A 144,179-nucleotide genomic window follows, 5' to 3' on the forward strand; every position below is an offset into this window, starting at 1 on the left:
AAATCACAACATCTCCATAATATGATATGATGGCAAGTTACAAACTCATGTACAGACAGCTTTGTGAACGGTAGAACTGGATCCTACAGATGTCGTCTCAACTTTCATTTTGCTACTGTATTTGCATGTGTTTCCAATGTTGGAGAAGGCCGTCGGATCAACATCTCCTCTGTGTTAAAATTAATGCTAGGATCAGTGACAGCACAAGGAAACATCAGTCAGCATAAGGGAATTAACTCAAACATAACAACAACTTGATATTTATATCAAAAGCATCCTGAGAGCTCCTGGCTTAGCCGGTGTAATCAGGTTAGCGAAACGTCTCCTGTGGGGAAGTAATCTACTTTGATGCTCTGTCTGCTACCAAAACATTGTATCTGTGTCAGGCAACGCAGGCTGAGCAGCTACCACTAGTCCAGCCCAGTTTGTAATTAAATTACATTAGTTGACTCATGTCCTACTTAACATCCAGGCAGCCAACGGCCTGATTACGGAAGCCACAAATTGTCAAATACCAAACCTGAATTAACATTTATGTCTTTCAAAACCAGGAGGGTTGTAATTATCCTCTGTAATGTTATTTCACAGGACAGATGAGGTGCAGTGCAGGAGTTCAGTAACAGGCTTCACTTCCCTGATCATCTACACAGAAATTTAAACAGTCCTTCTTACTGCAGTTAAGAGTTTTAATGAACTCATTTGACCTGGACCCAACCTCATCTCAGAGCCTATAGACATTTATAAGTGTGCTTCTGGAAATTATCCATCCCTTCCCTTCTGTTCTTTGTTAACATGTCTTTTCCCACAGTGCAATCAATAAAGTTAATACTATTTCTCCTATTACTTCATTCATACAGGCACTTAATTTGTTTTGAGTTGTTTGTGAGAAAGTAATTAAAGTATTTGTTTTACTTGTTACACTGATCATGTTGGATTAACTATGATCTTAAAACTAGTGCGATAATTTGCTTTATTAAAAGTGAAACTACAATGTCAATCCTGCAGTAGAAGACAAAGACTGACTAAGAATTTAAAAAAATCACATTATTTGCTATGGCTTTTTTATGCCAATAAAAATAAGAATACATCACTCCGAAAATGTTATGTTCATCCAGCAGAAATAAAAATTATGTATTTTTTTTATTACTTACTTCACTAAATACAATATAAAATAATAATAATAATAAAATACTACGTGAGTTGACTAACATTAAAGGATAGGTTCACAAAGTCTGCCATTAATCAACAATCGTTAGGTGCCCATTTGAACAATGAAAGAGGTTTTGCTTGCTGTAATCATTCCTCCCGTTTATACCGACCATTAGAAGCCTTTCCTAATGTGCTTTGAATGTAAGTGATGGGGGACAAAATCCACAGTCAACTGACAGTTTGGCCACCAAAATTAGTCAGATCAAGTGGGTATCTTCCAAGTTTAAGTCCTTTTAGTTCAAAATTCCCTCTCTGTGTTGGCCTAGACAGTTTCCCTCTTAAGCTGCAGTGGAAGAACAGGAACAAAAAGAGAGAAATTTGTACTAAAAACACATTAACTTTGAAATATATTGACTTGATTTGACTCGTTTGGATGGCTGAAGCCTCATGTTAGCCTCAGATAAACTTTAGAACACATTTTTGCACATAATGAGGTCCATAGATTTTATTCCCCAGCACATATATTTAAAATGCAACAGGAAGGGATCTTTTAATGGTCCGTATGAACAGGAGGAATGATTAGAGTGGGCAAAACATCTTATAGGCACCAGACTATTAAAACAGAAAGCAGAAAAGCCCATTTAGTTAGCTCAAAAATGGCAAAAAAACCCCCCAAAAAACAAAAACTAAATGTGTCTCTACACCAACAGCAGCAAGCTGTTTCCAGTTATACTTTTGTTAGTAATTACTAGTTTTAAAGTTATAGTTCATAAATATAAAAATCACAGTTCTCTGGACTGTGTATAATTTACTTTTTCATGACCCTTCATTTATCTAAATACTATATTATTTTGTATTTATATCATCCCAGCACTGAATGTATTTTCTGTGTAAAGCCTAATTGTGTTATGTATTTAAATTTAATTTAACCTGGTGCCAATGAAGTTGGGAGAATTGGCTTTAATATTCTTGGGTTTTTAGAACACTTAATCACCGGTCTTTACAGAAAGTACATTTCACTACTTAAAACTAAAAACAGCTGTCATTTCATGTTAATCTGCAAAGTTTAATAAGTTTAGGATATGATGTATCTGCAGAGAAAACAATTATTCTCCTGAACATAAAGGAGGAGATCGTTTGTGCAGAGTTAAATGCTATGTTGTGCATACCAGATGCAGTTGTAGTTAAGCATCTGTACAAACAGCATCTATCATATGTTGATGCTTTTTTCTTTTCTTACAAAATTATACTCAGACAGATTTGTATTATGGATGAATTTATCTTTTTTGTATGAGTAGAGTTTAAAATAAAAAAACGTACCAGAAAAAAAGATACTCTCACTTCAGTACATGGATTCCATGCTTTTCTGATAATTGTGTGCTTTCATTCTTTTACATGTTTATATGTCATACATACGTTATGCATATAAACATGAGAAAAACATCAGATTTTACAAAGCTATTATATTTTAGTGAATTTAGTGCTTTCTGGTGAGGTTAAATGTTTTAAAGTCTGCCTCCTACTCTGCAGAAAACTTTGGTGAAATGTGTTTTGGTGGAACGATACCACCATTCGGCCACTAGATGGCGCTACTTACCCACATATATGAAGCTTCCTCAACCTCCATTATGTTCATCCATGTCACTTACTGTAATGAATTTTGGAAATGATACAAACATGGAGCTTTATTAGACAACTTATAATTGTGAAACATTCATTTTTACAGCATTTGGTATAAAAGTGAGTAGAACACATGACAAAAAAAAGAAAATAGGCCTGAATTTGGAGGAAATTGAAGCAATTGACTGACTCATCTGCTTTGGGAAGTAACTAATTGATTGTTAAGATTAATTTCTCGTAAAATATTTTCTTTCTTTTCTACTACAGTACATGTGCATTCAATTATCCAACAACAAAATGACCATTATATTTAATTATACGGTTGTTTCAACAGCAACTTGTAGCATTGATTATAAGTTATATCTATATGATAATAGGTTATATCTAAGTTACATCCATAAAAATAGTATCTAGACTTTATCAAGACAATATTTTTAATATATTTTAAATATCTTATGGTGTCACTATAATACTGTAAAACCTTCCCAATAGGACTTTGTAGTACCCAAATGTGATTTTAAAGTGACTTATTTACATTTTGTGTTTAATTTTATCTCCTGTTGTCCCAAGTAGCCTATTTGTAAAATATTGCTGTAATATTCCGTTTTTATGAACATATTCTCTTATTTTCTGAAGTATTTCCATCAAAGGATCTGTATTTTTCTTTTTGTCTTGGGTGTCTCAGTGATTTTCGGATCCTGAGTTCATTAAGACAGTTTTAACACACATTAATGTGTTATTGAAATAATTAGGAGCGCTCGGGGCATCATTACCTGTCTTATTTGATTGACATCCTCCTCTACAAGGAGACTGCGGGCTGCGCTGCACAATGGAAGGGGGGGGGGGGAGGCGATGGGAGGGCGGGCAGGAGCACCGCTATCCAATGGGATTAGTGATGGGAGGGAGTTTGCCGAACTCCAGCTTTGTCCTAACTTACTGGGACTCCTGAGCACAATATGACTGAAGCTCCTGCACCGTTATTCCACGGGACGGTGCGTATGTTCTGCCGCCTGCACACACACTACACTGTTCACTTGCGCCCTAACTTTGGATAAACTTTTTACGCATCTCCAAGGAGCCGGGAACTTTTCTTTTGTTTTCTGTTTTTGAAGGGATTGTGAGATTCCGTCCTGAAAATGCTTTTTGAGGAGTTGAAATGAAACTTCCCTGATCTGCAGGAATCATTCTCTCCATTCAGAGGATTTCGTTGCATTGAAACGCAGCGCTGCGCAGGATAAAATACTTCTGGAGTACTTTTGGACACCGAACAAGTGTGGAGAGAGCCGTTGCTGGGTTTCCCATTGAGTTTTCTCTGCACATTTTGCTGGAATACAATGCTTTAGTGACACGTCCAACTTCAGTAAAGTTGATGCATCATAGGCATGGACTCTGTCTGAGAAAGGTGGACTGGCTATCTGACCATGGCGCTCACAGGTAGGGGCTTAGGCCGGTTTCATTTGGTTTTACTGATGTTATGGACTCTGTCGCAATACTCAGCATCAAGCCAAGTCCGTCAAGAGTTTCAGATCCTGGAGGAGCAGCCCATCGGTACCTACGTGGGCACAATAGAGACCAAGCCCAGCTTCACGTACCGCTTCAGCGAGAACCACAAACTTTTTGCAATTAACGGCACCACGGGAGTCATTTACACCTCATCGGTGATTGACAGAGAGGTTTTGCAAAGTGATGTCATCAACGTCGTGGTGCTGTCCAGCCAGCCCACCTACCCCACTGAGGTCAGGATAGTAGTTTTGGATATTAATGATAATTCCCCGGTGTTTCCAGACGCGTCAATTGTCGTGTCTTTTAAGGAGGACGCCAGCAGTGGCAGGCAAGTGATCCTGGACACTGCTACAGATTCAGACATAGGAAGTAACGGAGTTGATCACACCACGTACAGAATAGTGAAAGGCAACGAGCAGAGGAAATTCCGCTTGGATATTACAGTCAATCCTAGTGGAGAGGGGGCATTCTTGCACCTTGTTTCAACCGGAGGCTTGGACAGGGAAGTTACTCCCTTCTACCAGCTCCTGATAGAAGTGGAGGACAAAGGAGACCCGAAAAAGTTTGGCTACCTGCAAGTAAACGTCACTATTCAAGACATAAATGACAACCCCCCTATTTTTGACCAAGACCAATATCAAACCAGTGTTTTTGAGGATGCAGCAGTAGGTTCTAGTATTATGCAGATTACAGCATCAGATCATGATGAGGGAGCCAATGCTGAAATCAGGTACTATTTAGATGAAGGAACACCTTTTCAAATTGATCCGAAAGCAGGTACTATTATTATAAAAGAGGGTTTGGATTATGAAAGTAAGAAAGAGTACTCACTGACAATTCATGCTGTGGACAATGGGGTGCCCTCACTATCAGGCAGAACAGAAGCCACTATCAAACTTTTAGATGTGAATGATAATGATCCGGTAGTAAAGTTTAGGTATTTTCCAACCACCTCTAAATTTGCCTCTGTGGATGAAAATGCACAAATTGGCACAGTTGTGGCTTTGCTCACTGTTTCAGATTCAGACTCCCCTACAGCTAATGGTAACATATCTGTTTCAATCTTAGGAGGCAACGAGCAGAGACACTTTGAAGTGCACACATCTCCTGTGCCCAATTTAAGTCTGATCAAAGTGGCCAGCGTGTTAGACAGGGAGAGAATTTCCTCATACAACCTGACTGTGTCTGTGTCAGACAATGGCAAGCCTATGGCCCGATCCTCATTTGCCAGTCTGGTTATTTTTGTGAATGATATCAATGATCACCCACCCATATTCCAGGAAACACTGTACAGAGTAGATATCAGTGAAGACATACCAAAAGGCAGCTACATTAAAGGGGTTTCTGCAACAGATGGTGACTCTGGGCAGAATGCCAACCTGCGCTACTCTCTGGTGTCTGGAAACGCTTTGGGCTGGTTCTCCATCAGTGAAAACAGTGGTCTGGTTACCAGCGCCGCTTTGCTGGATAGGGAAATAGCATCTGAAATTGTGCTCAACATTAGTGCCAAAGACCAGGGGCTACAGCCCAAGATTTCTTACACAAAACTGATAGTCAACATCACTGATGTGAATGACCAAGTGCCCACATTTACACAGAGCACATATCATGTTTCCCTGGTGGAGCACGCTCCTGCCGGCACTGAGCTGGTGGTGCTGTCTGCCTCAGATGACGACCTCGGGGCCAATGGAACTATCCGGTTCTCATTTGATGCAGAGACTCCAGCCAGCGTCCAGAAGCTGTTTCGCCTGGATGCCGTGTCAGGGCGATTAAGCACAGCCGTGGAGCTAGACAGGGAGGATCAGGCCTCCTACTTACTCCACATCCAGGCAGCAGACGCAGGCAGCCCCCCTTTGCACTCCGTTGGAAAAGTCAACATCACTCTGAGGGATATCAATGACAATAGGCCAGTTTTCTACCCTGTGCAGTATTTTGCCAATGTGAAAGAGAATGAGCCCTCAGGCTCTTATGTAACCACCGTTTCAGCCACAGACCCCGATTTGGGTAGAAATGGCACAGTCAAATATATGATTACAGCTGGAGAGTCACCCAAATTCCGCATCAATAGTAACACAGGAAAAATTACCACGCTTGTGCCCCTGGATAGAGAGGAGAAGACTGCTTACCAGCTGCAGGTGACAGCAGCAGATGGTAGCGGCCTGCGCTCACACACCCAGGCTATTGTGACTGTAACTGTCATAGACACACAGGATAACCCACCAGTCTTCAGTCAGAAAGTGTACAGCTTTGTCATGTTTGAAAATGTGGGCATCGGGACAGTTATAGGGACCGTGTCAGCCACAACCGTAGATTTGAACACAAATATTTCATATCTAATCACCTCGGGGGACCAGAGGGGGCTTTTTGCTGTAAACAGCGCAGGTCAGATCACAGCAACGAGCCAGATTGACAGAGAGGAGCTGGGATTTTATCAGCTGAAAGTTGTAGCCAGAGCTGGCGAGATCACAGGAGAGGCCTTTGTTAACATCACAGTGAAGGACTTAAATGATAATGCTCCTCATTTTATTCACGCTGTGGAGCATGTGAGCGCAGTAGAAAACTGGAGCACAGGTCATGTCATATTCCAGGCCAGAGCTTCAGATCCTGATGAAGGGACAAATGGCGTAGTGGTCTACAGCCTCAAACAAAACCCCAAAGGTCTGTTTCATATTCATGAGAAGCATGGCCTCATCACGCTGACCGGACCCCTGGAGGTCACCACCAGTTCTTACGAGGTCGAGGTCATAGCATCAGACATGGGGGTCCCCCAGCACACCTCCAGCCTCATCCTCATTGTCAGCGTTTATGACGTGAATGACAACTCACCCGTGTTTGATCAGCTCTCATACGAGGTCATCATCTTAGAGTCTGAGCCTGTCAACAGCCGATTTTTCAAAGTGGAGGCCACCGACAAAGACTCTGGTCTCAATGGGGAGATTATGTATGACATCGCTGGTGGCAACACAGGTGATGTCTTTGGCATTTTTCCAGACGGGCAGTTGTACATCAAAGCAGAGCTGGACCGAGAGATCCAGGACAGATATAACTTAGTGGTTGTAGCCACAGACAGGGCAGTGGAACCGCTAAGTGCCACTGTCAATGTCAGTGTGATTCTAGATGACGTAAACGATAACCGTCCACTCTTTAACAGCACCAATTATGTGTTTCGTTTTGAGGAAGAGCAGAAGAGGGGGTCGCTGGTTGGGCGGGTTTTTGCTGAGGATAAGGACTTTGGCCCAAACAGTGAGGTCAGATATACATTTGAGACACCGCAGCCCAACTTTGAGCTGAACGCCATCACAGGGGAGTTGACAAGCACGCTGCAGTTGGACCGCGAGTCACTCATGAGACAAAGAGGCGCCGCCGTGTTCAGCTTCACGGTTGTCTCGTCAGACCAGGGTCTCCCCAAGCCCCTCAGAGACCAGGCCAAAGTGCAAGTTTACATTCAAGACATCAACGACAACTCGCCTAAATTCACCAAAGACATTTACCAGGCCTCTATCTCAGAGTCAGCTCCAAACATGACACAACTGCTGCGGGTCTCTGCCTCCGATGTGGATGAGAACAAAAATGGACTAGTTCATTATCACATCGCTGAGGGTAATGAGGAGAGACAGTTCACAATTGATAGCAGCTCTGGACAGGTTACTTTATTTGGAAAGTTGGACTATGAATCTACATCCTCCTACTCTCTCAAAATCATAGCTGTTGATGCTGGAGCTGTTTCCTCGTCCTCCTCATGTATGCTTAGCATTAGCGTTCTGGATGAGAATGACAACTCCCCCTCCTTCCCTAAATCTTCACTGTCTGTGGACGTCCTTGAGAACATGAGGATTGGGGAGCTGGTGGCCTCTGTGACCGCCACTGATTCAGATTCGGGTCAGAATGCAGACATAACTTACAGCATAACAGCCACAAACAACCACGGCACTTTTAGCATTAGCCCCAACACTGGCAGCATCTTTTTGGTTAAAAAGTTGGACTTTGAAACTCAGTCATTTTACAAACTCAACATCACTGCAAAAGACAATGGCAGACCACCCCGCTCTTCATCCATTCCTGTGGTTATTCATGTAAGAGATTTTAATGATAACCCTCCGATATTTACCCCTGGTGACATATTTAAATCCATCCCTGAAAATCTTCCCATCTCGGCCTCAGTCATGGTGATTACAGCTCATGACACAGACGCAGACATAAATGGGCAGCTGGAGTACTCCATTGTTCAGCAGATCCCCAGAGGAAGCCACTTCAGCATTAACCCAAGCACTGGGCTCATATATACCAACAAGGAAATTGACAGGGAGTTTTCCAACATGTTTGAGCTGACAATCAAAGCCACCGACCAGGCAGTCCCAGTTGAATTCCGCCGTTTTGCTCTAAAAAATGTCACAATATGGGTCACAGATCTGAATGATAATGTTCCTACTTTTATATCCCAGAATGCCCTTGTGGCTGAGCCAAACATAGTTATCGGCTCCATCCTGACAACAGTGGTGGCTTTTGACCCTGACGAGGGGGAAAATGGGGAAGTGGAGTATGAGCTTGTGGAAGGGGACTCAGACACTTTCATCATGGACAGGTATAGCGGGGATATTCGTCTGGCCTCCCAGCTGGTACCGGCTCGACTTATGTACACTCTTGCAGTGTCAGCCACCGACCATGGCAGCAACAGGAAGACCTCCAGAACTGAGCTGACCATAATCCTCCAAGGACTCGATGGTCCTGTTTTCACCCAGCCCAAATACATCACCATCCTGAAAGAGGGCCAGCCGCCAGGCACCAACGTCATCTCCCTGGATGCCTCGAGCCCGCGGGGCTCTGCGACCAAAGTGGAGTATTTCATCGTAGCGGTGCGCAGCGGTGGGAAAGCCGTCGGACGCCTTTTCACCATCGGCCGCCACACTGGAGTGATACAGACGGCTGCAGAGTTGGACAGAGAGAAAGGCTCCGACCTCTACCTGGTGGATGTGTACGCCATCGAGACAGACGCCAGTCAGCCCAGAACACAGCATGCTGAGGTTAGTACACTGCTGACTTTTCTATTCTCTACAGGTACTGGAAAGCCACCTTATATTTTGCTATATTGGTCTATTTGATCTGTTTGGCAGGCAGAGGGCATGAACTCACACGCTGGCATTTGTTAGAGACATTTGGATGGAATAAGTGTAATGAGATCAAGGTTTGAACTGGAAAAAATGGGGAGTGAGACAGTCCAAGTCACACATAAAACAGAGCCACCTATTGCATTTGTCTGCTCATTAATTAAATTCCTTTTTTACGCATGGCTCTATATTAAATCATAATTTTCTTGGACATGAGTAAGAAGGCCTTGTTCTTTGGCATGATAACTTTATTGTTCTCGTTTCCAAAAACATACTAACCAGAACAATTCATCTTGAATGTTCCTTCTCTAATATTTGAGCAGTCTGGGAAAGGGAAATAAGTGTTGCAGGTCTTCTGCACAAGCTCTTCTCCTCCTTTTCTGATGCACTGAAATATTCTTATCAGTGGATATGAGCTGTACAAATCAAAAAAGGGCCACTTTTAATTTCCCCGCTGTAGACATAAATCATTCCAGGCTGCTGTTTCAGGTTCAAGGCCCACAATGGTTTCCTCAGTGTCTCAAGTAGAAATGAAAAATAGAGTAATTCATAAGGTCTTCCAGTGCAGGTATGCGTCATCAGTGCCAGTATTACTTTGAGCCTTTGAGCCTGAGGCTATTTTGGCACTGGGGTGGTCCTGGGGTACCTTTATACCACCAGCAACTGCTCCACAGGCAATAAGTGACCATTAAAATTGGGTGACCTCTTAAGACTCTTGTGAAAAGATGCTGAGGGCAGAGGGAGTGAAACTTAAGCTGTCCATTGAGTTTGCAATATGTGATGTACCTTTTTCAGGCTTTTTCAGGGAGTTAAATTCTCTGAAGTGTAATGCAGGAACCCTAAACCCAGTTTTGGGTAGCTAAGGCCTAGCCACTAGTCAAATGAAAAACAAATGTGATTCTATATATGTTTTGAAAATTCGAACCAGGAGTTGAAATGCCATGTTATTACAGGCTTGATGACACACATACTGCATAAAAATTAGACTTTTCAGAGCAAAAACAAAAAAAAGGTGTGAGTACTCTCCTTCAAAGAAATGTGTTTTGTGTTACTGCGTTTCAAAAACAGCTCATGTGAAATGATTTAAGTTTAAGATTAGAAGGATGCCTTTGACAGTTGTTATTGATGCCTTTTCAACCACTGCAGATATTGAAAGTGTAATCCAATACAGCAATCAGTTATTTGGAGACAAACTCACATATTATTGAAATCAAGGATTACTTGGCAAAATCGTGTTAGCTAAGTTAACTTAAAGGTTTGCTGCGGCCAAATGGGAATATCAAATGTTCTGTCACTTTGCCTGAAGCGAAGATGGCAATCAGCTTTCCTGCAGACTCTACTGTCGGACTAATGAGAGAATATAGTGCTTCAGCGCTCCGTTCCCAAACCTTAAACTCTAGATTGGTTTCATGCTAAGCTTGAACTTTCTCACCCCACGGAGAGATGACTTTACCATACCACCTGGCTGAGTAGTCAATCTCTCCTCTTTGAGAAGCGTGAGATCTAATAACTTGCAGGAATTCAAATGACCTTCCACATTTAGAAATATAGCATAGATTTTGTGCTGCAAAGCAAAGGGCACTCGACTTTATGGCTTTCATTTTCATAGCAAAAATGCATACATTTTGTGTCTCTACTCTGTCAATGTGACCTCAAAGCACAGTGTGGTACAGTAGTGTAAACCTTCAGACTTAGACTAATGTTTTTTCAGTGCAGTGTTTATACACCAGATACCCGGTAGCAACTAGGGGATTATTTCCATCCCTGGGGTTGTGACCCTTTCACATTCTCCATTTCCCATTCTCCCCATTGATTGGATACATGAGGGAAAGCTGGCATTTTTTTCATCTGCTATGCACCATGTGTGATGTTTTGGAAACACTCAAACAAAGAGAATTTGGCTGGACATGCTTTATCGACAATCGTTATCTTAAACAACTCACGGCCCTGCTGGGCCTGCTGTGGAAAGAGTGGAGAGAGGGGATTCTGGGATTTTTCCTGACCTTCTTGGCATCTTAGAAAGTGTCATTGTTAGTGATTGTTGTTTAGATCTGTCATTGCAGGACTATATGGGCCCTTTGTCTCAGATCTGGGCCATGTATGTGTGCAATGGGCTTTTCATACAGAGAGTTAGACAATAATATTTGGTTGTTCTACTTCAGCAGCTTCTGAGTGGCAGTTTTGGAATGTTGGGAAAATGACTTCATTACCCAGAAATCTTTGTGTTTCTTCCTCTTCGTGGCTGTTAGGGACAAAGATGCAGAAAAAAAAATCTTGGTAGCAGATTCATCCATTGTTGGAGTATCCGAATTCCATTCATAGTTTTATGGAGGATGTTTTTTTTACTTCACTCCAAGTTTTGAATCATCACATCCTGTGATGTCCTTGTTTAGAGGTGGAGAGAAGGTCATCCCCCCACCCATCATACTGAGACAATCCACACTGGTTTGTATATGGCAGATGTCTCTCTATGGGCTGAAACATTCAAGTGTTGGTTCCACTTTTCACAAACTAATCAGTGATGTGACAGCACGTGTTTCCTATCAGCTTGGGAAGACAAAACACCTGCACTGACTGGAGTGTGATCAAAAGTGTGCTTGAAAGCTTTAACTGTTAGAGAGAAGATGAAGGTTTCTGCTGGGATTTACCCTTGAATTCATTTTTTCTAATCTTAAAGGAGGTTTTACATGCTTAACAATCATGCAGTGATATTGCAGATCATACAGTTTTGACACTTTAGGGTTCATATGTTGGCTTCAAACAGCAGAATGACCTTTAATCACCTTTAATTAACCAGATAAACAAGAGAACAAATGCAAAGGTCAAAATCAGCAGCAGGGCTGAAACTATTAATTTCATTATCAGTTAGTCTGTTGATTAGTTTTCCAATTAATTGATTAGCCATTTAGTCTATAAAGTATCAGAAACATGTCCAACACAAGTCTTCAGATAGCTTTATTTGTCCAACCAACAATGCAAAACCCCAAAATACACAGTAAAATGATAAAAGACAGAGAAAGCAGCAAATACTCACCTTGGAGAAGCTGTAATTAGCAAATGTTGAATAATTGACGAATCATTTCAGCTCAAATCAGAAGGCATATCAAATATTCTTGCTCCAGAGACATCCTGTGTGATAGGAAGGTCGGAAAGGAATTCTCCACCACAGAAATCCATAATTTGAGAATAAAACACTCTGACACAATCATTACTGGCAGTCCTGAAAGGTGACCTTGGAAAAGACTGTAGCTCGTCAACTTGGAATGACAACCGTAACAATGAAATTAAATTTGAAGTCCATCAAAATGTCATTTTTAAGTTCTGAAGCTACTTATGCAGCACATTTCCCATCTCCCCTGTCAGTCAGTATGCTCAGCATGTTTTCAACACTGATACACAACCTCATTTGTAAGTTACTTTGGACAAAAGCATCTGCCAAATGAATAAATGTAAAATATGTGGCTGACTGTACTGATGCTGTACTAGTTTTTATTTTAATGTGACTTTCATTATACCTGCGTGGTTGTGATCTATAGCTCTTCCTAGAGGGTCATGAATGAATAGCAGCACAGTTATGTTACACAGCTTTATTTGTGGCTAGTGTTTGTCTACCAACATAAGAAAATGTTGCTGCAAACTTTTCAGAGCCACCTCTCTGAAAATAAACTCGTAAAATAATAAAGAAATCACAGAGAACAAGTAGAAAAGATTTTTTTTCTCCCTGTCATTCCCACCTCGACTCTCTCTGTTTCTTATCTTCCACACTCTTACCCTCCATCTGCCTCCTCCTCACGTTCAAACCCTCCAACCCCTATAGACTGGACTGCTACACTTGTTTTCTTAAACTCACTGTGAATCAAAATGAAGTGCTGTTTTTTTGGAGAGGCCCTCAAGTGCCACATCAGTCCTTGCCCCCTCCTCTTAAAGTCATTGTTCCCCCCTTGAAAGTAAACACAGTCGGAGTGTTCAACAGGCCTTCCTTTGTTTTGCCTTTGCAGATAAAGTGCTGCACTGCCCCGGCCGCGATTCGGGAGGCTTTTGTTATTTTTTTGTCTGTGCCAGCGTCTTGCCTTGGCAGATTTAGGAGTGTGTATGGATGCCCCTGTCAGCCAGCCTTCCTCCCCTTTCCTCACCAGTGAGGGACATACAGTAGAGCTGACGGGGAGTTGTGAGATTGAAGAAAGAAAGAAAAGAGTGTTTTGGGAGGGTGCTGGACTTGTCAGACTGTGTTATTGGGAGTTGTGGGAATGAATGAAAAAGGGGGGGGGGCGGGGGGGAGATGGAAACATTTTTAGGAGGGTTCTCAAAGTACCAGACACAGGCAGTGTTGCAAGGTATTATGGGAAGGAAGAGGCAATGGCAGGGCTCTGGATCATGTCCTGAGCAGGTGGGAGCAAGAGCGCTCATTCTGCCAGCCCACAGTCAGATGACTGAGGCAGATACAGAAATTAGTGTTGATTTCTGTTTAGAGCTGCGTTATATTCATCTTCCTCTTCGTTAAACTGTCCTTGCATCTCTTTCTGTGTCTGTCAGCCGGTTTTCTGTCTTTGGGAAGGCTGTTTGTTTGTGTCTGTCTCTGTGTTGTGGATCAGTCTGATTCATAAATCTCGTTAGCAACAAACTTCAAAGTCGGGCTTTCTCTTTCATTACCTCTTTGCTTTCCCCGTGTTTTGGTGACGCTGAACCTCCTCCAACATGAACTCTGAGGGAAATGTGATTAAGGCATCAGAGGCGGTGTTGAGGTTGGCTTGTGTGGAAAAGATAGAGCCTCACTGAAATATAAAACCTGTAAAGCCAGTCGGGTCAACGAGGCAGAGAGGAGAAGGTCGTGTACCGCTGGACAATATGATCCGGATGCTGGTTTCTGTGTTTTTGTGTCCGTGTATGAGTATTAATAAAAACTGAAATATCGATGACCGCAGATTCCAGAGAAAGGTCGAACAGTGTTACAGATACCCCCTTCAGCGATGCATTTAGCGCTCTTTGTCCAATCGAAGTGGACAGAAAAAAGGATTTGATTACATTTGAATTATACACAAGCTTAGTATTATAATTTTATATTCCTCGGAAGGGATATTTTACAAGAACTGGACGAGGAATGATGCAGAACAAACTGCATCCTTGTGTATTGTAATTCATGGTTTAATTGCGATATTTTGAGTGTGTCTGTTCATGTGCACATGTGCTTGAGAAAGGCACAGGGTGGTATCAGTCCTCTCCTGCCATAACCTCGGTTGTAATTCATGCAGTAATCTGGCCGGACACGGGTTTTTGATATGGTCATCCAGGAAGGTGACGCATCTGCTTTCCTGGTAGGTGGTCGCTCCGGGTGAACCTGTGGGTGAACCAGTGCTGAGGAGTGCTGGTAGTCTCAGAGCGCTGCCTGTCCGTTTTTATGAGACAATCACCATAAAGCTTGGATAAACATTCGCTCATGCATAGATGTGTGCAAGCAAACGCTGCCAGAAACACACACACACACACACACACGCGCACACATGCACACACACTGACCACAAGTAAGGTTCAAACTTACACAAACTCAAGAGCAGGGAAACTTTTAATGGTAGCCACAGTCAAAATAATTCAGTTTCACTTAGATTATTATGATTATGTTACTGTCAAATAAGATCATCTGGATACTTTGTGATTCACATTCTGCTGAATGAAAGTGAGTCTTATGATGATATCTTAAAACTAGGTTACTCATGCAGTAGAAATGTGCAATTATTTTTTAAATTTGTGCCCTGTGACGAGAGATAACTGAGAAAAAGGCTGTAGATTCTATATAACACTCTTAAGGGGGAATCCTACAACAACCAGAATGCATTGCATGTGTCTCGTCCAATCAGACTGACTGACTCTACTGACAGTGTGTTCACAGCCAGTCTAGCACCTAAGACAAAGCTAGCAGAGACAAAGGAGCATTACTTTACTGAGGCTTATTTTCATTTACAAAATGTTTTTCCTTATCAAATATGGATATATTGTACCGGTGTGCAAGGATTATAAAACAAACGGTGCACTAGAATCAGTTATGTTATGTGGATCAACGAGTGCTGCACGGTGCTGCTGAATGCAGGCACAAGTTACAGATAACACAGTAGCTGTTTGCTGTTGTTCTGTATTCAGAGTTTGCAAAGTCTGATATTATATTCTGTCAGAAAACAAAGTCAGGTTTACCAAAGCATTGCAAAGTTTGTTGCAGCACAGTCTCTGTCTGTCTCCTGTCGATGCTGCAAAGCTTCTCTGACTGCGGTGCCTCTCTTTGGGCTGCCGCTGTACCGTACCTCTGGTTGTGGCTTCCTGGTGGTAGATGGAGTGTTTTGGGAGACTCACATTTTATTGTCCTTGAAGGCACCACTACAGAAAATGCAGAAACATAGTTTGTAGTCTAATGCAGATCTCCAAAGTCCACCAGGTGATGAGTTTTGCATCACCTGGCAAACTTTGCCGGCAAATGAGTGGGTGCAGGCAACATGGAGGGAAGTTAAACATTGTTCATTTGTATTGTAATGATACAAATCGTCAAAGTTTCCCTTTAACAGAGCCAACAGTTTATGTCGTCTTTTTATTACATGAGACTGTTTGTTAGTGTTTGTCTTTTTCCTTTCATTTTGTGGTAACCTGTTTGGAAGAGTGTTAAACTGCTTTCCACCTCGTTTGACGAGTTCAAAGTAATATTAAAGTTACTGTGTTTTTCTACAGAGTTCTTATTCACCAGGAGAGATTTAAGTCTCCAAGGTTTTAAGTGTACTTTGTACAACAAGCTGTCTCACATTTCACCGTATTTGACTTTTTTCTCATCAGGAAGCAGCGACTGGCACAGCTCATTATACACATTTGTCAAACTCGGACCTGAAAGGTCAGAAGTGGGGTCATATTCTTCTGCTGTGAGCCAAGCCTCAAGTTAGTCATGAAAGAGAAAAACTAAATTTTTTTTTGGCCACAGGCCACAAAGGCTGTTAGATCCTACAATTCAGTCAGTTTCAGTGTATCACCAACCAATCAAATTTTTGGAAGAGATTCAGATCTTTAGACATGCTTGGTTATCTGTTTGAATAGACAAATTCAAGAGCTGTGGCATAATTTTCCAGCAATATGAGGTTATATGATAGTGTTGTCTGATTGTTTCTCATGTTTGGCATTTGTTTGAACCTGTTTAAAATCCAAATTTTTCAGGTTTAAGGTTCAGGTTTACTTGTAGCTAATTTGAAAGTTGGCTTTCAAAACAGCATACAACAGAGTTAAACATCACAAATAATAATGGATAATATGCAGAAACATACATGGTGCCTTTAAAAACAACAGTGGAGAGAGGGCTTGTGACCTGTTAGAATGAAGCATGTCTGGACTCTTCGTCACAGCTCGCATTTCTTTAACATCTGTGACCATTTCAACCAAAGAATTACGATTTTACTGTTTTATTTGAAAACATTTTAAAAAACAAAGATTAAACATCATTTGCAGGTGCAGCAGAAATGTTTTTTCAACTCTCATATTCTGTTAACCATCTTGTGACCCCTCAGATTTGTATTGCGACCCCTTGTGGGGATCCTGATCCCCAGATTGGGAAACCACTGCTTTAGTTTGAGAAATACTTGTGTAGACATGTTTTTCTACAAACATTCATTTAAAGAAAAGGTGAAAAGTCTCACGTTAAATATTGTCTGAACATAAGCAGATTACTTTTTCAAAATAAAATAACCTGAAACTGGCCAAATTTTGATTTAAATTAGAAACTATTAAAGAATTAGTAAAGTAGATTAGGAATCTGACTAGACATCCAAACCCAGCTTTTGGTATTTGGCAGTTTTCAACACATGTTGGTCCATACCCAAACAGTACTGAGGTTTGATACCCAGCCCTAGAGCTGTTTGAGGTTTCAGGAAACTCTAGATATTGTTGTGAGATCTAGTAAAAGTGTACAAAAGTGGAAATACACAAAATCACCTTGAGATTTCAATGGCATTGTTTTGACTTTGTAGCACTCATTGTATTGTCTTTTGTGGCAAACTGAATTGTCATGGTGTGGTGACTCCTCCCTGCTGCTACTCTAAACAGGTTAAAACAAAAAAATTATTTAAACACTCTATTTTAAACTTGGTTTGCCGCTAAATTCTGTTTATAAAGGGTATATACATGTATATTAAAAGAAAACTCTTTCAGCGCTGCGGTTGACCGTCCGCTGCCTTTTTTTTTTTTTTTTTTTTTTTCTTCTCATTTTTTTCCTCTTTTCTGCCTCATGCAAAGTCAACGCTGAACCTTCGGTTAGAATAATAAATGAATGCGGCCAGAACTGTGCATGCTCCGTGGAGTTTTGCATCATCGGGTTTATTTTCACATCAGAGATACATTTCTCCTGTTCTGTGACTTTGATTGTCATGCCTCATTTGGGAGGGGTCATTGCTCTGTCTTAAGCACACATGCTCTGACCAAATGTGCGACTGAAATAGTATTAATCGCCGCCGGGAATGCCTTTCTCCTTTGGTCTGCAGAATCAGGCGTGATCAAAAGGGAGCCGTTTACCGTTTTTGTAGTGGGGAGGGTGGAGGGAGGGGGGGAGGGGGGGGGGGAGGGAGGGGGATTTATTCAAGTGCAATCAGAAAGGTCCATCAGAAGCTGTGATCTAAAGTTTCCAAGCTCTCTAGTCACTCAGCCGCAGCAAGGTTGATTGGGAGTAGCTGAAGTGGGAATGATCAGGTATAGCTATGATTCGGTGTCGTGCATTTTCCCTGAACAAGTGCTACAAAAGGGAAATAAATCTTTCCTGGAGTATGACTACATCTCAGAGATTTCTTCATCACTTTTCTCTGCATTGCGCTGACTGTGAAGGGACCATAAAATATGCCCAAGTCTGTCCAGCTTTGAAAAAAAAAAAAAAAAATGTTCCACTACTTTCACTTGTAAAACGAAGGGGGTTAGAGAGAGAAAGAGGGAGAGCGGAGGGTTGATTTTGGCACATATTCTCCGCGGTAATAATGGATCCCAGCTACAGAATGATTTGTTCTTACACGTGACTTACTGAGCGCTCTAGCATCAACAAACACTCGAACACATCCACATGCAGAAGTACACACTGCAAATTTCCATTGTTTTCAGAGCTCAGACTTCACCGTGGTGCCTCATTGCCCTGTCTCTCTGCTTTTTGTCTCAAAAAAAAAAAAAAGAAAGAAGAAAGAGTTTTGCTCCTGCTCTTTTGCACATCTCACTTCCCCTTGGCCGTCCATCAACGGCACCTCCAAAGTGACATTTAGTGCAGTCGCCTCCTTTACGGATTCTCCCACCTCCAGGGACATCAAACGAGAAGGAGAGAGAGTGGGGTTGTGTGTTTCTGCATCGTATGCAGTGTTTTCACATGCACACACACACACACACACCTCATCTCCCTCAGCTTGTGGTAAGACGAGCGACCCCAGGCAGGAAGGGGTATCTCTCACAGCCGGACAGATAATTTAGGAGCTAGATGGGAGATGGAGGGAAGGAGAGAGGGAGGAAAGGAGGGGGGGGGGGGGGAGAGCACTAAGGTTTGAGCTGGGAGGGAAGGCTGGAGTAGGGCTTTAGTGTCAGAGGCAGGAGACAAGCAAAGATAGACTGGCACCAGAGAGCGAGAGCCCATGTTATTGTTATCTCCCCTCTTATTTTATGAGTTTTCCATCAGGAGATCCACTGTAGCTCCTGCTCTGCGTGCAGCAGACACTCGAGCTTTATTCAGAGGTTAACCATATTGTGATTAAGCATTTGTACAAAACTTAGTTTTTATGTTTTCTAGATGTGTTGTTGTGATTATACTTCTTTTCAAGCTTGCAAAATCCTGTGCTTTTCCTCGCTCTCTGTGCTGCGCAGGTCTTAACTCAAAAAATAAGCCAAGCCACAGTCGATTTGCAGCTGTTTTCAATTTCGGAATTGAAATATTTCAGCTTTCAAAATGTCCCTGCATGACTTTTCCAGCACTTAATTTCTGTGCAAGTTACTAGATTTTTGAAATCATGCAAGAGGGTGTTATGCCTACCATACACTAAAAATACTTTGAAAAGACTTTTAAAGACTGACACCCTATCACATATAAAGACAAGGTGTCATAATTTTTCAAAGACCGGGGATCTTACAGGATCACTATTGGCAAGACTACAACTAGATTCCTTTTGAGATTATTTCCTATCCTGCTCCTGGTGGAAATTTACAAGAAGAACAACTGTCGAACAATGGAGCAGAAACAGAAGCAGCTTTTTGGCCACAGCTGCCCATATGTGTGCAGTGGTTTGTTCTGAAAAAAACAGCCAAAAAAGAAAAAGAGAAGACACCGCAGAATGTGGACACAACCCTGGTTGAGAGAATGTGGGACAGCGAGGATGCTCCTCCCTGGAGTCCCCGCCATGTTTACTATCTACTTAGTTTGGTTGTTGACAATGTTCACGTCATTGAACTTCAGTATTTGCAGGAGCTAAGACCAAAAACTTCTGATAATATGAAATATCAGAACGTCAAGATGTGAAAAAGACTGACTTGAGACAGCTCGGACTGAGTTTTATAACCACATTACACCAAGCGATTGAGATGATGGGAACCCGCCACAACTCTAGCAAAACCCTCATGATTTTATTCCGACATCGTAATTTTGTCTGTGACAGTGAAAGCTTGAAAAGTCGTTTGGTGTAAGGCCGGCATAAATCGTAATTCTCTTCATGCGATTCATTTGACAGCTTGTTGGCCTCGTCTCGGACCTCAAACATCCATTGACCTATCTTATATGAGCTAATGGGTTTTTGCTGTCATTATAGGTTTTTTTAATGCTTTGTCATTACAAACTGGCGCTCCGCAGCCAAGCATTGTTCAAACCCGTAAAGTGGAGCTTCATTTCTTACATTTCAGTTCCGATTCCAAAGATACTAAATATGTCAGGCTGGGGAAAAGTGTATAAAATGATGCACTTATCATCGAGTATATACAGTAAGTCAGACTGTCATAATATCATACTGACAGACAATATGAAATAAGATGGGGGTTTCTTTTACAACTTAAAAGTCACTTAAGGGGAAATAAACATTTTCTCACTTACCTTGTGGCATCTATCCATGCAGAGAATTTGAGTTTTATTTACCCAGATTTTGATATATCCAATCCCATTTCAAATGAGGAAGATATCTCAAAAACTAGCCAAATGATACCGAATCTGCGTGAGTACTCGTAGAGGAAAAGGAAAATGAAAATATGCTTTGTTCTCTTTTTCACCCTTAAAGTTTTTATTGAACTTACAGGTGCTTCTTATCACTGTGCAGCACAGTTGAAGCAGCTTACAAACCTCCAGAACACACAAGCTTCCTTATTTGTAACATCGCTCATACGCATCATCCTCCCGTGTGTTGTTTTTTCAGAAAGACTGTGGTTGTTTGAGCACATAGCTGGGTGGAATGTCTCGGGAAAATAGCTTGTGGTCACCGAGACAATAACTGCTGAGCGTGAGCCTCACTTTGGAGGATTATTATCTCATTCAAGGAGATTCTTGGATCAGTCGGCTTGATGTTGGCACGGCTACTCTGTATTTCCAAAGCAATAATCCTAGAGCATCTTTTTCACTGAAATATCATAGAGTACGCTGGATGCAAGGTTTTTTTTGCCTTCATACGGTTCTATCTTGCACGGTATACGGCTCAGCATGGCAGCTACCAAAGGCTGGCCCTCCATAGCAAACAAAAACACTGTGTTTACACAAATCTCGAACAACTGATCTCCTGTCAGAAACTGAGAGCAGAAAGAGCTCCTGGCTTGAAATAGCTAGCCATTTTGGTGAATGTGGCCTTCCTCTCCCCTCTCCAGTTGGGCCTGTTTAATTGAAAACAGCTGGCGAGGGTTCTGGGAAGCGATGTGGAGCGTCTAGTCAACGTGACTCAGGCTCTCGCTCGCGTTTGGGGTACCTGAGCTGCCCTCCCTGGCTCTGTTGTAAGACAAAAGTCATGTTTTTATTAAAGTTGGTGATATCTCAAGCTGGAGAGGAAAGTCTGACTGTTTTGAGCTCTGAAAGAGGCGAAAGAGAAAGCTGTGGCTCTGGTTTTGATTACATTCGTTGACAATGTGCTATTTTTGCTCTTTTTATTTCTTCTTCTTTTTTTTTTTTTTTTGCCCACTCTGTGATTTTCCTATGCAAATGGAGTGAAGTGGCCTAATTTCACCAGGCTCCATTGTGCGAGGATGTCGAGGTGTAATTTAACAAAGTGCTGTTCTCAAAGTCGACTTTATGGTCTTTCCTTTCAAACACTGGCATATTTAGACTTTGTTTGTAAGTGTGGATGGCTGTGTGTGTGTGTGTACATGTGTGCCTGCTCGTTCATGTACATGTCTTCAGCCTTAAACAGTACAGTTCTCACATACTTTTTTTGCACACAAATCTAACAAATCTTGGCATCCTCTTCTCATCTTTCTGAGGTTATCCCTCTTGGCGTCTCTGGCACCGACACGTAGCTCACCGAGATGAAAAAAAAAAAAGAATTAAATAAATAAATAAGACAAAAAAAAAAAAAAAAAACAGCCAACTGAAAAATGAATCATCCAAAACTTTGTCTAAACTTGGCTGGCCCGCTGTTGACGGACAGAACGTAATGAAGACTCCCTCCTAGGACATTGTGTTCTTATGGTATTACATGGAGGGTGATCAGATATTACATTATGTCTCTATCTCCTCCAGGGGGCTTCTGTTAGTGGGGCTTCACTTACATCGAGGTCTGCAGACTGCATGCAGAAGCCTGTGGATATATGAGAGAGAGAGAGAGATGGAGAGGAGGGCTGTACAACAACAACAACAGCACAATACACGAAACCTTCGCTTAGCTCCCTCAAAATCTGCCTCCTTATATGCTTTTCACACTGCGAAATCTTCCATCTTGTAAAGTCCTCTCTCGACTTGAGTCACAATTTCAGTCCCAAATCCCTTTTATTTTCTTCAAACAAGTGAAGAAAATCTGCCAGCGCAGTAAGAACATTTCAAGTTATTTTCAATAGAAAATTAACTTAATTCAAATGTTTTCTAGCAATTATTGTCAGCGATTTAAAAAAAGAATGAATCAGGCAGGTTGCTGGACGACAATCAAGAAAAATGAAACATGAATACTTTAAACAACTTGATTTTTATTGTAAGCAGGTTTAAATATCCTCACCGCAAGGGCAGATATTTTCCCTTGTTTTACAAAAATAAGTTTTTAAAGGGAAAACACACTGAGATCACTTTACTCATCACGGGGAGTACTACTCTAACTTCTCTGTGAAAAGTTACTTTTAATGTCGTATCTCTCCTCTTGTTCTGGTCAAGTCAGAAAGATCAACCCTCGTGATGTCATTGACATTGTTATCTGAGACTCGCATTTTCATTTTCATTTTCATTGGAGAGTCGTAAATTTACCAGACAGGGATGATCCAATCAAAGATGACAATGAGTTGCATAACGGGAGGTTTGGGATCAGTTTCCTGGAGTTTGACCAATACTAGGGAGTAAAAGTCAGGATATCTCTGTCTCTACTACTGTAATTTGGACAATTCTTTTATAATCTGTGCCAGCTTCATGGACGTGCTGGAGAAGGACTCAATTACAGGAAAAGATGTTTTTTAAACAATTTTTTTTGCAGTGCAGCATTACTGTAGATCTTCATATCTTATCACATAGCTTTTCATTTTAATCTATTTTGTTTTTGTTATGTCTGAATTGTTACGTTTATACATCGTAGACTTTAAACAACTGTGTTGCCAATACCGTACTAAATTACCAGTCAAACCTAAAGTGAATCTGAGTTTGAGTGAGAGAGGCAGTAGGACAAGAGACAGACCTTACATGTGCATGAGGAAGAAAGCTGGCGTGTGTTTGTGTACGCTGCGTGTGACTTTGTGTGTGTGTGTGTGTGTGTGTGTTTGCATCTTTCCCTAAAACCGCTGGAGTCTTGAGGCACGCCAGCTGCCTCGGTGCTAATCCCTCCTCTTGCAGATTTACACACGATCCTGCAGAGGTTTCATGCCATCTGATGCAGTTATTTGATAATGAGCGAGTTATCCAATGGAAAGCAACGCTCTCATTCTCACTTCCCCAATGAATCGTGTGACCTTTGACCTGAGTTGGCAGACCTTGAGCGGAAGCTTTGCCTCTTGTCTTGGCTGTTAAACAACTAGCTATGTGTGTCTCTTAAGTGTGTGTGTGTGTGTGTGTGTTATGTGATTGTGTTTCATCAGGCCGATAAATGTTTGTCTGTGTGTGAGCGTGTGCGTGTGTGTGACAGAGTCCCACAGCGCGGTAGACTGGCAGCCCGGGCGTGAACTCGGCATGCTTCCTTTATTCCTCTGACGTCTGACAAGGCTGAGGCACTGTTGGTAATGATGTGGTTATTACTTCCCATCATGCCTCGCTACAGGCCGAGCCTTAAAATAGTGCAGTATATCCTCTCTGTCCCTCATCGGCTGCCTATGGAAGCCAGCACTTTGCTGCTCCTTTATGAAGTGTTTTCACTCCACCGAGACACTCACTGACACACTCATGGAGCCTCGTTCACAAAACTGCTCTCCGGCCTCATATTTGGTTTCATCATATTTAATCATATTTTAATTTCCCTTTGGGGTTAGTGAAGTAAATATCAATCTATACTGTCAAAAATGAAAATATTATCATGTCTGCTTCTTTTTTTTTAACATTTGATATATCTTGGATACTTTTGAAATACTTACAGATATAAGGTGTCTTTTCTGTTTTTCCCAATAGCAAAAATAAGATTTAAATAAAGTGTACTGAGTGAAGTAAAATGTATCTCTTTAAACAATGAGTATATTCTGGAGACAAACAAACAAACTAAAGAGCCTTTTAGTTTCCTTCAGCTCATTGTTTTGGCTTTATGGCCCACAACTTTACTGTTTTTGTTCAATCTCATGACCTCATTTCTTGTTGCAGCAGGCGGCTGTTTTCAGAAATAAAAAAAACCTCTGATAAAGCCACTGCATGTAACCTGCCCAGCACCAAGCGGCAGACTTACAAAGTTAGCGACTAGCCGGGTAACATCGTGGAGCATTTAGCCAGATATAGTATTTACCACAGGAGCTGCTAATGACCTCAACGGAACTACTAAAAGGAGAGTTAATGTCGGACTTAAATTCATCCGGTGGCCAGAAACTTTATAAGGTGATAATATGTCAGTGTTGTGTTTACAGCTTGTTCAGGTGCAACCAAGAGGCCAAAACAACCCCTGATGAATGCTGTTTTAAATACATGTCTATACATGAATGCAGAAATGTTGATCTTTTTAAAGCTAACTGCTAGGAGATCAGTTAGTAATACTTCCAAAAAGTTGTAGTTTTTCATGAAGTTAAGACAAAAAAATCTTTAATTTTTTTTGCAGTAAGAGGTTTGTCTTTTTGAATTCCCACATGGAAATCAAAAATCATAAGAATTTATGAGACACTGCTGCTGCCATGAATGCCCCGGTCCCTGGCTTCCTCTCCAGGTGGACGTGTGGCTCTTTTCTCTCCGGCGCTGCCGACGAGGTATGAAGGCGTGCGGAGGACAGAACGAAACCGCATCACAGCCGGAATGAGACGCCGCCGTGCCCGGTGGAATCAAAGACGTAATAGGGCACGGGCGTCCGATTTCAAATCGTCTTTGAAACTCAAGATTTATTCTCAAGCTTTTATATGCGACCCCGGCTGTCGGGTTTGCATGAGACCTCTTACTCTGGCTGTGAGGAAATCGTGGTTGCCCGAGGCCTGCAGTAATGCCAGCTGTGGTCATATGGAACCAGTTTGATCCCCTGACTGTCAAATGCCCCGTCTGCCCCCGGTTTACACTTCCATATGGAGGCTGCGTGGACATGGTGCTTTTTGGTATTAACACAACAACGAATCCAGTCTTTGACAAGAGCTGGGATTGTATGTCGACTTCCTCTCTCTCCCACATGAGGGTTTGATGATTAAGAGGGCGAGTGTTGAAATATAAAGTGGATTTGACACCGATTCTGAGGAAATATTTTAGGTTTTTTTCTGTCTTTCTTGAATTCTTGGTACATATCTGTTGTTATCATAGCATAATCCACAGAATTTACATGCAGATAAGTGTATATTTCACTATTAGTCAGTTTACATTTGTTGCTTTTTGTGTGCAAGGAGTCCTTGAGAAAAATTATCTGGCGCACAGGGAGGGAATGTGTTTTGTTGTCAACAGCAAGTGGTTTGGTAGCTGATAGCCACCGTATACAAGCAGATAGAGAACAATGTGCCACCTACTGAGAAGTAAAATTTAAAGAATCACAGCACAGCCCACACTGTTTGATTAACAAGTAATTTCTGGGAAATTCAATACAGAAACACACCTCACCTCATCCTTCAATATCACAATACTGTCATGAATTGTGACCCTAATAATGAGTATTTACATTTAAAGGACCATGCCATTAGTTTTCATGTTTCAGCCCATTTATTACAAATCACTCGTGTGTTTTAGAAATGTGAATGTAGTTTGTCTAGCAGTCCAGACAGCCATTTGTTTTTATTACTTTCCCAATTGATATAAAATAAGTATTATCTTAAGTATTATGAAACTTGCTGGATTTGTGTAATCCATCACAGTGAGCACCGAGTCTGGACAAGGTTTTGCCAAAGCTGTATTATTGTTGTGTGGAAATTCAGTGCAAACACGAGCAAAAATTAATGCAAATGTGGCGTTCACTAATGGAAAGATTCAAGAATCATACAGAAATCGATGGAAACCAGATAGCCGCCTGGAACAGTCAAAAACATACACCCAAAAATCAACAACCGTACAGCTACATTTGAAAATATTAGTTTGATCTGTTTCAAAAAAATGATGAAACTTGCAAACGTACAGCGTGTCACGATCTGGAGTGCGTTATTATGGGATTATGCTAAGAAGACGAAATGAGGATCAACATCCTTTCCACACCATTTGAAAACCTCTCATCTTCAAAAAAAAAGTGTTTTTGTTTCCCTCATTAATCATGCTCGTCTCACGAAATCAGATTCATATCAGTACGACACAAATTAGCCCCTGCAATCATTACCCCATTGTTGGTGTTGTTTACATTGTTGTTTTTCCGCTGCTCTGCATATATGAGTTCCTTCTCGCTTTAATTCATTCTTGCGCCGAAATTAACTTGGGAGAAATCCCAGGATGATTCATTTAGGGTGTATATGATTAGGACCAGCCTGGAAGATCAGAGGCTCTTTTTATTCTGTAGCACCGATGTTAATTCATCTAACAACCCCCACCCCAACACCCCAACTCCCCTCCTTCTCTCAATCCCTTCCTGTCTTGTTGAGGTTTTATTCTTTCCGATTATAAGACCCCCGACGCCCTTGCACGGTTTGTGTTGGATGGAAATGAGGTCTACCCATTTCTTTAGGGATGGGATGGATAGATCAGTGGATGGATGGACTGAGGGGATAGAGACCCCAGTGTGGAGGCTCTCTCTCCAGGTCTCCATTGAGCGGAGATTACATCGCCGGTTGGTGGCTGTAAAATGCAGCGCTCTGCTGGCAGACACCAAACAGGACTCACAGGAGTCTTTTCAAACCTCGCCATTGTTAGCAAGGGATTATTCTTCGGGTTGTTATCCCATTACGCTGTAATGGTAGCAATTTTCTGCTTAGGAATTTGGCTTTTTCTTGAGGGAAATGCATGCCAGAATGTTTTTGAATCAACCATTTATCATCGGCAATTTGTAAAAATTGTAAATTACATTCCCATGGCTGGTGACTTTTTAGATGACTCCCTCAATTGTCTCCTGGATCCGAAGTGAAAAATATTTGTTTTCATTGAGATGCTGATTCCCTGTATTTACATGTAAAAACATATCATGCTCTTTTGTGTGGAGCAAAAAACTTTAATCACTGTAAAACTGCTTAGAAAATGAGACGAGAGGCAGGTATTAATGGATTCTTATTATAACTCTGCAGAATTCCCCCAACACAATGCTTAAAGTGAAATTCTTGGAATATTTTGGGCATTAATTTTTTCCCGACGTGAACAACGGTCCTTTCTTTATTATGGAGCGGGACATCAACAAGGCTTTTCAAAGTAATGCTCTTAACAGGTCATTAAGCTTTTTTTTTTTTTTTTTTTTAGTTTTTCTGTAAGTTTGCCCAAACACTAAAACCTTGTGTCTTTCACGTCTGATTAGTGACACTTTAATAAAGTCGTTTAAAGTTCAGCGGACTGAATTTTCCACCTTTTCTAGTGTTTCTATGGTCACAGGGAAACGACCCGCATTCAGGCCTGTACGCAATCTTTTAAATGCAAATCCTTTAAAAGTAACTGTGTAATTCTGTCTATGGGGACTCTCCCGACTTGGCTGCGAGAGAAAGTGTTTTTTTATATAAGGCAACCACGGCTGTTTTTCTTTCTGTCTTCTTGATCTGACAGCAATTGACTAAGCCAGTCCTTAAGGCGTGACAAAAGCTTGGCAAAATCTTTACATTTCTTTTCCTCCTTTCTCCCCCTCCCTTCTCTAACTTTTCTTGGATGGGCCAAGGTGGACAAAGCCTGTCTTCTCTTCCACTTGATTGGGTCAGAAGGCTGAAGTTAAATGTTTGGTTCAAAATTGTCTTAGCATTCCCAGCATCATGTTTTTCCTTTCTTTTTTTTTTTTTTTTTTTTATGGCGTTCAGGGAAGCTCGGAAAACTATGTCGAATTGGCCACAATCAAATCATTTACGGTGAGCTCACAGCGAAGGAATTAATGCATTTTATATGAGGATGCCGAGTTTGAGGCAAAGTCCTCTCAGCAACATGTGAGAAAACTCCCTCTCTCCCCATTACTCTCTCCTCTTGCTCTCTCTCTCTTTCTCCCTCTGTTTTACTTATTGAAATTATAGCTGTCACCCACTTCACAAGGAGGAGAGCCAGGGGAAGCAGGTCATTGACTTGATTTTCATGGGAAGGCTGATTCGGCCATTCAGGGTCTGATAGGTCCAGTATTGACAGCCCTTTGCGCGAGGGGAGGGGAGCATGCCGCCTTCATTGTACCCACGGTTTGCTGAGGAAAAACAAGAGAGCGCCTGGGAGACAAAGACCTCAATGGGAACAGTAGCCCCTGTGTCCCCTTGCCTCTGACTGCTGCTGCTGGGAGGCTTGTGTCTTCCATTCTGGCCTCAAGTGCTACTCCCACCCTCTCTCAAACACCCCACCACCCCCGTCTCCCGCTCTTTTTTCATTCTGTCAAGTGGCTGCAGAGGTGTTGCCGTTTCATTCTCTGACCCCTGACACCCTCCCTCTGAGTCCCATCGCCTCTGAGTGCAGAGGTTGTTTGTCATCTTCATTTGTAGAAGAGGCTCTTCACTTGTATCCATCGTGGACCATACAGGGGGCCTCGCTGGTGTTCTCACTGGCTGATATCGGCCTTTTACTGTAATGTCACTTGTCTTGTCAGTATCAGTGATTATGTTCGTTTTTATCTTCCAGTACTGATTCTGATACCTAAAGTCAGGGTGTAATATTGAATACAGATCAACAGTAGTTAAAAGGATGTGTTAAATTCAAGTAATTGGGGGTAATTATAGCCTACATCACTTGAGTATCTCCATTTTATACTACCTTATGCTTTTATGCTTCTTTATACTTCTGCTTCACTACTTTTCACTCAACTCTACGTTTATCTTACAGCTGTAGTCACTACAGATTACAAAATATTTGATGATTAAAGTAATCAAAAGTCATCAATATTTGCTGGTGATGATGGAGGTGAGGATACAACAGCTTCATGAGTATCTGTCTCCAAAACCTTCTATAAAGCCTGACATGTTTTGCTTTAAGTAAATGCAAACCAACCTTTTATTAGCCTAATCATATTATATGATTATCTATATTATACTGAAATTGGATGCATGTAAATAAGTATTTTAAAGGCTCCACTGAACCTTTGAAAGAGCATTTAGATCATCTTAAGAAAAAGATGAAGAAAAACCCTTTGACAATATAAATATCTGTAATTTCCATTTTAAATACTGGCTGAATATAATATCAACTACATTCTAAATAATGGATCCAGTATGACACCATAGCTGCAGCTGTGTTCAAAAACATTTGAATAAAACACTGGTGTAAGGGTCACTAGTGAAGTCCCTCTCTCAAGCACTTGCACTTGTTTTTACAAGTTCATGTTAGCCAAAGAGCCCTGGCCACTCATCAGAGATGTAGTACACTAGTCTAGGTTTAAGGTTATCGGGTCGCTCTTATCGAGGCCTCTCTTTGAAGTAAGCCCTGGCTCTGTTTCCCTCCTGATAAATACTGTATGTGGGCTTAGTCTGGGCAGACGTCCAGGATGTGTGAAGGATGGAATAATTTCTGGTGGTGCGTGTTTCAATGTGTTCCAAAACAGCAAATAATATATTGCCAAGGATTGCCAAAAATAATTTCAAATCTGATTTGATGTTGAAGAATGCGGTGCTACATTGCTGGGTGCAAACTCAGTACAGTTATCGACCTCAGAGCGCCATCGTCTCGCTGTTTCTACCCGCGTATTGAGAACTCGAGGTTAAATTGAGATAGTAAAAATGACACAAACAGACATTTGTCATCAACCTGGCATAATCCTGAGGTCTGAGATTGCAAGTCGGGCATATTTATGTCATACCCTTTCACAGCCTAATCTGTAATCTTGCACATGGATTAAAAGAACACACCAAACAGAAAGAATTATATGATTAGAGAAGATGATTTGAGACAAAAAGCGACCCCGCTTGTCTTTGCAGTTAGTGTTTATTACAGAAAAGGGGGGTTGACCCCGTAGGTTTTACGAGCAGGAAAAAGAAATACAACTACGGAGGCTGAACTTTAACCCTCCTGACTTTGCATCCAACCTTTCAGAGCACTTTTTGACCTCTAACCTTTGGGCTCTTTGGCTAACCCAGGAAATTGCCCGGCCCCTTGACATCCAGTCAACACAGCCTTCAGTACCATCCTTTCCGACATTCAGTGAAAGAGCCGTAATGAGAACACAATGGAGAGTCTAACGCTCTGAAATCATGCAGTGTTGACAGTGGGAGATCACAGTCCATGATTTTTTTTTTTTTTCGAGACATCAAAATGATGATAAGCCAACTGGTAACCATTAGGCTATTTGAAACTCAGGCCTGTATCCTTCAAAGAATTTTGAGAACACACACATTAACATCTTGGTTCCCTTCAGATTTTTCCCTCTTTCTTTCTTTTCTCTTGGTGACCACAGTGGATTGGCATGGCAGACTTTGTAGAGGGACTCTATCCTCCACACACCCCCCATCCCACATCCCACACACCCTCCTCCCCCTCTTCCACCCCCCCCTCAGTCTAATACTAGCTTCTTTTGAAGTGTGGATTTTCTGGAGAAGTGCTTCGCAGCCCCTCCCCACCTCCCCACACCCAAATCTGTCTATTGATGTATCAGGGCCCCAGCTTTCATATGGGGATATGGTCCCTCGATTTTGGGTCGTGAGCTCTTTATCGTAATTTACTGTATCAGGGAGTGCTTCTCTCCTGGTATGTGGGGATTGAAAGGAATGGTCATGTGCTGAACTGATTAAGAAGTTGGTGGTGACCCAAGGTTAAACCCTTGGGGAGGAGGAGGAGGAGGGGGGGGGGTAAAAATACAAAAGCAGCCGGAGCAAGCATAGTGGACGGATAGAGGTGGTAAAATGGGTCACATGAAAGGTGGAAAAAATATCTTGTCCCACTTGAGAAGAAGTGAAACGTCCCAGAAACTGAGGTCAAGGATTCATGTCACGCACCATTGCCTCCACCATTAAAGAAGTTGAGATAACACCATTAAAACTGCCCTTCTTTCAGTTGTCATCCTGACTTGTTTTGGTAAAGACACTTTTTTCCTTATCATATTCCATTAATCGGCGATTACCTCACTCTTGTCTCTCCCCTCTCTGTACCTTCGCTAATTCTCATGATTCAAGGCACCACCAGACTGTTTTTGTAGCTGGCTTGTCTCATTGGAGGACTTGGAGTAAACTGAATGGTGACAGCTCTGCCTGCCAGGCGAGTTGTGTGGTGCAGTGTCTGTACTGAGTCTAGGCCTGAGTTTTTTTCCCCCCTCAGTCTTTCCCCCCTCGGTGTTTGATGAGAATCAGACAGATTTAGCCGAAGTTTGAGCAAGCACAGAGGCCGGCTCTCTGCACACTGCTGCTGCCGCCATGCTAATAGTGGCACAGCCTGGGACCACTGAGATTACGTGTTACCAGGCCGAGATGTCACAGGCCCAGGGGGCTTTTGTGGCCTTCAAAGGGACGCTTGGTCAGTCGTTTCCACCATTAGTTAACACGCTGACTCAAATGAAACAATACAGGGTAGAAATGAGGGAAAGGAGTCATGAACTGCGACACATCACCTCAGCCAAAAATTTTCTTCTTTCTTTTTCCATTTCATTTTACAGCCTATTGACAGGACTGTCCTAGAAACTCTTATTGCAGGATTTCCGCTTTCCCTTTGACAATTAATTGAGGGCTGCTGTCCTTCCTGGCAACGAAGTTTCATTAAAAAGCACTGACCCGTTTTGATGGTTAACTTAACCCAGCTGAGCAAAGCTTGCTCCAGCAATCAGATGTAACGGCATATTGTGTTTAATTTGGAAAAAGTGTGTTAAGGACTCGTTTCTTTGAGCTTAAGTTGTCGTAAGGGGAGGCGGATCGGAAACTTTCTCCCTGCCAAAATGGTGGTCAAAGTCGCCGTTTCTCTGCTTCAACAGCGTGACAGTAGCCTTATCAAACTTTTAATGATTTTCGCCACAGAAGTGAAGATGTCTCAATGCTGTCTTTGTAGGAAACTCTGTCAGTCAGTGCTCGGTGAAAACCATGAAAAATTGAGCTAAGTGGAATTAATGAGCGAATGTTACCCTCGAGGCCCGAGCCGCCTCTGTCTTTGTTTGTTAAAGGGAGTGTTTTCACTGCGGCCCTTTTGCCCTGGCATGGGGCTTGCCAAGATCTCTTGGGTCCAACAGGTAATTCCCAGGCATTTCCCCTTGTTTGGCTAAGGGAAAAAAGTAGCGTCTACCCATTCTACCCATCCGTGTATGTTAAAGTCATCAGCCGGTTGAAAAAAAAAAAAAAAACAGAAGAAATTGAGGTCGCTGTGTGCAAGCTCATTACTTCATTCAGAAAAGATGTGTCCCATCCTGGGAAATGTTTTAAAACTCAGACATGAAGCAAAAGGGATAGAAGAGGCCTGTCGTCTAAATGGTACATTCTTTTTTTTTTTTTTTACATCTGTCACGATACATTTAGCGTCTCGTAATGGGAATAAAGTTTACTCAAGGAGGAGACGTGTATGTATTAATTGTCTGTCTTTCCGTTCAGTTCTGTGTACATCTGAAGAATAAACAGCACTTTTGATTCTGCTCTGATCTATTTCAGCTAAAAGATGACCTCTCTTACATAAAATTGCGCCATTAATTTTAGCTGTCTTCTCCAAAGACGTATCAGAGTTCTGTTTGTCTGAAGCTTTGATGGTTTGGCCTGTTAGAAAGTTCTGGATGTCTGTGGTAATTATGTTCATAGCTAAACATCCCTATCCTTTTGCAGATTCCCCCGTCTTTCACGGGGAGAAAAGACAGACTCTGTGTCTTAATTATAGTACATAATAGTATACAGATTGTACTATATACTCATTTTCACAGTATACAAGCAATCAATGTACTTTTCTGTTCTACTTTTACTAACAGTTAGTGACACAATTATGACTTTCAAACAGAAGCGAAGAGAAACAACATGGTTTTCTTAAGATTTAATGTTTCTACTTTGTTTTTCTGAGATCTTACAACGATACACACTTAGTTTTAACTTTTTTGATGTGACCAGCTTCATTTCTATTTTGAATTGCATTGTGGGACAATAATGCCCATCAATAGCACACTAAAAAATCAAGCAGATTTAGTCTGTATACTGACATCTTTGTCACTTTTCCAGTGTGAATACACTCAGGGCTATGACTAACAGTTATTTTCATTATAGATTACTCTGACAATTATGATCTTGGTAAATAATGATCAATTAATTACTGGATCAAATAAATTTAAGAAAATAATAAATAAAAGAAAAGCAGCAAATCCTTATAATTTAGAATCAGTAACCAGAAAATGTTTGTTTTTCTGCTTGAAAAAACTACTTCAGCATTTCATTATCAAAATAGTTTCCAATTATTTTTCTGTCAATAGAATCGTCCCTCGACAGCTATAGCTGATCACCACAGGTACTGTACGTGGATTCTTATAATTGTGTGTGCGGTGTATGTGTGAGCAAAGTCTGTGTGTGTGTGTGTGTGTGTGTATGTGCACGAGGTCGGGGTGATGCTTTGTGGGTCTTAGTGGGGATCCTCCTGGGCCCCAGTGGGAAAACGATAAAAGCCTTGTGTGACACTGAATCACTGGCCTTTAGAGGATTTCCACGGCCCTGAAAGGCAACTGTGATAATTCAGGGACAATCCTACTCCGGTGGTCTCCCCATTGGCGTCCCTTAATAACTATATTAGCAATTAAGAGACGAGGCTAAGCCACAATCGGAGCCTGCAGCCGCCCTCGCAAATTGTCCCTCCTTCCTTAATATCCGCCAATATAACGACTGCGGCCGGGTTTAATGGGCTGTGAGAAGACATCATCCATGTACTCTTTAACCCTAGTTCATTATGGTCTCACCATAATAGATAACAGACTCGAGATAATGTCACTTGCCGATATAACGCCATGCGCTGTGTTTATTTTCAGTCGCCGTCCCTCGACAGTTGCGCAAGATAATAAATGAGCAGATTATGGAACAGCTGAGGGCAACTGAAATTTAGAGGTTGAGGTTACAGATATGGGAATTTACCCCTGATTTCAACACCTTTAAGCTTGGTGAGTGATGTGAGGCCCAGGCAGGATCTCATGAGGGATTCTGGGAAACATTCTTTCAGACAAGCCTTAATGCAATTTAATTTTGTCAATTTACCAAGAGGATAACCCAGCTTTCATTCCATAATCACAGTAAACCTCACATGTGCAGGTTTCTTCAGGCTAAATTACAAGCCTCCCCTCACGGCCACGATGATCTGTCAGCGTCCATACAAGGCTCCCCTGGGGGTTCTTAGCATGTTTGCACAAAGCTGTTTTTGGATGAAATCCACATATGTACAGTATATGACTAGGCACTATAATTGAACAGTGTATTTTCAGTACATATTTAGAGTTAGAGCAATGGTTCCCATCCTTTTGTGGCTTGTGTCCCCTTAAAATTAAGCAGTGTTTACTTGCAATTACTCCTCAAATATCTAGCAGTTGTGAGCATTTTCACTAAAGATGATTTTCCTTCATAACCCTTTTACATAGTTTCTTTTGAATTATTTTTAAAAGAGCTTAGATGTAGACATAAACTGACATAAGGTTAATCAATTTCATGAGAAAAAAAAAGCTACTATTATGTTTTTTCCCTTTTTTATTCATATGCTGTTAATCATTTTGTGATCCCTCCAATTTATTGTGTGAGTCCTTGAAGGGTCCGGACCCTGAGGCTGAGTATTGTCCTAGTTTTAATTTAGTCTTTGTTTTTATATTTTATTCAAGTATCTATCTATCTATCTATCTATCTATCTATCTATCTATCTATCTATTCATCTATCCATCTATCCATCCATCATGAACATATCAACAACCTAAGACTTTAAGAAAACAGTTCAGTAGTTAATATTGCTAAGCAGATGAATATGTGAGACATAATCACTTCTATCTGTGAAGATTCGTCTAAATGAGCTACTGCTGCCGTTGCACACACCTCTGGTTGTTTCACAGTGTCTGGAAGAGAAAACACCCTGTGAATCATGTACCCACAAAAACATAGCAAAATCCACCACAAAACTTTGGATGATTCGGGCTGCAGGCGCATTGCTATTTTTTCTTTCTTCTTTTTTGGCACTTGCCACCTCGACTCTCCTCCTCCCCTCCCAGCGTCTCTCACAAACCCTGTGGTCAGCGAACGTTAAGAAGTTATGGATGAGCATACTGATTCCTCTGATGAGCAACCCCCCCCCCCCCACCCCCCCCCCCCCCACCCCTCCTTACTCTATTCTGTCCTAATAGGAAACAGGGGAGATTCATCCTCCAATCCGCCGTCCACCCCCGGAGGCCCATGATTGGGGATGTGTATGGTGGGGAGAAACCAGGGATGACAAATAAAGGCTGAACTCTTGAATGGCAAGGTTCTGCTTCCCGTGGCTCTGTTTGCAGCGTGGACCCCGGAGGCCATAGCCCCTCCGCCCGGGGGGTTGTCAGTTACTGATGGCACTGTTGTTGGTTCCAGTGTGAAGGGGGCCGAAGAAGCCCCACCACAATCCTGCTTGTTAAATAGCATGAATTAATGAAGTGGCGGAGCTGGGAACTTCCTACCCCTGAGCGACTTGGGGGGAAAAAAAAGAGGGCCACTTCCTTAGCATTTCTATGGGCCCCCAACTTCTTTTCATCCTGTCGGCTTTTTCCCCCCAAAACCCCCAATTTTCCCCCCAACCCTCCTACACCCTCAAAAACTTCTTTTTTTTTTTAAGTCCTTTAATCCTCGGGATTTATGCTCGGGTTGGGAACAGCAACTGATAAGCGGCCTCAATAAGCAAAAATTAAGATGGCTTTTGCAGAGTCGTATATGTAAATGCAAATGTGAACAGTGGTCATGGCTAACGGCATGGAAAGTTAAGATGAAAGAAAGTTGCAGATGCGAATGTTTGTGTTTCTGCTTTTTTTTTTTTTTTTTTTTTTTTTTTTTGCTCCCTCACTGAAACACATCCTGCAAACTTTGTTCTAGTCGCTCATTTTACATCCCATTTGTCTAAAACTTTGTCTCTTTTCAAAGCAACGGCTAGATAAAGTTCTGTGCCTCTGAATTTAAGTGAAATCTTAAAATAACCTTCTGTTAGACTCTACAAGGAGTAAAAAAATTGCCTCAGCAGCAGGACAGCATTCCCATGGTGCAGCAGTCTCCATTTTTATTGCCATTCTACCTTCTTAATATATGTTATTTATGAAAGTCTTTCAGATTTCGTTGCTGGTTTATTAGTCTAATGTTACTTATGATGTCAGTCTTCTACACACCTGATTTACAGATAGGCAAAGACACAGTAACACTTTTATAGAACTGTAAACTGCTCTGGTGATGCTGATGGATGGCAGCAGCAGTACAGTACCTCTAGTGTTGCACATGACCACAGGAGGGGTCGATTTAAAATTCCCTTCAATACCAAACCAAGGACGATGTTTATCAACCCTTAAGTGAAATAACCCAAAGACAAATGCCACCTGTGGGAAAATCCTTCTTTTTAGGATTTTTCTCTTGCTGTTTCATGAGAATGCTGCACTCTTAATGGTCCATGAGACTAATACTTGTTGATTTAATGCACCCTTAAAACCCAAAGTTCACACATAGCAAGTGTAGGATTGCTTTGAGAGAAGATACACATGGATCCAAACACGCTAACACCCCTTGTTCTTTCATTCTGGGCGAACAAGTCAATTTTATGGAGACAGATTGGCCTTGAGACTACGGCTCTACCTAGACCTGGCTCATCTCAAAGTCCTCTGCAGAGGTCCCTGCAGTGAATCACTTGGACTCAGACCGAGGCTGCTTTGCAGATAACACAGATCCCTTTGAGGTAAAGGCTGGTTGGCCGCCAGTTCCCTAATGGGAGCGTGTTTATACTTTGGGTTTTATCTGCTGTGAAGGGCCCTCCACCATACAAAGGCTGGAATTCCACTCGTAAAAGCTTGATACTGCAGCACAAAATCACGTAAATAAATAAATGAAAGGAATAATCGGTCAAGGTGGGTGGAAAGGCAGCAGTACGCCCGTCGCATGCAACAAAAAGCGTATCGATAGTATCTCCTTTCTGGACCAGACATACATGCAGGGTCCACTTTTCCATGGAGGAGGAGTGTAAACACGACCTCAGAGCCTCGGCTCGCTTGCTCATTTTAGGGGCAAAACACTTTAAAAACTCTGATCCCGAGCTTTGATAGGGAGGTTTCCATAATGCCTTTCTTCCAAGAGAGCAGCATTTGCGTGGCGACTCCTGCGGGCAGAATAACTGATGTAGACGCTTCAATGTCTGGCTGCACCAATTTTGAAGGCGGCCATGTAATACAGTTATTATTGAGTGATTATAGTTGGCTGTTTTGGTAATGCACAATTATGGTTCATTCATTGAATGTTATTTCAAGTGTATCAAATCTATTTTCAGCCTCATATAGAAGAAACAACTTCCCTGGTCGGTTGGCAAATAAACATTAACACTTTTGTGCACAAAGCCAAATGACTCTCTTGCATGAAAATAATGCACTTAGACCAAATTAGAATGTGAGTCATTTAAGTTACCAAGTGAAATAGACGGGATAATAATTTCTTGTGGTGGCACTCCTGCAGGAACAAGAATACCCTGGATTGGGCTGCACCAGCTATTTGTAAAATCATTACTACTGTAGCATTACATCTGTGTGGAAAGTCCTAGTGCGTAAACTAGTAGCTGGTTTCAAGTGATCTATATTATATCAGATTGCATCAATAAAACTGGAGAAATAACTTAACCGGGAAATACTTAGATAATGAAAGTTATGTGCAGCGCCAGTCAAACAGAAAATCACTTTAGCAGCACAAGTTGTAGTTGTAACTTCCAAAAGTAGCTTTAGGGGACCTTGTTTAAACTGCTAGTCCTTTGTAAATGTGATGTAATTGTGCAACCTGTTTTTTACTCAGTTATATGTGAATATCTGCTCATTAAATACTGTTTTAAGTAGGCTAAGTTTGAACTTTCAAAGAGCTAATGCAACTAACTCTTTGAACTTTAGGGTGATGAGACAGTGAGTGTGTATGCATGCAAAAGAAATACTTACATAACTGATAAATAATATCAGATATAATCCTAGAACAGTCAGTGTAGCATTCAAAATCACTTTGCAAGGTACAGCATCTGATTTACTCAATTCCCCAACCAGCTTGTTAGCTATAATATCACCACGGCACCCCAGAATGAAATAATGAGCAGGTCATAGACTCTTCCCATGGACAAAACACTGGGAAGTGACCAGTTTCAAGCCAGGCACAGAACTCCCTCCCTATCTGGCCCGAGCGCTGTGCCCATTATCTCCCTGCCGTATTTCCCAGTGAAGGAACCCCCGTGGTCACCGTCTGACTCTCATCCCCCTCCGCAACAAAGACCAGAGGAGCTGCAGGTAGCGATGCTAAACTGGGTCCGGTTTTTTCCAATAAAAGGAACGGAGGGCCTCAGTAAGCGCCCCTTTGAGAAGTTTATGAAATTAACCAATTAGGACCTGCAGGGTAGTGAGATAGAGACAAGAAAGGAAAAGAAAGACCCTTCTCTGTTTCCCTCTCTCCCTCCCTTTCTTTCACAGACACACACACATACACTGCCCACTCTCCCAAAGCCCAGCATGGATTAATCACTCTGTCTGGGCGAATGAATGGACGTTCACATCTCTGAGGCCTGTTATTTACAATTAAGTAGTTAGACAATAAAACTCACGCCATGGAGTCTGCTCGTTCCTCCCCGGCCTGCTCTCACCTCACCTCTTTGTCGTTTTATTTTTTCCTCATTTTTTTCTGTCTGTCCTTTCTTTGTCACTCTCTCCTCTCTCTCTCTTTTTTTTTTTTTTTACCTCTCTATGTTCTTTTTCTGTTTTGTTTTGTTTCTTTTCTCATGCTTTTCTCTCACTAATGTTTACTTTTCTTTTTATAATCTTTTTCTGTCTTTTTAAGGTCTTTTTTTCCCCCTTTCTCTCCTTCTGCTTAGAGGGAGCAGAACCAGATAATGAAGCGAAGAGAGGTCTCGGGCCATTGGCGTTTGATGGAGGAGAGAGTTGCACAAATCTTGTGTTTTTATGGTGTTAAAATTGAGTTTTTATTGTGTTTTGTGGAGTCATATGAGTCAAATCACTTGCTAGTAAACATATCGATACACTGACTCAGCCACAGACACGACAGCAACTCTGCACAAACACACGCCAGTGTTTACACAGAACCAGAACTGTAACTTCAGTATCAGTATCTATCTGAATTGATTTCATTTAAAGTTGTTGCCTGTTAACTTCTCTTTATGCCTGAAGTATGTCTCACTGCTTATTTTGCACTGCATGCGACTAATTTTCCACATTTTTAGAGTACAATGTTTCTTGAAAAGGCTGTAGTTGTAGTAGAGAGAGTGTACTGAGACCATATTTACTCATTTGGATTATCTTATGTGGAAGTTGTTTTTGTTTGAGTAAAAGAATAGATAAAGAATAAATAGCTTCTTCTCACGGGAGGGAAATATGCTCTTTTGTCTCCAGCTGTGCTGCTTGTGTGACAACACAGAAAAGAAAGAAGACGATGAAGATGATTGTTATCAAATATAAAACATCCAGTAACACTTCAGTATCTCTACGATACCACAGTAAACAAGAGGAAAACATATGCAATATGTTACCACAGCTAATACATCTTTATTTCAATGTTAGTGCAGGGATTGGTGTTGGCTGGATGTCTTCTGTTTTCCACCCTTGATACCAGTTTGATCAGCCAGTTTAGCTGCAATGGAAACCATGCAGTCCAAGAGAGTTTACAGCAGCTCCTTCGTGCAATGAAAAAAAAAAAAATCTTTGAATTTCTTTAACCTCTTCAGTCTCTATGTATGCAAACTGGAGTCTGGAGGTGAAATTTCAGAATGCAGAACACATTAAGTGACAGCACTATATCAGTTTTAAGAAATAAGTACTGAATTCAGTCTTTGTCAGCTGTACATAAGTACTTATTTTGCACACACCCCACTAACAAACACAAGAGAGCAAATCAGAAACACAAACACATGACGAAATCAAACACAGACACGTACACAATTAACTCTCATTCAAACCCTTACGTTCAAGATCGCACATACTCACTCACACGCACACACACACACACACACACACAAAGGACAGACGGCGACTTGTGTCCAGCATTACAGTCGGTCATATCCCCCTGAGACTCAGCATTTACTACAAAACAAATAACAGGAAGCCTTGCTGGCTGTGCTGTGAGAATTCCAACAATCCCCACCCTTGTGTTTCGTTCCTTCCCTTCTTCTGCTGACTTAACTTTACGACCTCCTTCAGCCTCGTGTCGCCTCGGTCAGACCAGGCCCGCAGTGGTTTGACACTAAGCAGCAGTGCTGGGCATTGTTTCGATCACATTGTGACTCAGGGATTGTTTGTTTCTGAAGTATTTGCCTAATTTAGAAGCAAAGACCAAAGAAGGAAAAGTATTAGAAGGAGTCAATTTACGTGTTTCGACAAGTTCCTGATAAAAAAAGACAATAAACCTGAAAGAAAACATATCTGCACTCTGGATTGTTACAAGCTTAGTAGTTTATTTAGCAGTGTTTCAGCTTCAGCTGGTCTTTGTCAGGGTATCTTTTTTTTTTCTGTTCTGTGTGCTATTTATTCCTATTGCAGAGCTAGAGTTTGACTTGGAAACTCTTGGTACATTCTCAGATCTTCCTTACTTGAGTCAGACGCATCTTTTTTCCATGTAGAGTTCTTCCAACTATTTTGTAAAAGTGGTCTGCTAAAAGCTTTTCCTCCTTTGAAGCATCGTTTTCTGAGATGAAGAAATCCGCCGTTTGAAAACTTCTGACTAAATTACTTTGACATCACAATAAACGGATGAGTTACTGGCTTATTTTGTCTATTATAAATAGTAATGTGATTGATAATTGAGCCAGCTGTTGTCTCAAAAGTTGCCATGAAATTCAAATAATATTTTCTTTAAAATTAAGTGTAACATTGCGTCGTTAAAGCTTTTATTCTCCTCTGTTAATCTTCACACATATAGCATGTCTTATATGAGCGTATATAGCTCCCAGTGGTGTGTAACATTGGTTTGGTAGTAAATCCCACATACAAGTTGTAAAGCTGATTTACAGACATGATGGCCACAGTCGGTTACAGTTTGAACTAAATCTGGCTCAGTTCTGTTTATCTTCTAAATCTGGATGCCGGAGAACGTTTAATTAGTGTCAATAGTGGTTTAATTATCCCATTCGTTTTCATGTCATAGGTTATGGGCAACGTGCTGCGCTGCATAAATACACTTGTGTTACACTTGTGGAATGTGTGGAAAATGACCAAGATATAGTACCCTAGAATTTGACATCCCCATACTCAGCAAATAGATCTTGATCAGACTCAGGGAGCAAGTTCATTTTTATACTGTGTAGTTTTGTTGCTTTATATTTAATTTTAACAGAAACCAGGCCTATTCTGACATAGTTTTTAATCATAATAGAGCAGCTTGGATTTGGAAATCCTGATGTTTCATACTTCAGCATGAACCAACTTTGGACAATGTCATCAAGATAGAAATAAACAGCCTGGCCAAGCGAGGGTGGAGAGGTTTGGAAAACTGATTACAGGCCTTCGATTTCTAGCCCACACTTGACCAAAGAATCAACATATTTACTGTATAACATTTCAGGAATAGATGAAAAGAGAGACCAAACAAAAAAAAAAAAAAAAAAAAAAAAAAAAGAAAGAAAGAAAAAAGAAGTAAGGAAAGACAGAGGGAACGTGTTTAACAGAAAATAGCATCACTCTTTTCGATTGCCAGCACCCGGGCGTTTGCCAAACACAACATCGAGGGGAGTCTGTTGCAAAGAGGAGTTCACTCCTCTCTGGGATGGATTACATTTACAACCTTTGCTGAACTCTGCCAAAAAAGAAGAAAAAAAAAGGATCACTGTCACTCTCTTGGAGGCCATGGCAGCATGGTGCAAACACTCTGCCCTTATCTCTCAGGGCATCCTAAGTCCTTCACTACCTCCTAAAAGTAGGCTTACTACATTTAGGGTATTTGGGGTAAAGGTTATATCATATGTGCATATACTGTACCCTGCCCTATGTTTGACTTATAGAGGATAAATGGCATCTGTAATCTGTGTTTGTTTTTATACGTGTGTGCGCGTGTGCGTGTGTGTGTGCAGACTGGTGTGTGAGTGTAGGTGAGATAATGCAGAATACGTCAGCCGGGGCTTAGATTAGGTTTAGACCATGCTGAGTGATTCACTTCTGGGTTATCTTAATTCTTTAAGATAAGGTGGACAGTTCTCAGACTCCCACACTCTCACTATTTCTCCATGCTCTCTGCCTTGGATCCTACCTGCATGTGAATTAGTGTCATCGATGGGAATCTGCTATCCTTGCAGATAATTGGACTCAAAAGTGTAGTAAGCAGCAATACTCGGACAGTAAGGTAACCAGTCGGCGACTTATATTCTCCAACGTGAGCCTGCGTGGTCACAGAGTACACAGTATTCATTAGTCTAGCCTAACGTTCACATTTGGGTTTGATTGCCTTGCATATGCTACAATGGCCTCAAATGGCTCATATTCGAGGCCCCAGCCAGTGATCTATTCTCCAAAGACAAACGGCAAAACTGTAATACCACTTACTTTCTTAACCTTGGCCAAAGTATAATGAACATCTGCAAAAATTACACATCTTAACAAGATTTTCCTAACGGCTCTCCACAATTTTGCTTGACGTCACTTCAGCCCCCTCCCCTGCCTTTTTTGCCCCAAAATTCACATTGTGCCCTTAAAAACTTTCCCCAGCTCCCACCCAGGCGTTTTCACTTGCAGTGACAGACACCATTCATTAGCATCCAGTATTTGTCGGTGCTATTCTAAACAGAGGAGATGAAGCAAACACCCAGGAGTGTCTAATGGTCTCCCCAGCTGTTGATGCACTAATTGCGGAGGCCTCTGAGCGCTGAGTATCTGTTTTTAAGGCCGTGATGGATCTCTGAGAACAGTTGCAGATGAGACCGGTCGCAGATGAGACGATGTGCATGGAGTTCGGGTGAGCGCAGAGAGGCTAGCATATATCACTCTCCGTTTTTGATAAATAGTTTCCTTTCCCAAACACAGCTGCCTTGTCAAATTTGGATCCTTTTTTTTCCCCCCCTTTGCTGCTGCCCCAAGAATAACGGAGACATTGTGGATAAATGTTAGTGTCCAGTCCCACCTGAAATCACTCAGTAGTGTATTGAGAGGTGCTGTAGGCCTGTGGGATACAGTGTGGGATGCATTATCCATGTCCGCCTCTGGAACACCGCTTGACCGTCCTCAACCGTAAATTATCAAGCAGTAGTCCCATCTGTTGACATGCCTTAAAGCCTTTAAATTATTTCCTGAGAGAGATGTAAAAACATGTAGATGTGTCAGCTAAATAATAATTTAATAGTTGTAGCTTATGTGTAGACTTTCAGACTTAATTTTCTTGTATCTAAACAAGTTTTGCATAAAGTAAAAAAAAAGAGTACTGTGATTACTGACATGAGGAATCTTTAGATTTACATTTGGTATATGTCGTCTCTACATTGCCTTGATATGGGTTTACCGCCCCATACCTTCATTCTTTTACTGGTTGGTCCTGGTGGGCAGTATTAGTAACAATGCAGTGTAGCACTTGCTGCCATTTGTCATTGTTTGAGATTAATCCAAAGTACCTCACAGTGCCAGGGGACCTATACAAACCTGCCCCAGTATGCATGACATACTCACTGAACTACAATGGACCACAGCGATTCAGACACAGTGAGGCAGTAATCCAAGTTTATTCATCAGAAACATCAACATTAATTTACTATTGACATTAATAGGAAATTCAGCAACACTTATTGAACTTATCTCTTCCTGCACAGCTCTAAATAAGAAATATAGTAGCCAGTATTTTTCACAATTTCACAAAAACTATCTGCTGATAAAGACTGTCTTCATACGCTTGAAAGCCCTTGAAAAAGCCACACAGGTGACTCTGATTTGGGGTTGTTTTGTCAAATTATTATTTCCATGGTCAAGATTTAACTTTCATGCATAAGTGAAGTTTATTTTTATATTTAAATATCACATCCAATGTTTTAGTGGGCTTTACAGGCCCACAACAACAACAACAACAACAACAGGAGCAGCCCAAGGTCTCTAAGTAAAACTCCTAAAAACTAAACAAAAATGAATACTGTAAAAAATAATGTTAATTTGTGATTTGCATTACATCTTGAGAGGGTGTCTTATCCAGTTTAAGTGAAATGTTGTTGGGTAGGAAGATTATTGATCAATATTCCCATCCATAGCCTACACATAATTGACATTTTGTGCCTTTTTTGTCCCCTTCAAGTGCATAAGAGCAATCCAGCTGTATAAATGTATTCACTTTTTAATACTTTCACACACTTTATCAGTATTCAGAGAGCATTGTGTGAGCCTGACTAAATGTCCTGCTGTTGCATTGATGCGATGAACGGAAAATGACATAATCTTGCAACTTTCTCAGAGAATGGGATTGTCACCAGAGCAACGGAGAACTATTTACGAATTTTGCCTGTCAACACTGCGTTCATTAAGATACTTTGTTGGCAAGAACATTCACTAAGTGAGAAGATAAGAGGGACGATGAAAGAGAGATGGTGACATGCAGATAACATTTTGATGTGTGTGGTTATAGGAGAAAGTGAGAAAGGGTGTTTGTCTGTATGCAAAAAGATAAGGAGGGAGTGAATTTGATGCTGTGAAACTGCTTGCCAAGTGCATCTGCTAACACTATCAAATAACCCCTCCGTCTGCTTGCCTCTCACACCTAACAACTCTCTAACAACTCTCTTGTTAAAATTCCATTCATGGATCAGTCCAGTCACACATTTCTCACACAGATCTTTGGTTTAGCAGAAAACAAACAAACAAGCAGTCATTGGTGTGAGATTATGTCAAAATCTTCTCACGGCACAACAAAAACCCTCCAGTCCGTTTGGTGTTTGTTTCACGTGAGCATATTTGGCTTTCTAGTAATGAGCCTGGTCTTTAAAGGTACCCAGCAGGCCAGGAGTGCTTTTGACAATTCCATTCCCCGTCTGGCTGACCTTAATCTGGATTAGTTGATTTTCTTTCCTTGGATTAACAGTTTGTGGTTCAATTAAACATCACGCAGCCCAATGAGTTTGAATCATGGTATTACAGAGTGCCGCAGGGAGCTCGGAGTGTAGCTGAAAAAGCTCCAACTTCAGTGTTTCCTCCGTGGGAATCCAGGCTTCTGCTGTCCGGCCAAACCATCTGGCCTGGAGAAATTTTTTTGGCCTACCAAGTTTTAGGGCTATCATGCTATGCAAAGGCATTCCTAGACAATGTGGAGACATACACAGAGGCGGTAGCTAACAGTTTAGAAAGACTGTCTCTGAGTGGCAGTTTAGAGTCTTAACTATGAAAACATTCTGAGTATAATTTTTTTTTTTTTGCGTGAGTGAAGCTTTATGAATAGAGACAAAGAATCACACAGAGGAGAGCCTGCACTCACTCTAGCTATTTCTTAAGCTAGTTTAGCTAGCTTGCGAACATTACATTCAAACAAGCTATTCTAGTCTACAGCTGTCAAAGTAAATTTGGCAGTTAGCTTGCTGTTATTGCAGTATCATATCCACTGGTTATAAATAAGTTAAAACATGCCTTGACATTCACATTTTCAGTTAAATTTTGATAGTATGTGATTAAATTTCCTAGTGAGCTACTTGTGCTTGGAGAACTGTGACTCTTCAGCTTTGCTTTTTAGCTTTTTTTTATTTCTAGGATATCAAAATAATATGAGACTAGAAGTGCAGCAACAGGGAGAAAAAATATTTTGAAGAAGATAGTAAATTATGTTAAAGAACAGCAAAGTGTATAAAAAATGCTTGTACATCTACAACAAACTACAGCATGCAAACAGAAAATCCACAGTTTGAACCTGGACCGGCTGGGAAAACATGAGAAGAACCTGAATGAAAAACACCTCTTCAATAAATAACATTTAGGTGCCCTTGAGAAAGGCACTTAACCACTCATTCAAGCCACAACTGCTCAAATAAAGCTTCTTAGCTGCCAACAGTAGATGGCTACGCTCACTCTGAGCAGCTCCCAGGTGTGAATGTGTGTAACTATATGACTGTGAAGGAGACTACTTGAATGTGTACTCAGCAAATCTCTTCTCTGGGTAGAAAGATGAGAATTCAGTGGTCCACTGACGGACCGAGGCTTATGTCAGATGGAAATTATATCACCGTAATGGAAAATAAACCTCTCGCTGTGACAGTCTGGTGTGCTATAATTCACAGAGAGGAGACATACGCTACAGTAGCATTTATAGTATATAGTTAGAAATATATCTCTATTTTTTCGTAACCTTTAGGCTGTTTTTTATGAAGGTAATGTAAGGATTGGACAAAGTAAAACTGGAGAGATAGTACAATTGTTTGACTGATAGAGCATATTGTTTTTAACATTTTCATATTGCCAACAGCTTACATTTCCTAACAACTCTTTTCATGAACATGCTCTATTCAGGGATTCTTTAAGAACTTAATTCTTTTCAAGCATTTGTTGCATCATCTAGACCCTCGTGAGGCTCTTAAAGCAAGCAATTTAGTGTTGCACATCTACAAAGTAAAGGGCCTTGCGTAAAACAGGATTTAAAAAAGCAAAGATGCAAGAGATACCTTGACTTTAACTCCCTAGAATGGCTCAAGGTTGAAAAACACTGGATCCTACATCCTGTGTTATAAAATAACCCTGATGACATCATTAGGGTTTAGAAATCTCTCTCCATAGCCACAGAAGACATCATACTACTGATACTAAACTGTTCTCACAGGCTTAGTACTAAAGAGTAAATATGTGTAAATTCAGCGCCCCTTAAAAGGTCACAAGAAAAGGTATTACTTCCTTAATGTGATGCATTTCCCGTTGAAACAGGATGTGAGGACAGGACGTAACACAATGAGGAATTAGTCTTAAAAACTAACCAGTCAGTTTGACCGAAGGCAGGGGGGTGGGATTGTTCAAAAAGATACAATGGCTTTTATTGGTCAGATTTTTTAGTTAAGTGGGGCATAAGATCACATACCATCAAGATGTTAGCTACCATGTTTCAAAAAGTTAATTTAAAATCTAATTAATTTATTAGCAGATACTTAAACAGTGGCGGGGAGATTGAATAGTGCTTTTAAAGTGTAGAGTTAACCTCACAAATATACTGAATACTTTAGAGAGAATATTCGTCACATCAGCATTGGACTATTGATATGTGTGGGCAGCTGTATCTCAGCAGTTAGAGCAGGTTGTTCACTAAATGCAGGGTTGGCTCCTTAGGACCACATGTCAAAGTGTCCTTGAACAAGACACTGAACCCAACGGTTATGCCAGCGCTTTGCATTGTAGCCCATGTGCATGCAAGTGGGTAAATAAGAGGCAAAATTGTAAATTGGATAAAAATATAAACACAGTCCGTTTTTAACTAAATGCAGCATGATATCTGATATTCAGTGATATCGGCTCAACATATCGGTCTAACTCTCACTGGGACACTGTAGAACAAAGCCAGCAGGACAGCTGACTGAAGGACTGAAAAAACGTGTGAAGGGGGAGTTCACAAGAAAAGAAGGGGAGGTTAAGAGGAGGGGAGAGTTGAGGGAGAAAAGGAGCAGGAGCAGAGAGGAGAGACAAGAGGCCCGATTGACTTTAGGGCCTCACTTGTCTTTTTCTGGTCTCTCAATTGCTGCCCTCATTCCCCTTTTCCACTCTCCAACCCCCTTCTCTCTCTCTGTCCTGTCGTGCCAAGTGGTTAGTTTCGTCCATGCATGTCAGGCCGCAGCAGTGGGGGGGTGGTAGACGAGTGGAGGTGGAGGTGGTGACTGTTCCTGTCGGTGACTAGATCATATGTGACACTGTAAGCCCTTTTACTCTGGCGCAGCCCTTCTTAAATCCTCTTCTCTGCACTGACTGACAGCAGCCAGACGTCCTCCGGCTTAGAAGCTTTTTTCCCCCCTACTGCCCTGGATGACGTGCAACCGTCAAACCAATGCTTTGATTTTTTGACATATCGTTCACGTCCGGTCGTCTGGTAGTGATACTGGCACGGTTTGTGGTCATAGAGATTTTTTTTTTTCTGAAACTGTGTCATGAAAGTGGTACTGACAGTTTGTGGGTAAATATTGCTTTCGTTACGAGGATTCATCGTTGACATCCTGTTAAAACTGTCCCAAACACTAACGGGAAAATAAAAGCAGATCTGATTTTATAACAATGTACACAGTCAGGAAGGATAAGATCTTGTCTCTTTGCGTGTTTCTCAACAAGAAATTAGTGTATTTGTGCTATCCAAAGCTGTTCACTCCAAACACATTTCATAGAGATTTTGATTCCAAACACAATGTGCCTTTCCCTGGAAGCGTTGTTTAAAATGTTGTGTAAATATTGAATTAATATGTCATTTGTCAGCAGTCTGTTTTATGTGTTTGCCTGGGTGTGGAGTGAGCTTAAGATACACTGTATATCTTATATTTCATCTCCACATTGTTTGCCTCAGATATTGATAATGACTCTTGAGTTTGTTGTGGCTGATGTTGCTAGACTAAACTATTTCCTCGCTAGTAAACACTGACTTTGTCTGACTTTGGTGCTCATCATTTAAAGAAGTCCTTTGTTTGAGTGATTTCTGATTGCTGGTTTCACTTCCCAAGTCAGGAGAGGACAGGACAGCATCGCTCTTTTGTTGTCTGAGTGTTTCTTTCGGTCAAATTCCCAAATACCCACAAGCCCTGTTGTCTGGGCGGTCTGTCTCTTTTTCAGGGTAAAAGTCTGGAGGATTTATTTTAAGCAAGAAGTGATAGAAATGAAGAACAGAAGACATTCCCTCTCTCTCTCCTTTTCTTGTCCTGATCCACAAAATGCATGTCAGAGCTGCAGGAGAGGTCAACTAACAAATGACACCCTTGTGCTAAACTGGGGTTTTGACCCCCAGAGTAACTGAGGGCTCCTACAATGCAACTGCTCCAAGGAATTAATCATCACCTTTTGACCTCGCGGGCTGACCCTCTAAACCCTGGAGAAAACCTAAAGGTGTTATGGATGATAGTAGAGACAGACAGAAAGGAGGAGAGTGAGAAAAAAAAGTCTTAGAGTATGAGTTGCTTCATCTCTCATGGGGCGTCTATGGGGCCTTTATGAGTCGGCAATTAATAGTCTCTGTAGGTTTCCTGAATGGGGAATTGAGACGAATTGTCTCTTGGCTATTCAGCTGCGTTCAAGCGTGCCGCCAGACAAAAAAATATAAAAGAAAGAAAGAAAAAAAGCAGTGGCTGTGAAGGTGAATTACCCATAAGGCTGTTTTTGAAACATTTCCTTTTTGTTTTGCAGACACAGGCCCTCTGGGAAGACCCCCATACACTTGTGTGCACTCACTCACTTGTACACCACCCAGTGAAGTGACCATTTTTGAAAGCCAGACATCTGCCAAAACAGAGCCCACTTTAAAATAGTGATCTTTCAACAGCTCTTCTTATTGATAGCTGTTTAGACCCAGGAGTGGTGAGAGAAAACAGATCATATTGATGCTGACATTTGTTTCTTCATGCTTGACGTCTGAAGTCAAGAAATTATATTCACGCATTTCAGTAGCCACAGAACGACATGCTATACGTCAGTCGTCTTTGCTTTAAAGACAGTGAGGCATTGATGTTACGGCCGGGCAGTAAATCATGAAGAGAGTGCCTCAAATTATGTGGAACTCTAAAGGAATGGGCTGTAGCTCCATGGAGAAAGTTCTGGATTGCATCCGTTAAACGCAAAGGATGAAGCTGGGAATTGCTATGAACAGTGGGAGATAATGAAATGTGCAGGCAACATGGGAAGGCCATTGAAGTTTTTTTAATCCGCTAATGATGTCTTAGAGCCCTAGAATTCGTCTTTGGCTACCGGATTTCTTCCCATGCTATTTTGTCTCGGGGGCTGAAGTGCATACAAATGGCTTGTTAATTAAGATGGATGGTACATCTAAAAGGCCCATCTTCATGATAATAAGAGAGAGTTAAACATGTGAAGCCTTGTAAGACCTCCTTGTAGTGTGGAAGTGCATATGGAAGTATGTGTGAGGTATGAAGGGGGAGGGTGGTTTTATACACGTATGAATGAGCATGTCATAGCCCATGGTGTGATTGGTGCATTTTCACCCATTTGTATCTGTGTGAGAGAAAGAGAAAAGAGACGCACAGCTATCTCAAGGCCCTCCAGTCTGTTTCCATGAATGGCCTCAGCAGGGGGAAACTGTCCCTCATTGTCAAGTTATTTGGCAGAAGCCTTTTTTACACCACCTCATGTTAAATTCATCAACATTTCTCTGTCATTTTTTTTTTTTTTTTTTTTTTTTGCCCCTCAGAATGTCTTCAGATCAGGTTTTCTTGGCAAACTGTTTCCTGCTGAGGTCTAAATGGCCACGGCAGATGTATGGTGTACCAAAAAGAGCATTAGCTTTCATGATGATCAAACAAAAAGAAAAAGGTTATTTCTCTGATCAAGACTAACCAAGTTGAATTATGTGGCTTTAAGGGTTTAATTAGACTGGCCTCCTTTTGTATCTATTTTAAAATTGCATTAATCAAATTTTGACCACTAGGGGGCAGATGAAATGAGGAACAGGCTGACAGACTGTTGACCTGTAAAGTTGTTAAAGGGCAATATTATCACCCATTTGAAATTCTGTTTATGCACACCATATGAGTGTGAGTCAAATATTTAATCTCCCCCTCTCCTCCTTACTGCCTAAGAAAAATGTCTGTTTATTAGCTTGTTATCATGTTAGCTGTTCGACTTTCTTCACCAACCAGTGGCTTACTTTGTCTGTCTGTGATTTGTGTTAGGAGGGTAGCATGAAATGAGTTTACCAGTGTTATTGCTAAAACGGTTTAATGTTTGGATTGATGAAAAATTGATTAATGCAGTTTTAAATCCCCAGGGTGACTTTCATTCTAAAATAGGTTTTCATTTTTGTTGCTACCATCTACAGGATGTAACAGTATTTAGCTCAATTTGAAGGAATAGTTCAAACAGAAACATAAAAATGACAATTTGTGGTTTTAAGGGAAATTTTATGCTGTAGGCCTAACAATGTTTTGGTGAACCACAGTGACTTCCAGGAGTCTTGTTGTCACAGAGAGGTTGCCAGGCAACTAGCAAAATGCTTGGTGAAGGGATAATGTCTATTGTTTATCAAGGAATTGTTTTTACATTTCTGTTTGTGTTTTCAGTCTTTATGCAAAGCTAAGCTAACCACCTGTTAGCTCTAGCTCTGTACTTAACTTACAGACATGAGTATGGTATTGAAGCATCAGAACTGCAATGATTAGTTGATGAATCAGTTAGTAAATCGACATCTGCAGCTATTTTGATAATTGATTATATATTTCAGTCAGCTCTTCTTAAATTAAATGTGAGAATTTGCTGTTTTTCCTTTTGACAAATATAACAATTCATTAATTGTCGAGAATTGTCCATTCTGAACTAGTGTTCTGAATAGTATAATGGTGCAAAACTGTAGCATCATGCAGGAAGAAAGTTTTATCCAACATTATCAAAAGTGCAGCACAGTGCAGATGTAAAATCTTAACTTCTGTCCAATTTGCCAAGTTATCACAAAAGTTACTATCTCATTTTTAGTTTGGTCAGCAGGAGCTTTCGGTGGCAGTTCCTGCTCGAGCACACGTTCGATCACTTCGCGCCCCCCCCCCCCCCGCTTTCACATACACACACACACACACACACACAATCTACCCACCCCCACTCTGTTGCTCCTCCCAACGTTAATGTTTTCAGGGGTTTTTCACATAAACAGCGGCTGCGGGGGGGTGCCTAGAGCTTTTCACACAATCCAAGTCCTGTTTTGGATTAAAGCTGATTTCTACACCACCCCTCACACACACACACACACACACACACACACACACACACACACACACACACACACACACATGCACATGCACACACAAACATCAACTCATACTGGCACATACACGCATATATAATTCCTGACTCATTATCCTCCACTCCCCCACTCATGCCTGTTTAAATGAAGTAAACAGCAAGTATCATCTTTTTTCAATTGTCACCTCAACCCTGTTTTCACCATGATGAACTCTGCCAGCCGGTGATGTATTCAGTTCACCTTTAGTTCAAAATTGAATGCAAAACAGCACTTTATGATGTGAGTGGAGACTGGCATTCTTTTGCGACTTGCAGAGGATTCTTTCCTAATATGCAATGTGCAAATGTACTGACTGTGGAAACCTGCACAAGCCTAATTTTCGTCTTTTTCCTGAACTGAAAGGGGACAGGTTTTGAAGCTATCTGGACTCCCAACTGTAATGTTAACCATGATGGAAATAAGATCTAATGAAATCAGTCGCAAACATCATTACAGTAGGCTAATTGTTTAACCTAGATTTCTTGGTTAAAGAATTAGCTTACTGCAAGGGGGAGATGCCATCACAGATGTGAATTATTAATAATTAGGTCAAATACAGACAGAGATCTTTCACTAATGCGTTTTTCATCCCACCAGCTTCTGTAAATCTCATGCATTTATCACTGGTTGACAGAAAGCATGAAATGGATGCCATAATAGTCTTTAAAGCCTCTCGAAGCCCATTCAGAGGTCTTGGAAACCAACATTGGCTTTAGAGAAAGATGTCTGAAATGTACTGTATATCACTTAGATTTAGCATTTATCTGTTAAAATCCCACTGATGTAAAAGCCTGATGTTACAAACTGGGCCATTTGGAAGAATCTCCACATCTTGCATATATTTATGATAGCTCCAGACAGTTCATATCAAGTTTACATTAGAAGAAGACAATACTGGCCAAGATTTGTGGATGTGATGGTGTCACGTGATGCAACCTGCAAAATGGCCGCTTGAAGGGGAAGCTCTTCACCATCACCTTAGTTTTCAAAAAACATTTGGATTCAGGAGCCCCTGATTTCTTCATGATTCCTCAATTAAGGTATCGTTTTATTATAAAGTTGCCTGGGGATCCCTCCCCCCAACAACATATTAATTTCTGATCATGCTAGTGTTATACTCAGCTTATATCTGTTTACTCAATCAACAAAATCTTGTAGATGGAGGCTGAATTCAAGCCTTCTCATGGATGAGGCAATTAAAACAGCACTTGGAGACCAGATTAACCTGTACTCTGAAACTAATTTGTCTACATCCCCGTCTGTTGCAGTAGCCTGGGAAACACTTAAGGCCTTCCTGTGAGGCTGGTTAATACAGCAATCTGTCTATAAGAAGAGATCTGGCCTTGCAAAACAGCTGGAGTTAGAAGAGAAGATAAGCCAAATTTACACAGCATATGTCCAATCAGAATCCTCCTCAATTTACACAGTTAAAATATGAGTTCAGTAATCTCCTGACCCTAAAAACTGAATTCTCCCTCTTTAGGACAAAGCAGAAACATTTTGAGGAGGGGGAGAAAGCCAGGAGGCTGCTTGCTAGCTACATCAAAAAGCAGGAAGCTTTAAGTATAATGCCTGCTATTAGGGGGAATGAAAGTACTTTGAAGACTACTACAAAGGAGGGGCTCTGTGCCGCCAACAACGACTCAGGCACTCATAACTCTGACACTTAAAAAAATAAGGATCCACAAGTCTGTCAAAGTTATAGACCAATTTCCCTCATAAATTTGTGATGCAAAGATATTGGCTAGGTTAGACCAGGTTGGGTCTATTCATATGCATAATTCAGTTGACAATATTAGAAGATTTATTGATATTATGTGGCATGTGCAAGATAAACAGAATCCTATGGCTGCCCACTCTCTAGATGCTGAAAAGGCATTTGATAGAGTGGAGTGGCAATACCTGTTCTTGACTTTAAAAGCCTTTGTATTTGGCAATAACTTTATTAACTGGATTCGTCCTCATTGTACCGAGCCCAAAGCAGCTGTTATAACAAATGGCAACGTGACGTAAGGAACACAACAGGGGTGCCCTCTTTCCCCACTTCTTTTTGCCTTGGCATTGGGAACCTTTAGCAATTTCTATTTGTCAGAATTCATACATATCAGGAATTACTATTGACTCAACAATTCATAAATTAATACTATATACTGATGACATACTGGTCTTTATATCTGACCCTGAAGTGTCAATAAAATCATTCCTAGCAACTATTGATTCTTTCTCTAAATTATCAGGATGTAAGGTACATTGGTCCAAGAGTGAAGCCTTACCTTTGACATCATACTGTCCAAACATACTTTTTAGGTTTTCAGTGGCCACAGAAAGGAATCACATACGTTCTTCTTCGAGTCTTGTTTCCACTTAAATTATCAGATTTGATTGAAGTTAATATAGAACCTCTCCAAGGGTGTTTTAGCACAGATGTTGAAAGGTGCTCACCACTTTATCTACCATTATGGGGGAAAGCCAATGTCATTAAAATGAATACCCTTCCAAAATTCAATTATATTCTGAAAGCTCTTCCCATCTCAGTCCCTTTACACTATTTTGGAAATTTTGAGAAACTCTGCATCAAATTTTTATTGGACCCCCAGAAAGTTATTAAGACTTAAGCTGAGAGAAAACTCCCAATGCTGGAGGTGCTGGGGGGAGGGCACTCTGCTGCACTGTCTATGTTGTTCAGTGATACAAGAGTTCTGGATAACAATTCATGATTGTGTCCAGAGGATTTTAGGTACACAATACCCATGCTCAAGCAAACTTTATGTCTGAGGTGATCCATCCCCCCTCAAGTCCTTGGCTACCCATGATGCCAGTTGGATTCAGACAGTACTTATGATCAGTCAGAGACTAATAATCAAAGAGTGGAAATCACCGCAACCTCCTTCCAGGTGTGCATGGTACCAGCTTGTAGGTAGAGTCACCTCTTATGAGAGACTCTCCTACAGTCTGGCATTCAAAGTAAACTCCCATGTAAAGAAATGGCAAAAGTTCCTTGATCATATAAATGGTTCTTAAAGTTGACAAACCCGGGCCTTGATATCCACTGGCAAACATAATTTGTGCTTATATTCATTATTTTTTCCGTCAATTGTTATTGTTAGTTTATAAGCTGCTTATCTTTTTTTCTGATGTAGTTGTTGTTGCTGTGGTTTCTGTGGATTTGGTTTTTTGCCTTTGATTCTTTGATTTATGCTTTTCATTAATAACATTCCATCAAGTGGTTTTCCATAATTATAGTATGAAAACTCCTTATCTATGCTAACATAGTGTATATAAAATGTTAAGAGATAAATATTTGTATACCTTGTTGCTGCTCAACTAATTAATAAATTGCTGATCAAAAAAAAAGAAGACAATACTGTTACTTTTCGGACCTCACCGGTTGAAGAAGCATTAAGTCAATATAGAAACACCACATTGGAAAACTACTCCATTAGAAGTAAAAGTCCTGCACTGACCTATTAGCAGTAAAATATACTTATGTAGCAAAAGTAAGTACTTATGGTGAAGAATGGTCCATTTTAAAGTGCTAAATTGTGGTCCAGGTGATACTGACTCTGACTTCTTCAGTATACTGTTGGAGAGTTTACACTCTAGTACTGTGTTTTGTTTTGCAGTTGTCAGATGAAAATTGAAGCTTGTATTTCCAGTTTTGAGGATTTTATCCCTTTCATATCAGTTGACGGATTACATGTTTCACTACACACTGGGGAAAATTCTCTAACCTCTCTTTTGTAAAGCATTAAATGAGCTTATCTCATGTTGAATATGAAGTGTTTTTTCAGCAAGGTTAGTGGTAATTACAGCCAACAGAAGCAGAAGAAAAACTTTTTTTCTCTAAAATGTAGTGGAGCAAAAAGGTCAAGTCTCCAAAAATGGAAATACTCATATAATGTACTTGACAGTGCACTACTTGACTAAATGTACCTAATGACCTCCCACTTCTGGATGTTGTTTATATCTTAGCTCTGTAGGTTTTCAGTATCAGAGTTGGCCAAAAATCCAGCAAATCTTTATGTTTTGATGTATTTCGAGGGTCTTATAAACAATTACAATGTGCTGTGTTTGTCAGTTTCTCTCCTTTCCATGGTCTGTGAGGTTTGAATGCCGTAATTGGAGGTAATTGTGGAGAAAGTGGAGTGATAAGGCCGTAGACTCACGCAGAATCAGTGGCACCAACATGGAGACCGATAGACGGCTGTCTCCGGTTATGGTCTCCTTCCATTTTTTAAGAAGTCCTTAAAAAAGACATACAACTGATAAAAATAAAATACATTTTTTTCTTAACATCTTCAAAGCGTACTTTTCACAAATAGGCTAATTATTTTGTTTTTTACCTTTCATCTCACAAGAAGGAGAAAATGCTTGTTTTGATGTTCTTTTAACCTCCTAATTCAGGGATACAGAACATGCTGCATTTAATAGGCTATGGTAATTTCAGTGATGGCTTTGAATTGTGCTCTGGCTTCAAGGAGAGCTAAATCTTGTCTCACTTCCATTAGCTGTACTCTGATCTTGCACAAGGTCTAATTAAACTTTCCATCTAACTCTCTCAGGTAAGAATAATGGGGAAAGAGTTATGGCTGTTTATAGTGAAGAAGAACCCCAGTTTGTACCACTCATGGCCGGATACAGGACCATTAAAAATGGCTATCCATCACGATTTGTTTCCACTCTCCTGTGTGCAGAGATCTCGACGAGCCCAGGCCCTCTGTGAAACAATAGGCTGGTCCAGACAACCTGGTGGGTTATTCGTTTTGTTGGATTATATATCCCACCAGAAACGCTCAGAGGGAACCTCGCTTGGCAAGAGTTTGCAGGGGGCTTGAAGGGGCCTGCTGTAGACAAACAATCTTTTAACAGTTGGTGAAGTGGTCCACCGAGAGGACAGTGATCCCCTTTATTAAAACCACTTGTCCGACATTGTCTCTTCTCTCTCTCTCTCCCCTTGTTGGTTACATAAGGCTAAGGTGCTTTGTGATCGTTTGCAGGCTCTCCTGTTTTGTTTTGTTTTGTCTGTCTTTCTCTTACTCACTCTTACTCTTTTTTTTCCATGGGGCTGCAGAAGATTTTGGGGGGACTTGAGGGGGATATGATCGTATCCTGACTTCTCTCTTGCATAGTGCGTTGAGGTTTGGCTGACATCCAGCTTTGTCTGCTTTTTCCCGGGCACATTCCCATCTCCGGCACGCTCAAATTCCTGTCTCCGGAGCGCGCGCTCACTTTGCCGAGCCTGATGACTGCGGTTGGAAGATGAATTATGCTGCAGGCATTTGTTTGACAGATCGAGCCAGTTGCAATTGCACACGTGTTAAAGAAGCTGTATGGAAGAGATCAGTTTGACCTTGTCTTAATTATTTAGTTGTGTTTCCTTTTGTTGTTAAAAGACAGGTCCACGATGGCACTTTTACCAGTGTCCCTGACCCAGAGAGCCCATGAGTTCTTAAGCCCCATAAATCTGGAGCCAAGAGTCTATGACGTCCCATCTAAACAGTTGAAACAACCACAAGAAGAAGTAGAGAGGGAAGTGAAGATGAAGTGAAATAACGATGGTCTTTGTCTGTGTGTCTCCGGAGTTGCAGAAAATGAATTATGTTGAATGTGGCGTTTTATCACCAAGGACCCACTTTACAATTTCTCTTACATAGCACAGCATTCATCAGATGTGCGCAGATCATGCCATACGGTTTTCAGATTAAGAAAGCCAAACACAGACACAGGCCTGGGCTTTTTCTAGACGGTCGGTAATCCATTTCCAAAGTAGAGAGGATGACAGATTCCTTCATACAGTACAGTGGCTCTTAAATAGTACAGGAACTTTGGGGAAAGTATGATTTTCCAAGAGAGAATTGCAGAGAATTAGTTAGAAACCCCTGGAAGCTTGATCTATTGTTGAAGAAGTTGTGGGAATTAGCTAGGGTGTCCTTACTGACCTGGGTGCGGTTCTTCGAAGGGTTCTCAGTCAGCGGTTGGAAGGGATGTAACCTGAATATGAGAAAGCTCAGTGATGACTCTCCGACTCCTTTTGGAAAGCACAGCAATTGGATCCTTCATATTTTTCTGCTTCTGTTGGAATACTCTGCTAAGCAGCCCAAGCTGTACCAGCCTTCCCTTCTTCTCAGTCTCAAAGCACTGTCCTCACATTACACAAGGCCCAGCTGAAGCATTAGACCAGTGCAACCTTGGATAACTATCATGTCATTGTAAACAAACATTGCATTATACGTCAGATTGGATTAGTTTTGGCTATTTATTTATAATACGTCAATAGAATCAGCATGTTTCAAAGCCTTTTAGTGTTGACTCTTTTTTTTTATGGCATTGCAAAAATTCCTTTGTGCCGTTTAGCTGTTTATACTGCGCCAAAGCCTGAGTAATTTCTTTTAACAGCATATGATTCTGGCTCTGGCTCTATGATGAAGTGTTATATTTGGAATTGCTTTGTGATCCCAGTTTTTGACACATTTGGTCAAACTTAGGCTCATGTGCACATCAGTGAAAAATGGATGATGCAAAGTGGAATCATTCAATCTCAGAGGCCAAGTATAATGAGAGCTGGAAGTCGATGCTTCCCCCAACCCTTGACCCTGAGTCGTCAACAGCATTTGATGAGATATTTAATCATTTTGAATGATTATTTCCTGCTTGAGGCGCACCCTGCTCCAGTTTTATGATCATATGAGCTCAACTTTTACAGGCCAACTGTTGCATCAGATGCATTCGGAGGTCACATGTTTTTTTTGTTGTTTTTTTTTTTTTTCAGCAAGGTCTGCTTTGGAAGAAATGTTTGTGCTAATGAGGTGAATTTTAAACTTTTCACTCAAGAGTTTCATGATGTTCAATGGAGCAAGCATGCACTGTATTACTCATCTGTAATGTAAACCATTGTTCACTTAATTAATCAGACCCTCTACCGGTTATTAAAAACAACTGACTCTGTAACTGACAAAATATGTGTGTAGCCTACATGGGATTTTGCTCAAATAATAGATCTCTTGCTCCTGCAGTGACTCCCCCCCCCCCTTACCCTCCCCTGTCTGAGGACTTGGCAGACCTGCACGTATAAGACATTTAAGTGGGAAACATATGCAATCCTGTGCTACTTCCACTTTTTAGATGTGGGCAAAATGGCAAAAGTTGTTTGTGCCTCGAGGGATGCAGGTCATGCTTTTTACCTTAAGCTGTAACCATAACTCCTACTTCTTCTCACCTTGAATATTACACTGTGGTGGGATGGGAGACTTATTTTGGTATGTTCTGTTACTCTTGAAGGAAATGTCTGTACTTTGATGTCTGCAGTCTTCTTTTACTCCCACGAGCTTTTCACAAGTCTTTTTAAAGATGCCAAAATGTGAAGTGTCAGCAAGTGCTTGACGCATCAACACTGGTTTAATGATTTTAAAGGGTAGGTTCACTCAAACTATAAAAAGCCATATTTTCACACTTAGGCCTAGCCATGGAAATAGTTTTGGTATTGTGTGCCAATGCCTTTGAAAGTTCTGTATGGGCAGAAATATGTGTCAGAAACTGAATTTGAATCGTTTATATTTAAATTTGAATTGCTCAACTTGAATAATTGCATTAAAAAATTGAATTTGAATCACATAATTTGAATTTGCATGGTTTAACTTGAATAATTGCATTGAATCTGAGTAGCAAAATTTGAAATTGAATTTATTAGTTTGGAAGTGAATGCCAATAAACTTGAAACTGAATTCAGCTGCTCTGAAAGGGAAGAGGAAGAGCAAACGAGTGCAGATTCACAGAACTCTTTCAAAAAGGAGTTCTGTGAATCTGCACTCGTTTGCTCTTCCTTAATGACCAGATGTGTGTCTCAGTAAACTGAAACTGAATTTGAACTGCTAGAACTGAATGTGGAAGTATATACAGAGTTGAATTTTCAAGTAAGGATCGAATACAGTTTCAGAGTAAATTCAATTCAATAATTCAATAATGTCATAATATTGTAGTCAGTTTCAAGTTTATTAGAATTCAGTTTCAAACTAATAAATTCAATTTCAAATAATGCTGTTCAGATTCAGCTTCTCAATGCAAATATTCAAGTTAAACAATCAGTTTCAGATTGCGGTTCAAATTCGGTTTTTAAATGCAATTATTCAATATGAGCAATTCAAATTCAAATATTTACTTACTTACTTAAAACCCGTGACCCCACTTTGGGCAAAGGCTCTCCAGGCATCCCGGTCCTGGGCCAATTTCTCCAGCTGTCCCCGTGTATGACCAGCTCTCTTCAGATCTGCCTCCAGGTCACAGCGCCAGGTATTTCTTGGTCTGTCTCTTTTCCTTTTCCCTTGTGGATTCCAAAAGAGGGCATGTCTCGTGGTGCTGGATGCAGGCTTGTGAGGAGTGTGACAAATCCAACTCCAGCGTTTTCAGAGGATTTTTTTCCTCTGCAGGCTGCTATGTTTATCGCTGCCTTAGTTCTTGGTTGCTGATAATATCTGGCTAGTGAATTTGTAGGATTCTTTTGAGGCAGGTGATAGTAAATGTTTAGATTCACTTCATGGCAGTGACAGTTGTTCTCAAAGTCTCTGCTCCATACAGCAAAATAGGCTTCACAGTGGTATTGAAAATCCTTTTTTTGAATTTTTCAAATGCACCACAGACAAAAGTCCATTCAGCCTCATTCATACTGGGGTCACTGCAGAAATGTATATTTGCAAGACACCAATAGAAGCTTGAAGAAAAATGTCTTTTTGTAATATGAGTGAATTGAGTGATTACATAACATGAGCTCCGACGTCTAAATTATCCCACCTTTCATTCCTTCGTATATCATATAAGCTCTGGGAATTTTGCAACAAGATATAATTTATTACTGCTCTGTATGAGCTCCAGTATCAACTTTTTGGACAAATACCTTCCATCACTTAAGGTCTCATAATCGACAGCACTCAGGAACCACTTGACGCGTGAATCATTCATACCTCCCCATAAATAATAAAACTCTGGCAGCCAGTTAGCAGCACCTGCAACTTGAAACAGTAGTTCATGAAACACAATCTTTTACCTTGTAAACTAATGTGTTTCACCTGCCTCGGCTGGGGTGCCTGGATCCGCTGCCTGCCCGCCTTGAGCCGCAGACAGGTGGAAGGAACAAAACCTCTCTTCCTTCTTCTATCAGCCTCCCCCCTCTTGACCTTGCTTCCTCTTCCTCCGATGAATTTTTCACCAAAGCTCTTTGATATATTCCTTTCCCGTGGGAGCATGGGTAATGCAAACTGGAAGCGTGAGGCGTAATTATTTCTCAAAACTGCACTTCTACCCTAATTAGTTCACTCCTCAGAAGTGGGCCTTGCATTATTTACACATCAAGGGGACACACAGGGTGGGAGATAAATATTCATTGTTTGTTGACTTTGCCCCGGTCCCTCAGCTCAGGCGCAAGTTGAGTTGAGAGCCGCTGTCATTGTGGCTTGTTTATGCGACTTCTGCATCACTGGTGCCCAGGCTATAATCTGTCTTGTTCTTCTGTAATTATCTCCACTCATGCAGACACGCAGACACCAACTGAGAGCCGGTTTAATAAGTGGACAACATCCTCAGCCAGGCACAAGCAGATCAGATGAATAAGTGTTCAGTGATGAGATTTGTTGTAATTATGACCTTATGTAGACTGCTACAGTTGGTGTCACAGCGGTAAATAGCACAATGCATGTTTAATTCAGTCACACTCTGACACCGTTTCAGCCATGTCTCCCTCAAGCTTTTTGTTCTGGGTCATCTTTAATGAACTAAGCTTTTTCCACAACGAGTCAGTGGCAGCTGGTAGGAACAGTTTCCTGCTACTGTTGGTTGCAAAGTAGAGTTACGGGACATGTGAAGTCTGTTTTTCCTGTCAGTAGGGTATGAATAGACTGCTGTATGGGATCACCCCCACTTCGGTTGTCCTATGGCCTTGAGGCCCATTGTCTACTCTGTGAATGCCCACAGGGAAACTCTTGCTGCCTTTAAAAAACTGCACCCATTGTGGACGTGTGACAACTGTTCTTTTCCCATTTCCTATTTCATCTCATGTAGGATGAAATCTGTATGTGTTTTGGGGGGTTGTGAAAGAGAAGTGGGGGCATCTTGTGATGCCTGGCACAAGATATTACCATAATCACTGTCAACATTAATGGAGATCCTATCACTGGAGAATTTAAACACGGCTTTTCCATATTTATAGAAGCAATAAACAGAGAATGCGCAGCAAAATGTCTGTTATGATTCAAAAGCGAGCCATGTTTACTGACTTTGAAATGCATATTTGGGTTAGTGGATGAGGCTGAGGGGATCGCAGTTTAAGTTGTGGGATATGAGTGGAAATGTAATATTGCCACACTAGACACAGAAATCTGAAACCATAAATGTCTCACTCTAACTGTCTCCAGGGTTTCCACTTTCTCTCACACATTAGCATAGTGGAGTTTGTGTAACTACTTGTCATTGTCTTTCTATAGGTGGTTGATTTGATTCCCATTGAATTGCTTGAATATATTTATTGGTTCTTGTTAATTTCCTTCCTAATTCTGTTTCATGCTAAACATTTGGCCCATCCACATGGGATTAAAATACAGTTGTAGATAAAACTTAAAAGATACAGGACATCTTCCAGTTACGCATATAAAAAGATCCCAACATTTAGTTATACACTATATGGCTGAAGGTATGTGAGCATCCAAACATTACATATGTGATTGTTGAATATGTCATTCCAAAACCAAGGGCAATAATATACTCTTATAATAGCCTTCATTCTCCTGGCCTTTCCAAAAGATTTTGGAACCTGGTTGCAGGGATTTGCTCCCATTCAGCCACAAAAGCATTAGTGAGGTCTCCCGCTGATGTTCGGCGATTAGGTTTGGCTTGCGGTCGGCGTTCCTGTTCATCCCTAAGGTGTTGGATGGGGTTGAAGTCAGGTCTCTCTACAGACCAGTCAAGTTCTCCAACACCAACCTCCGAACACCATTTTTTAATCAACCTGGCTTTGTGTATGGGGACACTGTCATGTTGAAAAAGGAAAGGGCCTTTCCCAAACTTTTAACACGAAGTTGGAAGCACACAGCATTCTGATTTCCCTCAAGTGGAAGTCAGTGGCCTAGCCCAAACCATGAAATACAAAACCACACAAGTATCAAGTATGTGGAAGAAGGATGTCCACGTACTTTTGGCCATTTAGTGCATCAGCCACATGCTAGGTCTGTGATGTAGGGTTCTCCAAGTGTGGCTGGACAACCCATCTTTAAGTGGGCTCCAAATGGTCTTGTGTGAATTGAGAAATAGTTAAATGCTACTTTAATTTGCTTGAAATCACAGAATTTCTATAAACAATGAATCTAATCATGGGTTTCACTCTCACCACGACTGTCTGTCTTAAATTTAGATTATCAGAACAAATCTCACTGTATGGGACAAAGTTTATCCACATGGGGGGTCTGTGGTCTACTGTAATATGTGTTTATTTTGGTTTCTAAGACATGAAAGTGAAAATCCCTGAGCTGCAGTTAGTTTGCTCTACTGTTACACTCACAGTAAGTCTCTGTGGAAAAGAGCCTCAAGTCAATTTGTAAATTGTACAGTTTCCATCCCGCTCTAGTGACAGTGGGGTATATGAGGTCTATGGTAGACCCACAATGCAGATCTCTAAGTACATCAGTTTATGTAAGATGATGTTGGTATTCTCTTTACTCCTTTGTTTTGCAAAGACAGAGAGCTACAGTGACATTGAGAAAAAAAGGGTTTTGAAATTTTAAGGTTCTTAACCAAACTGTGTAACATTTATATTAGTTGTAAAACCTTAATTATATGCTTGTTAGGCTAATTAGTAATCATTGTCACAAACTTTACATGAAGCCCAAACATAGATTTATATGTTCCACTCCATGTTTGGACAATATAAAGAGCAAGATTCTGCTTTTTGTCCATTTGAATGAGCTAGTTCAATAAATTCATCTTAAGTTAAATATATATAATGTGTACATGTATTACACATATAATTTAAAGGTAGCTTAACCACGTCAAATCACATGAATTCCATTAGAGTAAGAGGCTGTTGAGATGCAATGTTACATTTTTTTCACCATAATATTTAGATTCTGTTTTATTTATGTGGCATTAGAAACTCAAATGTAAAGATGCTGGAGCATCAAAAAAGATTTTTCAATCACAATAAACAAGAAAAAGTGGGCAAATTAGCTAATCTTAATCTTCTGGCCTTAACAAGCCGGAGAGCAGTCATTATAGTTTGGTTGTCCTAGTTTTTGCAAATTTTGCTGTTTTTTCCCCCAAATTACACATTTCTATGGCACAATAATTATTATATCGTAAGATAAGATATCAAAAGTCAGATTCCTGTTTTAAGTCCAAATGACCAAATATGTACTGTGTTTCAGACTAGAAGACTAGTTTTACTGTTATGTCTAAATAAATGATCTTTGGATAAAACAATAATTCAGTCTCCTTACTTTTTCGCCTTTAGAGTCAATAAACTACACTTCGTTTCACAGTTTTTCCCCTCTATATTCTTTTTGGAGTCAGAGAATGATTACTTTCCCCTTCTAATGCAGCTTCATCATCATCTGAAATCCAAGAAGATGGACACGTTTTTTTTTTTCTTCGCAGCGATCTTAACATCTGTTGCAGGCACAGTTTGGCAGAGCTTTAACGGAAACTGTGGTGTTTATTCTTCCTCTGCAGGTGGAGATCACGCTGCAGGACGTCAATGACAACCCTCCTGTTTTCCCTAATGATATTCTTGATGTGACCATTGAGGAGAACGTTGGAGATGGCTTCAAGATAATGCAGCTAACAGCCACGGATGCAGACGAGGTAATGGCTCCCCAAGTTTCTATTCTGTCTGACAGTGTTTTTGTACTTTTCTGCGCCCGTTTTCCACTCCAGTGCTTTCAGAATTGACGTCATGGGAGTGATTCAAATTAAAAATATGATATGCTCTAATTTTTTGTTCCTACAGTGTAGAAACCACTATAGATTGAAATGGGTTTATGAGACTTATACAGATTTCAGTGTTGAAATAAAACTTCTCCCCCCTAAGCTGACATTTAGTATCTTTGAGTTGGACTATTTTCATGCCAAAAGTGTCACATATTCAGGACAGAAAAGCCATTTAGACCATGTTAGAAAACTAACTAAACTTGGCCAACCTGTTAACTTTATTATGAAGGAGGAGGTGGTAAATAAGTACAGATATATTTATACAGTACTTTCCTTAATTAGTTAACCGTTAAAAGAGTTGTGGAAAAAATATCAGACAGTGTAGGAAAAAGCAGAAGAACAAAATGGGATTAAAGCAAAAGCATCAGTTGACATCCGGCTTCAGATTCCTAAATGGACCAAACAATTCAGAGACATACCGAGGGGCTTCATCACGTACTGCATGAGACCAGACAAAACATTCAAAATGCTGAAATTAGGCAAAATACTACATTAAATGTCATTGATTTAATAAGACCTTTGGATTGAAACACATGAATAAATACCAGCCTTACTTACATAGCCTTGTATGTATGCATATGAGCAATAGAGTAAATATTAGAGAGTATATAGAGGTGGTCCATGGTGGGTTTTAGATAAAGGGTTTAAGAGCTATAAAGCAGTTTTAGAGGTTATAGTTATTAGTTGGACAAGTGTATGTGGTGTCAAACACATCATTAGAGTAGTGCAGAAATGATTACTTGATGAATCAGTTAGTCTTTGACAGAAATTCATTGTTTTAGCTTGATAAGCAATTAATCATTGAAGCAAAAACACCTTTGGGTTGTTCGCTGTTAGTCAGACAAAAAATGCAAATTGAAGATGTCACCTTAGGCTCCTGGAAATTGCAGAGGACATTATTCACTACTTGGTTACCAATTTGTCACTATTTTGTCAGATGACACCTGATAGACTAAACTATTAACTGAAAAAAATCAATGAATAATGAAAATAATCATCAGTTAAAGCTTTACATTAGAGTACAGTTTGCTTAAGAGTACTGTGTCACTAGTTTAACCCTTGAACTTTATAACATCCTGATAACACACAGTGACACAAAGTGGCCAAGACAGATTAAGGTCTCTTTTACTCTAGCCAGTAACATAAACACATGGACCCACACTTTGAATCAAGCTGTCTTGTTACATTTCTCTCCCCTAGCCACACTCTCTCTCTCACACACACACACACACATATAGAATTCGTCCTTTTGTCTCTCAAGTTTTGATGTTATCTGAGACGCGTTGAGGCCACTGGTGTCACAGAGCCTGGAGGAGAGCGATTGATTTTTCGGCCTGCTGCCTCTGATAGACCTTCTGCGTTCCCCGTAGTTCACATTACATCACTGGCATCACTTTCAATTAGTTAAACGCTCCATCTTTAGCTGCTTTAGGCAGGATATTGACATTAAATCCTGCAGTGAGAGAAATGCTGGCCCTGCCGACATCTCCAAGGTCTGCGGTCCCTCACCGAAGCCAAAGGACACAGTTGAAGTGAATGGAAGAAATCAGGCTATTGAGGGGAGAGAGATTAGGATGAGGGAATATTGACTCAAATATAATGGTAACTTATGAGGCCACACGTCTTTTATTGCACAGCTGTTGCCTCACCACCATCTATTCTCTCCGAATGTTAGAAAAGTCAGACAAAGTCACACTTCTGGCCATTTTTCTTTTATCGGAACACAATATTGACAGTAAATCTCAGACCTGGAGGCAGGTCAGTCTTTTCAGTAGGGAGATTTTTAAGGACATTATTTGATTATTTTCTTTTTTCAGCGCCAGAGTATTCACAGCTTTGATCTTGAAAGGTTTAGCATATGGTATTGAAATCAAACTGTTCAGTTGTTCACTTTTTCCTCATATCTGAATTTAAGAGGAGCTTCGGTCTGAGCTGCGGTCCATAAGCTGAAACTTACCGTAAGGCGGCACACATTTGGTGAGGAATAAAAAACTGATTTTGACATGCACATATACAGACATCATATGCATATATGTCTTGCAAAAGGATCAAACTAAAGGGCTTCTTGCAAGATTCTGCATTTAGTCAGAAAACATAGAGACACATAAAGAGAATGTAGAGGAGTCTTTTAGAAATTACAGATTCAGGAGATGTTTACTCCAAACTTCAGTGCTGCCATGAATAGGTTGCTAAATAGAAGCCTGCACCTCATTCCAGCTCCCACTCGGAGCCAGATATAAGGCCAGCCAAGTCTTTGCCCACATCCTTACGCAGGAAACTTAAGTTACGCTGACACTAAGCGTACGGAACGCATTGGAGCCCTTGCTGAGAAAGCCACATGTGTGAGCCAGTGCAGAGTAGCCAAGAGTGCAAGCTGTTGGCCAGCTGATGGGCTGAATTCAGACATCATTATGATCCCATCCAATTTAACAGTGCTACATGTGGGATTCATGTGTGAGGGTATTAAAATGCTGTTTCTACGCATCCGTTTTTTGCTGCGCCATCACCACAGCAAAAAGAAGGAAGGGGTTGCATTAGGGTCGAAAGAAAATCAATATGTAAAAATTTGCTCTCTGTAATGCAAGCTAGGCCTCTCTGAAAATGTTTCTCACCTCATCTGAAGGAAATATGCTGCCTTTTGTGCTTTTTTGGAAAGACCTTGAGTGTTTTATTAGAATTCTGACCTGATGTGGAAAATATGTCACAGGTAAAAAAAAAAAAAAAAAAAACCTTTCTTAATGAAGAAAAGTGGAACAATGGGTGTTTTAGGAGCGGTCTCTGAAAGTAAGCGTTGCCTCAAAATGAACAGTAATGTGTTCCAGAGGCATATACCTACTGCAAGCATACTTCTAGCCACTCCTTGCAGTTGTGAATGCATTCGAAACACACCAGCAGCGTAGCCGATTTGGCCATCTCCGCCTTTCAAAGGCTTTATTTTTAAGCTCTCAGTGACAACACATTTCTTGTTTTTCAGGAGTCTGTGTTATGATTGGCTTGCTCACTCGGTGCTGTTGCATACAGGAAGCTCACTATCCCCGCCGGCGCTGTCTGCTTCGCACCTCTCACTTCTCATAGGAACTGTGTGCTCCCAAAAACCACTCATCTGCTAAATGAGTTTCCTTCTGCTGCAGTCTGGTACTCTTTGCTCCCTGGAACGCTGCTGTTTAATTGGTCAGCCCTCTTTTTTTTCTCCCCCCCCAACAACCCACTGTGTCTTTGGAGAGCTGTAAAGTAGTCAAACTCTTGAGTGGAGGTCAAGAGGGCGACCGTTGTTGGTGTGCGAGTGTGTGTTTGTGGGCATGCAAGATCTTAATCACTGATGCTGCTTGAGTAAAGAGAGAGATGAGACTAGTCAGAAAGATGGATGCATTAAATTGAGAGTGTAGGTATTTTAATACGTGTGTAAATGCTCGCCCGTGTTCATTATCTGCATGGTTAGAGGTGTGTGTGTGTGTGTGTTGGACTGCGGCCTAGATGGACCCCCTGCTCGGCCTCTCCCACCTTACTTGCTCTGCCTTTGAACCCTATCAGAAAATTAATTGGCAAACCACGGGTGTTGGGTTCCGGACTGCGGCCCAGGTGGCTGATGGGATTGCCAGATCTGGAACCACTGATTGATGACAGCAGGGTCCTTAGATGAGCAGAGCCTCACTCCGTCCTCCTCTTCTCCCCGGCTTTTACTGGGCCTGGATCTCAGAGCGGGTCTCTGGTAATGCAATGAGAGACAAGGTCAAGAAGACGGAGGTTTTATCTGTCATAAAAACGGGCCATGGGAAAGAGATAAGAGCAAGTCATGAACTTGGCCTTACAATATTGACTTCGCCTAAAGCTTTTGGCGACCGGCTGCCAGGTTCAGACTGTTTGGTGCATTAGCATTTATACAAGTCTATTGTAGAAGAGTGAAGGGAAAAGAAATGCTTCACTTTATTTTGTGACTGATAGAACTTTCTCTTGCATCATATCTGATCTACTCCTTAGACACTTTCCAGGCAGAAGAAGGCATAGATGTGTCAAAAACCTTAGACTTCTGTGGCTACAACAGTATACAGCGGTTAATCTAAAAGTAAAAGCCTTAAAACACATGAGAGGTACAGCAAGCATGAGTATTATTTATGGATTCACATTTACATATAGTCATTTTTTCCAGTGTTTATATAAAATATTGATAAGTGCAGCTTTAAACAGGCAGCTACAAAAACACAAGAAGCAGCAAGTCAGTCATTTTCAATAGAAACCTGCTGGGAGGCACTAGCCTCAGAGATGTAAAGATGCTAAGTGGCAACTAGCAGCTCAACAACAGGGAGTTGAGAAAACTGTAACTCAAGCAAAGCTAAAAATATTACTAAAAATACCCAGCAGAAAACTGCCTTATATCTAGTAGGAGTTGAATATGTAAAGTAACTTACATGCTCAACAAATGCATACCTGAAAGCTACAGCTACTGCACAGTCAGGCTAGCTCAGGCTTTCTCTCATTACCTATCGCCTACAGATACTATATTTAAAATACGTTTTGTCATGCGAGCGCTATTGCCCACCAAGGCAGTAGATGTGTTGATATGCATAAATGCAGAAACAGCTTAATGCAACTCTCTTTATAAGCCTTTCCATTGTCCGGGCAGGATCAAAAAGCACCACACAAACATCAGGCATAGCTGAAAGAGTCTCTTTTAGCTTAGCTTTTAACCAGCTGTAACCAGAGCCCTGGGTTCATCTCACTGAATAGCAGTAGCTATTTGATGTTGCTTTTTCTTTTTTTGGCAGAAGACACAGGGTGAGACAGTTGTCTGATCTTCTATTGTCCCTGGCACAAATATAAACGTCAAGCTCTGTCACCGACCTCATTCAGTTGTCATATCACATTTAGTGCTCCTCTCCTATTCCAAAGCCTCTTGCTATAGCTATCACATATGTTGTTGCGCTTGTACTTGTCCAAGGTAACAGAGGATCTATTTGTTGCATTTATAGAGGAACACTATAGCCCTCACAAGTTCAAAGACTAAGAGATTCTCAGCTTTTAGTATGGTGAGATAATTCAACTTATTACCTTTCAATATGTTTTTAGAATTAAGTGATGTTTTAACATTATTGCAATGTAGAAACTTGCATTATTGTATGTTCTTTTAAGGATACTTACGCCCTTTTCTACAAACTCTTAAAATAAATCGATCTTTTTTTATCACAAAACAGTTGAAATAATGTTGCTGCACCAGCAGATTTTCTTTAACTTATTTTAAGAGAAGATAACATAGGGCTTAATTAGAGACATAAATTACAATAATAATAATAATAGTTTTGTTTTCTTTCCATTTACCTCACAAATTCATACGCTAACTATGACAAAGTTTCACACAAATGTCTAATAGGATAAAATGGTGACATTTTATATCCAAAAGGTCAAAGGAGGTGATATTTATAGTTTATCATAGTTTGTAGTCAGGTGTTTTGTTTTATGGTCGTGCGGTTCAGTCAGTTGAGTATCATCCCTTTACATCTGTTTTCTTCTTCCTCTTCTTTTGGCATCACCATCTTGATTTTTCTTTTCAATTGCACGGTCTTTTTGATGGACCGTGTCTGTGAAGAAGTCGCAGTGAAGGGTTTCATTCATGCCAGATAACTTGGTAGTTTAATCTGGAGACTTGACACGTGACAACATGTGTGATAAACAATCTGATTTCCTACCAGATAGAGTTGCTTTGATGCTTGTAATTATGATGCTCTTCCTCTCCGTAGCCTTAGAACTTACATTTGAGACAAAGTTCAACAAGGTGCATCTAACCTACTGACCCTTTTTTGCTTGGTATCCCAAGATCCTGACTTAGAATAACGTCCTAGACAGCCTAGCTACCAAATACTGACTTGCATTTGAGTTCGGTTTGCTGCCTGACATGAAGTCAGTCAATTTACGGCTTTGTGCCGTAAACATGTATGTAGATTTAATTATGCAAATTATTTTGAATTTATGTTTGTATGTTTTACAAGCAAAAAAAGCTCCATATTAGATATCATAACCACTAAAAGTAGCCGACTGTATTATAATCAGCTGTTTAATTTTCTGTCTTTCTCCTCAGGGTCCAAATGCTCTTGTGACATACACCATCATCAGCGGGGCGGATGACAGTTTCCGGATCGACCCTGAATCCGGTGATCTGATCGCCACCAAGAAGCTGGATCGGGAACGCCGTTCAAAATATTCCCTCCTGGTGCGTGCGGACGATGGAAAACAGTCGTCTGACATGAGGCTGAACATCACCGTCAAGGACGTCAACGACCACATGCCAAAGTTCTCTCGAGCAACATACTCATTTGATATCCCTGAAGACATGGCGGCAGGTAAGGTCTTAGTGTCACTCAATGAAGCATCCAACTGCTATCTACACAATCACAGTATTTTACGGACAAGAAACCAGAGACGTACAGTAGGAGATTTTAGGCAGTGAATATTTTGTCCTCTGCAAAAGGCTTTAGACTAGACTTAGACAGCTCTGTTAAGGTAATCAAGAGCCTCACATTATTAGGAGCAGATCTTTTGCAGTAGTTTCTAAGAGTTTCTTTTTCTTTTTTTTTCCATTTTTTGAAGATTTTATGTGACCCTTGAAGCTCTCCCAAATCCTCCGTATCTTCCTTAAGGGGAAGATCAAGAGTTTAAGAGATCAAAGGGACATTAACTGATATTTGATTTATATGGAAATCCATCAGCAACCAGCTGGATTTACAACAATGCTGACAACTGTCTGGCTAAGATCCTTCGTCCCTCTAGCTGCTTCAGTTACAAAAAAAGATATATATTTTTTTCAATTACATAAGAAATCAAAGACTTAAAATTATTATCAACTATAAAACACATTTTATCATTAGCTGTTTGCTCAGTATCTTCACATAGAAGCCATCATTAAACACCAGTGAATAGAATTTCAGTTCCAAAATAGTACAGACCAAAAAATTATGTTATTTTAGCAACTGGCAGAGCGATAACTGACTCACTGGTATTAACCCCCCTGCAGAGATATTACAGTCAATTTACACTATATAGCAGTAAAATGTAACTTCTCACTTCTGTGTTACAACCCGTCTGACTCTCGCAGGCTCCATTGTGGCGGCGATCCTGGCCAGCGACTCTGACTCAGGGGTGAACGGAGAGGTCACCTACTCGCTGGAGGAGGACGATGAGGACGAGACATTCCTCCTGAACCCGGTGACGGGAGTTTTCAACGTGACGCGTCCACTGGACTATGAGACTCAGCAGTATTATATTCTGACCGCGAAGGCGCAGGATGGCGGGGGGCAGGCCAGCACAGTTAGAGTGTATTTCAACATCCTGGACGTGAATGACAACCCGCCCATCTTTAACACCACCGTGTACAGCACATCCATCTCGGAGGGCCTACCGCCTGGATCCAGTATTGTCACTGTCGGGGCCAGTGATGCTGATGATGGTATGTACATGTGGGATTTAAATATCCTAGATATATATTTTAAAAATAACCACATAAGACAAACACAACCTATGCATTGTCATTAAATTAGTGTGACCATATATTTTACAGTTGATCAACAGTAATAGTAAACAACAGTGAATATAAGACAATAGCACATTTTGAAAAGAAACTGTAAATAAAATTATTTTGTAGATAAATAATTATATGTGGAACGAAAATGTATAAAACTTGAAATATATAAAATGATGTAAGTGTAAAAAATACACAAAAACGCAGTCTATAACATTAAATATTTTCTATCAATTTCTATTTTACACATCAACCAATAGTCAGCCAATATATCAATCAGACTCTGATCAATACATAAGACATGTTAATTCTCCTACTACTAGCTTGTGACTGAATGATTTTTTTAAATTTTAAGGATTGTCATATTTTTATTTCTTTGTAATCGTTATGTGACAGTTTGACAATCATAACATGTCACTTACAAAAACACTGACAAAATGTTAACATGACTGTGGCAAATTATATGCTATATGCATTCAACAGTACTGCCAACGTTGTAGTTAGACCATTATCTTAGACTGTAGTTAAATGAAGTTAAATCAGGGTTAAATATCCCAGAGGCATCACAGTATTTAAAGGAAACTGTTCTGTGAGAAAGTTTAAAGCTGTAAAGTACTTATGTAGCGTATAAATCAAGTGTGAGTGAGCTGTAGGAGATTAATTTAATGTAGGCCTGTCATTTTGTTATGACAGTTGGTTACACAGAAGCTTTCAAACCTACATTTTATTTTTCATTTATATTTTATTTCACGCACGAATGATTTGATGAAATACAACATCCTCACCATATGATTAAGTGGGGTTGAGTTATTTCTACGTTTCAGGTGGTGGGTTTCATGTTTGTGAAGTGCCATGTGGTATTTGAACAGTCACCGCTGCTCTCCTCTGCTGTAATTACCGCTTCATCCAGGCCTAATGTGGTTATTGTGACCTACATTCCTGGGAAATATGCTGCCTAGTTCTCAACCAGAGTCTGGCTTCTTCTTCCACTGTCCACATAATCTGACCGCGCCGTCCTCTCAGATATATAGTTGCTACTTCCCACTGTCAAAATAAAACACCGCCATTGTTAGCACTTCCTAAGCCCTGACCTGTGACCTCCAGACTTTGTCTGCAGACGAAGTAGCCTAAACTCGGATGGAAGTAGCACTCATGCTTTTGATAAGGGATTACTTGTGTACTGTAAATAAACGCTGGAGTGTGGGAAGGTGCCGGCGCTTTCCACATGAATACCCCGTTGAGTTGAATTACAGACGCTCAATTTAAGCTCATTTTAACCCCCGGTTCTAGAGGAGCACTGCGGATTAGGCCAGATTTCAGGGTTAGATAATTTACTGCATCCATCCATTCAGTCATAGTGTAGTTGTGTTATTTAAATAAATGTTTCAATTGCGAGGAATTTTCCAAAACTGCACAGCCGCACTATCAGTTTCGGAAGTGGTTTGCAGTGGTGTTTCTCTTTTGATAGTAATCTGTCATGCCACATGAATGGATCGTCCAATTGGAGGACAAGAGTAGCAGCTAGAACTCCAGCTGTTGTACACGCACAATTTGTGGAAATGGATGTTGATAACACATATAAGTGCCTTATTCAGACACATACAGCGTATGTAACAATCTCATCTGGAACAATGGATGCCAATCAGTGTTCGACCTCCATTATATTGTATTATCTGTTTGTTATCTGGGGGGTTTTTTTTAATTCGAGGTCATTTTTAAAAGGTCCTTGTAGATTAATTTCTTTTTGTCACTGTGTCACCAACCAAGATTTTATTTATAAATACACTCTGACTCTAAATTTACAAAGTAGCGCATGTAACAAGAAAGACGCTCCCACTAAACTCCTGCTCCTGCATAGATTCATCCAATTTGTACAAATTAAATTTTTCTACCAGGTGTTAAGTCTGCACTCAAGGAAAGTAACAAATTTAGGCCTTGGAGCAAAATACAAACTTCATTTAACAGAGCAGGAATTAGCACTATGTATAGATGTTAGACATCCTGTCTGTCTCGTTGTTGTTTATCTTTTGATTTAAAGCACCTTAAACTGATTGAGTTGTCAAATGCTGATAACAGTTTACAGGATTTGTGAGAGTTGAGGATCAAAAGTTTGGATAATTTAGTCATCAAACATTACTGTCTTCTGATTATCTACCTCTTGGCATGTTTTCCAGGTCCAAATGCCCAGCTCCTCTACAAAATTGCATCAGGTGATCCCCAGAGTCACTTTGTCATCACCAAAGAGGGAGTTCTCCAAACCAAGAAGACCTTGGACAGGGAGACCCAGTCCTTCTACAACCTGGTGGTCACAGTCAACGACCTGGCTCCACCTCCCATGACCCGCTTCACCAGCACTGCCCAGGTGTCGATCATTCTCCTGGATGTCAACGACTGCCCGCCGACCTTCACCTCCCAGAAGATGACCTACATTCAGGAGAACACGCCGGTGGACACAGTAGTTTTCACAGCCCAAGCCACAGATGCCGACAGTGGCCCAAACAGCTACGTCGAGTACTCCCTCAGAGGACCTTTCGGTAACAAGTTCAGCATCGGTACAATCGATGGAGATGTCAGACTGGTAGGGGAACTCGACCGAGAGGAGCTTTCCAACTACACCCTCACAGTTGTAGCTACTGATAAAGGCGAACCTCGGCTGTCTTCAACCATGGACGTGACCATGATGGTTCTGGACGTCAACGACAACACACCAAGCTTCTCACAGAATATTTACGACATTGAGATTGACGAGAACACCTTGACCGGAACGGACGTTATCCAGGTGTTTGCCAGCGATGCAGACGAAGGCACAAATGGGCAGATTCGGTTTTCTATCTCAGGAGGCAACACCAACTCTGATTTCAGGATCGATTCGGTCACAGGGGTGATTTCGGTGGCCAAGCAGCTGGACCGTGAGGCGAGGTCATCCTATTCGCTGGTTGTCCAAGCTGCCGACCGTGGCAGCAGCCCGAGGGTGGACCGTGCAACAGTCAATATCGTGTTGCTGGATGTCAATGACTGCTCACCTGAATTTGAGCTTTCTCCTTACACCGTAAATGTTCAAGAAAACCTGGAGAACCTACCAAAAAACATTCTGCAGGTCAGTATGTTTGCTTTTTCTCTTTTGTCAAGACATTCATTGAAATTTAAGCAGTTAAAACGTCATTAACATTCACAGACAGGACCTCCAGAGTGAAAAGAAAGCAGTGTTTTGAATGACAGTCCTAAGACCTGTAATGAGCTAATGCCTTAACTAAATTTGTAGTAATACTAATTTAATAAGTGGAGGTATGTGATGGGTATCAGTGCACTAAACCACTGACACGGTGGTCTTATTTTGCTAAATGCCATGACAAATACCTGACAGAAACGATAAAGAAATGATATATGACTGCAATTTGCTCTGCACAATTAGGGCTTTATAGAATTTCACTGAAATATGAAACTTTGCTAAATTGCATGACGAGGCAATTAACGTGCTAACCACCCTGATGACTTAAATGAGCCATATATAAAAAATTGAGGGAAGGACTGATTTCCAGTGACAGAGCAATTCCATTTTCTTTTGCTTGTGTACCTTGTCAGGAAATGAGAGCTACAGTTATGTGGTGGGAAAAGGTCCAGACCTGGTGGGTTTTGCCACACAAGCACACACATCTGTACGCTAACCTGTCTATGCTGGTGTGAGGCATGCATGGCAGGAAGGGCTGGGAAACCCACAATGCATTTGGGCACACCAGTGAAGTGGGGTAGTTTAATGCTGAAGCATGAGGGGAAAATGAGACAGGCTAATAGTTTCATACTCGGAAAGCCATTAAATGAACGTCTGTCCTTAATCCCCAGAGCAGCCTAAAGGCTAGAAGATGCGTTTCTGGTTTATTGGTGACTTTCTGGTTTTCTTTTTCCTGAGAAAGTCTGATTAGACAAAGTGAATAAGTAATGATCTTCCTTCCCTCAACAATTACCTTCATGGTGCCACTGAACACTGTGATGGTAGTTAACCCTCAGCTGCCTCAGTGAGGAATGGCGGTTTAAAAGGGCTACTCTCAGCCAGGTTTGAATCAGTGTGGTTGTCTGAACTGAGCAGGATTTTCCTTGCAAGCGTGCTCAACTAAAGCCTCTCCTGGAATAATAACAAATTTAAAATTCTACTTTGCAAGAATGTAATTGTTTGATTTTGGTACGTGGTATATGTGTGATGGCCTTGGTATTTCAGCATTGCTCTTCCCAAAGATCACCTGCCAATTAATCAATTTGGTCAATACTGTGAAAACACAAGTTTGTCTCCAGTGCTGGAAAGACTCAGGTCCTTTTACTTTCTTTATACTACTTTATACTCTACTATATTGAAATATTGCACTTTTTTCTTCACTACCTTTATTTATATTATTTATAATTACTTGTTCATTTGCAGATTCGGATTTTGCATGCAAAACATATAATAAACAAATAGAATATGATGTCTTATTATATATTTAACTGCCTAACAGTACATAAAGTAGTTAAAATTAGCTCCACCTTGACAAATTGTATGTCATGTTAATGCATAAATAATAATAGTAATTAAATAATACAATTAGTAATATAACACTCTGAAAGTGATCATTCTGCAGTATTGTTTTACTACTTGATAATTTAACTATATTTCTCTGATGAAACTATACTTCTATAAATTTATGTAGGTAAAATCTAGGATGCATTGTGGATTGGGCTATTGTTAGTAAATGATCTGACTGTGTCCTCCACTTCTGTCTCGATGGGTTTTAACAATCTGTACAGCATATGACATCCTCTATCCATGCTCTGTAAAGCTAGGTAAGGAAAAGTCAAAAAATATATTCATCAGGATTTAAAACTGACATGACATGAGGTTTGTGTTTCTGTAAGTTCTGATGCTGCCATACTATCACAGTTGAAGCTACTGTATCTTTCCAGTTTTTCTATTAATTCCAGACAAACTGTTCATCTGGTGCTGGAAATGGAAAACACATTTTATGTGCAAGACAAAAAAGAAAAGTTTAGTCAAAATCTTTAATAGCCCATTTCTGTTTTTACCAGGTTGTTGCCAGAGACGACGACCAAGGTGCCAATGGTCAGCTGAGCTACATGCTCAGTGGTGGGAACGATGAGGGTGCATTCAGTCTGTCATCTAGCGGCCAGCTGAGCCTGACCCAGACTCTGGACCGCGAGGCTCAGGGGAAATACATTCTGCTGATCACAGCCACCGACTCAGGTATGACTGCAGTGGAGGTTTTGATCTGTCATGATTGAGCCATCTTGAAACGGTTAACAGCTTTTAAGTAAAAGATGATTTTAGTATTGCAGTATTATGTTTCAGTTTATAGCGTTCCAAAAATCAGTTGTTTATGTCTGAACTTGCACCACATTAAACTTGCTCAACTTATCATCCATGATCTGACGTATCTGGTGTGGACTGAGTACCATGTAATATGTCCTTACATGGACATTGTTGAATTTTAGCAAAGCTCCAACATATTTTGTAATCAGCCAGCAAAACCGAACTGAAAAAGAATATTTTCATAAACTAACAGCAATGTCAACAAACAGCATTTTTGATTTCACAGTGTGCACGGGGCTCTTTTTGTGTGGCACAATAACCTAAACATTCAGGAGTTTTTAGCTTGCAAAATAGTGGGTGTTTTTTGACCTATTCCCCAGAAGTCCTTTCAGCGGGTTCGATTGAATAGCATCCTCTGTTTATTTGGATACAGTGGTAGAGCTTGTTATAGCCAGATAAAAGGTTAACTTGTTATTGCATAGAGGCCAGTTAATGTGCAGTTAAAGGAGTACATGCGTATCCCCGATGCATCCAAATCACATGGTATCCCAGTTAAGTATATGTTTCCCCGAGCTGCTCTGGCACGGCCGTCATGGTCTGAGGGTGGTTCTGTTTCATTCCTGGACTGACCATGTGACCATTCATAACGCTGTGTATTTTTGACTGTGCACAGGCTTTGGTGAGAATTGGGACAATGTTGTATAGAGTATCTTGTTTTTGAAAAATGTTAGGTAATTTAAACAATGTGCAATTTTGTGGAAGATGGTGATTTTTTTTATTATAATTGAGTACATTTATCATAAACCGTGTAACAAATTTTCATTATGATCAAGTCCAAGTAGCGAAAATGAAGTGTATGTTTTCTTCATGTTATGTTTAGATTTTCTTGCTTCATATACTGTTTAGAGGTTTGTGCCACACGGACAAAGTTGCCCAACAAGCGAACATACTAATTAGGATTCGATCCCTTTTTGTACGCTTCACAAGGAGTCCATATTTAGAGCCCTGACAACAATTCCAAAATATTTTGACAAGACGTTTCAGTACAATGTTGGTAAGAGGCAGAAAGGAGGATTTGGGGTAGAATATCAAAATATCAAAAACCCCATAATCATAGTACAGGCCAAATTACCCAGCAGCATTTTCTCACATTTTTGAGGCCTCGGCTGAGACAGTGGGGGAAATGGTTCTCCCAGGCGCTATCTGGCAGGAAATGTTGAAGGTGGACAGTGCAGACATGTCTCCAAGTCTGCTGTCTACCATGACCCATTTTCAACCGCAGACATTCATCTTAACATGTTAAAGTCTGCCTTTATCTTCTGGTATTTGACTAGTTCTATTCCAAAACACCATGTTACAGAAAAAAAAAAAGAGAGACTCAAGAGGATTTATCATCCAGAGTCTTAAGTCTGTAAAAGTATTATTCCGTCAGACTAGGACTTAAGCTATCTGTCTGTCAAAGAGCATGTTGTATTGTCATATTTGGTGGTCAAGCAGCAGCCTCTGTGCCTAACAAACACTCACAGTCATGAGCAGAAAAGATCATTTTGAGTTTTAACACAAGTGCTGCATGTAATATGATCCGACAGATGTGTCTCAGTCCTCAGTTTAGTTTTTTTTTTTTTTTTTACTTGTTCTGTGAGTAGACAGACAGACTTCCATGTACTGGGGAAGGGCTTTTTAGCATTTTCAGTGAAGGTAAACTCATTAATCGCAGCCTGAGCAGAGCTTCAAGACCCTCTTTGCTGTGCTGACTGAAATCTGTCAAGAAATGGATGGAAACAAAAGAGCTTACTGGGTGCTGGTTCTCATAATGGGTTCTGGCTTAGGCAAACAGCAAAATTTGGCAGACTTCTGTCATTATCTGAAATATTGAGCACAGCCCCTGTAATGTGGCATCCATACAGGCTGTATAAAGGTGTTTTACAAGGAGTCTTGTTGAGAGGAAACTTAAAGATCAGACCTGAGATATTTATGTTTTTTCTCTTTCTCTTCCTTGTTTATGGAAAGCTGTTTGCAGCATTTTTGAGTTAACTAGATGTGCAGATTGAGGGAGATTTTTTGGGGGGCTGCAGTGTCTCAGACTGATCTTACTGCTGGGCCAACATCTGGGATCAACTGCAAGCAAATCAGATTTGTAAACCACTGCTCAGCAGTTATGCCCCCATGGAAGAATGTAAATCAATGAGATCTCCAACAGAGTCACACAGTAAAATAGTTAACCACGCAGTGTTGCTGGAATGGCTTTAAGTGGGCATCTGTGATTGTACAAAACATATTTTTGTGTATTCCAGCTGGTCGGCTTTGTGTTCTTGCAGCTGATTAACCTTTTATGAGCATCAAAAAGGTGTGTTAGCGTTGTTTCCATTCTGATTCTAAATCTCTTCCCTTCAGTGTTCATGAACATTAAGACACAGCTCACCTTCACCTTTTTCCTGTATAAACTGCATTCTACAGATGAATTGAGTCATCAATGTATGGTTGTTATTGTTGTATTTTTGCATTTTGACATGGATATTAATCTCTGGAGTGTTTTGTACAGGTGTAATTTAGGTTTTAGGGATTTCATTCTTTAATTTCATGTTAACATCTAAGACTGTGTTTCTTACTTTAACATACTCTGGCTTACATACAAACTTTGGATTATGTGTCTTTTGTTGAATCCTTGAATAAAACATATTAAATCAGAATTAAAGTATTGAAGCAAAGTTTGAGAAAATTTAGATTAAGATTGAGGAGCTGAGATGATTTTTTTTTTAAATGAGTTGGTGTGAAAGATTATGCAAAGGTGTGTAAGTGTGCGCTGTACGTGTTTCTGTATTTATCCATGCATGTCTGAGCATTTATGCACACACATGTATTGTTTGTTTTTTTTTGTGTGTGTGTGTTTATGCATTTGTATTTGTGTGTGTTTGTGTTTGCTTGAGAGAGTTTGTGTGAGTCTGCGTGTGGTGGTGAGAGCGTCCTCAGGGCACATTGACATGCACCGCGTTTGGTCACATTTATTAAAGCGAAGGCACAGTAAATCCCTTGGCCCATGCCTATTATGGCGGATACGGTCGCATAGAAATCCCATGTCTTTCACATCCCTCCAGCACATCACTCCATAGTGCCACACTGTTTGTATATGGCCTTTTGGCCGGTGGGTGAGGGGAAGTATTTGGTGTTCTATGGGGGGGGGCTAAACGACCGCTTAGCAGATAAAGAATTTTAATGACCATCCCTATTTAAAAGCAGGATCTTTTATTCTCTTAAATGGCTCCCATGAATCTGGTGTGTAAACCCTCCAGTCTTCCTGAGTTTTTTTTTTCCAATGACTTGATAAGTTAAATAGGGATATGTCAGTCTCCAGTCTGAGTTACGAATAAGAACAACAAGTAGAACTTTACCTGAGCGTATATCCGTCCATCTCTGTCTGAAAAATGGAACAAACTAAGTCCTGTACGAACATTGATAACACGGTGTTAAAACGTGGCCAGAACATTGCTAGATCACTGTCCAACGCTCACCACAATAAATCTTTAATGGGGTCCATTTCTGAAGGTTTCAGCCAGTCTGCAGTCTAGTGGCAACACAAGACTTAGCCAAATAAAATATCAGGTTCCTCAAATGAACTTTAACAGAGCAGTAACATTCTGGATCAGCTCTTTAAAAACTTTGCAGTAACAATGTGGTCTTGCAGAGTTTTTTCCTATCGCCTGTTTTCTCTTTTCCACTCCCTGGTACACCCTTTAACAATTGCTGGATCTGGATGTTTATGTAAATAGCTTTGGTAAGTAATAGCAGGTTTTAAAAAGGTGGTGTGGGTTGGATGATTAGTCCTTCAGCCTGGCAAGATACACTTTTTAATGATGTTTATTCTCTCTGTTTCTCCTGGTTAGCACATCATGTTCTCACAACGCTAATTTTATATTGTAACTAGTTGTAGCTGCCCATAAGTTGCAGTACTTTGACTTAAACAATTTTCCAAACTCATATATCAGCTTTATATGGTCCATGTATGAACATTATTGAGCTGTTATATGAGAAAGTTATACTCTAAGTGTATGTTTTCCACCTCTCACACTGGTTATGATCTGTTGGTATTGCTGTGTCAACAGAAAATGGAAAACAGTCACTGAATGGTCCACAGATGCACTGCTAAATAGGGATTTCCAAATATTCAACAACACAGCAAATAAAAGCGCTATTGTAATAAAAACACAAAAGGCAAATCACTTCATTAAATTTCACCACGGGCCCTAAAATAGGAGAAAAAAACAGCACTTTCAGTCTGAGGATATGCCTTCCTTGACTGCTTGCAAACCGCCAAACCCTATCTGTAACATATGGGGAAGAAATTATGCAAAAGCATTCAGACGCAGCACTCCATAAATAACTGGGAAGCTGTATAACATTTTAGGTTTAATTTGACGAATGCTCCTGACATTATTATTAGAAATATTCTCTCCCTCTTACCGGGTAGCAGCTTTGAGTGTTCTACTGAGATATCCCTTTCACTCTTTCGCTTGTTAACTGTGAGAAAACCTCTGTTTACTCTGTTATGTTTGGCAAACTGTGCAATGGGACAGCTCGCACCCTGCACTCAGCTCCACCGAGGCCATTCATGGGTGTTGGACGGGGTCGCATTAAAAGAAGCTTTGTCGCAAAGCAACAGGTTCTCAGAGGCAGAAAAATGTCAATTTTGCCTCGATGGCGGCCAATTCTCTCCCCTTCTGAGTAATGATGTGTTTTATTTACGCTGTCCCTTAAGAGCACAATCTAGCCGCAGTCCATAAACCGTAATTAACCGTTTAGCCTTAAGCTTCAGGCTACAGATGGGCTGTCTCGTAAATTTACACATTCATCCGTCTTCCCTAAGTCAACCTGTCCTGAACTTTCCACTTTAATGAACCCAGTTGTTTGAACATCCCAGCTTTATCCTTCCTGTGTGAAGCTCAAATCTATTCTGGTTTTCGATAAAACAATTGTCAATCATATATTGAAGGGAAGGATTATCTCTTGTGCCAGCAGAGACACTCAAACCTGCTTCTTAGCACGGCTTAGACTGAGCAACTCAGGGCAACTTGCAGCCTTTCCCAGGAGATTGGTGCTGCTGTTTTCTTCAGATCAACCCCCCGCGTGGTTCTCACAGCAGTGTCCACCCTCATAGCAGCTGCAGTGGTCAGAAAACAGATAGCTTAATCGTCATTAACACATGTATTTGTACCCCCTAAGGTTCAGAAAGTATGGCCACGGCACCTTCTTGGAGGTTAATGTCATTTGTCCAGTGGTAATGTACACTAATAAGGTGCTTAGACCCTGCCATATGTTTACGCTAGACAATGCTTTCTGGGCTGAGAGGCTTACAGAGAAAACTGTCTGTAGATCTTTAAGATGGAAGAGGAGGCAACAGATGGTCAGCTGGTCTAGTTTAGTCTCAGGGTCTTGAAAGCTTGTTATTTTGGACGCTGATTCTTTAGGGTTATTTTGGGTTCTCCCATTTTCTCCATACGTGATCCACGCTGAAATGAACCGCTTAGATCTGAGCTCAGATGCGGCAATGAAATATTAGCAGACAGAATTGAATGTCATTCCCACCGCTAGTTTAACAACCACTTTAAGTTCCTCAGGATTATTGTGAAATATCAAACAGAGGGCTCTGTTTTGGTTGCCCCAACTGTGTCATTCCCAGATCTGAAGGGAATGTGCTGTGTTTAATTAAATGGTAATGGTGTTTCTAGATTAAATTAAAGCAGGGAGGAATCCTCCTGTGGTTTGAGTGCTTTGAGCTCCCCAACAGATTGAGTTGCTGCTTTGTGTGAAATGAGATGCACTGACGCCAGTGTCTTTCTACTTTATCCCACAGTGTAATGGCTGCTCATAGGATAAAAAAGCAGTTATCTGAATACCATCAGTCTGATGTCTTCTCTTGGTAAAAAGTTTTTAAAAAAAACCCTCAGTCTTGGAGACAGGTTATCATCGGGGTTTAGCTCGGACTTATCCTTTATGGTATCCATACCACTTCAGAGCTCAGTGACTCCAGCACAGCTCTCATGGGCAAAACCACCTCATGGAAACATGGTACCACAAGGTCCACTATTTTCTTTACTGATTGAGGGAGCATGCTTCTCTGGACCCAAACCCCATTTCCTTGTGTGTGCAATAATAACCAAGACGAATTTAAGTCAAATATACACACACACTTACTCGGCTGGACTGTAAGCAATGAGTGGCATTTGCTCCCAAAACAATTTCCTGGCTACAGCAAAATTACTTGTGTACAAGTACACAGTTTATCTTGAAATTCGAGTGATGGTGTTGATAACTTACCGGCATGAGTGATGATGTGAGGCTGTAATCACCGGGAGAGTTTCATGGCGGTTTGCTTTCTTAGTGACCTAAGATTAACCCCTGAAATAAGATTATGCTCATAGCACAAACTTCTGACAGAGGTGTAGTGGTGGTTCGATTGCCGTGATCTGTTTTGGGCAACAAGTGATCTACAAATTACAGGTATTTAAGCATACAGGAACAGGAATGTAAATATTTCAGAGTCTCACACTCTCCTGATGAACATACATAATCTTTTGATGCGTATATTTTGAAGAACGTTGCACTGTATAGCTTTGGTTCATGGAGACTAATGACATTAGGGCTGATACAACAGGCAAAAGAACAGGCTGTGGTTGCAGAAGCCTTACAAAGAGTGTAAAAGTTACAGAATGACTGCAGAGAGAAAAGGAATAAAGACCAATGGAAAAAATACTTTTCTAACCACAGCGCATGGCAGCCACCGGTAGGCAGCTGACTTCCCTCTGCAAATTTCCACCAGCTCTCTTTCCATGGCAAAATTATGTCATTTGTCGTATAGCGGTGGGACAGATTGTGCACTGCCAGATTTAGGCATATTTCCTCACCATATCCCCACTGCTCCCCCTTCTTCGGCTTGAGCCACGGCACATGAGGTGACACACGCCTTGCCTGCAGTCCTCTAAATCATTGACCCTGACACTCTTCCTTGCGCTTTGCCAGATTCCAGCAAAGACTGTTTGGAGGAGATGCTGGCATTTCTCAGCACTCTTGGAGAGCATTCCTCTCCTGTTGAGTCACTCTCTTCAAAAATAGAAGAAGGCGATGGAGGTTATTTTGTACATAAAAAAAGTGTGCAGGGATTGTTTTTCTTACTATTACAGGTATGGTATTCAGGGGAAATTCAAGAATCGGAAACAGATGACATGCTCAGCTGCGATTTTGACCTCGTTATTTAGCCGCCGCCGTCATATGAATCTTAAGAATGTCTCACCCTAACCATAACTATTTGAAACAACTGTCATTTACATACATTTGCATACCTGCCAAGATATAGTGTTCTTTGATGACTATATCTGTCAGTACACGCGATGTAACAAGATAGATCTGAACTATTTACACATCGGACAGCAGGTTTGGGGGGAAACAGCTGCCAGGGGTTATGTGATATCAGTGAGCTCCAGGAGGCTGAGAAGGCACGTCCTGAGGCTGCACAGAGACGCATGATGCTGTGAGAAGTGATACACCGAGAAAGATGTGAGAAATGCTCCAGTTGAACACACTCCTGTTGACGATGGCGGGGTCAGCAGAGGTTCAGGGTCGCAGAGAGGAGCGTCAGGAGGCTTTGGGGAGTATTTGAGCACAGTTTAGGTCTTTACCATAGGAGGTAGGGAGCCTTTACTCCATGCTTACTAAGGATTAGCTGGGGTAACAGTGTCCTGTGCCTCAGAGTCCCTGTTGCGTTGGTGACAGAGGCATTGCAGGTCAAAGGTGGCACAAGTGTTGGCGGATGAGGCTGTCTGTTCTCCCAAGGCAGTAAACAGGTTGTGATATCACATCCTGTGCAAAAGTGAAATGCCTTGAAGGAGGGTAGTGTAATAAACACACACACACACACACACAGAGAGCTATCCTTGTAGCTCGGCCCGCTTCCGCTCTTAGTGGGGAAACAATGCTATTGAAATGCAACAACCGCACACACTGTGGAACAGAAGGCAATTTGAGTTCAGAAAAATATGGCAGCTGGCTTGATATTCAAAAACAAATATTTTTCATTCTCTCTGTCTCTTGGTAGAAGCTAATGGCTTTTATAGACAAAGCCACTGAGCCTCTAAGAGCCACTTATCGGCCCAGCAGCTCCAGCCTGCACAGAACATCTTTGATCAACAACAGTCTTAGCGAGTTGCTGACTATCAAGCACACTTTGCCTGGCAGCAGCAGCTCTGTGCCGGTTAACTCAAAGTGATACAGACACCTTGCTGACTTGGATCGCTCCTCAATTAAGAGGATCAGATCAGGAGGAGCAGGAGCCACTCTAATCTGTTGCCATGACAACCTCCTGAAAGATGACTCATGTCAATTCAATCACATTGAACGTGTGACACCGCAGGCTTGAGCATAGCCGGATTAGACGGCCGCAATCAAGTATGATGTTAATTAAGTAATCCTGCTGACTACATTTGTTTGGGCACTTAGCCACATGTTGTGGTTATTTGATTACATAATAGCTCTATGTTAATACTGTATAGACTGGATGCTACCTAAATTGCATACCACAATTTATATTTTCTGCTTGGGTTGTGTTTCTACTGCTGTTAATTCTTTGCATCTAACACCAAATGTATCATTGGATGTCCCTGTATAAACCGCCCATGATTTTGGAATATCTTGTTTATAAGCAGTATTCACAAATATTTGTAAAGGTGGAAATACATAATCGCCTCAAAATTCAACATTGCCTATATTTGGTTATAAACACAGGATCTTTAAAAAGTCAGCAAGGTCTTAGCTAGAGCTGCAGAGGACATGACTCACTTTGGTAATGAGTCACTAAAGATTAGTGTTGGATGGTTTTGGGCCTCTTCTGGGATAAAAAATTGTTTACCGTTACCTCTGTTTGTATCATTTATTTTGCTTCTGGAATTCAGCTCTGTTTATTCTGAATGCTCATGTTAGCCACTTCTGTTCTGACCAGAAAACCCGGATAGATGACAAGCTTAAGGTCGAATGTCTGTTTATTATAATAAAGCCAGGCAGTGAAGTGATGTTACAGTAAACTATCTCAAATCTCATTTTGTGAGGAATCCCCTGCCCTCCTGAAAGAAGCTGTGGTGGTATCCAAACCCTACAATAATGTTCGAATTTGTTATATTCATAACGAAATTCTCCACTCTGCCCACAGGGTGGTCAGACTTTAGCATCAGCAATTTAACAACAGCTGTAGAGCTTGTAGGGGGATTTCATTTCTTGCTCAATGGTTAATTATTATTCTTTAAGTCTGTCTCTTGCTAGTCCTTTTGTGGAAGTGCAGGACTAAATTGCAGGAACGCTGCTTTCACATTTGAGAAGAGTTTGCCTTCTTTTGTTAAATGAGAACACGCCACCGATGTAGCTTTACAGACTGATGGATGGATTAAAACATGTTTCACAATCAATGCAGCAGAACCAGATATTATATTGTCTTTTATTCCATGCAGCGTTCTTCCTACATTACCCACAATGCAACTTAACAGCCAACACATCAGTTAGAGATTATGAATTGTTTTGTTAGTAGCAGCTAATGTAGCCTTGAGCAGCAGATGAGGAGCGGGCTACAGAGGTCTTACCTTGCGAGGCAGCTGGATGTTTCACACCAAACAGCATCCTATGAGGATTCTAGTGTGATCTTGTGAATCCAGCTGCCTCGCCATATAAGGTGGTCATAGACGGCGATAGACGGACGATCACATGCCAAGTATTTTTTTGAAAGTGCCCGCCCTTTTCCAAACGGTTTCCAAGGACGTCCTCTCAGACGGTTTCTCTGTAACAAACCATCTGAAGCGTCAGGTTAACAGAGGTCTGGTAACCTGACCTCTTTCTAACTCCACACCACTAGACCTTTTTCATTTTCAAATTTGTAATCTGTAGCCCCAACTGACTTTGACTCAGGTGACATCACTTGAGGCAGTTTACCAGAATAACAGAGCTCCCCCTGGAGCCACAAAAGGCTTTATGCTACTTTTTTCACATATGTAGTAGTACTCCTCAAGACTTGTAAAAAAGACACTGATGTGTGTTTTAAATGAAAAAAGGTGTTTTGTAGAAAAAATTACATATTTCTCAAAGGAAAGTATTGGAAAAAGTATAGTTTTTTGTCAGTACAGAGCCCCAGATATCTTTTTGGCATTATAATTTAAACAATTTCAAGAAATATCTAACCTTGGTATCTGTACAAGAAGTTCAAATTCACAATGCTAATGTCACTCTTTTCACTACTATCTTTTGGTGACACTCAGTAGGACATTAAACCTCTCCATAGGCAGATCTGTTTGTCCTGTATGTTAAAATCTGTTTACAGACTCCTGACACTAGAGCGAGCTGGACGTGTCAATCTCAGTGATCTAAGATTCAGTCTACTTCTACCATATCATCTCAGGAGGCTTTACTGGGGAAAAGATAATTAAGAATTGGCACAAAATATAATGAGCATGTTGCCCTGATTTTATCACATTTATAAGATAATCCAGGCTGGCTGAGCAACAGAGCTGTCATGTCCCTCTGGCTTTCTTTCCTGACCCTCCACCCACTACACCCTCTTCTCTCAGAGTCCTTGTGTTTTGATTTTTCACGGCGCCGCATTAAGAGAGAATTTTGGTGGCCACCGTCCAAATGTTTTTTATTATCTCTTATTAATCCAGGCCCCCACGGTACGCAAGTTCAAGCATCTGATGTTTTCAACAGCTGAGTACACAGGCACAGGAGACAAGAGCTCAGGATTGTGTATGTTTTTATTTTGGGTGTATTATAGTTGACACATTCACATAGATTCCTGTAGAGAGCAGCAGGAGGGAACAACTATGTTAGAGGTGGAAAGTCTCTCATACCTCTTGCAGATCTCAGTTTTTCTCAATCCTCAGGTGCTCTCTGCCCTTATAAACAATGTTAACATATGCAAATCATTAAGAACTCAAAATACCTCCAAGCCTTCAAAGATGTCCCCGAATCCCATGTTGTGGCTCTCAGTAATGAGGCTGAACTCCTGTTTATGTTTGGAATATAGATCAGGCAGTTCATTGTGCCATTTATGGAAGGATTATAAAGGGCAGCTCAAGCAAGGCAGATGTCTGAATCTTTTTTCTTCTTCAGGTTTTTCTGCATTGCGGCTCGTTTTCATCTGCTATTGATTTAAATCCATCCCCCGGGGCCCAGCGAGCCCCGTTTCGTCACCCGCTCTGGGAGAAGAACGGTTAGATTTTTGCTGAAAATAGCACTTCTCCTTGCTCAAATTCCACAGACTAACTCACTCTGTGCTGTGCACCTTAAAATAGATACCTCGCTGTGGAGATTAAATCTATGAGTGTCCAAGACCCCAGGAAGGACGCCTGAAAGATTTGGTTTCAGAGACATTGAGTCCTTTTGATGTGTTCTGCACTGATGTGTGTTGATGTGGCAGTACGGCCAATGGAAACCCAAACCAGTGGCCAGAGACATTGGCTTGAATTAAATTCAGCAGGAACACTGTGGCTGAGCAATCACAAGAGCATGAATTGGTTCAGTGTGGATCTTGCTGCGAATGACAAGTCATGTACAATAAGTCGCCACGTGTGTTGGGACAAAATGGGACTCTTAATAGTGCCCACATGTTACTGTTTCCCTTCTACCATCTTGCTGTGGCACAATAAGTAGCTTCTAATTCTGTCAGTAAAAAAATTCTCCACATTCAGGTCTGTCATCTGAATGGAAAGTGTAATGAGTTGCTTCTGTCCACTGAGGCAGTTTCTCCTTCAGTTCTTTTTAGTGTGTTAGCTGTAAGAACAGTGAACTGCTACCATCACTAATGATTATTTTTCTCATTGTCTGTCTTCAGGTTCTCCGTCTCTGAGCGGAACAGGGACGGTGACAGTTCTGGTGGACGACGTGAACGATAACGTCCCAGTTTTCACCTCCGCCACCTTCCACACCACTATCATGGAGGACGCCCCAACTGGGTCAGATGTGCTATTGGTCAACAGCTCTGATGCAGATGTGAGCGTCAATGGGGTGATAAGGTACTATAAAGCTTTTATTTTATTTTTATTTATTTACTAACAATTGTTTCTGGAGAATGCCTTGTTATATTGTATATGTGTGAACATATATATATATATATATATATATATATATATATATATATATATATATATATATATATATATATATATATATATATATATATATATATATATATATATATATATACACACACAGTATAAACTATATAGGTCTGCTTTAGTTATTCAGGTCAGTCATTCATTCATTCATGTGGAAAAGCACTGTTTGAACTTCTTTATAATTTATTTAGTACCATCAAAAGACCCACATATGATACATAAGTGTCCTGAAATCACCAGATACAATAAAGTCTAAAGTCAACATTTTATGTTTGCTTAATAAACAAAGAAAACTTAAAGTTTGTGCTGAAATTGCAATCTAATCCTCCTGAAATCCCTACAAGTGCCTCAATTTTTAATGACAGGACAAAGAAAGAAGTAGCAAATGTAGAAGAAGGAAAAAAATCATACACCCATACCATATTAAATACACAGTTTAATTAGTTTTCATTCACAAACCTCTATAGGGAGCAGTAAATAGTTTGCACTGGGTGTTTATTTCAAATTTGATTTTTTTATAAAGTATTTTGTGTGCACAAGACTAATGAAGCCATTTTTTACAATTCAGAAGAGATCTATGTCACACTGCACAGTTCCAGTAACTACTGTGAGTAATCAGGTCAGTTTTAGTTTGATTTGATTCCCTGGTGTGAAATACCCTTTCAAGAGCCATACAAGACTGGGTTTTTGCTTGCTTCATGCCTTTAGGGAAAAGTTTTACCTCATCACCAGCTTTGTGAAATTCCAGGCCGATGTAGCAACTGATGACAGGAGTATAGGAGCCGAGTGTAGAGTTTTAGTCAACACCCAAAGTCATTGTTTGGGCTGCGATTCTCAAGCTGGACGACAGCTTTTTCACACTCACGGCCTCCTCCATGGGGGAGCTTGTAAGAGCTTCTGGTCGGCCTCTCTCAAGTCGGACGCTCACTCAAGTCCGACCCCTCCTCTCTCCTTGGTAACCCCACTGGTTACACATTGGGGGGTACCACAGCGCGCTCCAGTTTCCCAAAACATAGTAATGAGGATATTAATTGTCTATGACAGTACGAGTTGTGCCCATCAGGGGTTCCAGGGGGTTCGAAGCCCTTAATGGAGACCAGAACCGGTTACCGTCAGTTATTAGTTTCAATTCTCACAGCCCATTAACTTGAAGTCCTAAACCTGGACTTGTTTCTGAACTGCGTTCAGACCACAAGTTCCTGTGGACAGTGTTTGTTGCTGCAGATGTCTAAACAAGCTTTGCATCCACTCTGCATTCACACTTTGTTCTGTAATTTGTCGTCCCATCTCTGGAGGGGGATGCTTTTTCAAGAAGCTTTTCAAAATATGCAGTGATGTGTACATGTATGTGTCAGTTTACATTTGTGTCTGGGTCCTGCTGGAGACTTGTGAGATAGAGGTTGAAACATGATATTTGTTTGACAGCGAAAAAATTGCGGCCCCTCAGTCGAGCTGATGAGTTTTATTTTAGGTGGTGTATGTGTATGTACTGTATGTCTGTGTTTATTTGTACTGTATCATGTTTTTAATGACAATTTTTAATGTTTGATTTTTAATAACTACCATATTCCACAATAGAGTAAATTAAATTGAATAAGATACATTGAATGAAGGATTCTAGAGTTTTCCAGCTTCAGCAGAAAAGGCAACCTTAACCACAGGGACTTTTTATGAGCTTTAAAGCAGAAAACAGTGGCTGCATTGGATAGAATATGATTCTGAATGTCTCAATTAGTTAACTACTGATCTGATGTTATGCCAGTACAATATGGTGACCATTATTGGGTATATTTATGCATGTTTTTCCTATTAAATCTGCTTTCTTGAAGCTTGAAACAGTGACCTCTATGGACCACATTGTGACAGTACTAAACAAAGCTTTGCAGTAATTGGCAGTGCAGCAAATAATATGTAGAAATTGTTGTAAGAGGATGATATATTCATAATGGTAATGCCATATTTAGCATCTGATATTCATAATTTACAGCTCTAATAAGATTTGCTCATGATGTAGAAATTGAATGAGCTTCATATCCACCAAATAGAAGTAACTATGAGGATTAAATGGACTAAAAGAGTAATAAAGTGTAATTTCACATTTTTTATTAACTTATTTGAAACACAAAAAGCATGAAAATGTATGCAGATGCAGAAAAAAAATCCCCTTAGGTGCCCTATAAGTCACCTTGTCTGCATTTTCTTTTCCCATACACACTTATGGTTACAGAAAGTTATAGAAGATATCACCTACTTTGAAAGACTTTATTACTGAGCCAATACATATTCAACTGGAAATGAACCACGGTCCCTTGTTCATCAAATTTCTCTGAAACCTGTCCTCCTTTATATTTCCTACAGCTACAGCTTGACCGGAGGACACGGCCAGTTCTCTATCAACCCAGCTACGGGACAGATTATCACCAGCTCCCTGCTGGACCGAGAAGACAGGGCCAATTACCAGCTGCTGGTTGTGGCAACAGATGGAGGTCAGCCCCAGGGCTTGTCCAGCTCCGCCACCGTGTCCGTGACGGTGGCCGACATCAATGATAACCCTCCCCGCTTCCACCACCACCCCTACGTCACCCACATCCCTGCCTCCACTGCAGCAGGTTAGTACATGCCATGCTGAAAAATGTCATGGTTTGCAACTATTTTCATTGTTACTGTACTGAGTACATCACATATTGAAATAAGGTTTTAAGAGAATTTTTTTCCATTTTTTAAAATTTTACTATAGATTGGGGCCATGTTACTTGTCTGAATTTATGTTAACATGAAATTTTGCAGATGGCACATTGTCACTGTCTTTAATATGAAAACAGTCACACACAAAAAATAATAATTTGAATCAATACTTAATTATTATCATTTTTGTTTTCAGGGTCGTTGGTGTTTGCTGTTACTGTCAGTGATGAGGACTCAGGTTCGAACGCTCAGCTGCACTACTCCCTGATGGGGCGCAACTCTGAGAAATTCAAGATCGACCCTGTCAGAGGTGCCATCACTGCCAATGAGAAGCTGACAGGAAGCTCAGAGGTTACCCTCACAGTTCGAGTAAAAGATGGCGGTGCTAACCCTAAAACGGATACAACCACCGTGACTGTCCGCTTTGTGACTGGAGGAAACTTCCCTCTCATCAAGCTGAAGGAGCGTGCATTCACATTCCCTGAGAGCCAGCCGACCAACCATGTTGTTACAACAGTGACCGGATCTTCTATGAGGAGTGGACCTCCGTCATACTACATTGCCAGTGGCAACCTGGATAACGCCTTTCATATTGACCAGCGTACAGGTGAATTATCTATCAGGCATCCACTGGATTATGAACACATTCAGAAATATGTTCTCTGGATTGAGGCCAGAGATCAGGGCTTGCCACCTTATTCCTCTTATGAGAAAATTGACATCAATGTGCTGGATGTGAATGACAATCACCCAGTATTTGATAAGGATCCCTTCCATGCTGAGATACTGGAGAATCTGTCACCACAGCGGGTGCTTATGGTCTCTGCAGTGGATCTGGACAATGGACCTAATGGACAGCTGGAATATGCCATCATTGACGGCAATAAGGAGAATAGTTTCACCATCAATCGAGCCAATGGTGAGATACGAACCACCAGGCCACTTGACCGGGAGAAGGTGGCTCAGTACTCTTTGAAAGTCAAAGCGACTGACAGGGGGTTGCCACCCAAAAGCACAGCAGTCAAAGTACTCATCAATGTACTGGATGTAAATGACAATGCCCCCAGGTTTTCCAAGATCTTTAGTGCTACAGTGGCTGAGAATGCCCCAGTGGGTTACACTGTCACCAGAGTCACCACCACGGATGAGGATGCTGGTGCAAACGCCATTAGCCGATATTCAATCACAGATACCAGCCTTCCATTCAGTATTAATGCAAACACAGGAGATATAACAATAAGTAGGCCACTCAACAGAGAAGACACTGATCATTACATTGTCAAAGTGTCTGCTCATGACTCTGGCTGGACAGTGAGCACAGATGTCACCATATTCATAACAGATATCAATGATAATGCCCCTAGATTTAGTCGTCCATCTTACTATCTGGACTACCCTGAACTCACAGAGGTGGGCTCTCTGGTCACACAGGTATCTGCCACAGATCCTGACGAGGGTTTCAATGGCAAAATATTCTATTTCATTCGGTCCCAGTCAGAGTATTTCAGAATTAACTCCAGTTCTGGAGAGATATTTGTGAAGCAGCAGCTAAAATATTTGAATTCGACAGGTGCTAGTAGTTTAAATATCAATCGCCACAGCTTCATTGTCACGGCCTCAGACCGGGGAGTCAAGCCTTTGATGAGTGAAACAACAGTCATTGTAAACATTGTAGACAGCAATGATAATCCTCCCGAATTTGATTCACCTAGCTACTTTACACCTGTCACTAAAAGTGTCAAGGTTGGCACCAGACTGATTAGGGTTGTAGCTCATGACAAAAAAGACTTTGGCCTTAACTCTGAGGTTGAGTACTTAATAACAGGTGGAAACAGCTCTAGTAAATTCAAATTAGATAAAACAAGTGGGTGGATTACTGTTGCCTCATCCCTAACATCTGATATGAATAAAGTTTTCCTCATTGACATCACAGCTAGTGACAGAGGAAATCCTCCTTTGTCTGCAAGAACATCAGTACGAATCGCAGTCACAGAGGAAAACCACCACACACCGGAGTTCTCACAAAGCCAAATCTCAGCTACAGTACCTGAAAGCCTTGCTGTGGGAACAGCAATAAGGACTTTGTCTGCCAGAGACAAAGATAAAGAAATGAATGGCCTTATTACATACAATATTACTTCAGGCAACGACAAGAGTCTGTTTGCACTTAATAGTAAAACTGGAGTGTTGTCCCTCGCTCAACCCCTGGACTTTGAAGAAAAGCAGCAACATGAGCTTAGAGTTTCAGCCACTGATGGAGGTTGGATTTCAAAAACCAGCTATATCACTGTCATAGTTCATGTGACTGACGTGAATGACAACCCTCCTGTATTTGATCCTGACGAGTACTTCCCCATTGTACAGGAGAACGTTCCTAGTGGTACCACTGTAGTCAAAATGAACGCCACAGACCATGATTCAGGAGCTAACGCTGTAATGGCCTATGTAATACAATCATCAGACAGTGACCTCTTTGTTATTGACCCAAACACGGGCACCATCACCACCCAGGGCTTCTTGGATTACGAGGCTAAGCAGGTCTACCATTTAACAGTAAAAGCCTTCAATGTCCCAGACGAGGAGCGCTGCAGCTTCGCCAATGTCAACATTCAGCTAAAGGGAGCCAATGAATATGTACCCCGCTTTGTCTCCAAACAGTACTACTTTGAAATCTCTGAAGCTGCTCCAAAAGGCACAGTGGTCGGGGAAGTGTTTGCCAGTGATCGAGACCAAGGAGATGATGGAGTGGTTTACTACCTCATTTTCGGGAAGAGCAGAAAGAAAGGCTTCGGCATCAACAAGAAAACGGGCCAGATTTATGTCACAGGTACTCTAGACCGTGAGAAAGAGGAAAAGATTTCACTTAAAGTGTTGGCCAAAAACGCAGGAGGCATCCGCGGGGCAGATATCGACGAGGTGTTTGTGAACATCACAATCCTTGACGCTAATGATCCTCCTGTTTTTACCCAAGAACTGTATGATGTGCAAGTTAGTGAAGGTCTCTCAGCTGGTGGTCTGGTTACCTTTGTGAGTGCTGAGGACTCAGACTCTGTCCCAAGCTGGAGCAGATTTTCATACTCCATCGCACCTGATTTTGATAAAAATGTTTTCACTATCAACCCAAAAACTGGCCAAGTGTCTGTGGCAGCAGAGCTAGACAGAGAAACAACTCCTGTGTATAATCTAACCGTTCTTGCTGTGGATACTGGCACACCGCCTGCTACCGGAAGCACCACTGTGATTGTGAATCTGGAAGATATCAATGACAACGGTCCAACTTTAACAAAGGCATACGCTGAGGTAATGGAGAACCAGAGAGCTGGCACTGCAGTCACAACACTAACGGCCTCTGACCCAGATCTACCACCCAACCAAGGTCCTTTCTTATACAGTCTCCTCAGTTCTGGCTCTGCTAACAGCTACTTCAGCCTGAGTCCAGCTGGAGTTCTTACCACCAGTCGGGAGATCGACAGAGAACAGATCAGCGACTTCTACCTCTCTGTAGTGATCAAGGACTCTGGTGTGCCTCAAATGTCCTCCACAGGAACAATTCACGTCAAAATAAATGATCAGAATGACAACCCATCAGAGTCGAGGTCAATGGAAATCTTTGTCCACTACTTTGGAAACATGTTTCCTGGCGGTTCTTTGGGAGATGTCAAACCCCAAGACCCTGACATTCAGGATAGGTTCCACTGCTCTCTTATTCCTCCCTCCTCCGGTCTGTTCAGTATCCCAAGTGGAACATGCAACCTCAACTCCAAAGCACGCTCAACAGATGGAACCTTTGAATTAACAGTCCGTAGCAGTGATGGTGTCCACGGGTCAGTCAGCAATACAGCTCGAGTCCTCTTCATGGGCTTCACGAATGCCACAGTGGACAACAGCATCCTCATCCGACTTCATTCTCAAGGAGTCACAAACTTCCTTACCAACCACTACCTCAGCTTCTTACGCATTGCCAACTCTCAGCTAGCAGGACTAGGCACAGGGGTACTGCTTTATGGTGTGTTTGAGCTCAACAACCAGACTTTCGTGATGGCAGCTGTGAAACGAGGCCAGGGACAATATGTCAACCCCAGCGGTGTGGCCACATTCTTCCAGAGTATCAAAGACATTTTATATAGACAGAGTGGAGTGCAAATAGATGCGGTGGACCATGATCCATGCACACATAACCCGTGCCAGAATGGAGGCAGCTGCAAGAGGCGTCTCAGTGTCGGGCCTGATATGAAGACAGAAGAAAGTGTCCCAGTGATCCTTGTTTCCAACCACCCCCTGCAGCCCTATGCCTGCAGCTGCAGGCCAGGATACACAGGAGCTCTGTGTGAGACAGACATCAACGAGTGCCAGCCTTCACCCTGCCACAATGGCGGCACCTGCCACAATCTGGTGGGGGGTTTCTCCTGCACCTGTCCTGAAGGTTTCACCGGGATGGCCTGTGAGAGAGATGTCAACGAATGCCTTTCCAATCCCTGCAAGAACGGGGCGCTGTGCCAGAACTTCCCCGGCGGCTTCAACTGCCTCTGCAAATCCGGCTTTGCAGGTACTACACACACAGGAGTCACATTTTATGTCTGACCACACAGCCACTGATGTTAGGCTCGGAAAAAAAGCATGAGGGGACACACACTGACACTCATACAGTAATGTACTCACAAAAGCAGCTTTTGGTCCAAGGAAAATATTTGCTTCTGAATCTTTCCAAGAGGTGTTGTAGCCATAGCATACAAGCATAACTGCCAAAAACAGTTTGGTTTTTGGATTACTAGTTGGGGGGTATCAGCTGTGATGCATATCAGCCTGCCATGTTTGCTTTAATAAAAAGGATGATGTGAAGCTGACCCCACTCAGGACTTGAGTGTAGACTCCACACACAGTTCACCAGTATCACATTTCATTGTGTGCCTTCATGTGCACACAGCTATGACCACACACAGATACATTTCTAATCCAACTGTATACAGAAGGATTTTTTAATCAAGGATTTCTCATTTGGCTCTGTTTTGAGTTGTATGACAAATGAGCAGCTTTATAAAAGATCCAATCAGGCCTTTTAGTTTGGAAATGTAATGAATACACTGCATTATTACCCTTGATAAAAGGGGAGTGGATTTTAAGTGTAATTACTTAAACAAGTCATTTGAATCCTGTATGCTGTCCAGTCACTGACTGCAGCATCTGAAAGACATTTTCAAAGCAGACCGTAACAGGCGATTTGCCTCAAGTCAAGTCATTACTGTCCCTTTTTATTATGACAATAAAAAATGACCACAGATCTTGAGGTTTCATCAAGATAAATGACTCTCCTGAAGAAATGCACCTATTGACTTACAGTAGTTTGCATGCCCCCACAGTGAACTCTCAACTTCCTGTTTTCCCCGCCTGGTTTTTGGCAGCAGAATCTATCTCCATTAGGCAACATTTCTTAGGATTTACAGCCCAAAATATATTTATAACATTTCATTGTCAGTTTTTTTTGTATTGTGCCATCTGCCCTGTCCATTATTGTTATTATCAAAGTCATATGTCTGATTCTGTTATTATTATCAGTGTCACATTCCTTATGTTTGCATGTTCATGATGTTAAACTGCCTATTTATATTCATGTACAATTCATGTACATCGTTTTGTCTTTCTGCACTGCAAAAAAAGATTGCCTTATCCAAGTGTAATTTGATCTTGCAATGAGTTTGAAAATCTGATTATTCTTAGTGCGAAGAATCTGCCAATTGTGTGAGATCATTTCTTTTTTCCTATGAAAGTTTCAAGATGTTGTTTTGGATCAAATGATGTCATCTTGGACAAGAGATCGTTATCTGAAAATAGCATCACTTGTTTCAAGACATATTAGAAAAAGTGAAACTGCACCAAAAACAGGTGAAATTACATTGTCTTATTATGTCCAATATGCTTTTTTCCAACAAAAAAAAAAAAACATTTTAAGACTCAGTGCAAGGTTAAATGATTTGTTAGAGCCCAGATCTTTTTTTTCTGCAGTGCATTTCTCAACTGTGAGGTGATGAAAGGTCTGCATGACTTGGCCTTTGGGGAAAGCGTTACCCTTGGGTTTTCCTGTGTTGTCTGCCACCCCATCCATTTTAATTTGTGTTGTTCTGTGAACCCAGGCAAAACGTGTGATTCCATCATCAATCACTGTGAGTGTAACCCTTGTTTTAATGGCGGGTCCTGTCAGAATCAGGTGGATGGATATTACTGTCATTGTCCATTTGGTAAGTAATAGTAGGAAACTTTTAGGGTATTAGTGAGCTCCGGTAAATTGAAAAGCAAGATGGACAATTTCAAACGTGCTCAATCCATGATTTCTTAAACAAATGTGGACACTGTCATTTTATTTTGTGTCTCTTTTTTTTTGAAGATAATAAGCAAATGGCAGTAATTTCTGCTTTGATATTGCTATATTCAGAACATACTCTATGATATTGCCAAATAGAGACCCTGTTTTATCTGTAGATATTTTTATCACAGCAGCACTGTGAATCATTCATTGGCTTCCTCTCTGATTTCTCTTTTGGTCTGTTTTTGTCCTCAGGGGTTTTCGGCAAACACTGTGAACTGAACAGCTACGGCTTTGAGGAGCTCTCCTTCATGGAGTTTCCGTCTCTTGATCCCAACAATAACTACATATATATCAAGTTTGCAACCCTGAAGAGCAACGCACTGCTCATGTACAACCACGATAACCAAACCGGAGACAAGGCGGAGTTCCTGGCGCTGGAGATCTTCGAGGGAAGGATGCGCTTCTCCTTTAACTTGGGAAGTGGAACTTATAAATTGATGACCATGATAAAAGTTTCAGACGGACAGTTCCACACAGTCATCGCCAGGAGAGCTGGGATGGTAAGAACGGCTATTTTCATGGTAGAAATTAGCTCATGTCTTACATATTTTTCAAAATACATTCTTGAAAAACTCTATGGAACATCTTCATAGTTCCTAAGGGTCTAGTAGCAAAACATTTAGGAAAATCAGAGAAATGCCACATTATATGGACTACACGTGGACTTCACTCTCAAGAGCATTTATGTCCTGAGCTTTTATAGCTGAAAGCAGCATCCAGATTGGCCTTATATTCTTTTTTGCACCATCAGATGATAATTAAACTCTCCCAAATCACGGGTAGCTCAGCTTATGGCTTTCATGGTTTGTAATTATATTTTATTGCTCGTTGTGATTTACAATACAAGGATCCAAAATGGCCCTGAAGGTTGAAATTCTGTCTCCTGTGCTCTGAATGAGAGGCTTCTCCCTGCCAGCAATGCAGTGGCAAGGAAAGAGGGAAAAAATCCAGCCAGGCCTTGTCAAACCTTCTATAATGTAGCTCTCCTGCTGGACTTCAAATCTGTCATTTCCCACCGTGCGCTGGGAGTTTCATAGGAAGCTGGTAAAATCGTTAAATTGTCAGTTTTGAGATGGTGCAGAGTGAAGGGATGGAAAGGAATACAGCACACGTTGAGAACTGTGATTCTATATGCATTTCGTGCCCTGTGAATATTACGCGGAGATGGCCGTGTAAGGACTCTTGGAAGAACGAGAGAAAAATGTGTGTGTCATGCCTGAAGTGCCAACTCCCTCAGGCAGTGTAAAGTGAACCTGATCACTATGTTTGCAATAGATGCTGTGGGTTATTTCAGTGGTCAGGCTAGAGGTCTGCTCTTAGTTGCTACGCCTGAATTCTGAGCCAGTGTCAAAAAGCAGACAGAAACCACAGACATGGTCATGCACTGCTTCATCATGAAGGCACCAAGTAATCAAAGGCAGCAAAAAGTTCACAGATACTGTTTCAATCGTGATTATCAACATCACATTTTAATCATTTTAATCATCAAAAACAATAAATGTGACACAGTTTGTCCCAGTCCGGTGAGTTTAACAAAACCTCATGTTAGGTCAGTCAAATAATTGAGTGTGTCTAATAATAAGAGTTGAGCATATAGACTGACATACGCACAAGGAAAAGTTTTTATATTATGATAGGTTTCAATGTTATGCGTTTAAAAGCTTTTTTTAAAGCCTGACAGATCTTGACGCATCATTTTAGCTTCTTCAAAACAGGCAAAATATCAGTATCAGAATTCAGAGAAACATACAGTATTGGATCAGTATTCAAGCGCATGTCTTACACTACAGTAGCAGTAGTGATTGATGCCATTGATACAATCTCCAAATTTATCAAAAGTGTCAGACACTGTTGGAAATCAGCTGACGAATACATATCAAATTTTGCAGTTTCAGTATTGTTATTATGGGACCTAAAAATTTTTAAATATTAACACAAGAGGAAAAGTTTGACATTAAGTTATATGCTAAAAAACATCTTGCTAAAGCAGAGTGGTGCTGTGCTTTGCTGTGCTTCAGAGCACAACAAAGTTAAATTCCATTCCCCTCCATTGTAATAAGGAAGTCTCAAAATCTGGACCAACAACTATCTGCATAGCTAAATACCACAGGGGTAAGTAGGAGAATAATAAATGTAATTTGGGTGAAATGACACATATAACAACAATTAGTGTCATCATGTAACCCCTAATTGTCTGGAGAAGATCATTGTTAGGAACATCCGAGCAAGAGCTCAAGTCAGAACAAACAAACAAAAAAAAAAAACCCTCAATAGATGCAAATTTAGACAGATTAGGTCTCGCTGTAGCTGATTAGCACCAGCAGCAAATCATCAAGCTTTTGATTAGCTGAATTATTTGTCCTAGAAACAAGGACAAAACAAATGCGTAACAGCAGTTACTCAGTGCCTACACCACAACAGAGAGCAATGCTATGGTCCTTCCATTATATTAGTCATGGGGAAAACAATGATCTCCAGTGGCTCTTTCTTCCTTTCTTCCCCCAGTGTTAGCCAAGCACAAAAACACGCTCCTCATCTTTTCGTGTTACATTCGGTATTAATTTTCAAGGGGTTCTCTTGAAAAACATTTTCCCCCCACCACAGTGTGAGACACTTGACAGTGAGTGCAGTGCATGTAAGGCATGCCTATACTGCCTTTGATCACAGGAAAAGACATTAATAAAATGTTCATGTGGTTCTGACATTTTTTATGGCGCTTCAGAAGGAGTCACGAATGAGTCCGAGAGATCGTTTTGTCACCGTGTTGGTGTATTTCTCTTTGTGTTTTACTGTAATTTGGTTGTGTGTATGTTTCCAAGTTAGACTTAAGCGTGACTCAAGTGTACTAAAGAAAAAAAAGAGTGTGTGTGTGTGTGTCTGGAGTGTGTGTGTGTGTGCTTGGTGGGGTCGTGCTCTCCTGGATGATTTGTGTTGGAGATCCGGGCCAGTGTGGTCCGTGTTTACTTAAGATCCAGGAGAGGTGGAGCGTGATTGCCCTGGTTTTTCAACACTTTCACACACTTTTCCGGACAGTTTCCTCACCAGCCCATTTCTTTTCTTCTTTGTAGGGTCGTTCCCTCTCAGAGAAGGAGAATAACCCACATCTGGGCAATAGATTTAGCGCCATTAACGGGAAATAGGAAATGTTTACTGTAAAATATGGCATTTTTATGCAACCCCCCCCCATCGACCACTGTGATGGAATGATGGAAAATAATTGGCCTATACATTCATTTGGCGGACACTAATCATTGAACAGGACGTAGTTATACAAATAATTTTATAGGTAGAAGTTAACCTCTGTGGGCGGAGCCATGACCCATGAAGTGGAGTGAAAGTTATGCTTACAGTGCATGACAATATATTTAGTCTATGTCTAGTTTAGACATTCACATTTAACAATCTGTCAAAAGTAATGTGATTTTTAGTCCTAGAGATATGGTCAGTGTCTGCTTCTTGGGATTTTAAAACTCTAGATATATACTGTACATGGTGTAAACATGTAGCTCATACAACCTACACTGGACTTATTTGACTTTTTTTGACTTTGACTTATTGGACAATAATTGTGAAAAATCACTGTGACAAACAAAAAATGTGATATAACACATGTGGCGTTGTCGTGTTCATAAATCTTTCTCAACCGTTAATAATATTAAACATGTTTGATTCAGTCTGTGTTATGAATCTTACTCCAGCATGGAAATTTCTTTATTAAACTGTGAAATAAGTATAAAATCAAAGCCATATGCTAAACCGGCAAACAGGCAAAAAGGAACCACGACATTCCTTTTTTGCTTTTATGATGTTTAATTGCTTGATCTTTAATTGGCGATTTAACTACCTCATTTACATAGCTCAAATATAATAAAATACTGAGTTAATAGCAACAATGCTCCACCATCACCACCATTAGGTTACTCATCTCACTATAAATTGTGTTTACTCGGGCTCCTCTCACTGAGATTGAACGCAGCCAAAGAAATTCCTCCTATAAATATTCATATAACTAAACTCCAGTCAGCTGAGCTACACAGGGAATCAAACAGTTAACTGTTGACAGTGTTAGCACTGTACCAACACAAGTGCAATACTCACATGACAATACTTATTGAGAGGAAGAAACAGACTGACTGACATTGATTAAGTGTTTGATGGGTCAACATCTGCCTCAAACAACACTGACTGACACAGCTTGTTGGACTTTATGTTTTGCAACCGCAGTCCTTCAAAAAATTCTCAAAATTGAGACTCCTCCAGGAGCAATAATCATCTCAGGCAGTGTGACTTAGCAGCAGTCGGTCTTGAAGAGAATCACTTGTGACATGTATGTGTTGACGCTCCTCTCGTCACGCAGGCTGCATCTCTGACCGTGGACCTGTGCGGCGATGACCAGGAACCAGGCTACTGTGCTGTGAGCAACGTGGCAGTTCACACTGACTGGTGAGAAAAAAATTCACACACAGCTGTTCCTTTTCTCTGATGTATACATTAAAATAGTGTTGACAGTTTCAGTTCCAAGTGCCTGGAAAACTCAACAAATAATGACATTTTCCATGTCTGGCGAAATAATAGTAAACCAAAAGTTTTTATCGACCTTTTATGATCATATTTTCATAATTCTTTGCCAGACGTTGTTTTACTTAAACTATAAATCAAAGTAATTGATCAACATCTGCACCCTGCATTGGCAACAGTCATTTTGTGCAGTGAATCAGCTCTATGGAATCAGCAGTTTGTTTGTTTGTTTGTTTTTTTTTATTAAATACATATTTCTTACCAGTGTATGAAAAACTAGACTTGAAGGAATTTCTTGCGCTTCAGCCCCGAGGGGCCTATTGAGTTGTTTGCAGTGATTGCTCAACTTTTTCTCAGGAACTGCTGATTGTGACCAGTTAAACCAATGAGTTTTTTTTTTTTTTTTTTTGATTATAAAGTAGTTTTATTTTCATAGGTCCAAAGACATCAAATTATCCAGCGATTAATAAGAAAAACAGAAAAGATTAGAGGAAAGTTAATACCAATGAATGTCATTTTATTAAGCAGAAATGCCCTATTAACTGTCTCACACCATACCAGAGTTCTAATATTCAGTGCAGCCAGTTATACAGTAGCCAAGCTGCACTAAAAAGACTGTTTTCTTGACACTGTTTGGCTCAGCCATCATTCTTGCTTCTGTAGCAGCGCTGCTTCTGAGAAATGTTCCTAAAAACACAAAAACTCTGATCTGTATTAACTATAATGAAGCTTTACTCAAGCTCTACTTTTATATTTGCCACGATGAACTCCACTGTGCAATATGACAAAAAACAAAATGATTAAAGAATCTGATGCCTCTCTGCACAGCTTTTATTCTCTGTGTTTGCAGCTTTACTGTATAAGTGCCAATTGTTTGAATTCTTATATGGAATTCTCATACATATTTTTACAATGATAGTACAAAAATGACTCAAAGTTGAAATTAAGTCATCTGTTGTAAATATGTATGACGTAAATCTTCATTAAATTACTCAATGATCACTGGCTTAACACGCAGACAGTCCTGTGCCAGGCCTTGTGGGATGAAAACTTGAGACTATGTGTGTGTTTTTGTGTGTATTTTGATGTGTGTGTGTACAGTATGTGAGTGCGTGAGTAAGAGGGAGAGATGGATTTGGCAGATGAGGACCACAGAGGTCTGCAGAAGGTTTATTTTGTAAAGGTCTCTCGGGACCATGTTATTGTGAAACTCACTGACCCGCAGTGTCTTTCTGTGTAAGTATGTGTTAGTGAGTGTGACTGTGTGTGTGTGTGTGTGTGTGTGTATTCCGCTGAATACATGCGTTTGCGAGCATTTGGATTTCCGTGCATATGTGCTTTTTATGTCTGCAGGCATTTTAGTCTTTGTGTGCTTCTGTTCATCCGTCTTGTGTGTGACTTTGTGTGTGTGTGTGTGTGTGTGTGCAGGATCCTGGACGTGCAGCCCAACAGGCTCTCGGTGGGAGGCGTCAGGTCAATAGAACCCGTCCTTCATCAGCGCGGTCAGGTCGCCACCCACGACTTTGTCGGCTGCATCATGGAGTTCGCCGTCAACGGCCGCCCGCTGGAGCCCAGTCAGGCGCTGGCATCGCGTGGCATCCTTGACAGGTCCGCGCCCCCAACCACACCCCCCTACTCCCGCTTTCACCCTCTCACTCCATCTTCTCCCTCTTCTTCCCATCTGTCCGTCTTCTCTAACCTCCTCGACTCTCACTGTGGGACATCTGTTCACACTCTCAAACCCTCTCGAGAGTTTTTAAAAAGATGTCTTTTTTTAATACAAATGGAAGATTTTTGACGGGGGGAAACCAATTGCAGAATTCCGGAGAAATTTTTTTTTTCTTTTCACTCTCGCTGGTGAATAGTGAGGACAGATCTTTTAATATGCTAATTCTCTGGGGTTCTTTATGGGGTTTTTTTGTATCGCCGCACAGGGAGAGAAATCACAGCTCATCTGCCCCTTTTTTGTAGAGTTTCTTTTTCAGCTGACCCCCCGTCTACCGACTGTGCGGATGACTTGTCAAACTGACTGTCTGATTGTCAGTTTGTGTATCGTTGTGTCTGTAGATGTCCAAGACTGGAAGGAGCCTGCACCGCCAGCCCCTGCAGACACGGGGGCACCTGTTTGGACCACTGGTCTTGGCAGCAGTGCCAGTGCGTGGATGGCTTCACTGGCAAATTCTGTGAGAAATGTAAGTACATGCCTTTGAAGTGTCTTTTTATTGCTGAGGTTGCACTTACTCAGGAATATTCTATCATGATTATTTATGATTCTTCCCTCATGAGTCATCGAACTGCGTCACGTAGCTTTATATAGGACACACTGCTGCATTCTGAGCTTTATTTCAAAGCATTTGCGTATTTAATTATATAAATACTCAGACTCGACATCAGAGAACGAAAACAGACTGAAGAAACCTTTGAAGCTCACAAAAACTGCCTCAAACTTGTAGCTACTGTGTAAGGTGCTACAGTATGTTTAGCAATTTTACTAATAATCAATACCACATTTATTTTCAAGCTTTTATACTATTACTGGAAAAAACAAACTAGATCATTACTGAGAAGACTGGATTTGACTCTGTTTGCCATCGGGTTTGATTTTGTGGTAAATCTGTTGTTTTGCTTTATGGCACGAAAAGTACAAGAGCACTGCTCTTCAAATACAAATGGAGCGTGTCCTCTCTGAATCGTGTTTTGCATATTCAGGAAAGAAAAAGTTTACAGGAAATGTCTAAATTTTGAGAAACACCAACAGTAATAATTGCAGTGTTTTAAAGAGGCTGTCTGTCATCTTCACAATGGTCTTATGGTTGCAGTAGTTTAAGCAAAGTATCACAATTAATTCGATATCGATACATTGAATATTGTTGTTAGGGTTAGGGTTAGAAGCTAGCTAGCTAGCTCTGTTGCTAACCCCCTTCAGTTAATCCACAGATGGTGGTGATTTTATCGAAATTAATTGATTAAACTGCAGAAATTCAAGGTGCAGGTGTGTCTGGGGCTCATCCGAAATCCAATCGCAATTTCTATTACAATAACATTTTTCTCCATGTCACTGTATTCTACTCTCTTCTGTGTAGTATATTGATGGGGCATTGATGGAGGTAGGAGATGGCATTAACAGTGTAAAAGATCATAAATAACATTTGAATTCCATCCAATACTTCAGTGTTGCTCATTGAGATCCCTTAACTTGTACATCAATCCAGTTAAGGGTCTGTTTATTGAGGCTACAGCTTGATCTTTCTTTACACTTAAAATCTTTCTTTGTTTCTCTGTTTTATTCATATTTTTGTTGCTCACATATTTTGTGCTTGTTAAGGTAGGGACTAGGTTAACCTGATTTTGGTAAAGTTTATTTTGAGATAGAAATTGTTTAAGATGTTTAGTTTATATAGCGAATTATTAAATTGTTGCTTTAGAATGAAATAATATTGCATTACTAGCAAAACTTATGGTTTACACAGCTAATAAATTAACAATAAATTCACACTCTTTGTATTAAATTAAGCAACAACCAGAAATCTTTTATCATGTTTATATTTCAGGCATTTAAGTAAGTTCTTTTCCTAAGCCATCTTCCATAAGAGAGTGTATGTATGGATCCAGCAGTCTGCTCAAGGGCACAAAGGCTGGTCTTGGGATGGGATTGACCTACATCTTTCTGTTATGGGAAGGTATTTGTAACCACTAGTGAGAATGTAAGGACCAATTTGTGGTTATGGCAGTCAGATTAGGAAAATCATTTGCGCCTATCTGTCCTCCAGCTGCAGATTGGAAATATATGGTTGAAGATCTTCCATCCAACTTCAGACTGATGATATTCTCTGTCTATCTTCCTTCCACAGACATGACAGCAGACACTGCCCTGTCATTGGATGGCACCGGCCGCCTGGACTACTCGCTGAAGCAGGGCCCGAAACGTGACGTCCTGCTCAGACATTCACTGCAGGGCTTGACCTCTGACCCCGCTGGTCCCAGCAGCTTAGAGGTCAAGTTCAGGACTCGCAGCAAGAGCGGCACTTTGCTGCATGTACAGGAGAGCAGCAACTACACTACTGTTAAGGTAAGAGAGAGAGGAAGGAAGTGACAGCAGAGTGTATGCTGACATGTGGCAGGACACATACATTAGAAACATAAATTTTCAAACAATGGCAGTCTGTACACACAATGTACAGACTGTACTGTACTATACTGGCTCACATGGTATAATCATCATAATGTACATCCCCATGCATTATTTCCATCAGAGCAGCAACACAATCATAGGTATAAACTTTCTGCTTTTAACCAAACTAAATTCAGACTGATTGTACTTCTAATAAAACAGAGCTCCGGTAGAGGTTTTACAGGAAAAGCCTTAAAAAAAAAAACAGGGAATGGCTTATATTCCTGAAAGTGTTCATGGGAGGAAATCTGGAGTTTGCATTATCAGCTCACAAGAACAACAGCAAATTAACAGGGCAAACTGGAGCAGATCAGACAATAGGGAGGCTTCCTACAAAAATATATTAAAACATACTTGTCAGATAAGAGAAATGTTAACAAAGGCCCAACCAAAAAAAAACGGATCTACTTTACAAGTATTGTGTGCTTATCCAAAGCCTGATTTATATGATATATATATGATATCTATATCCATTCTTCTGTGCGGTAGACCTACATTGTTGTTCAAAAACTATTAAAAGCACGTCTTACAATTTACTCCATTGTAAATGGTAGATAAATTTAGTTAATCTCTCAACTTTTCTAAAGTCAAGAGGTTGTGACATGTAGCACAACAAGCTCTGTAAGCAAAACCGCATTCCCGCACATGCTCAGTGTCATCTGCTTTTAACAGAACTACTGTCTGAAGACTGATCGCTGTTATTAGTCTTTGGAGCCGTTTCTAAACAAACTAACGTGACCAAACTCTTCGGGGTGAAGGAACATGTCTCCCGGTGCAATGGTGTGGCTCATTGACATGTTTTAAAATGTTTCTGGACAACAACAAAGCTCTACGGCACTGAGGAATTAGATCAGACTTTGGAAACACTCGCAATATATGTAACTAGATCAATTCACTCTTGGCTCTGCTCTGCACATGAGATTTGTTGAAAATTGGAAAAATATAGAAAATTGCTAGATATATCCTTTAAACCTTATACATCATTGAGGTTCAGTGAAGAATGAGATCTATGCAAATAATGTGAAGTGAAGTGTGAAGTTCAGATTCGTATCCAAATTTAGGATACTGTGATACAGGAGATGCATCCACCATCAATCACTAGGAAAAGCACAACAAATTGCAGCAGAGGAATCAACTGAGTTTGGCAGTCGGTTCGGGTTTGGCTTTTTCATTTAGCCAACTGGCCAGCTAGTTTAGCAAAGCAGCCAGTGTCAAGTTAGCATCAGCCACTGGCCATTTCCAAATCATGATTAGTTTCTAGGCAGTGCCAGCATAGAAATCTGCTTTGTCTCATGCATATGATGACTTCAGATGACAGGGCCGAGGAACTCCAATATGGCTGCCAGATGATATGTTGCATCACTTAAAGCTTTGTGTCTGTTTCTGTGTGTGTGTGTGTGTGTGCACATAGCAGGAGCACACACACACTGATACTGAATATTCAGATCGAATGCCAAGAATAGTTTTTATTCTGTATGTATGCAAGCTTGAACAGGATGGTGTACAAACATGTCTACATATCTGAACATTGTCATCAAATCATCATCCCCCACATTCTCTGCTAGTATAAACTTTAAGAAAACTCTATGGGTCTTTTTCAGCCACCTCCCTTTAGTCCCATTCCTCTTTTTCTCTTCTCTCATCCTGGTCAGCACCCCTCCCTCCGACTGATCCTGGGCAGCTTCCCAAAGAGGCCTGAACACTCATTCATCCTCTTCAATTTTCCTTTTAAACCCCTCCCTCCACCACCACCACCAGCACCAGCACCACCACCACCACCACCAGCCCCTTCCCACTTTTTTTTAATATCAGGCATGCTTTGCCTCCCCCCCCTCTCTCTCTCTCTTCTCTTATGATTTTGTTCTCCGGATCTGAGCGGCCTCTGGTGCTCATTGAATCACCATCACGGCTTCCTAAACAGTCCAGAAAAGTATTATAAGTGCTATGACGCCTAAAAAAAAAGTCGAGCAGCAGGGGAATACAAACTGTATATGTACATATGTTGAGAGGGAGAACTATATATACTGAGATATAAAAAACAAGATGTTTAATAGATAAACCTTGTGATTGGTTTTCCAGGTTTACAGCACTCCGTACTTTTTGCTCGGGGGACTTCCCGTTTTTTCCATTTTAAATCAATTCTTCCGGAAGCTACTTATCATTGCTGATTTTTGGGGGTCTTTGAAAAAGGAGGATTACTTTTCCATCGAAGTGGGGAGTACACATATGAGATTGCCATACACAGTGTAAGCCACAAATTTGTTGTTCATGCCAAAGTGGGCTTGATTAATTTCTTTTGAAGACGGCACTGTGTCCTTTCTTTTTTGGAGAGAGTCTTCTTCAGTAGGCGCTCGAATGAGCGTGTTTTCTCGTGGATCATCTTCGGGCTGAATAACATTAGCTACACACAAATCGTGAGACCATGATTAACTGCAGTATGTCCCACTGGGAGAGAGATTTATGAGCTTCAAGCTGCATTTTTGTTTTCGATCTCTGACCTCAACACCAGAGACTGAATGCACTACAGTGGCAGTTTTGTGGAAACTGAGAGGAGACTTCCTCTCATCACTCATGATTGATGCTGACATGATAAGTCACTGCATTAATCTGGAAAACAGCGTTTGTAACCCTAGTTTATGTAGATTCACCTCAAAAACATTCCTTATCATATGTTTGAAATTAAGAATTATAACAGTATGCAGATTCAGCGGGTGAGCGATTCATCAAGCATCTTATCCGCTATCTGTCTGCACAGCCATCCCTTATCTGTCATAAAAATGCTGTTTAACGTGCATGTTTACATTCACTTTACTTACTTAACTAAACATAAAATCCTTTATACACAAACAGTCTGTGCAAAGCTGCTCACAGTACAAGTATTGTCCAATGAACATTTTAGCAGTAGGTTCATCACTTTCATCCAAACTGATATATCTCAACAACTATTGGATCATTAGTCATTAAATTTAAAGAATTACTTATTAAACCATCATCAACTCTGTATTAAACCTCAATTTCTGTTCCCTCCCTCAGCTGAGGAACGGCAACATCCACTACATCTCAGATGCGGGTGTCAGTGGGAAGGTGGAGCGAACCGTGGGAGACGTAGTTCTGTCGGACGGCCAGTGGCACACGCTCCAGCTGGTCAAGAACAGCTCAGCCACTGTACTCCATGTGGACGGCAGCCACCCCAGGGTCATCCAACACGCCACCCAGGACTTTGGAGGACTCGGCGTTTTAACCTTTTCCCTGGGAGGTATCCCGCCCGGACCTGCTCAGCAGAAAACCGCAGCAGGTGAGGCTGGAGGTTGTATGGGTCGGGGAGGAACGGGACAGAGAGACACTCATTTTGTCAGACTCAGAACTATGATTATAGTGGGAAAACCCCTACTGCAAAAAAACGTCATCCCTGGAAAAACCTGAGTGGGGACAGTGAAAAAGAGTTTTCCCTTCCTCATTACCACAAAAATGATATTTTGGGGCACATTATGCACATTCTTTAAATGTTCAGTGATGTTTTTTTTATTTTATGTACTGTATGTGGTGAGAATGGGTCATGTTCCTTTTAAGGAGCTGGTAGCGGATAGCCCGCCATAAAGAATTTCATAATTCTACATTTCATTAGACAGTTTTATTGTCCCATGATGATCTAAATGCTGTCTCAGAGGTTTTTCTACCATTTCAAGAAAAAAACAAAAACGTAAGAAAACACTTTTTTTAAATGTTAAGACAAGAAATTTGTCATATTTTAAGTCTAAACATCTCAGTTTAGATATTGCCCTCTCCAAAACTAACCATAAAAGTCAAATTCTTGTTGTATGTACACTATATTTACATGTATGTATGTCAATGTACATGTATATTTACGTGCAGTGTCAAACACATATGCTGATGCTCTCCAAAAACTGGCGTTTGACCAAGAAACTCACCCTCTCTTTACCCTCTGTAAATCGCTAATGCAGCAGTGTTTTAACATGTTATGGAAACCTATTCTATATACTGCATGCGTGGGCATATTCACATACAATATATGCATGTGACAAAGCACTCATGAGCTTGTGAGCCCTTATAAATCTAGTACATTTTTTTTTTCCCACATGAATTAATAGTCTGTTGCTCAAACTGCTGACCATATTTGGAGGCTGTCCAACAAGACTCTGTGGAACTGGCCTGAAATCTGTTTCTATTTGACACTGCAGAGATTTACCTACTATGAATTTACAGTAGTTGCATAAATGTTTCTTTATCATAGAATCATTTATGGACAAAATAACTAATATTAATTTAATTTGACTTTGTCTTGGAGCGACTGCCTTAAGAGGACTTTTGGTGTTTTCATCTTATTTCCATGGACTCTCATTTTAGTTTAGACTTAAATCACAGATCAGATATCCTCAAGCATGAGTTGAGAACAGTTTGGAAGAGGTGAAACAGAGGGTTTCCAGAGGGAGGTAATGCAACACAGTAAATTTCAGGATTTCATGGGAGGGAAAAACTAACATAATACGATGGACTAATATGGTAAAAATGAGCAATTTGAATGATTTGTTGACCTCTTTTACACAAGAACCGGGGCATATTTCAAAACAAACATATTCTGAGCACGCAGATCTGTGGCAGACTGCCTGTTAACCAACCCTTACCTCAATGTGTGTCTGAGCAGTTGTATGCTGTTGTGTACTCACTTTTCAAGCGCTAATGAAAAGACACAAATGGATTTAATCTGCACTGGGATAAATTCAATAAAAATCTATTTACATCGGTGAGGCGGTGCTGTTAGGCAATACACAAAGCAAAAGATTGAATTAGACACAGAGACATTCATCCAACCCAGATGTATGTCTTGAAGCTATAATGGCTCTGACGATGGATTTTCTGTTTTAGAAAATATTTCATATTTCTTCTCGTAAATTGGCCAGTGATAGATTTGGTCAATTTTTTTAATTAGATTTTTTTTTTTTTTTTTTTTTTTGGAGGTGCTCTCCACAAGAAAATTTCACTTGTTTTTTTGTCCTAAGCTTGAACCAATTACCCGTCTAAACAAAATTCCTCTAGCTCTGATTATAGCTCCCAGTTCCTGTTATTTACTCGGAAGTGATCCAGCATCAGCAGAGATTTTGAAAACCCATCAGTCTGGTGGCAATCGGAAATTATTCCCCTCCAGGCCACTGTTATGTCCTTGTAGCTGCTGATGGCTGCTTCTTGTTATCTGAATCAGTTTTCTCTCTTATTCATTCGCAGGTTTTGATGGTTGCCTAGCCTTCGTGAAGTACAATGGGGAGAACCTGCCATTTACTGGAGAACACAGTCTCGTCACTTTAACTAAGACCAGTTCATCTGTCAAGATCGGCTGCAGAGGTCCCAACCTGTGTGAGAGCAGCCCGTGCTGGGACGGCCTGATGTGCGTCAACCAGTGGTACACGTACCAGTGTGTCCCGCCTGGAGACTGCGCTTCTAATCCCTGCCAGAACCAGGGAAGCTGTGTGCCGGATCCCCGCTCAGGTTTCACCTGCATCTGCTCTGAGTTCTACACAGGCAAGACTTGTGAGACCCTGGTGGCCTGTCTAGGCGTCCAGTGCCCTCAAGGTACCATCTGCAAAACAGCCAACAACGGCGGGTTTGTCTGCAGCCCGAGCCCCACAACAGAGGCGATGGTCCTCCCCATTTGGGCAGTGCCTGCTATTGTTGGCAGCTGTGCCACTGTCCTGGCATTGGTGGTGCTCAGCCTGATCCTGTGCAACCACTGCAAGGACCGCAACAAGACCAAAGTGCCAAAAGAACCCAAGGAGAAGAAGCCCAAGGAGAAGAAGAAAAAGAAAAAGAAGAAGGGTAGCGAAAACGTAGCGTTTGATGACCCAGATAACATCCCACCATATGGAGATGATATGACAGTACGGAAACAACCAGAAGGGAACCCCAAACCTGACATCATTGAGAGGGAGAACCCTTATCTGATCTATGATGAAACAGACATTCCCCACAACAATGAGACAGTCCCCAGCGCTCCCTGCGCCCCCTGCAATGTCCCAGAGGCAGATATTGAGCACTATGACATAGACAATGCGAGCAGTATCGCCCCCTCAGATGCAGACATCATCCAGCACTACAAGCAGTTCCGTAGCCACACGCCCAAGTTCTCCATCCAGAGACACAGCCCACTAGGCTTCGCCAGACAGTCCCCCTTACCCCTGGGGGCAACGAGCTACACCTACCAGCCTCAGTATACCCAAGCACTGAGGTCCACACCGCTCAGCCACTCCCACTCAGCCTGCCCCACCCCGAACCCTCTCTCCAGACACTCCCCGGCCCCATTCACCAAGCCCTCCTCCTTTTACCGGAACACCCCAACCAGAGAACTTAACCTGGCTCGTCGTGAGGGCAGCCCGCTGGACCTGCACAATGACATGTGCCAGCCACCACCCATGTTCAACTACGCCACCCGGCTGGGGAGGCGCAGCAAGAGTCCGCAGACCATGGCCAGCCATGGCCACACCTCCAGGCCCGGCAGCCGGCTGAAACAGCCGATTGAGCAGATCCCCCTGGAGACGGGACCTCCTGTGGGGCTGTCCATTGAGGAAGTGGAGCGGCTGAACACTCCACGTCCACGCAATCCCAGCATCTGCAGCGCTGACCATGGGCGCTCCAGCTCAGAAGAGGACTGCCGCAGGCCGCTGTCACGGGTCCGCAACCCTGCTGACGGCATCCCTGCACCAGAGTCCTCATCAGAAAGTGACTCACATGACTCCTTCACCTGCTCGGAGATGGAGTACGACCGGGAGAAACCTGTGTCTTACAGCTCCCGGGTTCCCAAGCTCTCGCAAGTCAACGAGTCAGACGCTGACGACGAGGACTACGGCGGGAGGCTCAAGCAGAGGCGGTACTCAAGCCGGAGGGCAGAAGGAGGGCCTGGTGTTGCCCAGATGCCCCCTACTGAGCAGCACTACACCCTGCCCCACAAACTGGGCCAACAAGCTGGGGGCTTCAACTGGGACAATCTGTTGAACTGGGGCCCTGGCTTCGGACATTATGTAGATGTGTTCAAGGACTTAGCCTTGCTTCCCGAAAACGCAGCAGCAAGAGACATTGAAATGAACAGTGGGGATGGCTCTGTGACCATTCTAAACGAAGGAGAAGCTGAGCAATATGTATGAGGACTATTTATTACAGTGTTGTAGAATATGGTGATGTTCTCCGTTTAAAAAAAAAAAAAAGGAAGACTGTATATTTCAAGAGAACATTGGACTACATGTTTTTCACATTATTCAAAATTTTAAGACGACTTTCAATGCAGTAAGGCAGAAAAATGGCACCTGTGTCATTACAGATTTTTTCATTAGCCACCTTGGAATAGTTTACCAGTCTCTGCTAGATCCAAACTCAACTGTACAATCGTGCATTCATCTCTCAGAGGCCTCATTACAATGTATCCATTGACACCGAATGGCTCAAAAAAGGAGAAAAAAAAGAAATCCATGTCTTTATTCAATTTAGGTCCATTCACGTTATCTTGATCAAACATTTCTGTTCTTTATTACCAATATTGGCTCTCCTTTCCAAAAACTTCTATCACATTCACAGCTGGGAGATAAGACGATAGATAAAATTAACACTCACAGGAAGAGAATTCCAATGGGCCGTAGAGCAAAAGAAAACTCCCGTTCTCTGTCTTTTTAGGGGTCAATTTTTAATTTACTTAAAAGGAAGCATGTGTGTTTGATCGGACTGCACCTGTAGGTGACAGGATGCAGCCCTCGGTGTGAAAGTAAGTGCACCGTTTTGCTCGCACGGTATTGTAAACCCCACTAATGTTATGATCCCTTTCCCTCTGTCTGTTTTTTGCCCTGGTGTGTTTTCTCACAGAAGACTGGCTAAATGCTCCAAGAGTGAGGATTAATCAAGTCCCCTGCCTTACAGACATTTGAGGATTTCAGTATGGGGGAGGACTTTTCCTCCTCCTTTTCTGGCCTAAGTTCAGTAGTAGAGGAGGTTTTTTGGGGGGGGGGGATAGTGTTGTTTGTCACAAAACCGAGTTAGCATTTTCTGACCTGCCAAGTGTTTTTCGGGCAACGATGATGATGATGATGATGATGTATGGATCCTATAAACATGACCCCAACTAAAACACTATGAACTTGTGTACATTTTGTTAATTCATGAGAAATCATGGAGTCATTTGTTGTTGGTGTCTTTGTCCATTATTTTGACATGTATGGTTTCTACATTTTTGTACTGTTTATTAACTTAAATTACTTAAGCTGTGTTTTTATGGATATTTTCATATGCTGAAATGTATGTTCTTACTTTCGGGGAAAGTAAGATTAAAGACTTATTTTTTACATTTGTTACATATGTAACATCAGTATTTTCCACTTTTGATAAAACTATAACATGCTGTATGCTTTGTACCTGTAAAAAGCCAATAACAGAATAAAAAAGTATTTATTTAAAAGCTGCCTACGTCTTCTTTTCCTGCAGCGACTGATTAAGATGCATGTAAGCGTTGCAATTCTTTAAAAATAGTCACCTTCAAGCTCAGATTACCTCCCATCCCAAATCATTTGGGTGGTAAGATATTCTATATTCAAGGCTCACTGTGGGCAGTCTTTAAATAATACCGGGTCTGAACAAAACATTTAAAAAGGCATTTCAGGACCCGAATGAAACTGAGCCCCCACACTCACAGCCAAGCAAAACATCAAGCGGACTCCACGACGCAGGGCACTATATTGCTTTCAACAATTATTTACATCTGCCTTATTGAGCAGAACCTCTTTTTTGTCATAGCTCAGTGATTTGGTATGCAACATGCTTATCTTCTCCGTCATCGGGGGGAGAGAGGCCACAAGAGAAAACGCAGGGAGCCGTGAACTCGGCGAAGAGTGACAGCCTGAATCTGGGTAAATTACTACAGGCTCGCAGAGGGGCTCAGTCCTGCAGAGAGCTCTGTTGACCGAAGGCTGTACCATGCTGATGCTGAGATAATAATAACACTCACAATGATAATGAGAGCATGGGTGGGAGGAAAGTATCTCGAGTAAATAGGAGATGAATTCAAATAAACCTCACAGCATCTCCTCTGGTGTGAAATGGCAGGGTCTGAAAGATATCAGGTAGAGGAGACGGCAACTTCAGCGGCAAACCCCCCCAACCACCTCCTCCTCACTATAGGTAAGCAGGAGAGGCTTGTATACATAAAGGGCACATTGTTCTACCTTATAGTAAGATGTAAAACATTCATGAGGACTGACATGAATCTGTCTTCCTGATTTTCTTGGGGGGGGGGGGACAAGAATGTTCCCTTTTTTTTCTCCAAGTGCTGTTTTTGGAAATTTTCCAGATGGCTGCTGGACTTCACCAAATGGCAGAGGAGCTTATGATGTGTTTAAGGATTAATTGCAGTATTTATCCTAAGTGTGAACATTGCATGTTACATTGTAGGGACATGACCGTTAAGAAAATACGGCGTATGTTATTCCTGTCGAGTCAAACGTCTGCTATTTCAGTAAGCAAAACGCTATTTGTGTTAGTAATGGCACAACAAGGAACATATTACCGCATCATGCACAATCACATGTGATAAAGTGCCATTTGGAAAACCATACAGCAAAGTAATCATTTATTTGCTTCATAAAATCATGATGATGCAGACTTCAGATCGGAACAAAGTGAGTTCCAAAAGTGTCGCTGGCTGTTGTACTGACAAGTCTGCCATAATGTGTTTTGCAGATCTTCCCACTGAATGTACTCATCTTGAATGAAGGTGTGAAAGAGGCGCTTTTCAATTTCCCATGGAGATTACATGGAGTGCTGCCTGTTTTTCCCTCCTGAATCCACAAATGTCGTCAAAACATAATTCCCGTTAAGAAGATTTCCATGTTGACTTAAGACTCTCCCCGGTATTTATAAAAGGATGTGGCATTGAGCTGCTATTGACTTCCTTGAAATATAGAGTTCCTCCCCAAAAATCCTCCCAAAAGCTTGTCTATAGAGATTGATTATTCTAAGTCCCAGTGTCCTCATGCAGCTTCAGCGCCTCCCTAAATTTGGCTGAAATGACTCATAATTTAAAGCACATTCATCGCAGGGACGAAGAACACGTTGCTTATTGGTTGGTGTTAGGTGACTGATTTGATTTGACTTTTAAAAATGCATGTGTGTGAGATATCGAGTCATGAGCAACAACTCTATATCAACACAAATGTTGAAATAAATTGTAAAATTAAGATAGCCCACACAAATAAGTACTGAATAATAAATTACGAGTTAATTATTGTAGCTGTTTGGGTGTCCTGGTGACCTCTGGCTGGGCGCCATGTCATAACTCCTTACTTTCCCCTTCGGATTCAGTTAATTCTGTACTGTCAGCTCTCAAATTCAAAGTCTAATGCCTCAGAAAATCCTTTTAGAAAAAAATTACTCCTGCAACTAATGATTGTTTTCATTATCAATCAATCTGTCAATTATTTGCAGATTCACATATCAGAAAATGGTGAAAAACTGCTGATTCTTGACCGTGGAAACAGCAATCTCAACTCAAAGTCCATGTACGCATTTCTGGATCAATTTAAACTGGGCTCTAAGGTGGGTGCTGATTTACTACCTCAACTTTTGGCCCTGTCTTGAAAAGGCTCAGTGTCAAATCTAGTCTTAAGGCCTTAATTATTTCAAATTTGTCCTCATATGTTGTATATTTTCTTAAATTATTGGGTTAAATCGAATTATCTCACAGAAAATGTGGGGCTAATATTCCAGCACATGCAGTTGCTTGAAAACACAGTTGCCAAGATGAAAAAAACATGTGCACGTAACATACATTAAAAGCTGAACGTGAACACCAAATGGCAGATGTCAGGGTCACAGTTCTCACACTTCTACAGCCTGTGTAGTATGCACCCACATCCTTAGCTCTCACCAGATCACTCAGCATGTCTCCACTCATTAACAGAGTCTTCATATGGCACCGAATCCTGATGGACAAATTACCAGTTCATCCTCTGAAGGCTTACATGTGAAACAACATTAATACTCCACAAATTATCGCCTGATCTTAGGGGCGCTCTCAATTTCACATCTGCATCAAAGCTGCAAGGCTCGCCTCCGATAAGTGTTCTTTAATGCCGTGTGTACTGCAGCCAGCCGATGCCTTTCAACACACATGAAAGCTTCAGAGAGTCGGAGTTGTTGGGAAATGAAAGGGAAAGATAGATGTGTGTGTGTGAGTGAGTGAGTGTGTGAAGAAGACAACGAGTGTCCCTTCCTTTCTTCCTCTGCAACTGTAAAACTCTGCGGTTTTACTCCACAGCATTGCGGGCTTGGATTAAGAAGAGCCTGGTCGCCACCAGCTTGAGAACATTTGTAAAAGTGTATGATGGATGCTAAACAGACAACATCGTCATCATGAGACCCCATGGGTCGAGAGTCACTGTGCTGCCAGGGAGCAGCTCTGTCAGGCTCCACAGAGGAAACACATCTGTTTCTGATCCCATGTGTGACATTCTGCTGCTTCAGCGATTTTGGAGTATTGTTTTGTTTTCTAATTCGGGGAGATGCTGCTGACTAAAGTGCTGGTTAGCTCACTGCGTTTGGCAGCAGGCAAAGCCTTCACTCTGTATGGACTCTTTGGGAAAAAGAGGATTCTCCCAGCTGGTCCCAGTGGTTTCAAAAGCAGCAGATGTCCTGGTATTGCTCACAATGACCTGGATTAAAATGTGAAAAATCTTGATTAGTGATGAACCCAAAGAGAATTATCACCTGGCTCTGCAGTTCCCATCAGTTCTGCCAATTGTCAACTGCTCAAATACATCCACATGTACGTGTTCAAGGCAAAATCTGATCCAAAATATGCAAGTGGACAACATGAACAACCCGTGGAGCAACCGTAGCAACAAAGACTACAGAACAGATGCCCTTTTGTAGGCATGTGCAAACAATCTAACATTAGTTCGATGGGGAAGAAGAGATAACTTTGCAAACGCAGCATTCACAGCAGGCTGAAGTCATGGGCTTTTGACTTTAAGGGTGCATTTTTACACACATTCACCTTAAGTTTTGGAACTTTGACCATGTTTAACAAAGACATCTGACATTATAGCAGTATAAAAATAAAAGGAAAATCACAAAAGCATGATATGTCCCCTTTAAATATCTACACCTGCTTCCCAAACAGTCTGAGTTTGAGTCTTCATTTCCACCGGACATGCAGATTTTATGAGACCAGAATAAATCAAATTTTTATAAATTCATTTTTATATAGCACAGATTTAAGACATTTATATGCTTTTCTGATGTTTTAACTGTTTTAACTTTTCAGAAAAATACTCTGAGGATGGATTACAAGGTCAAGATTTCCACACTGGTCATACTGTCCAAATCGTTAATGTTATTTTATTGTTCTGGCATGTTTTTTTGTCTGTTCTATTAAGTAGTTCGTGCATTTGTTTTTAAATTGTGCTGCACAAATAAATGTTATACTTATAAACAGCCCACTAGTCTGGCGGGTGGATATTTCATTCCAGCTCTTATCATAGTTTTGAACTGCAGTTTCTGAGTTCATTTGGACCACAACTCCCGCTAACAATCGGCCAGAGGGGTCTGCTACAAATCACTTGTGATCCGTGGCTCATACACAAAAACATTGCATAAATGATGGTCAACAAGCACAATCACACAGGCAGGGCCAAAACCCCTGGACTAGCAATATAATATAACATACACACACAAACACACACAGAAGTCTCCGTGAAGTTAAATTTGTGTGGTGTGGATGGACTGGCTATCTAAATGTTTACTGTTCCTTTAGCCACTGCTTGGTTGTAACCAGCTGAAGCCACTTTGAAGACCTCAGCTGCAGTTTAATGGAGAGCATAAAAGTGTGAAATTGTTTTCTTTTTACAACGTATAAAACTTCATTTGAAAACTTTGCAGGTAGTAATTACGTTTAAAGCTTTATGTGTGATTACGGGTCGAGGTTGTTCTTTGAGAAGGTGGACTACTTAATTGAACTTTTGCATTTTATATCAACATCTTGATTATTTCGAACTGCAGGGGTCACTCAGGAAATGAAACTGAATGTTTCAAGACTGCAATAACTTTAATGACGACAAATAACATCAGTGCCACATGATCCTCCATACTTCTCTACATTAAAGGTGAATTGTGTGTTCCTACCTCGGTTATGGCATATTTCCTGAGGATTTTTTGCGGCTTACAATAGACTTGTGTGCCACAGGTTTGGTCCGGACAGTAGCGTTCCTTTCATTGTGCTGAGTTAGGGAAAAGATTACTGAGAACTGAAAACAATGCTGCTTTTGCTGCCAAAATCTTACTTCAGCAAAACATCCGTGATGAACTGAGGGAGGTTGTTGTTGTTCAGTCCAAACCACAATCAGAAACCATCAGCAAGAGGAAAAAAAAAAAGTTTATTTTTTTGCACATGTGTAGCAGTGTGGTACAGGGATACCTCACCTCAAATTTAGATAATATCAAAACAATTCAACTGCAATGTCACACATGTTGTAAATAGGAATTCGTACTTCTCCTGCTGCACATATGTATGTAAGTTTTCTTTCATCTGAGTTTGTTTACTCCCACAGACTAGTTCAATCTAGTCTGGGTTGCTTTATTTCCATTTTCATTTTACTAAATTTGTTTGTTATGTTAGTTAGAAGGACATTGTTAATACTTTTTTTTAAATTTTGTTTTATAGATGATGAACTCAGGAATTTATGGCTCTGGAGTCTTGCGTTACGCCTTATGTATTTGTGTTATATGCTTTTATGCATCTGGCTACAAGGAGAATTTCCCCACAGGGACAATGGAGATGAATTCAACTTGAGAGGATCAGAGCGCAGAAACAAGCAGGAGCAGCAGTGAGTAGGGATTCAGCTCCTTGTTAAAGGCACCCAATGGAGTTTTTTTATTGTAAACAAGCAACACTCAATGTGTTTTTTTTACCAAAACACACTGTATGTGTCCTTCAGGTTGAACAAACAATGCGTTTCCTATTTAATAAAACACTTACAGAGTCCAATTTTATGATTTTGCAACCTGCATCCTTTACACTGGCTTGCATCTTCTTCCCTGCACTTGGCAGAATTGTATATTACACATAGATGGATATGGTTGTCAGTCAGCATCAGCCTTGCTACCAATTTGCCCCATTGGCCAACCACAGTACTGCAAAGCAAAACAACCTATGGCCCAGAACATATTTTCCCCATAGACTGCCATTAGAAAACAATACATATGTAAAAGAGTGACAGGACACTATAAAAAACAAAGGTGTCAAAGGTTTTTCCCTTAGGATGCCAATGCCAGTTGGTCAACCCATCCACCACTTTGGTCCAGAATGAAAATATCTCAATGAATTCTGTACAAACATTCATGTTTCCCAGAGGATCAACACTTTGGATTTTGGTGATCACCTGACTTTTCCTCTAGCACCAAAGTGAGGTTGACATTTTTTTATTTTGGTGAAATATCTAAACAACTATTTAACGGATTTTCATTAAACTTAATGCACATATTCATGTCCCCTCAGGTCTAAGTGTAATAACTTGATCCACTGATTTTTTGTGTAATCATCATAAGTTCAAAATTTTAATTTGTCCATTACTTTGGTTTATGACAAAATACTTGCAAAACTGGCATTCCCATCAGCCTCAGCTGTACTTTTTCTTTATTTCAACTGATAGCATGGAGCATTTAGCTCAAAGCACTGCTGTGCCTAAATACAGTCTCACTGAGTTGCTAGCATGACTGTACCCTTTAGTCTTCATTCTTCTTCTTCATTTACCCAGAACCGAGTACAGCTGCCTTTGTGCTTAATGTCAATTCAAATGATACAGTGACACGTTCATCAAAACCTGGTGGTAGGTAGAACAAAATTCTGCTACACAGAATTACACTTACTTTTCAGACTTTTCTCTAATCTTTGCTTCTTTCTTGTGAAATGTTGTATAGTTTTCAGATGAAACAGTCCAATAAATAAAAATCGCTCTTTGATTGAGCAACTCATTGATATCCAAACTGTAATGAGAGTTCACAAGTAGACATTTCCTCATATAAAGGTGTCACAAGCAAAAGATTTTGGGAGCCACTGCTTTACAGCACCACCAATGGTGAAAAACTCCACAGGAAACCTTTAAATATAGTGATGATAATAGACACAGGGATAAAATCTGCAACCTTGGTGTAACAGAATAAACTCTCTTGATACAAGGTCAGCCTAAAAATTTAATTTAATCAAAAATATTTCTCGTCCTTCGATTTTCTCACTCAAACTGAGATAAAAGGCCAAGAAACAAATAAACAGATCTAAAAACAGTTCATGTCTTTCTAAAGAAACCAGTCAGAGCTACAATTTCTCTCGTTGTTAAGTAAACTTTTTCGTTTTCCAGTTATTTTATAGCCTGGGTACTACAACCCACACACTAATGTAGTGGCGATGTCCGCTCTTAGCGACAGCATATTAGGAAACACAGAAACAGCTGCTCTACACTACATGTAATTACAACATATTTCCCCGCAGCCTGCTGTTGGGATGTTTATGCAACCAAAGTGTTTCTGCCTGCATGCTGGTGCGAAGGCGTGAATGTGTGTGAAGCACGCACATGAACTCTTACACACACAGGTGTACGTACACACTGTACAGTAAACACACAAAAACAGCTGTAGCTGCTCTTTCTGACCTTTCTGCTTCTCTTCATATGCTTGTTTCCAGGCCTGTTGTAACCCTGGATGGTTATTAGTCATGATGACTGTAGGAAATGGCAAAGGCTAAATGTCACAATCCACAACACCAGCATGGATAATCTGTTTCCTAAATTTAAAATTGGCTGTGCTGGGTGGCTTGGGAGTTGGCAGCATTTTGATGGAGCTGTGCCCATTGTTATACTATGGAACTATACAGATCGAATTTATCTGCCCCACCAAACTGCAGTTCCACACGGAAAAGAAAACGCTGCAACATCTGAAAGGACAGCTCATTAAAACCATTAGCACAATATGGGCTTCTCATTGGCACATGACAGCCATTTAGCTGCAATCCAATCCACAGATCCCCGGTTTTGCTAACACCTGGTGGAATTTCGTAGTTGAATAGTTTGCAATAGCCTCCACTTCGCCTGTCTTTCACCCTGTTGACAGCCTTGCATGTATATGCGGTGTGAAACAAAAGTCACGTACAAACAAATGGTACTTTTTAGGTATGGAGGAATGTGCGCACACTTGACAGCTGATAGGACCACATTAATTTTCAGGAAAAAAAAAAAAAAAAAAAAACGTTCATTGCCTCATTGTCCCTCCTTTTCTCATTGGCTACTTCAGTCGCCCAGTTCCCTTTGGATTTTCCCATGCCCTGCTATCTTTTCTCAAGTCTTAATCTTTTCATTCTGTCAGGCCCGCTCTCGGCAGCCTCCGCGCTATTTCCAAAGGTCTGGGCTTCATGCTAATTGTCTCTCAATGGCACGGTTACCTCCCACCTACATAATGCACCTTGTTTCCTCCGCTCAGTCTGGACTGCACCATTTTGGCTCATTCAAATTCAGAAGGGAGAAGGACTGTAAAAGCAATGCCTCAGGCATTGGCGATGCAGAGCAAAGCAACTTGCACAAAAAAGGAAAAAAAAAAATGATTTCTTCCCTGTTTTGAAGGAAAATTTCTGTGGGTGGGCTGACCAGTGTGACATTTTGAAGGATGAGTTGCATGTGATTGCTGTTGTGTTAGACAAAACATCATTTATCAACTATAGGTTCTCTATGCCAATACTTATCACACAGTTCATCATGTCATGCAGCAGTGCTACCGTATCATACACGTTATTTTTGAATTTGCTTCACTTTCAATTCAAGCGCCTCTGCGGCATATGCCAACAGTTTGATCTATAGTCCTCCAATGCAGTGAAAAGGCAAAGGGAGGTAAAGGTTATGAAAATCATAGTTACGACATGAATGCCGAGCCTCTTTTGCGGGTTAAACGGGAGTGCTGTCGTGAAAGGCACACATAAATTGTGCTAATTGTGTCCACGTAGACCCCAAATTGGCTGTTTTTCTTTCGCTGGAGAGATCTCAACCACTCAGGACTAAGACGACAGCCATGCACCATTAACATCTATTCAAGTGCATATTCTTTGATCTTCCCTGAGAGAGGGAGCAATGGGGGAACACAGGGGGAGAAAAATAAGGAGAAAAAACATCATCAACAATTCAAATGTGCCCAATTATTGGACCATAAATAAAAGCCTAATTAGCATAAATTGCTTCCACATTGTTGCTATTTTTACATCATTTCTTCTCCCCATTTTCTGGATTTTTTTGTGTATTGTGTGTACAGACTCCAGCATTAGAGTACTTGAGTTATGATGGAGATGCTTAATTTCATAGTTAAATTGCTGTGCTAATTAAAACTGGTGCATAAATATTTGCTTTTGCGCAGGATCCACATCTGTTTTTGTTTGGAAACACAAAGAAACATTTCTTGTTATCTCAGAAACAGTTGATACTGATATCATCAGTGTATGATTCTGATCCATATCATGAAACTGTCAACGCAGCGCCTGTGACATTTCAAAATAATGACTTTAGTTTATCTCTAATGTCATGATCAACATCAGCAATTATTTAGCCCTGAACAATTTCTATTGACTCATAGCTGGCAATTAAATTAGAGCGCTATTGATTTTGATTTTTCTAAAATTAGGAACAGAGCGAGGGAAAGTGCTGTAGCGCTCTGTCCAGAATTACTTTCACACGTCTGCCTGAAAGGTTTTGTTTTCCAGTCGGACTTCATGATGGTGCTCATAAAGGGCAGCCTGTCTGGTCTGTCTGGTTTGGGTTATGAAGTCACTTTGGAATACAGAAACAAGACGGCGAGGATCAGGTTGGATCACGGTTCTTTCCCAGCGTTTTCTGAAACATTGTTTTTGATCACACAAACCAGGATCTCCAGAAATGGAAACAACATTTCCCTGCTCCTCTCCCCCGTTAACCCTTAATCGACATTTATACAGCATCTACCTGCAGTATACGTCTAGGAATTCAGTGTATTGCCTGCTGGGAATCAAACCTGCGCAGCTTGGTTACAGTTTCGTCTCACAAAACAGGAAGGCATCATTATAATGTGGTTTAAAGATGGCATGGACATGTAATATGAAAACTAGCTTTCCTTTTTTGCTGCCTCAGGGTTAAAAACCTCAACACCCAGTGATACTCCACTGTCTTCTCCCACACACTTTCAACACGTTGGACCAGACGTTTGGCCTGCCATCTGACTTTAAGACATCTTTTGTTCTCTTGTGGTTTTTAGTTTAGCTTTTATTACACACTCCGATTCATCTAATTCCAATTTATAATTGTCAGTCTCGGGCATAGAAGGTTACAATAATAAGCTGTAACTTCTCTTGACTTACAATGTTTTCCTTGGTCACTGTTGATGTCATTGGGCTATTAAAATGCCAAAAAAATGACTTAATTTTAATTTCCATCCAAGTTTCGGAAGGAAAGCACACTGATTTCCAATAAGTGTCCCTATAGATTAGTGCATGGGGTTGTTTTGGGTGGTGTCGGTTATGTGGTTATAAAAAAGTAAGGGTAAGAAGTGAAGGTCCTTTTTGTTAGCTGGTTTGGTTTTCTGTAGAAAGTATGCCCTCAGGACTTTTTTCTGGTACTAGTGGACAATAAAAAGAAAAATATGGCAAAATTATATATATATTTTTTTATTTTACTTCTTTCATCTTTTGTGTAAGATTTAGAGTTTCAGTTTGTTATTCTGGCTCACTGAAAATCTCCAGTCATATAACCTTATAAACCTTCTATCAGGCTATTTGGACTCTTGAACTTCCTAATTTTTAAATAAAGTACAGAAGTAAAGATAAGTTCAAATGGACGACAGTTATGGAGCAAATTTACTTTTTTAAAATTTTATATATGAAAACAGGAAATTATAACATTCCTTTGAATGCAATAAAAATCATGACCAATAACAATAGACAAAAAAGATAGAAATGTTTGACTCTTACAGCTGCACTAATCGATTTTTTCATATCAACAATAAGACAAGTGAATTATCTCTCATCTCTGCAGTTCTCCTCAGCTCAGCAAAGCGTTTTAGTGTCTTTCAGTTCATCATTTTGGTTTTCCAGCCCTGCTCTCATCAACCTCAGTTCAAGCAAAAGCAAGCGGCTGTTTTAGCAGTAAAAGCTCTGATAAATCCACTGCACACTACCTGCCCAGCACACCATGACTGACAGACAAAGTTAGCAACTAGCTGGTGAACATAGTGGAGTATTTAGCAGCTAAAGACACAGATATTTCCCTCAGGAGTTGATGAAGACCAAAGCACAGCTAGAAGGAGAGTGATGATTAGACTTACATTTGTCAGGTGACAAAACAAATGACTCCAATTGGATGCTAATGTTGCTCCGTGTCTGCTGTATGTGTATATACATGTCGGCAACTGTTTGCTAACACGCTAGCAGTACCAACTTTCTCGGGCAATAATATAACAAATGTGTGTGCAATGTTCAGCTTGTTGTATCCAACACCCGAATTACCATGTTTATGCTGTTTCTAGAGCCACACACACTGGCAACATATCACACGCATCAAAACACTTGTACTTACTTAGTTGATACAACACAAGCAAGAATCTAGTCCGGATGTTGATGTTTATGCATCAGGATACACAACTGTCCATCTTTGATGCATGTCGGTGCTCCAGAAATGCAGCAATTTTATCGCAATCAGTCTCAAAAACAGCACATCTGGCTACTGTACACTGACTACCTCTTCTCTCTGCTATGAGCGTAAGCTTACAAAGTAGATCAAAAAGAAGAAAATTTTTAAAGAGTAAAATATCCATTTAAAGATTTCGGACTCTAATTAGAAGCGTTTTAGCAACGTTTATGACCAAAACATGATTAAAGAACCTTATGGGAACCCGTCCTCTTCAGAGTGTGTAATGAAAAAAGATGGCAGAGAGTTGCCTTTGTCTATGTCCCGTAACTGAAGTCAGTGGGAGTTTGTGTGGAGGTCAATTGTGTCTGCGTCTAGGACACTGAATCCAGACCACCTCTCCCTGTTGATCAATCAAAGAAAAACAAACATTGTTCTCCCTTCGCATCAGCCACCATGAAATCATGCATAAATGGGAAAAGATTCTCTTCTCTCGACAGATGCTGAAGTTCAGCCTGCTTCTCAAAAGCTCCTATCATGGCTGACCCGCCACTGAACCTCTCCTTTCTGTCTCATAGTCACTGCCAATGTAAGCAGATGCCTCTTCAGGGTTCGCTTTCAGTCTCTTATTTATGCATGGGATGATAATGCTATCCTGCATGTGATACTTCAAGAGAGGGAAGAGTCAATAACTAATGGAATTCATGCTAAACAAGCACTCCTCTTCCATTTTAGAGTACCACCCAGGTTTTCCGCTGATACACTCACCTCTGCTGAGCACTGACTTGGAGCCCACACAGTTTGCCACAACAGCTTTAGCTCAATTACTGCAGGTCCTGCTAGATTGAGCCCTTTATATCTCCAGCTGGGAAAGCTCACTCCTCTCTCCAAGAGCAGAGAGGCTTTTGGATAGATCTATAAAATGACATCCAGAATAGAAAAAAAAAAACAACTCAGTCCCTGCCTCACTCCCTCCGTGGCTCCATAATACAAGGTTTTACAGTTTGAAAGAAGGTATCAGTCTCATGTAAGTCCTGCAACTGAATACTTTTCTTCCGCAAAAGTACAGCAAACCATAAATCAAAAGTTGTTTCCCAGAGTAATGTTATAATGAGAGGCTACAATAAGTCCACAGTTGAGATTCTGTAAACAAAATCAGGATACGTGATACCGCGTTGTACGAGTGAATCACGTGGGAAATATTTGATGAACTCTGGGATGTTTTCTTGAAAACCTGCTTTCCATGTTTCTTGATAGGTGAGGCAGACATATGCACAACCTGTATGTTAGGATATATTTCACCAACAATTTACTAAGCTTGAGTTAGTAGTGTAGAGTAGTGTTGCAGTTTGTGTCTATGTGTGTGGTCCTGTGTTATGTGCAAAATAGATAATAATAAGTCCAGGGTTTTTTCATTCTGTACTGTGTGTGGTTTCACGGGAGCGATTTGTGTAGTTTTGGTTACATGTTAATAAAATAAACTTGTGCATCGACTAACTTTTACGATTTTTAACCGAGACCACAATCTTTTCCTTAACCAAGTGCTGCGAGCGCATAAACATAACCATAAAAAAGTTTGATCGTGCTTTACTTGCTATGCACAGATATCGTCTTGTTGGGAGAATACATGTATAAAGTTGTCAGTGAATGTTAAATGTTATCTCATTACGTTGATGAAAAAAGGTATTCCAGGTGGCATTACAGTACATATTTGTCTAAATGTATTTGTTGTTGCAAACTAGAAGTATATAAGCATAATTTCTAGGAGAAAAGATGTTTTTTGTTGATCCTTATTTTCCCCTGAGCCAACGTATTCAATTTTATTGTAACTCTTTCGTAACAATTGATACAATTCCACATAAAAAATACTGCCAAATAATACAACCTCAGTGTTTTCCCAGATGGCCACTGTCATGATATTCAAATGGCAGAAAGACCTAAAAAAATAAAACTATGATTTACCTCATTGAAGAAGCGCTATTTGTCTTGTATGTCCAGAATCTCATCAAGGGTCATCACAATGTCGCGATGTCTACACTCTAAAGGCAGTGTTACTCTCATGTTGCTTGTATTCTCCCTTGTAACATTAATATACGTATTAATATTACTTTTGTTTGAGGAACTTTGGCTTGTTTGTGGGGAAGCAGCAGTATATATAGTTTGCTTCCAGTAGCAAGATAGTTGAATTTCCTGACCTTTGAGCGATTCAAAAACTTCCAAAACGTAATGGTTGGAGAAAGTTTGACATCTTAAATTCCCAACGGAAGCAGGTGTGCTACAATAATGGTAATAAATCACAACGCTAGGAATTTTGGAGAGGGTCAAACATGAAAATTACATACTGGTGTATTGGCCTGAAAACGGCAAATGCACTGTACATGTGTGCTAAGCCAAAGCCAAAGGTAATTTCCAGCTCCAGTTCCTATGATGGGCAGTTATTAACATATAAAAAAACAAGACGCAGCACATTGTTCCTTTTTACAGCAGCTGAACATATGTGTGCAGTGATTGATTTTAAATTGTGTGCACAAGTATGCAGCCACAGGAATGGTATAATTATATCATACTGTACAAAATGTATGTCAAATAGGCTCATAAGTACTCTGAGAGTAGAGCGTAAGAGGCTGCATCTGAGAGTTCACCAGGTCAGCTAAGAAGGCTTTGCTTGAATATTTCCAGGCGATTAAATTCAGTGGTGAGAGTCTTGTGAAGACCCTCCAAACTCTGCACCTGGTTCATATTCTATCCTCGCAATCTGCTTTCTTTGGACACTGCATCTTCCTCTTATTTGATTTCAGCTCTTTGAGATATAAAATACATGCTGATACTTAAAAACTGTCTTCAGGGATGGTGAGGTGAGGTGCAGAGACAGCCCTCTGAGTCATTTGGAAAAAAGATTTATTAAGATTTGGCAGCAGGGTGTGGTCTGTCAAAAGAGTTCTTACAGCTCTGAATGAGACAGAAAGCCATACAGTCCATATAGCAACAATTATGGGATCTATTAATGCTTTTTTTGTACCCACCACTCGAACAAGTCAATCTTGGACGCTGTTCAGGTATTTTTATGAGACGGTTCAAAGGACTTATGGCACCAAATTTTCTTCACATGGTTCCTGTCTTTGCTGTACAGTGTCAGCAAACACATTATCTGATAAGATGGATAGCATAGATGCAGAAACTCACACAGACCTAAATTTCCATCTGTCCCACAGTCAGGATGGTCCACATTTAGTTTTTACTACTTTGCAAACGGAGGTGGCTCTGAGGTTAACAGATAGCATTAAATTCCTGCGTTTCGTGCCATTATCTTGAGTAAGGGCACGTATAATGGGTCGTGATAGGTTTACTGGTCCTCCAAAGTCTTCTCTGGCTATGAGTATGGAAAGCTACTTCTGCTGGCAAAAACAAAATAATTCATCAGAGACATGAAGATATTCAAGTAATCAAAGTTGGAGAGAGTAGATGCCGGTGTCAGCATTACCGCTTTAAGATTTGCAGAACAAGGAACTGAATGAACCGTCTTTTAGCCATAATCTTCGTTGATCCAAAAAGGGTTTTGCTTAGCATGCATGCCCTTTATTCACCATCTCGCCTGACTCCATCCATTTCCAACCTGGACGCTGTTTCACCACTTTCCATCAAACAAACCGTGGTAAACTTTGCTGTCTTTAAAAGGCAGGGATAATACTGGATAAATCATTTCACTAGAAAATAAAGTAGGAAAAAACAGCCATCAGAGGGAAAAGATGACTACCATGGTTATCCCCAATCAATCAAAGAGCCATTAAACCAGGGAAAAATCAAAAACAGAAGGTCTATTCAGATATGTTCACAGTTGGTTGACATTTTATCGAGCTATAGTTTTCCAAACATGTGTCTACCGTCCAAGTAGGAGTCAATAATCAATCAAACCTTAAGAAATGCAGTTAGAATGATTTCAAGCATATTATCACCTACTTTCACACTGCATAATAGACCCGATATAGTTCAGAATGGACACAGACATGGACAGTAGCACAGACAGCGGACATGGTTTTGTGCATACTACATTATGCATGTTTCATTGATACTTGTAGTATTTCCTGTATTATATTATAAGGGAAGACTCCAGGAAGCTAGGTCAGACAGAAGGCTCGGTAAGATTTTATTTTATAGGTCATTTAGTTTTATATTAATTTCCAGGACACTCTCTGAGTAATTTGCAGATATTTAACAGTTAATTTTACAGAAAGGGTGTTGCGGTTTGGTACAAATTATAAGAAAAATGCAAAAAAGTGTTGAGTTGGTTTAGTTGGTAAGTACCCACTCATTATATTTAGGTTCATGGTTGTTAATTTACAAAAAAACATAAATATCAAATAATAAATTAGAAACATGGCTTTGCAACATGGCGGGGTCTGTGGAAGAGGACCAGCTCCCTATTGAGGTATAAAGGGCTCAGTCTAAGCTAACATAAAAACACAACAATTCTTATTTTCAGGTGATTATACACTAATTAAAGAATACTTATGAATATTATATTTCATTTCTGCCAAGTCCGTTCTGCTAGATGCCACTAAATTCTACACAGTGGTCCTTTAAACTTTCAGTGCCCTGCCCACTGTTCATTCATACTGCTAACATTAGCCACCACTGCTGCTTAGACTGATATTTAGACTTTAACTGTAAACTTTGCTAGCCAACAGTCTGGTAATGTTTCTTCAGGATCCTTTGTGTAGGCATAATCCATACTGTTGGCGGTGATAACCTGTCGACCTCAAACACACACTCAAACCCAGAAGCTGGAGTTCTGTGTGGCCTTGTTAGCAGCTCAGGACTGCATTTCCTCTTGCTGAAGGATTTACTCTCTGGCTGAGCTGCTACTACCTCACAAAGTAAGCTGTCTATTTTCTGCTTATGCTAACCTGAATGTTGTGAGTTGGTGTTGGCTCTGTTCATTTTGCGTTTTATATGCTTTGCTCGACTTCAGGTTGCAACTATTATGAGCATCATAACACATTTTGGCCTCTGTTGCTTGCTCATTTTTGCTCTCATGCAAATATGTTTGTATTTATAATATATTTGCATTGATATTAATTGGGATTTGTGTCTTTTCTTGATGTGACTAAGCAGATTTTATTTTGCTGGCTGCTTTGGACCTCCATTGTAATGCTTTAATGAGGTTGGTTTAGTAATGCTGAGCTATGAAAACTCATATTTAAACACTGTGAGTTCCCTGTGATGTTGGCTTTTTTGGAAATCTCAACATAGCTATTAACACATTAGCTATGTAGTCAAAATTCACATCTTCTCCACGCAATTTATGTTCAGTTAAGTTGAAGTACTTCTACTCAAAAGCAGTGGTTTCATGTGTCACTTTGCTTTACTCCTCATGACATAATTACATTTAAACTGCTGTTGTACACTTTACACTGTAGCTACACTGTGCTGTATCCTACATCCTGCCAACATTAAGCTGACTGTGATCAGTGTACTGATAGACTTTTTTTTTTTTTTTTGCTTTAAGCCATTCATTTTTGTACACAAACATATCTGTCATGTCTCAGCCTGTTGCTTCATATGATGTGGATTGTTTGGCTTCACATTTATCCATTTCAGTTCTCCAGATATTATTTTGTCCTGCAATAGTTGGAGATGATCTGTTGGGGAATATCCACATGGCAGCTTGACTCTCACATTCCCTTTGTGGTCTGCAGTGCCTACTAGGTCGTTTTTTGGTGCTGCCGGCCCACACACAGTACATTCTACACAATAGCTGGCATCTTGAGTTGTGTGTAATGGGGCTTTCGGGGAGAGAAGTTTATTCAAACGTTCCCCAATCTCTGCTCTGCTGAACTTGATGTATGCTTGTGGAAAGTGATGATGCCAGAGCTTAGACGTGAAATATCAACTTTGTAGATAACTATTCACACTATTATTCCATTCCACATGAGTTGGCTGCCGGGAGTAACTGAAATCTAATAATGCTTTATTATACTGCTTCTACAATGTTTCTGCTGTGCTTTGTTTGACCTTTTAAACATGACATTTTTTAGCTCCATTAAGATATTCTAGATCTGTCCTTCCCCTTTTTTTTTTTTACTTTTTCATTTGTTGAGGTAAATTCTGATGGTTATAAATTGAAAAAAAACACACTGTGAAAAACCCTATTGCTGACTTTGCATTCCAGCATTCAGTAGGAAAGATGTTTTGCTGTATTTGCAGTTCTCTTTGGTCTGAGGAGACCAAGATGAAGATACCTCAAGAGGCATTAAAGCTGAACCTATGTGTAGTTTTCTATAATAATCCATTTAAAACATTAATCTGTTATACTGACACTAACTTTGCAGTTAGACATTTACACTTCGAGGGCTGCAACTAACGATTATTTTCATTTTTGATTAATCTGCCTATTATTTTCTCAATTCATCATTTTGTCTGTTGAATGTCAGTAAATATTGAAAAGTTGCCCAGTTTGGCATCTTCAAATGTCATGTTTTGTCCAACCAACAGTCCACAACCCAAAGATATTCACTTTACAATCATAACAAAGGAAAGCATAAAATTCTCACATTTTCTGTTTATCGGCTAATCGACTAATCAACTAATCATTGCAGCTCTATATACATTTATACACTTGTTTAGCTGGTTATCCATGACTGGACTACTTACTATTAACACTAAATGGCTCCATCTAGGTTTTAACTAAATTAAATGTGTTAAAAGTGTCCAACAACAGCTTGAATTCAGATCATTTTTGTTCATATTACAAGTACTGGCACCAGGTTTTAACAAGGAAGAAGAATGCTTGGAATAAAACAGACTACAGACAGACTAGACAATGTTAAAGGAGTGCCTATGCTAAATTAGAGGACTACGTTACTCCCCAAGGAAGAGGGGGGCAGGACATAGATGTAAATAAATACACTCTCTCCAATGTCATCTCATCGGCTGTGGCTCATCACTCTGCAGTCAGTATCAGCTGTCTGAGAAAGTAATTAGATCATCTCCAAAAACACATTTTCAAGCTGAGAGGCCTAGCCTTCCACTTAAGAGACGAGAGAGATGTTAAAAGACATTTACAGTGAGAGGTCGACCGCAACTGTGATCCACGAAGATGTGGTCCAGTAATTGCGGATACTTTGGCTGACACTCAGCCCTTGAGATGATTTACAGTGTCTTGATGGTTTTCCCAACTCCAGGACCTTGGCGTCGGAGACAAAAGGAGTCTGTGCTGCCATTTGCTCAGATGGATGAGACGTGAATGAAGCTGAAAAGGAGTGAAGCCTGGAGTCTGAATCTGTAATCCGCACTCTGTGCAGCTCATTGATGAGGTGCAGCAATGAAATGCTTCCTCTATAGTGTGTCTGACAGCGCTGCCTGTTTGTGATATCCAGCGCCAGGAGTTTTCCCAACTGAAAAACTTTCCAGTCCCAATTATAGTCTCAAGTGATTTTGGGGATCCAGAACCTTTTCCTGGTCGAGGACCTCTGGCCGTTGGTCTGATTTTGAGTAGTTCAACATCAGTTTTTTATCGACTCGAGAAAGCACTTTGTAAGCTGTGTCCAAGCAAGAGCCCTCTTCGCTAATCTGGTTAGTGGTAAGAGGCACTCTACCAAGAACTCAGTGTATGTGTGTGGTTGTGTTGGTCGGTGTGTGTCTGTGTGAAGTTTCAGGCTGGATAAGAGAGGCAGGACATTAGAGAGCAGCCAAGAGGCCTGGGTTTTCCTGGCACACAATAGCAGGAAGTGCTGCCACACTATAAATGGAAGCTGAAATAGTGGCAAAACTCAGTCAGCAAGGCCTTTCTTGCCGTCAGCCAATAGGATTTATGTGCTTGCTCTACTCTTTTTCCAACTTCCAAACTGTGATAATGGAACTAAACAGAAAAGTCTACCAGGAAAGTTGTACGTTCAGGCCAGGCTGAGTAATTGTTAAACCAATAGCTTTGAAAGCTGATACTGACAGTGATAGTTTAAGAGTGAAGTTGCCAAATGCTTACAATCGGTGCCAAAATTCTGTATAATTTTGACCACTTTCTGCCATAAACTTTCAAAGACGTTCAGTGGATTCATTATTTCCTCCATAATTTTATTCTTGGGAGGGTGGAAAATCTATCAACAACAAACTAATGAAATTTTTAGATGGGTTAGCAGCTTCTTAAGGCAAAGTACAGCCGGTTTTATTGTCAGCTTTACAAACTGGCAACAGAAAACCTGGTAAAATAAAATAAAATCCAATAAAGCAAAATCCCATCTCACCTCCATCGTACTGTACTGGCCATTGTATTGGCTGATATACTTTTGCCAAAAGTAGGCTAATTTCTTACCTAGTTTTGAAGTTTATGTAAAATCACATTTTCTATTACATCCCTGTTGTGTTAATTCCAGGTTCATTCAGCCAGCCCAAGGCATAACAGGGAAGTTCCAGTTTATTTCCTAATGGGAACAGATTAACAGATCTCTACTGTTGGAAATTGAAACTACCACAAAAAAAGTGGAAAACTCCAGTGTATGTCCAAATCTCAGCTAATGAGATTTAATAATGGAAGCTGACATTATTAGCCAATCAATGAACAGAAATGGCATCCTTTCAGGTTCAGGATGTGTTCAAGTCATGTCAAGTCAATGTGTATTAGTGTAGCCCAGTATCACACATTTGCCTCAGGGGGCTTTACAGGATACAATATCCTTGGTCCTTAAACACTTGATTCAAAAAAGGTAAAACTCCCCAAAAACCCTTTTAATTGGGGGGCGGGGGGAACCTCAGGAAGAGCAACAGGGAAGGGAACCCTCTTCCAAGACAGATGGACATGCAATAGATATTTTTTTATAGAATAGACCAGATAGAAAAATTACAGTATGGAAAATCAGGATGATGAAATTATAGATAGATTGATAACATATATGAAGAATATACTGGGAGGACGTCTCAAACAACTTCCAGGTGCCACCAAGCAGAGATAGGACCTTAGCCACATGACCTCCGTCACCATGGATACCTGGGAAGAGGACAGACTACACGTACGCTCAGGGAAAAACTCACATCACACCATTCACACACACACACACACACACACACACAAGGGGGAGAGACAAGGAAACCATACACGTAAGGAAGAGAGAGAGAGAGAGAGAGAGAGAGGCAGAGGTAAAGGCTGAAGTTCCAGATGCAAAACGTCTGGAAATGGCACCGACAGCCAAGGGAAGGAGAGCGGTCCCAGGACGGCTGATGGTTCAACAGGGAGAGGCCTGAGAGAAAAAAAAAAGAGGACATGGAGGAGAAAATAAGAAGAGGTAGGTTACTCCCTTGTGGGGAGCAACGAGGTCAGAGCCTAGTCACCAAATATTAACACTGTACAATCATTTACATAATATGCCTTTTTCACAGCAGACACTTTGACTTATCATAATGGGAAAACCTCCGGTGTTACTTTTAACATTAACAATGGCTTATCCGTGACAGTAGGCCAGCATGTACAATATCAGGCCCCCGAAACCACAGCAGCTTAATGGAATTCAGCCATCATTCATTTAATTATTTACACCTGTGCTTTTTCTACTGTGACATGTCAAAATCTCAGTTGGCTGACTGAGCTTAAAACAGGCCGTAGTGGATCCGACACACTTTTAAAATATACTTGTTTATACAAAGTTTTGCGATTTTTAAGAGGCGGCAAGTCCCAATTTGCTCTACACAGTATACAGTGCTTGTGAATCAGGCGTACCGCTGAAATGCCACTAAGGTCTGTTACAGGACTTAACGAGTGATAGATTGATAGATTTTGTTCTCTCTCCAGCAGAAATACAGAAATAACAAATAATTCTTTTATTGGATAGTGTTAGAGTACAAATCACTGTTGCAGACGTTTCAGCATATCAGATCCCAAAAAGTTGCCAAAAAAAAAAAAAGCTCCAGAAAACTTGACGTCTGTCAGAATCTTAAATGGACTAAAACTGGATTAAAATATTATTATTTCAGTACCAGAAACACAATGAATGTCCTGAAATTACACCAAAAAAGATTTCTAAAAATACAGTAAAGCACTCTTTTATCCAGATCTGCAGATAAGTTTAGTCATAATAAAGCTTAAATGATCTCTGAGGGGAAACTGGGTCACTGCAGCAGCAAAGTATCTGCTAGAACTAAGAACACCACAAATACAGCAGAGAAAAGATCAAAGACGGCACAGATACAGTGTCGCTGTAACTCTGCGGCTGAAGTTAGTTTGTAGGTACTTTGTTTATCTCACTGAGGTTACTTCTTATGCATGTCAGCATCTCTGTTTTACAGTTTAAAGTTCATCACTTCTGGAAAACACATCACATCCCTCACCTTGGAGAAGTCCTGCCTGTCCAGCGCTGTGTCGCTCTCTTTCCCAGGAGTCCATGAAAAACTTCATGACCTCCCTCCCAAATGTCAAGGGTAACCTTAGTGAGAAGAGCAGGCAGGAGTCAGGAAATGTATGAAAAAAAAATGACCCTAAGATTGTCCAAAATATGTAGTCAGTTTGAGGAAGAGATAAAAACGTGCCTTCATTCACGTGCTGTGAAATTTAAGGGAACGTTTTTTGTGATATCACCTTAGATTTGAGTCAAATATGCAGCTTAAATGTGGTTTGCAATTTAGATTAAAAAATATTGTGAAATGTAAAATCACATCGCAGCCCATCCTGCACATCTTTGCACAATTTATTTAACATTTATTTTTAGCTGCAGAATTTCTGGGAGGCACAAAGTATGTGGGCAGAGATACCTAGAGATAAAAACAAATCAGTTTAAGAGTCTAATGTTTGGACAGCAATCTCTAAAACTCCATCATCTTGATTAACCTCCTGCCCTCCGTCAACCAGTCTGCAGAGATAACAGATCATTTACAGGAGGATCTCTTGCTTCAAACCTGGACGTGTTTTTGACTCCTAACACTTTATTTCCTTCACATTTTTCAGTGATGGCTCCGCCTCAGTCTTCATGTCATGATAAATCATTGTTATTTCCTCAGTTTCACACACTTTACAATTCACATCTCACTCCCGTGAAGTTAAATAGCACACTTGTGATACCAAATTATCGGAGCTTGCCAGAAGGCTTTCCCAATGTAGTTGAGAGTGCTGTTTTTACATTCCTGTGCTGCAGAAGCCTATTTTGTCAGATTTCTGTATGACAACCAAGTAATTGTGCACTAAAACTAAATCCTTAAGTTGTTTTTTCTCACTTCACATGAAAAAGTCATACTCGAGTGGATCTCCAGGGAAGCTGTGTAGTATCTTGTAGTAAAAACATTGTCCGCCGGCTCTGCATACGTGAATTAAGATGTTGGCATGACAGATAAGGTCAAAAGTAAATAGAAGGACACATGGCAGCATTCTTCAGCTCCCAGTATCCTTTACCTTCAGATGGATATTGAAGCATCCATTATGTTTGGAATGTGTTCTTGCTGCTTTCACTGGAAACACCGACTGTTTTTGCGATTGAAGTTTGATCTTTGAATATGCATCGACCCTCGAGCGTTTGAATCCTCTGAAAAACTTCGATGTGAACATGTATGATTTAAAAGATACAAGGACTTTAGCAGATTCTTATCTTCTTGTCATAACTCAGAGGTTTTGTATCCACTGACCAGAGCTGTGATCTCCTACTTAAACGGAAAGCCCCGGCCAGTTTCTGGCTGTAGTAAATCTCACCAGTAGCTGAGAGAGACGTGCCAAGGGCGGGTCTGGGTTAGTGGGTCAGCCTGCCAAACGCCGACTCAGCTGGCACGTCAGCCTGCTCTGAGATAATGTCAGCACATGAGAATGCTAATGGTACTTTAACAGAAAGCAGGAAATTGTCATAACATTACTTGAATGACACCCCATTTAATTTTCATCATTTTGATGTCTGCACAGCATCATGAAGCCATCTTGCAATCATCAGCAGAGCGAAGAGGAGTGAATTGCCTTGAAAGCAACCTCAATACTCTTTTACTACCAACTGAAACGTGTCAAATAGGGACGCGCCAATCCAATTTTTTCTCTCTTGCGAAATATTATCTGCAGATTCTGATTTCCAATCTGATACTAGTGCTCTCTTTCTTTTCCCAAATCTGTATACAACAATGTGTAGAAGTCATTGGGATAGTTTTTATGTAATTTAACACAAGATCTGGAAATTTTGTGGCGCTAAAAAGTGAGTTGTCAGCCCACTGTGACTTAATGAATGTAACTGATAGAGACAATGGAAATAACACTTTTGATGAGGAAACTGTATTTAATGTGGATTCATCATGTCTGTCTGGTACCTGATCTGCTTAACAAGGTCAGCGTTGGCCCAAATACTGATTTAGTGGGTTGGATCAGCGCATCCTTGGTGTCAAGTACTAAATGCTTTGTCTGATTCTTAAGCTTGTTTGCTTATTCTGTCATCAGATATCTCCTCATTCAAATCCAGAAACTTTTCTGTTTATATTCCCCAAACTAAGGTGTTAAAAATAGTGTTGGTATTGAAACACATGTATTGTTTTGGCATTTTAAAATAAACTTGTCCTACTTATTATGGCTGTACCGCGTTCCAAAAAAAATGACGTAACACAAACGAAACCCAATGCCTATTGATGTTGTTCCATTCATGTGCAGTGTTTGACCTGAGTCAAAGCTAACCTCAGATGACTCCAGACTGGTTGTTGTGGTAATGTTACTGGCAGTCGCATTTTTAAAAGGGAGCAAACAGTCTTACTCATTTATCCATGGTTTTTACATTTGTGGTGTAGATTCCAAAATGTTTCTGCACATTATTTCTGGTTTGGTGTCATGATTATCCTGCAGAGCTCACTAGTTTCTCCCATTTTGTGTAAACAAAGTGAACACAAATCACCTAGTTAGTAACAGAGCAACATGGCACACATACATTATTACATCTATTATCAAAATGTATAAATTTCATGCAGCATTTACCTGTAAAATTTGATATATGGAAATAAAACCTTCCAATTCTTTACAATGCAAAGACTTAACAATAATTATAGTGAAGCACGACAGGCTGAGATTGTTTTACGTAAAAAAAAAAAAACTGAGTTCTGTTTCAAGTACTGTAAGGTCATAATGATCGAAATAAAACTGATTAAATAAAAGGAAAAAGAAAAACCGTGAGGAGGAACTAAATTATAAGACAAAGTAAAATCAAAAGTTCAAATATCGGTGCACTTTTTGGCCCCCGGCCCTTCAACCTCTTTCCCCTCTCAGCATCTGGGATTAACACATCTTGATGCTATTCAAACGAGCTGATTGGATATCAACACGGAGCATGACATTATGATTGGTAATGTTGCTAATACAGTACGGGGGAATCTTGGACAGGGTGTGGAATGATAATCATTACGCCTGGTGTGACTCACTCAGAGTAAACATTAGCTTAGCCGGTGGATATTTCTGGCGGTGTGCACCTGTTTGCATGTCACAGGCTAATTCATAACTCTTTGAGCGCTGCGCCATGTAAGGAACACATTTCAGCCTTAAACAGGTCCATATGGACAAATACACTTGTTGAGATTTTGGTCGACGTCTTTCCCGACTTCTTGCTCGCCATGCTAAATTAGCTCCATACCACTCAGGCTGTAATAAGCTGTGGATCTAATTTGAGCCATAAATTTGCCTCGCAACAGCTTGCAGAGAATGGACATTCAACTCAAGGACCTAATAACTTAATTACTGCAACACCACATGCCGCTCAGTTTGTGGAGAGACATCTCCAGTGTTTCACAGGCCTCGTAAAGCTTGTGTTTAATCAGCTTGTAAGATGCTCAGGACATCAAAAGCTACCACAGTTACTCCAGCATGTGTGAGCATTTGAGTCTCATTTTGAAGCCTTGTACATTACTTAACCAGGGCTTGTACTTGCATAAAAGTTGATTGGGTCCATAGTGTTTCATTATGCACAAGTTATTTGTGTCATTTTGTTATTGTTTCATTTCGTGTCAAATGTTTTCTATCATAAAACTCAAAGCTGGATTGGTAACATGCACTCTGCTATACTTTCAGTCCAAATCTGTTCTGAATTCTCTGTATTTTCATAAAGACTCAAAATAAACTAGTGGAAAGAGTTTGACACGAAGGTGTTAATCTGAATATCCTGTTGTGTAATATCCAATAAGATGGTCCATTAATACCTAAAGTCACCAGCTGTCAAACTACCCAACATCTCCATTTATACCCACAGTATAGTTATATAAAATCTGTACTTTTTCAACTTTTTTTTGACAAAATAAGACCAAGACAAGATCATCCGACACTATGTAAACACCTTACTGCATCATAACGTGCGGCTACATGTTAATTACAGTGAAAATACACCGGCACTTATTTTCACAGATGACTGAGCTCGTCATGGTGACGCTTTTCACTCCGTTCAGTCTCTTCAGTGCAATGAAAAGGGACACAAAGCGCCATCCTTCCTCAATAACTTTGAACTTGCCTCAAAACAAGTTTGAAACGCTGGTTCTCACACACGACAGCCCCAGAGGTGAGATTTGTGAATCGAGCTATAGATCAAGAACCCGTACCCCCACCACTCAACCCCCCCTCCATCCCGGAAGAAAGCGCTAATTAGCTCAGATGTCCGGGCAAATGCACACCCCGCTGCACCCCGGGAGATGGGCAAATAAGATGTTGTTGTTGTAAAAAAAAACTCTGAAAGAAAAGGATGTGAAGTTTCACATCCAATCTGGTACAATGAGGTTACCTCAGTTAATTGAATGCATCTAAATGTGGTGATTAAGAAGCATATTACCTCATACATGATGGAACAACAGCTGAACACTTTATAATCATGAGCTCATAACACGTTTTATGGCGAATAAGGGAATCCCTTCGCTTTCACAGCACAGATGCAGCCATGCGGAAGCTTCTATTCCTGGACTGGATCCGACACAGCGGGACCACTCCAAAGTTGATTTTGATTGCACTGATCAAAAGAAGCACAGTGTCTCGATATTTCACCAGAGGAAAAGAACACAGGACTTCAAAGACTTCATACTAATCCTATTTGGATTATTTAATTAAGGACTCAGGAATATTAGAGACAAAACAAGACCTTGGTTGTCACATCGCTGGATGACCTGTAGGGATGGAGACAGGTGCAATGTGTTCATCCGTGTGACTCTGACAGATCAGGAAATTACCAGCGTATCATTCCAGACTCCATCATGCAAGATGAAAACACATCCTTACTATTATGTTTCTTTTTTTTTTTTTTTTAGTGTGTATAAAATGCTGCCGCACAGTTATAGATTTTGGCAACGGCGTGCTCTTCCCATTTGTTATGGTTCATTGCACAGGTTGCTCTTTGTTCGTTTAATTGTCATTCCAGGGAACATTCCCCAGCTTGGTTTAGATTGGTTCATGATGGCAAAAAATAGTGGAAAAACGGGAAGATATGATCGTAACCGGGCCACAGCCACATTTTATGTTAGATGTGGAGGTGATCTCAAGCTGGGCTATTATTAGATCTGGCCCTGGGGAAACTGCTCCTTAGTTTTAGGGTGATGTTTTGACCCGAACATGGCATCGCTTGGCAGGATTAGAGGGGATGAAGGATGTACAGCCTGTGTGTGAAAAACAAATGTGGTTTGGCTGTCTGTTTACTGATGATGATAACCCTTAAACCAAACCTGAAAATCATGCTTATACCGGAAAACATGGCGCTTCACTGTTATTAAATTTAACCTTTTTTTTTGACAAAAAAGATTGACTGTTACTAAATGTTTCTCTTTAATAGGAATTAGCTTCTCTCACTTTGTAGATGTGCAGCACAACCACATGTTCTGCTGTTGCAGCCTGATTCCAGACGCCTGAATCATCGCCCACATCTCTGATATATAGACGAGCTCAAGAACAGGGATGTCATCTGCTAGTTAACTACATCTTGGAGAAACAGAGAAAGAAAAATGGACACACAAATTTTAAATCTGCATATTTCTTTGATTGTTGTGAAAAATGTCAAATAACTGCTCCAAACAGCTGCTACTATAGCCCTTTTTGGAACCGTCTTATCCACTGTTTCCCATACAAAGGCTTAGAAATAGGACAGTGTGGTGGGAAAGTTAAAGCCGAAGCTGAAAAAAAAGTGTTTAAAGCATAAATCTCCTCTAATCATAATGGATGTTTCTCCCCCATCATACACAAGGGGCAGCAATGAGCCCATTCCTCAAAAAACAAACTTGGACAAGCCACACAAAAGTGAGATTTATGCCTTATCAGGAAGTCTTTTCAAATATGTCTTGGTTTTAGAGGAGAAAAGACTCCAAGGATGAGGACTGACTGGTTGGTTTGCCAAATGCACGTCTTGTTAACTTCCCCACCTGTGATAAAGAACAGCACACAGGTTTTTACATGCCACAGTATCCTGGACCTGGTTTTCATTGGAAAACTCCCGCTAGCATATCCAGGTTTATCAAAACCAGGATACGATGCATACATGTGCATCACATAACTGGGACTCTCCAAAAAACCCTGATCGTAACCAGGATACTGATGCGCACGTAGAGGCACTCAGTGTCCACTGAATGACGTTGGCAGGACAGATATATCTCTCACTACTGATTGGCACAACAAAACTAAAGAACTCCCAACAAGAACACAATGCCAGGCTAAAAGAATAAAGTGAAACAAAATTCAGTCAGATTTCAGGGTACATAATGTTTTACAACTTGGAAAATTAATCTTTTA

General features: G+C 40.8%; 1 protein-coding gene across 1 annotated transcript; it reads left to right on the forward strand.

The window, feature by feature from the left end:
• The first annotated feature begins 3,687 nt into the window (after positions 1-3,687).
• Positions 3,688-115,948, forward strand: LOC122990249 (protocadherin Fat 4). Its single transcript, XM_044363504.1, has 17 exons — positions 3,688-9,293; positions 64,896-65,027; positions 71,224-71,485; positions 72,238-72,588; positions 74,835-75,757; positions 77,716-77,890; positions 89,814-89,994; positions 92,455-92,705; positions 92,978-97,327; positions 98,910-99,014; positions 99,335-99,642; positions 103,500-103,585; positions 105,089-105,268; positions 105,728-105,852; positions 107,512-107,729; positions 110,865-111,126; positions 113,073-115,948. Exons 1-17 carry the CDS (start codon positions 4,191-4,193, stop codon positions 114,980-114,982), a joined length of 14,922 nt encoding a protein of 4,973 aa, XP_044219439.1. The 5' UTR covers positions 3,688-4,190; the 3' UTR covers positions 114,983-115,948.
• The last annotated feature ends 28,231 nt before the right edge of the window (positions 115,949-144,179 follow it).

Source organism: Thunnus albacares, chromosome 10 (genome assembly GCF_914725855.1).
Source record: "Thunnus albacares chromosome 10, fThuAlb1.1, whole genome shotgun sequence".
NCBI lineage: Eukaryota > Metazoa > Chordata > Actinopteri > Scombriformes > Scombridae > Thunnus > Thunnus albacares.

What these genes read in the sequence shown, in the direction of transcription:
- LOC122990249 (XM_044363504.1), top strand. Translation starts at nt 4,191, where the DNA reads ATGGCGCTCACAGGTAGGGGCTTAGGCCGGTTTCATTTGGTTTTACTG. An exon ending in TACCAAAAAACATTCTGCAG is followed by an intron (nt 75,758 to 77,715) that starts GTCAGTATGTTT and finishes TGTTTTTACCAG; the next exon opens with GTTGTTGCCAGAGACGACGA. An exon ending in TCGCGTGGCATCCTTGACAG is followed by an intron (nt 105,269 to 105,727) that starts GTCCGCGCCCCC and finishes TTGTGTCTGTAG; the next exon opens with ATGTCCAAGACTGGAAGGAG.